General features: G+C 39.8%; 1 protein-coding gene across 1 annotated transcript; it reads left to right on the top strand.

Annotated features, from left to right (window-relative positions):
- The first annotated feature begins 19,375 nt into the window (after nucleotides 1-19,375).
- Nucleotides 19,376-116,557, top strand: arid3c (AT rich interactive domain 3C (BRIGHT-like)). Its single transcript, XM_079686842.1, has 8 exons — nucleotides 19,376-19,584; nucleotides 19,856-20,497; nucleotides 90,030-90,102; nucleotides 100,613-100,796; nucleotides 102,743-102,987; nucleotides 106,662-106,940; nucleotides 108,814-108,903; nucleotides 112,245-116,557. The coding sequence occupies exons 1-8, from the start codon at nucleotides 19,552-19,554 to the stop codon at nucleotides 112,418-112,420; spliced, it is 1,722 nt and encodes a 573-aa protein (XP_079542968.1). The 5' UTR covers nucleotides 19,376-19,551; the 3' UTR covers nucleotides 112,421-116,557.
- The last annotated feature ends 8,484 nt before the right edge of the window (nucleotides 116,558-125,041 follow it).

Consider the following 125,041-nt stretch of genomic DNA (forward strand, 5'->3'; position numbering starts at 1 on the left):
TCCATCTTTGTTAACATATCACATTAAAGGAACATTATATAAAACACTTTGTGATCTCAGGCCTCAATGACATCCTGAAAACATCCTCTGAATGTTGCTTGGAGAATGTTCTTCATTTGTTATCATGTAACATTGAGGGAAAGTTTTATAAAGAACATCGTTAATGTGTTACCCAACAACGTCCAAAACACATCCTTAGAATGTTGGAGGCAAAACGTTCCACCTTTGTTAACATATCACATTAAAGGAACATTTTATAAAAAAACTTTCTGTCATTTCAGGCCTTAATAACATCCTCAAAACATCCTCTGAATGTTGCAGTTAAGTTTTTAAGTTATTACTGATTTTCTTTGAATATAAGAATGTAAATACTGAGTCTGAAATAGTATAGCAATATGCTGTAAAATTATGTGAAAACATGAATAAAACTACACATCTTCAGATGTTATACATAAATAAGTGTCCTACACTAATAATACAAAGTTATTATGGCTGTGTGTACCTTGTGGGCACCACCTAGTGGTTAAAGCACGTTATTGAATTATTGTTTTTATGTGTTATATTTGATTAAAAAAATATTAAGAGTACATGCTTTCATAGGGGGAACGTAGAAAGTCAATGATAGAAATATAGAATATAAAAAATCAAGAAGATACTATAAGTGATCTCTACAATAAAACAGTTTAGTGCAGGATGTACAAAGATATTAATAGGAGGAGGTGCAAAACAGAAAAACGAATTAACCTTTATTTAAACATTAAATAATACTTTAGATTAAAGTCTTCTTTTTAATAAGAAAAAAGCTTTGGGGGTATCTATCTACAGATAAATATTAAGCCTGACAAAGTACTTAATGTCTAATATATTGCTTTCCTGCAATGTTAACTATGTTGAAGCACTTATTTTAACTGACATTATACATATGAATTATACTCTTATGTATGTAGATAGTATAAGAAATGTGCAAAATATGACAGTTTAATGGTGGAGGTGTACACACATATTGATAGATGTCTTGTAATGCACTGTTGAGTAACCTCAGCTGCGACCCAAGTTTTTCATTCATTGTATAACTACAGTAGTAGTGTATATGATATGTCAATAAACCTTAGAAAATCTTGAAATCTTGAAAGGGATGTGCAAAATAGCCATTATATAGTCTTTAATTAACTATTAGTGGAGAATAACAAGTAATGAATATACTTTCATACTCGTTGCCATTCATGTCAATTGCAGATACATGTTTAGTCTTCTCAAGCACCAACTATCAAATATCTCTCCTGATTGTTGGCACTTGACAATCACCTTCCCTGAATTTTACTCAGGTGTAATTAAAGTCTGATTTAAGGGTTGTTTATATTTCACATCATTAATCAGAATCTGCAAAGTAACTCAAATAAGTGTAATGGAGTAAAAATAGCAGGTTAACCTCTGAATTGTAGTGGAGTAGAATTACAAAGTAACAATGAGCTGTCATGTGGGTATATATTAATGCTGCCCATTATGGATACAAGCGGTTTTCACCCATTAATAATTATATGTTTTACATTTGATAACACCAATGTGTTTAATACTGGCAACTTCTAATTGTGGGAAAAACGAAAACGTTCAGTAGAGACGTCCCATAGAACATTTTGCGAAACACAATAGCCAGCATGTGTAGTTCTGGGGGGGCGTTTGATTTCAGTTTTGGATAGTCTGGCATGGTTTCGTTCCATTTCACACAGCTGTTTGACACTCGGCGTAACCTTGGCGCACTGCCACTCCAACATCCAATCCCAGAGCTTAAAGATTAATCACGGGGACAGTAGTCCTAAATGATAGCATATAAAGTAACATATTTACCAACACATGGGCCGTTTCTCAATCGCGAGGAAACTGGTTTCCAAGTCAATATTTCAAGGATACTACGTCATCGAGTGCTGCCGAAGGACTGTTCCAATCTCCAGCATACTTGGAATTCCACCGAGGCCATGTCCTTGGTTTGGGGGTAATTTCGAGGCTGCACATGGGTAGACTTCGTGTCCTTCAAATCCCCACAATGCTTTGCGCCCGGACCAATTTAAAAAACCCTTGCGGAGAATGGCTGAACCGACGCAGTACAGCACAAATTTAAATGTAAGTATGTAGTGGCGTAGAACATGAGTTGGTAAATATGTTACTTTGTTGCATGTGTTATCACCAAAAATGTGTTCCGTGAAAGTAAAGCAAGTTCATAATTAGATAGACATCGTGAGGTATTTATTTTCTGTACAGTTTATGTTGGAACCGTTAGAGAGAGTGGCACACTTGTTAGCCTGTTCCATTCTTCTTTGTTTTCCGAAGCCGTGGCTTGGTGGCGGGTGGTGCATTTCACACCTAGGCCTTCAGTTATGTCCTACACAGTCCTACCTGAATTATTCCACCTCTTAATACCATCATTATTATGGCTCAACTATACATTTAGACAGAAACGCAGTATAACCGGGCGTTGCATCACTTTAACATAGTCAAGTACAACAGAGTTATATTAATATTTCCGAAGCATTTATAATCAATATATCCGCATTTACAATTAAGAGTGTTAAACTACCAGCTTTAAGATCGCTTGGATACTGTCAAAACTTAAAAATAAAAGGGGCTTTTAAGGCATTAGTCTACAAAGTTTTATTAAGTCCACCAAAAGTATGTGAGCTTTAACAAGTTTGTTCACTAAACAGCGCATTGTCGCACCCAAAGCAGTTTCATTTAAGAAACGTGACGATAAAGACACAAACTATTCAGTGAAAATAAAAGAAAACAAACATTGCATTTGTTCATGAGGATATATTTGCGACAGTGGTGAAAGTGTATTCCTAGCCCTGAATGTCCACTTTGATAAAGGTTAAACCAAAACAATTCAACAAGTCTCCTTGAGTATTTCTACTGCACAACTGAGCCAGTGCGCCACACACATCTCTATATCTCTTGCAGAAGCATCAAACATTTATTTTTTATATATTTGTCATTTTAAATTACATATATATTAATTTGTTAATATTGATTTAATATTAACGACATAAAAGGACAAAAATATATAAAAAAAAAAAAATGATTAAATGCTTTGTACTCACCAAAACAACTGATTATTTGAACACAAAATCCATCCTCCTTTCTTTCCTCAAGAAGACTTCAATGACTCTGTTGTACAGTTTATCTGTGCGTTTCAGTTCCACCAATAAGTAATTTTCTATAGACATGAAGGCTAATGATGAAAGCCGAGTCTGTCCACTAGAATTTCTGGCATAAGTTTTAATTCGCTTTAAGGCCAAGAATGACCGCTCGACAGAAGCAGTGGACACAGGGATAGTCACTGCCACACATGCCAATGTGTAAAGCTGCCCCATGCTCTAACTCAGATTTTTCTGCTTAAGGAAATCAAGGAGACCAGTGGGACTTTTCCCTTCAAAATCAGTCATGGCATACATTACAGTCAGTTCTGTTTTTAGCCGGGACAGATCGAACAGTGTTCAGTGACTCTGTGTTAATTTGGCTAAGGCTGTTTGCGGGAATTTTTTCCGGTAGGTCTGAAAGTGCTGGGGGTCCAGGAGGGAGAGAAACATACATTTTTCGTGGTCTTGAAACCTACTCCGTATCTGGCAAAGAATGTTGTCCAGAATATTGCTGTGGAGTTGTTGGTAGTATGCGCGAAGGTCTCGTTGTGCTGTACGTGGGCCTCTGCGTGCGCTCGGACCACTTGAGATGCGCGCTGTGTCCTCGTAGATCTGACGAAACTGGCACCTCTCTCGCTCAATTGTGTCACAAAACTCGTTCACCCTTGTCAGACAGAATTGTACATCCAATGTTTGTTTCTGTAGTATTCCAAAGAGCACATCTGAATGCTTAAAAATCCCATTGAATGTTTCAAGCAAAAAACAAAACTCAAAATCATCCAGACGTGCATTAAATCCATCAGCGCAAAGCATAGTATCCCCATCATACTCCTCATGATGTTCCAGTATGTGGTCAAACACCTCCTTTAGGGAAACTCTCTTCTCAAAGACTGCATTGACCAATCTCAATGTATATTGCCACCGCGTTGGTGCAACATTAGGAAGACGACGCTTGCAAATGTCATCCAGCAGTTGCGTGCGCTTAGGGGATCTGGAGAAAAATGCTGCAAGGTCATTGAGGCTGGCAAAAAATACCTTGCATTCTTTAAGCTTTGAGGACCCTTGAGTCAGTACTAAATTTAGTCGATGTGCATAGCAGTGAATGAATAAGGCCATAGGTGCCCTCTCCTTAACTTTAGCCTGCACCCCATTTAGTCCAGATGCCATGACCGCTGCGCCATCATAACACTGTGCCACAACTTTATCCAGACTACATTCATATTCCTCCATGAAACGGAAAATAAGAGCGGCAATGTCATCAGCTCGCTTGCCGCTTGTAACATCTTCAAATCTGACAAACCGCTCCTTGACACCTGTGTCCGTCACATAACGCAGGACAAGTGCCAGCTGTGCTACATTACCCACGTCTGTCGTCTCGTCCACCATAACAGCGACAAAGGGTGCTTTTTTAATCTCCATTTTGATCTCCCATCACTTCAGCAATAGCATAAATCAGGTCGTTTTGTATTTTGCCTGACGTCCCAGTAAACACTTTGTTTGTGGACGGGTGGTAATGCAAGTCTGTGTTGTTCTCAGCAAGCAAAGAAAGAAGCTCCACGTAGTTTCCTCTGTTTCTGGACTCTGCGCTTTCATCGTGTCCCCTAAATGAAAGTTCCTGTTTCCCCAAAAACAGGACACAATCAATCAGTCTTTTCAATATTTCCCTATTTTTGTTCACCCTTTCGTTGTGGAGCTTCGTTTCCCGGCGCACTTGTTCGTTGAGATGTAGATCCACTCGGGTGTCCCCAAAGGTTTTCAAAATCACCATTGCTTGTAAGTGCCCAGCCGTGCTTTGGTGTCTCGTTGCTGCCTTGGTTAGACAACTCAAGTTTGCAAATCCAGTGTGGCTCCAAACACCAAATCGATCAGTTACAAATAGCAGGCATTCCCAGCAGTACAATTTGCAGGGCCTCTCGGAGGCTGTGAGCCAGGGGTACCGTTCGTAGTTAGTGATTTGAAAGTGGCGGACAAACCCTTTTCCCCGCTGTGATAGGCTCGCTAGCGTCGGGGTTGGCCGTTCTCTTCTCACGATGTCTAGCTTTTCTTGAAAAAAAGAAAAAAAAATGGCATTGTAATTATATCTACGACCAAATCGATCTCTTCTCCTCCTTCAGCCATTGTGGGTTGAAAAAAAACAGCTTGTAGAAATCTATACAAATTAGCTTGTTCAAATTCAAGTTCAGTTTGCTAGCTCTACATAGCTCTGCCTTTCAATAGTGCGTATCCAATCAAAAGACGTGCACGTGCTAACGTCATCGTACGCCTGCTAGCTGGCCCGTTGTCGCCAACTCAAAATCTGATTGGTTAACGCCACAGTTTTGTTTCCGTTCACTTTAAGCTACAGGCGACGGCACTGTTGATTCTGAAGGCCTAAGGGCAGATTTCTTGGACCCTGGCAACACATTATGGCTGAAATATGATTGGATAAAAGCTCCAACATAAAGGCCAGCCCTCCAAATCTCGTTCTGAGGCTGGAAGCAGCGCAACCAAGAGGAAAGCTATGAAATGAAGAGAATAGACTATGGGGAATCATTTAATACATATTTGTGGAAAAAATATATCAAAATTAAATTTATATTCTGATGATGTAAGGCCAGCAGAGAAGGCCTTGCTGGCCCTGACGGCCCACCACTGCTTGGAAGTATACTTGCTTCGTTTCTGAAGGAAGTGACTTGGAAGTATGCGACTACCAAGCCAGTATCCTTGCGATTGAGAAATGGGTACTCGATGACGTAGTATCCTTGAAATATTGGCTTGCAAACCAGTTTCCTCGCGATTGAGAAACGGCCCGTGAATCGCAATGATGCTCGAAATGTCCCTTATAGGCCTACGTCTGTTTCTGGTTATTTTTATTTTGAAATTCAGTTCCTGACAGACGCCAAAAAAGCCAGAGATTATGGACTTAAACAAATAAATAAAAACAAGGATAATTGTGTGTTATTGGTGAGTAAATAAAAGTGTTATTTAGAAAAGAATAATAAATTAGAAGGAAAAAAAGATTTTAAAAAATACAGATTTCAGTATTTTGATGCTCTGAGCCCCATTTATTTTCCTCACAGACGACAACAAAATTCCGACATTATACGATTTAAAATAAAAACAATAATCGTGGATTGATATTGAGTAAGAAGATGTTTTTATGAACCCCACAGCTTCTGGTCTTCCAAGACCCGAACGGACAAAAAGACGTGCTGCAGGCACGAAACATACTACCAATAGAAATACATTGCTTTTAAAATTGTTCTGTGTGACACGAAAAAAAGGGGAAAATCGTGTTGGTGAACACGAATCAATAGACCAAATGTCGTGACTATAACACGAAATGCCGTGAGACTGGGTTGGTTAATCGCAGGTTAAAATAATTAGTGGCATTAAAAACAAATTGCATTAACGCGTTGACTTGACAGCCCTAATAATAAATAATCAAATACTCTCTTTTTTATATAGCCTTTCAATTACACAGAGTAAAACACATGGAAATGAATTAAACAAAAATACATAGATTAAGAATAAATAAAAAATAAAATGATATTACAAATAAAATAACATAAAAGGAATTGATTTTATAAAATATATTAAGTCAGCACATTTCACATAACTGTAGGGGAGAGTGGGGTAAGTTGAGCAATTTTTTAGTTATGCTGTCCTCTAAGCAAGGAGAAATGACACATAGCAAAAATGAAAACACACACCTATAATTCAGGATGTCTCCTATCAATGGCAATGATAATAATTAATATTTGATCAAGGGCAGTGAAAATATTACTTCTTTAAAAGAAAAAGTATTGTGGCTCAACTTGCCCCAGTGTAGGGGTAAGGTGATCCAGGTCAGGGGGTACATTGAACCACGGTTCAAACCTGGTTTACCTACAACAAATCTTAAAGCTAACTATAAACAATAAATAACAAACCAAATACACGCTTAGTTTTTCAAATTTGTTTAATATAAATTTAGATTTAATTGATTGATTTTTTTTAAATGTGTTAAAAGGAAAAGTAATCACACAAATGGTGATACAATTTTATACATCTCACCAATCAAACACAGGGGAAATTCAACTGTAAATTTAGGCTACAATGAGCTCTTATCATCAACTTGGCCTACTTTAATTAATTTCTCCATTGAAAAACTGGCTCAACTTACCCCAACTCCCATGGTTCACTACCCCATAGCCACCATTTTAGAAAAAATAGCCTAGCATTACAATTCAGAGTCATCTTTAAATTAATTATTCACATGGTTTAATATGCTGCCAACACATCAACATATACAATATATGTGTTTAAACCTGGATACTTTTTTTTTGACATGACAGCCGATATAGCTGAAATCTAGAAAATGTACTTTGACAAGCAAAAAACGTTTTTTTGTAAAAATATTTACTTACCAGACCACAATGAGTATCTCTCTTTCACAGGCAATGAGAAATGGGTGGAGCTTGCATAATTTCTGGTCACTTGATTACAACTACATTATAAGGCGTTGCCTGGTTACAGGGGTGGCTCAACTTACCCCCTTCTCCCCTATTAGGTTAATTAAAAGCAATAATATTAAGTGAACCCAATATTTTGTATTTATACTTAATATTATTGCTTTCAACTAACGCAGGGGTCTGCAACCTTTTTGACCAAAAGAGCCAATTTGCTAATTTTTCACAAAAAGAAATGTGTCTGGAGCTGCAAAACATATTTCAGAGCTTGATAGCTTATAAAGTTGTATTTATTATATATTATTGTTATTTATTGTTTTTTCATTTATTAGGCTATTTATTACATTATATAAAACTGTTCTAAGAAGAAACAAATAACTCATATAAGGAGAATTAAAAATAATACACAGGCCTACTTTAAAATAAATTAAACACAGCACTTGGGGAGTCCTCTGCACATTTGAAGGAAAAAATATATAATTAAAATGGGCCCACTTTGAAATAAATAAAACATATAGCTGCACCCTAAAAAAAGTTAAAGGTAGGGTAGGTAAGAATGGAGGGAGAAACCAGCTCGAGTGCGCTAGAATTTGAAAATACACAACCGGAAAAAATCTGCCTCTTCCTTCAGACTTCCTTACAGAGCCCCTCCAACACGTGCACATGACCAATGAGGGTACGAGATAAGTTTGTGCACAGATGGAAGGCTGACAGGCAGGTAGGCCATCCAGTTATTTTAGCCGGGCCGGCTAAAATGATTGGTCGTGCTTTTTACAGCGCTACGGCTTCCAGAGATTAATTTGTTTATGTATTTATTGTCAAAGCATTTCATATATTCATTGCTATCGGGACGTTAAGAGCATTCCATGGAATATAACAAAAAGTGTTTTCTGAAATAAATGACATACCCCATTGAATTATGACTGAAGATCGTCAGCTGTCTTCCTTTTCCGTTTTTCTCCTCGATACGTAAAGGCTGCAGCACCTTTGACAACTTCTCTCCACATATCAAACATACCGGTAAACCAGCATCGTTTGCTGTGAAAACATATAACTCTGTCCACGCAGAATTAAATCCTCTCTGTTCCTCCGGTACTTTCCTTTTCTTTGATTTATCCATAGTTCGTTCATGGAGCCGGGGGTCAGGTTATTCGCCTCCAAGAAAAGGCGCTAGCACGGGACCGTAGCAGGCTGTGACGCATATTTTAGTTGACCTAATTAAAACCGTTTTGTTTTTTATTTATGTGTCACAGTATCACCTCAAAATACAAGATACGAAACATTTTCAACCGTGCAAGAAAATATAAATAGTACTACAAATAGTTTTATTTTATTTCCTTCTTATTTTTGTCTAAGCTCAAGGGAGCCAGAACAGAGGGCTTAAAGGGCCACATGCGGCTCGAGGGCCGCGGGTTGCCGACCCCTGAACTAACCCAATACAGTTATGTGAAATCTCCCTTCGGCTGTACAATAGCTGCCCACTGCTCCCAGTACTAGTATTGGTTAAAAGCAGAGAACACATGTCACTGTGTGTGCTGTGTGCATGTGGATGTGTGTGACCATTAAAGAGGGTTTCATCCTCCAATTCTATCTATCTGTTGAATTAATACAACTTAATCCGTTTTTTCAGTGTGACTTAAAGAGCCGACAGATTTTGCAGGTCGTTTATATGCATGTGAGTAGGAGAGGGGAGTCCTGGTTGGATCAGAGATCAGTTTGATATAAACAGGAGGGTGCTGCCTGCTGATCTGCAGCTGCAGGCCTCTGATCCTCCACTGGGCCACGCTGTTCTCCAGCGCACTGTCTCTGTACACCTGCTGACACACCACCACTCCTCATGGCCATTAAAACAATGAATGATCATTTATTTAGAGGTATGTATAATGTTTAAGAAAATAATTTTAGGACATTAAACTTTGGAATGTCTCAGCAGTTATTGGCCTTACCTGGAAATATGTAATATACAGATTTAGAAGAGTTACTTACAAATAATCTGTTACATTTACTAGTCACCTGTAAATACAAAGTGATCAGTGACATAATTGAGTATCAAAATGGATACAACTAAGAGTAATGTAACCTGATTACTTTTCATTTCTCTTGGAATACCTCAAAGAGACAATACATATAAATATGAAGTGTTACGAGGTGTTACTTAGTTGTATAATATGGAACAGGGCTTCTCAAACTCCGGACCAATGTCCGGATCCGGACCGAACTGCAAATCAATCCGGACCGAACCCTGTGTCCCATAATTAAAAAAAATAATAATAATTATAAAAATAAAATTAAAAAAAAAAAAAGAATTTCTGATTCTGATGTAAATTAAAGTGGACCTATGATGCTATATTGGAAACATATATTGTAGGGCCATACCTAAACAAAACATGTCTGTGAAGTTTTTTGCTTAAAATACCAAACAGATCACCCATTGTAGCCATGCCTCATACTGCTCAAACACCTCTTTTGCAGCCCTGTTAGAGAAACGCGAATTTTGGGTCCTTAGCTTTAAAAAAATAAAAAGAGGAGGCGGAGCTAATGCCTGATCAGAATTCTACCGGAGACAAAGTTAAATTATGCTGTGATAAAACGCCATCCTGTTCTAAACCACATCAAAGATTACATTTTCTCAAACAGTATGGAGCTCAAATGCTTTTTCTCTTGCGGGTTTATCACAAGGTGAGTTCTTTTTTTTATTTCCTGCTTTTTAAACACAAGTGCTCTCCAGTACAGGCTAGCTCTGGGTGTTAGCGTCACTTGCTAATGTAAACAAAGACGAGATTACGTCCAAAACATGTCAGGCATTGTTTCTGATAGCAACTTTGTGTGGGTCCGCTGCCGATTTGACGTCAGATCGGCAGCAAATCTGTACCCGCTCGTTGTACCCCTGTTTTTAAAAAGATTTGGGTACGGAGGAAAAGAGAGGGTTTTATTGTCTGACGCTGCGTGAGTTCAACATGAACATGAAACACCCTTTAATTTACTGCAACGACATGTTGGGAAACCCCCTCAAAGGGGCCCCATGCGAGCCGAAACTTCGTTGCTCCGCTCCGGGGGGGGACCTTTAACAAAAAAGTTTGAGTACCCCTGATATAGAACAATGAAACCTTAGAAAAGAAGAAACCAACAATTATTTAACTCATCGAAAAGCTGCCTGTAACTCATATTCAGGCAGCAGCCTATACACCAACACTGAAACACATGAGCACATACTACAGTTTAAAAAAGCAGAAATATAATCTGAGCTGACAGAAAATGCTCCGTTTTAGTTGAATACACACAGTTAAGCTCACACACACTATTCTATGAACATATAGGTTCACCTGCTGAATTAAAAACAGAACAAATGAAGCAAAGAAAGTGAAAACCATAAAGCAGATTCAGGCAGCAGGCGTATAGATTCACACTTAAAGTATTAGCCTACAAAACAGAACAGTTTATAGAGAACATCCGATCCTTTACAACAAACACTTAGGGTTGGGAGGGTTACTTTGTAAATGTAATCAGTTACTGATTACTGAATACATGGCTCTGAAAGTAATCCAAATACAGTTACAGTTACGCGTCTTAAAAAAGTAACGTAATCAGATTACTTTTAGATTACTTTTGGATTACTTTCTTTTTCCATCAGAGATGGGTATGTTTTGGTGTACAGGAGACACAAAAAGCAAAAGGAAACTGAACGTGTTTTTACTGTTTTAATGGCTTATCAAGAGCACAACTGAAACATAACATCGGAAACGATGTAACAACATAATAAACTTTTAGGGGATGTAGCTTGGGATGTGAGGAGTGAGGGACACGGCTTAGAACGGGCGTGTCTCCTTCTGTCCTGCCAGTGTTGGCAGGACATGAATTAAAATGTTGAACTCGGACTTCATTTTAAGGACATGTCGGCCACAGTAGCGTGGCGTGGGGAAAAAATTAGGGGTGGGGGGGGGGGGGGGGGTGTGGTGGTCAATGTAATAACGTAACCAGATGAGTGATTACAGCGCCCGGTATCATTTTACACACATTTGTATCATACAAATGCAGGACTTACACACGCCTGTTATCTGACCGACAGGTCCGCACGCACTCTCCAGCCGAAACTCTACTAAGCATTCATTCACAAACTAAATCAGGAGACCTTTAACGTTTTACGTCCGGTTCGCTCCTTTGTTCCTCGCTGTACACAGCTCCAGTTTGGGCATTGGCCTGTCATCAGATTTTATTTGTTGTTGCTGCTGCAGCGGAAGTTTAGCACAATTATTTTTGATTAAATACTCCAAATCTCCACCCTCCATAATTGCACTTGCTTCAGTTGCTTGCTACTTTCTAACGGCGGTGAGAGTGGTGCAGTGACGCTATCTATCTTCTATCGATTAGATTTATGATTTGAAAATTATAAAAGTAGGGTAGACATGTGGATATTATCCGACTGAACAAAACGTGCATTTATCTAACAGGTTCGTTTTCCACTGACCTTATTTTGAGCTATTTTCCAAAATCCTATGGAGAAATCCCATTGCTATTTTGTCGAGGGAAACCGGGGCAGCTTACTTCCGCTTTTTGGGACGCGTCACTGCACCACTAAGTTGATGCGATTTGATTGGATTGTGAGGCAAGGGAAGCCAGCCGCCTCTGGCTTCCCTTGGCATGGCCCTGACCAATCACAGGTTGGCAGGGGCATGACGTGAGCCTCATCTGATTGGTCAATCCCTCCATTTTTTTTCACCAAGGGAAGCAAATTTCGGCTGGCCTCCTCTCGCAACAGAGAGTGCAATATACTGTTTCACCATAACATCTAGAGGGGCGCTGTTTCAATCTTTGTAAAATACTCAATGAGAATGGGGGAGAGAAATTATAACTACAATCCGAAAAAACAAGGGAAGCCTGGCTTCCCTTGGCCTCCAGGAGAAAACGCCACTGGTCGGCCAGGGGTGTAGAGCTATATTTGTTTAAGCACCGGATCGGCAAAACAGGAGACTATGTGCACCAGTCTGCCTTGATCTATGAATTCATGTCCGTGACCCTCACAGTATCTGCTGCCCGCAGCTGTTTTATAGAAGGAAAACCTCCTTCACTTCATGAAATCTCTGCAGCACCAGGAGGCAGCGGGAAGGTTAACTCAGAAAACGAGCCGGCAGTGCCTTTCACGCACCGCCTTCGCTGTGTTTACCTTCAGAATCATAAGGCTAAAAGGCGACCGCAGGCTGATGTGTTTTACCCACACACACCTCTACACACACACGACTTAAACGCAGACTTTTGTTCCTCCATGTTTCGTTGTTATTGTTTCACTGAGTGGACCCACCCCTTTTTTTTCAAACGCTCCCTTTTTTGGTCCATCTGCGGCGGTAAAAGTTTTTGTGTGTGATGATTCCGCTGTACCTTTAATAATGAATATTAAATGTTGTGAGGAAATCTTTCCACCAATAATTCCAATAAGTAATCCAAAATGTATTCACTTCAGGTTTACGAAAGTAACTGTAATCAGATTACTCGTTTTTCAAATGTAACGCGAGCTGAATACAGTTACTTGATTTTTGTATTCTGATTACGTAACACCGTTACATGTATTCCGTTACAACCCAACTCACTATGCTCTTTTTTGGTTTCAGTAACATTGTAATCCTGATAGTAATCCCTATTTTTCTGATTATGTCTGTAAACTAACTGTAAGCGAATGCAGTCGCTTTTTATTGTATGTAATCCCGTTGCAGTTAATGCAGGAATCATTGCAGTACTTCACCCTCACTTAAAACAATCTAAAGAAAATCTTATGTACTAAATATCAGCACAAATGTGCACCACAAATAGATGAGATACAAATTGCTATCCTCACCTTAGACAACTGGCTAACCCCTAACTGAAGACATCTCCAATGTGTTTGTGTGTTTCATTGTGTTAAACCCCTCTTGAGTGAAAGGCATCGAGTTTAAGACGCTACGACCTGACCCTGTAAATAGCCCCTTCCTCAGGTTGGAATATGTTAATAGGTAAATCATTGTAGGCCTATATGAACAATTGTATGAAAAACGTATTATAATTATATGAATTTTATTAATTGCGGTATATTGGAAGGATGATCATTATTGCATCATTATTCTCATTGAAAAATATATTATGATGAAGCAAGCAAATTCGTTTTGTCTCCTCAGCACCATAATACTTCATATCAAATGGTATTTGAACACATATTTAGCCTTTAACAAATATTTTTCTTTCTCTAATTTGAAGTCCATATTGCCATGACGATGACATTTCGATTGATTGTGCAGCCCTAGTACATAAACGCTGAGTGTTAGAGTTTGGGTTGTACAACACTTTTCCTGACTGAGATCCCTCCCGGGGCATGTCAGCCTCTGAGCTGCAGGCCATGATCAAACCCTCTCTTCCAAATCCTCTTCGACAGAGAAAAAAACCGGTGTAAATGTTGCCAGCACGTTTCTCTTCAATATTTAGCAGGAGGTGTACACCGAAAACTGAAATGGACTTCTGGGAAATATGTAGGCCTATGTCTTTAGTGCAGTTGCTTTTTCTAAACAGTTACCCTACAAGACTACATTTTCAGATAAAAACATACATTTTAAGTGAACCAGAAGAAAATGAAGACCCTCTGCTTACAACTCAGGTTTTTACTGATATAAGATCAACATTACCTACAAACAGAGAGGAAATCATCACCTTTCATTTTGCATGAATAACAAAAAACTACCTGCTTCCTTCTGTATGGCACACTGTGTTATTCTTCTTAATACTATTAATCTTATACGAGACAATCCTTGGTTTTCTGCTGAACTGTCTAGTCTCCTTCATGAGAGAAACAAGGCCTGGGCAAAGGCTAGGAAATCAGGCTCAGAGGTAGAATGGCTGCGTTTTAGGCAGCTAAGGAATAGCTTCACTTCACATGTCAAAAGTGCTAAGTCGAAGTACTATTTGTCAGTTACCACAGAAAACTTAAATAATCCTAGGAAATTTTGGAAAGCCATAAAATCAATATCCACCGGTGAGATCCGAAATGAGCTACCTCCGTGCCTTATCACAGCATCTGGCACTATATCGGACAGGGCCACTATGCTAAATTGCTTTAATGAGCATTTTGTGTCCTGCGGTTCTCTGTTTGATTCTGTCACTAACTCTGCTTCTGTGAACACCCCAATCCGTGACTCTGAACAATGTGGTCTGGAAAACCCTTTCAGTTTTACTCCTTTTACTGTTAATGTTGTTCATGAAGCCTTAACCAAGCTAGATCCTAAGAAACCGGCTGGCCCGGACAACGTAGAACCTTTCTTTTTAAAGATAGCTGCAGATTTTATTGCTCCTCCTCTCAATACTCTTTTTAACCTCTCCCTCAACACAAATGCAATTCCAAAAGTATGGAAGTCAGCTTATGTCTTGCCTTTACTAAAAGGAGGGGAAGCAACTATTTTAAATAACTATAGGCCAATCTCTAAATGATCAGTTCTGGCGAAGGTGCTCGAACGCCTAGTGAGTGAACAAGTAAAGGTGTTTTTATGTACAAATGACATCCTGTCTAAACATCAGTCAGGCTTCAGAAAGAAACACAGCACCATCACTGCCACAATAAAAGTGGTGAATGACATTACGAGTATCTTAGACAATAAGCAGAGTTGTACAGCTCTATTTATTGACCTGTCCAAAGCGTTTGATATCGTTGATCATCGCATCTTAAAGCAGAGGCTACTCAGTATTGGCATATCCAGCCATGCAGTGGGGTGGTTTGTGAACTACCTCTCTGAAAGTTCCCAATGTGTTCACTTTGATGGGCTGTCTTCTGAGTGGTTGAACATTGCTAATGGTGTTCCTCAAGGTTCTGTCTTAGGTCCACTTTTATTCTCCATATATATCAACAGTTTAGGTGAAAATGTGGATGAAGCTACTTTACATTTTTATGCGGATGATACCGTGATGTACTGTGCAGGTACCTCCATTCAGGAGGCTGGTGTTAAATTACAGGCTGTTTTTAACATTATTCAGACTCGGCTCTCTGAACTAAAGCTTTAAATGTTGAAAAAACTAAGGTAATGCTCTTTTCAAAAGCTAAAAAGACACCAGAGCCTGTTTTGGATATTGTAACAGTGCAAGGAATAATACTTGAAGTGGTTGCCTGTTATAAATACCTATCATGCTTGATGATTGTCTCACTTTTAAACTTCAGGTCAATAACCTGCTTAAAAAGCTGAGGGTTAGACTAGGTTTCTTTTTCAGAAACAAGTCCTGTTTCTCTTTTGAAGCCAGGAAAAGGCTAGTCACTGTGACCTTTTTACTGAACTATGGTGATTTGTTGTATATGAATGCACCTGCCTATTGCCTGAACAAGTTAGATGCCGCCTATCACAGTGCTCTGAGATTTGTCACTAATTGTAAAGCACTTACACATCACTGTACACTGTATGCCAAGGCAGGTTTGCCATCACTTACTATAAAGAGGCTCAGTCATTTGTACACGTTTATTTATAAAGCTTTGTTGGGTAAAGTCCCGTATTACATCTGTTCACTGATAACACAGAGAGTTGCAAGCAGCTATTGTCTGAGATCGCATGATGTAGTATTGTTCAACACACTCTCACTCCATAAACGTCCAGGAGCGACGCTTGGTCAGGGTCCCGTGGCGTGCAGTTGTGACGCTCCTAGGCTCCTTTATGGGGGTTATTCCCTATCTTTATTCAAGAGCGTGATATTTAAATTTGAGAGCATACTTTATTGATTTCTTTCCCTCAAACCCTGACCTCGCACTCAAAACTCCCGCCCTCCACGGCTTTATAACATGAAAAGAAATGTAAGATGTTGTTTAATTGCTGATATATTTATGATCCACGTCACGTTTTCAGTGTTGGCGGCAGTTCCTCATGTTTGTCTAAGTCTTCTCATCAGGGCTCTATAAATAGAGAACTACGGCAGATATTTAATATTTAATGCAGCCGAACCGTGTATTACAATGCCGTTATGTGATGACTTTCAAAGAGAAAAGCTAGCACACTCGGAATAAAGTATTATTTTATTTTAAAAAAATGTTTTCGGTATGTTTCCGGTATTTGTTTATGACGATGTGATGTGAGATGTGAGACTGGAATTGCACAGGGGAAAATAACGTATCTATGCCACAATTTTAGATGCGGATTTTGTTAAACTAATACATTTGCGCTGTGGACCAACACTATACATTGACGGGGAAGGGGGTAGCAATAAAGATAACACCATTAAACAGTTACACAACATAATGCTATAATATCGATAGCAGCGTCCCGAGCAACCACCTTGGTAACAATGAAAACGTTCTATGGACGCAATTTCCTGAAATAATCTTAGTAATAACTAGCAAACTAAAGATCATGTACATCCACTGCACACATAATCTGAAATAACAACTCATATTTCTCGCATCAAATGACATCAAAACGCATTTTAATGGCCAAACTAACTTTAAAATAGGCATTTTCCACCGAAAATAAAACGAAGTTCGGCCATGTTTTTTTCTTCTGCAGGGAGACATTTGAAGTTCACGTGACATAGACGCCAGCCATTGGAATGAATGGTGAAAAAAACGGGGTTTGTCAAACAGAGCACATGGTGTAGTCCAGCGCCATATAGAGAGAATCTCTATATATCTATATGGCGCTGGTGTAGTCCTAAACGATAGCTGGGGATTCTGGTATAGTGTATTGTCTTCTGCCATCCTTTACTCCGAAAAAATATTTGTTTCTCCGAATCGAAGGTCGATGAGTAGTGCAGATATCACTGTAAAATCAATCGCCAGCAAGGGGAATACTTACTTCCAGGTGTACAATTCTCCGTTATCCAATGGGAATGGACGCTCACATTGCCTTTAAGGGCAGCCGACACAAACGAATGCCGTGCTTCCATGAGCGTCAAATCCCGCCGCGGGAATACAGTACATTGCAATCAGTTGGAAGTTATTGCGTCCCTTTATGAAGCTGAAGGAGCCTAGGAGCGTCACAACTGCACGCCACGGGACCCTGACCAAGCGTCGCTCCTGGACGTTTATGGAGTGAGAGTGTGTTGTATTGTTAGATGTGCCAAGAGCAAGGACTGTCTTAGGTAAGACAGCTTTTATGTGCGCAGCGCCACTTGCTTGGAACAGTCTACAGCTGAAATTGAAACTGAGCAATTTTATTCCTCTGAATGTTTTTAAAGCAAGTCTAAGTGAAATGCTCTTTGAAACTATGGGTATTTGCAAATGTTGATAACTATGTAAATGTAGCTTGTAAATATGTAGTATGATATCCTCTATTGTTTTATGTTGTTTCATGTGGAACCTAATTGCTGCAGGTCTCCCTTGAAAAATAGATCTATAATCTCAATGGGACCAATCTGGATAAATAAAGGTTACAAACAAACAATATAAGAGGAAATCGCTTACAAAGTGGCAGAAATTGGTCTTGTCATGACTCCATGAAAACATGCACTGAAAAAACTAAAACATTGACTTTAATTAAATGTATTATGTCAGCAGATTTCAACTAACCTAATACATGCAAGTTATGTGAAATGTGTTGACATAATATATTTAATTCAAGTTAACGTTTCAGCTTTTTCAGTGTATACAGTGTTGACATTTAACTCAGAAAGTAGTAGATAAACTGATAAAACCTGTTTTATAGCTCAGGTAGATGTTGGGAAAACCTTTTTTAAATGAGGCTCAAAGTGCAGAGAAGCAGCTCTTCTCTGAGAGAACAGATGAGCGGCCGGTGCTGACCCTGCTGATGATAATTGATTTGCTTCAGCTAAATGATATATCCTACCTTACACTAAGCCTTAATTGTAGGGTCACTGTGGTAAATGGTGGCAAATTGAAGGGTTCTCAGAAATGATATTTTGACTACAGTGCAGACATGGACATGTATAATTCACTTTAAACAACATTTTTTAAAGTAAATATTAGAGTTAAAGTGACGTGATTTTGGATGTGATCATAAAACACTGGAAATGCAGGACTTTCTAAAATGTTATTTGGAGTGGGCTCTCATCTGAAGAAGCAGAATTGTATTATGTCAGAGTTAAATATGCAGACAGGTGTACTTTTACTCTCCATGTGTAAGCAGCCGCAGGAGGGGTGTGTCCCGTCCCAGGTAAGATAGTTCTGATTGTAGTGATAATGAAAGGTACACACTGATTGATACAGGGGTGTGGAAGCCGGACGTTAAGGTCAGTGCAGCAAATCAAAGAACTGGATTTTGCATCAATATGATGAGAAAGGCTGGCTCGATTTGTCGGAAACAGAATTAGACAGTCGACTCTTAACTTTATCTTTAATTAACATGTGATTTAATGCGCAACACGCATAACACAATATAATAACACACCAAAGAGTCAAATACAAAAAATATATAATATAAAAATGACAGAAATAAATTAAATGCATTTGAATAATTATTAATATTATTTTGATTATTATTTATGAATTCAATGTAACAATTATCAAAACAGTAATTGTATTATTATTTATTATTATTATACATATTTTATTTCATTTTTCAATGAAGAACTTTTTTCAATGAAGAACCAGCATTACCAGCGTATTCAAATGTTTAGACAGTCAGTCCGTTTTAAACATATATATTTTTAAATGTGTTCCCGTGGTTTATGACAACTGAAATCAAACAAAACATGAATAAATGATCATTTAATCATTTTATGTCATATTTATTCTAAGTGTCCCCAGGTCGCAGCGGTCCGCCTCAGCCTGTAGTATAGGCCTACTGTCATACTGTCAGTATATTGACGTGTAGTTAGCAGATGGAGCAGGGGGCTGATCCCCACCTCCAGAGGTCATCCTCTCTACAGTCACCACTTGTTGCCAGAGCAGCTCGGGGCTCCAGCATTCAGCAGCAAACACATTTCAAGTATTTATTCCGCCTATCGAGACCTACATGTCTGGATGTTGAATGCGGAACGTTACGCGGACTGAAGCAAGACTCCTGTGATCCGGTTCCTAATATCTGGCGCATCTGACGGACAGAAGCATGGTTGATAATATAGCTACTAAATCTGCTTTGGTAAGGGTCCAGGCTTCTATTGGATTATTACACCTAACTACTTTACATAGTTTTCTATTCCAAATGCATTCATAACTAATAATGTAACTCCATTAGGAACTTTGTTTGTCGACAGTTTATCGGCTCATTTAGTGAAGTTTGTCACGTTCGCTTGTATGAGTAAAAAAAGCAGCGGTGAGCCAAACTGTGTAATGAGGCTAATTGGTGGAGCATGTGTTTTAATCGTATAAAGTGCTGCTGATAATAATTTCCCACCGCCCTCTCCCCGCAGCAAGGCTCTTTCTCGTCCGCCAGCAGCCTACCCCTGCCCGCTCCCTCCGCGTCTTCTCACAGCCTCTTCCCCGGCGCACAGTCCCAGCAGCCCGCCAGCGGAGGCATGAAGCTCGAAGCCGTCATGGAGAACCTGCAGCGGCAACAGGCGGCGCGGCTGGCCCTGGAAGAGAAGCTCCGGCAGGCGGAGACAGAGAAAGACCTCCGCTCCATGGTGGAGTCCCAGATCCACCAACAAGCTCTGGCTTTCCGACATTACCAGGCGGCGATGCGCGGCGCCCTGGCCGCCGGAGTTGCCAACTCGTCCCCCGGGGTGACGCTCCCACACATGGGGGTCCGAAGAGCCGACGAGGACAGCTCCAGACCGGGCAGCGACGACAGGGAGCGGGACGATGAGGGAGAGGACATGGATGAGCAGGACCTGATGGATGAAGACGAGGAGGGCGAAGAAGATATCGGTTTGAACCACTTCCAGCACCGGCAGTCCTCGCTCCTCCAGGGAGCCTGCCTGCCTCCGAAGAGCACCCCGATGCATCTCATGGCCAGAGTCCCGGCGGCCTTCGCCTCGGGCCGGCACGCAGAGTCTCCATCGGCGCCCCCGCCCCAGCACCACGACTGGACCTACGAGGAGCAGTTCAAACAGGTAGGACAGCCCGAGCTGCTCACACTGAAAGTAGCCGAAGTTACTCCACTGTTTGACCTTCTCCAGTCATGTATGTGCGCTCTGAATAACCATGCGGGTTCTTCATTAGATTTGTCATCTATTTAAAATACAAGCTTGTGCCATGTTAGCCTTCCTTTACGCATTTGGATACATTGTTTTGGAGTGTCACTTCATGTTGCTGTATTTTGCATTCTGAAGAGAAACATGGTGATGAAGAGTCTGTTATCCAAAGGCTCTGTGTCGAATGTATTTGCAGATAATAATGAAAATGTTAAATGTTAAAATCAGTTTCTGTTAGAATGAGGCTTTCTAACAAACTGCGAAATTATTGCATAATAATCAAAGTGTAGATCAGATATAAAAAGAACAACTCACAAGTTGACAAGTTGTGAAGATTCACAACAGCTCCAGATTCCTTTATTTACATCAAAACAAGCAATAGTTGATAGGACACAAACTAATATAACTGTATTAAAATGACAGACTATAAAGTACTCAGCTATTTACAATGAACAAGAACACGTTTCTGGTTGCCGGTTTTTTAAAAAGGCTTTCCCTTCTGTCTATTATTTATATGGCAATAAAGCAGTTAAAAATGTTGATGGTACATTAAAAAAATAAATAAAAAGGATATTCAAACATTTCCATTCGACAAGTTGCCATATTTGATCGCTCAAATTGACTTTTTACAAACTATTGCCCAAAAGTTTTTCCTGTTAATGTCGTATATCTAGAAAACGTAATTTGTAATGAATTTGAATAATTATAAAGAAGAATTCATGATTTGCTCTTTTATTTTGTTAGCAGCTGGTTAATGACACTGAGGTATTTGATTGATATACGGCTGTGTGTATGTTTCCAGCCGGCAGCAGCAGATCTATACTCTGTGAGCGACTGTGGATGCTCCATGTCATCCTTTATTTATGATGGATCATTTACAGACTTCCCTAAATGTGATGTGTACATTAGTGACTGCATTAGCACTGCACATTAAAGAAGCCCAATGCATGGAAATGCAATTTAAATAGGGGCTGAAACCAATAGCCTCAATATAGAGACAATTATGTGTGGAGGATGGTGAGATGATTGTATGCAGAGAACGCTCAATCGTTGTTTTCTCTTCACATCTATGCGTCATTAATGCTGTATTTTATAATTAATCTTCAGCTCTATAGTCATGTTAGTGGATAGCTTGCTTGACATTTGCCATCAATGAGATCTGATGGTAAGTAAGCGTTCATTTCTTAAGTTACTACATCTTATAAACAACAGAAAAGCTTCAGCGAATAGATTTAAAATCTACCAGTTATTATTTTTATACTTTCCTGTATCCGTACATGCGTGCTCCATGTACCATCAGGCAGCACGCTTGAAGGATTCCTCATGATGTGCAGTTATTGCGGGGTCATTTGTATGTAGTCATTCAATGTAATGGTCATGGGACAATAAAAGGATGCTTATGGCTGCTAGGCAGACAGAGTGGAGCCAGCATAGTAAGCATGCTCAAAGCTGCAAAACAAAACCACATTTGAAGGCAATAAATGCATCTTTGGAAATAGGAACAAGATGTGGGTTAAATATAAAAAGGCCTCAGTGAGGCGGAGAACTTTTAATCTGATCTGAACCAAATGGGAGCAGCCGGTGTTTACAGTAGCTGCTAAATCACATGTGTTCACCTCAGGCACAACAGGAAGGCGTGTCAGGCAAGAAAACATTACATTAATAAACATAAATATAAAAAAAAACACATATTTTTTGACATAACATTACATTTTCCATTCCTAAATAGAAACAAAAGGTAACCACAACCTACATTTTTATTGTACAGAATGATGACAGGCAGCTGGTGAAACTTATTTTGGTTTTAATGACCCAGCAGGAGACGACACAAAGAGATGAGAGTGTAAAACATAAAATAAATTCCTGGTGACAGAAAAAGATGCTGACGACAAAAAAGATGCAAGGCAATGAGAGCTTTGGCAGAGGCTCAGGAAATGCAGGAAACTGGATCTGGTGGTATTCCAGCCTGGCTCACACCCAAAAAATGCTGGGATCTCCCTGTCTGGGAGTGTGTGTGTGTGTGTGTGTGTGTGTGTGTGTGTGTGTGTGTGTGTGTGTGTGTGTGTGTGTGTGCGTGTGTGTGTGTCTCTGTGTGTGTCTGGGAGTCGGCTCTGTGCCAAACTATTACGAAACAGAAACAAAAAACGCGTGCTGCTACACACTCGGCCATGCTTTCTCTCTTCAACACACACTTACAATCGTGCAGATGTGTTAGCATGCAAATTACAGTTCTCAGTATCCTCTTAAAAATTACAGAAAGAAAATGTAATAGTGCACACTGAATAAACTAAAACGTTGACTTAATTAAATGTGTTATATCAACAGATTTCATGTAACTGTATAAGGTTAGTTGAAAGCCATAGTATTAGGTTTAAATATAGATGGACTTTTATTAATCCCTCGTGGGGAAATTGTTTCTCTGCATTTGACCCATCCTAGTGTTAGGAGCAGTGTGCTGCCATTTTGAACAGCGCCCAGGGAGCAGTGCCTTGCTCAGGGACACCTCAGTGGCACTTGGTCTTGCCGGGACATGAACTGGTGACCTTCCAGTTGCCAAGCCAACTCCCTATCGACTTCGCCACCACCACCCATTATTATTAGGTTCAACTTAATATTATCCCTTTTAACTATCCTAATACCGTTATGTGACATTTGTGACACTATACATTTAATTAAAGTCAACATTGCAGCTTTTTCAGTGCATTATCTTTGGCATGTACAGCCTTGTGTTTAATGGTCACTATAGACTAAACTTTGAACTTGCTTTTAGTGTTGTCAAACCTCTGCTGCTGAATGTGCTCATGGATCGTAATCTGCAGCGCTTTACCACACGGCAATAATGTGACCAAGAAGAATGAAAGCAGTTATAATGTTCATGTGGCGGGCTGTGGTCTCTGCAAGGTGATTTTCAGAGTGCACTGGAACAGTCTGGAATGAAGAGAAAGACAATGTCACCACTTTTTGGATTTGAAGAACATTCTTATAAAGTCTGATCCTGAAATATATGTGCATGATTTCTTCACTAAATTCACTGCATCACGAGAACATTTTCTGACTATACTTATATGGGAAATCTTTGTATTAGTGCTGCTCCTTTATCTGCAGAATATCATGCATCTTCAAAAGCGATAATGCAAGGCACGGCACGTGTATCAGCAAGTTGTTTTTCAGACATAAGAATTATTGTCCAATACTACCAGACTTCAATCATTTCCTCCAGTCAAATGTATTTCCCTAATTAGTATGCAGTGCTCCTACTCTGTGTTGTTTAAAGACAGTCATTTCTAGAGGCTTCACTGAAAAAAACTGAACCGTTGACTTTATTATTAAGTAAGTTGATATATATATATATATGTTTTTTTTAAACATAAAATGATTGCTTTCAACTAATCTAATACAGTTAGGTGAAATCTGTTGACATAATGCATTTAATCAAAGTCAGCATTTCAGTTTTTTCATTGTTAGTTGAGGGCTGAATTTCTGAATTTGAGATGAAAGGACTTGTTTGAACAGTTTCTCTTAAATCAGTCAAATTCAGAGCAGTTTCGTGTCCTGTGTCCTTCTTAAAAACGCCACAGACAGACAGTAAAACTGATTGTGAACCAGACGAGACATCTCCCTGTCACGATGTGTCAGTATACGGAGCCACTCCTTGTTGTGGATTGTACCTCTTCCAGCTTGCTTTTCCAACAACTATAGAAAAGTGGTGGAGTGGGAGCGTCAGCTGTACCGGTGTATGATTTCAATCCCCCCCCCCGGGCCACCCAAATGATCAACAATGCCAAAATGAGTCCTTTTAGGCAAATCAGGTGAATGTTTTCAGAACAGTCATCTTTATTCACCTGCAGCTACTGAATTTACTATAGCTTATTTAAAATACTGTCAGTGGTTTTTGAAGTGGATTCAAATTGAAAACAGATTTTAAATCTTACCAATATGGCAATGAATTCAGTTGTTTAGACTCAAGCATGCAATAACAGACAAGATGAATTCATAAGATATTTGTTAAATGGCTCTATTCCCCAATAAGTAGTGTAAAAACAGAGACTTTGTATCGTTGATTTATTATATAGAATATAGACTATATGGTAGCCTATAGCCAAATATTGACGAGTGTAAGGGAACTGTGCAGTGAGGCCACAAACGCATCACAGGATTGCTTTCATGAGGATTCTTTGAAGGACCAGATCTTAGATCAAAACATTAAACCTTTCTGCCAATTTCTCAATGCATTTTCTATTGATCTTTCATTCGGTTTCAATGAGGGCTTCATTTTGAAGGCAGATACTGGTATTGATATATAGATAATTTAAAATAACAATTTAAAGCCTTTTATTCATGTACACATCATATACGTTTAGTTTATTATTATCCCAAATTGGGATCCATAAAGTATATGTAATCTAATCTTATTACATTAGAAATACTCATTTCCATTGGTTGTTCCCAGGCAACAAACATTGTCAATGAGAATCCCGTAAATGTGGTATTTCAAGAATTGTGACCAGGTATGTGCTACATAGAGTGTTGGTGTAAGAATGAACATGTCAGTGCTCTCTGGAGGTGAAACTGTTTCTAAACCACCTCAAACGTAACTTTGCATTTCTGTATTGGCATATCAGTTAACATAGATACTAAATATCCATCATAAACTCAAATTGGCCGATTTATAAACCCAGACAATTTATTGGTTAAGCTTTTGTTTCAGAAAGCTGTTCCTTGCTGCAGGAATGCAAATGGAACTGTTTGGATACATTTTTGAGGTGAGGGATCTTTTTATTTTCGTGGTTCTGGTTAGCACTTGAGATGTCGAGCAGAAATATTCAATGTATTATACCTCTTCACAAAATAAAAATAAAGTACTGCTTTCAGCGTGTTGAGGAACGGTGTTTGTTTTATATGAAAGAAAATAAGCATATTTCCTGTTTCTGTCATTCTTCTTTATCTGACAGCTTCTGGGAGCATTAATCCAAGCTAACTCCATGTAGCTGTTCATTTCCATTCACTTGCTGTGTGCTTGAAAAATCAATTAACACACTCTGGAATGTGCGTAAATCAGCACAGTGAACATCCATTCTGGGGTTTACACAGAAATGAATGGAAGCAAATGTATGCCTGGAGAAGTTCACCACTCTACAACAAGTGTACAGTTCAGTGAGATGTATTCATGGTAAAGAATGGATTGTTTCTTTAGTATTTCTCAGCCATGTATCCAAGGGCTCATCTTGAAAAACAATCAGCCCTTCAATCTGACCCTTCCCCCCCACCCCTGCACCATCCACTTTAATGTGACCATAAAACCCAGCAGGGAGAGCCTCTTTGAAAGAGACACATGCTCCGCACCGTAACTCCCGCTTCAACATTCTATCAGGGATGTGGAAACCCAGTCTGATCTCAAGAAGCTACTGTAAAACTTGAATCATTCACATACTGTAGCAACGTTTCTTTTTACATCAGGCAAGACCGTCAATAGGTGAAGCACGTGGGGCCCCAGCGCCCCTCCAGGAACCTTTCTCCACATATTCATCTAACAGCTGTAGGCCACTTTAAAATGTGCTCCGTCACCGGCAATGCTTTAATGGCATTCCTGGATTCTTTCACTGTGCCATACTTATACACAGGGCTGCCACACGGACAGGTGGGGTAAAGGGGAACAGAAGTGAACGAGTGAAAGGAGGATCGGAAGTGTGTGTGTGTGTGTGTGTGTGTGTGTGTGTGTGTGTGTGTGTGTGTGTGTGTGTGTGTGTGTGTGTGTGTGTGTGTGTGTGTGTGTGTGTGTGTGTGTGTGTGTGTGTGTGTGTGTGTGTGTGTGTTTGTGTGTTACCCCTTTCGCACCAAACTAGCTCCCGTTCTAGCTCCGTGCTTGTACTTGAAAAAAAGATGCAAGGCAATGAGAGCTTTGGCAGAGGCTCAGGAAATGCAGGAAACTGGATCTGGTGGTATTCCAGCCTGGCTCACACCCAAAACATGCTGGGATCTGTGTGTGTGTGTGTGTGTGTGTGTGTGTGTGTGTGTGTGTGTGTGTGTGTGTGTGGGTGTGTGTGTGTGTGTGTGTGTGTGTGTGTGTGTGTGTGTGTGTGTGTGTGTGTGTGTGTGTGTGTGTGTGTGTGTGTGTGTGTGTGTGTGTGTGTGTGTGTGTGTGTGTGTGTGTTACCCCTTTCGCACCAAACTAGCTCCCGTTCTAGCTCCGTGCTTGTACTTTTCTGGTTCCGAACCGGTCCGGCCCCAGTTATGTTTCCACCGCTCAGAGCCCAACTGGTGCTGCGTCATGACATCACCGTTTACGTCGCGGATTTTCTCCCCAACGCCAGTCACAACAATAGGGGATTGCGACGAGTCGATGCTCATGTTGAATTGACCCTTTTTGGCATTACAACGCTGTTATTAAACTTCCTTAGACAGGTGATGTTAGCATAGCAACTGAAGCTCTGACTATCTTGACTGTTTGTTGTTATCATATCGTGGCATATTTTTTCGGCATTCTTTTCACTATGATTTTACTTGTGTAGCCCATGTACTGATTCCAACCGATAGCTGATATAATAAAAAACAACAGGAAATCGTATGAGGCAGTGTGCTGGTCTTCAAACAGGGAAATATCAGCGAACGGATGGTCATTAAAGTAAGGTTTAAACAAACAGCATGACAGTCTGCCTGGTTAGTGTTGCCTCACTTTATATAAGTGTTTGGTGCTGAAGCGCTATTGCTTGTTACAACTTTATTCTCTTCGCCGTACCCCCAAATAAACTGTTATTGCTGAGGTTAATCACGCCCCCCCCTCCGATGGTTCGTATTTGGAAATCTAAATTGAATTAAAATCAAAGTTTCAGTTTTTTGTATGTCATTGAGTTTTATTACTACCACATTGGTGCAGAAATTCGTCGTTTTTTTACCACTTCCTGTTCCCTCTTCTCAAAATCACCTTTTTGTTACAACTTGTTCTTGGTAATATGCCTGAAATAACAGATTAACATGTTTTTCTCTACAACATAAAATGTGTCAGCAAACAACCCACTTGTGAATGTCTAAAGCTTCTATGTTTCCTAAAAAAACGGCTGTAGTTAACGTGTCAGAATGAGACTAATAAACATCGTCACGCTGAACATTAGCCGCCTTTAGCTTAGCGCTGGTGATGTGCAGCCATGCGACAGTAATGTAGCTCGTTTATAGCCTTAGGTTAGCTTTTTACATCAGCAATTGCGACATAGAAGTGGTGTTAGTAGAGGTTATCCTCATGAACAAAACGTGTAAGTGTCATAAATCTGTGTTTGCCACAGATTTGTCTGCAATGATACGGAACCCAACGGAAAAATCCTGTCGAGGGAGCCCATGTGATAAATCACTGTACCACTCTATACGGTCAACTGGCTCGACTTTCACTCTGTTGTTTTTTGGTATTTGTCTTATAATGGCAAATTCATCAGTAATGTTACATTTGTAGGCTACTATAGGGTCAAATAAGGTCCTTTTCTTGTAGTCCTATTTTGTAGATGGTCCCTGTGTGCCAATCTATTGTAAGACTATCATTATCAGAATCAGTTTGCTGGACAAGTACTGTATGGGGTACTGTACACGTAAAAGGAATTGGATTTTCTTAATCTACTTACACACACAGACATTTTATAAAAAGGTATACATTAACACACATAAGCTTCCATATAAAATGCTAGTTTTTCTCATTTGACTGCATTTAAAATTTTATTTTGCGCAGAGGGCTAATTGTTGGCGTTGTATCCACTCAGCGACGGGACTGCCCCGCATTAAACAGTCCATTTTGATTTATTTTAAATGAGAAAATGAATCAAGCAATCGATGAAATGTATATGTTTTCCATTCACATAACAATTGAAAGGGTCCTGAAACATTGTAACACTGAATTGATGCAACTTGCAGGAACCCTGGTATCATTAGGACATTGATCTCCTCATTTCCCCTCCCTCACACACACACACGCACGCACGCACGCACGCACGCACCCACCCACCCACCCACACACACACACACACACACACACACACACACACACACACACACACACACACACACACACACACACACACACACACACACACACACACACACACACACACACACACACACACACACACACACACACACACACACACACACACACACACACACACACACACACACACACACACACTGGAGTGAGCTGTGGCTCCTCTACTCATTCTGTGTCTCAGTTAGCAGTGAAAGTTGGGCTGAGCTCCACTCAGTGCGCTGTGAGACGTACTTGTTTTCTCTGCAAATGGCTCTTCTCTTTTCATTAAAACAGAGGCAGGGTTAGCTTGTTCAAACATCCCCACCACCCCCCCCCCCCCAACCCTCGATGTGGGTGTTACTTTTTAATCGCAGCAGCCTGGAATTTCTGCAGCTGCTTGCAAAAGCCCCCCTCTCTGTTTACGAGACCTGACTGTTGGGCAAACATTGCCTCACCGCTGCGTCTCTGACTGGCTTTTTCCATCCTGCCATTGTTGGGGAGGCCCTCAGAATTACCATGACGACGTGTTAACATTTGATTAAATGCATGTGTATCAGTTTTTAGATCTTTGTGCTCCATATCGTTGCTGCTAACCTTGTTATAAGAGAAATGTGGTGTAGCACAATCAAATGGTGCAGTGCTTCATGTCGTTAGTTATGGGGCCCTGAGAGGCCCTTAAGGGTTGATTATTGGGTTTGGAGGCGGCCCTCTAAGAGGGGGCGATGTCACACAAACCAAAGGCTGAAAATAAATGTGATGAAGAGTTTGTGAAAAATGTGAAAAATCAACTATAGGTGTCTTCCCACTGAATATCAACCAGAACCAGTGAAGTATTCCAGCAATTTTCATTCATTTGATGTCGAGGCAATGATCCTTTCAGTCCAGTCATAGTTTGGCTCAGGTTAAACCATTTTGTATATGTATGGATGCTGCTAGACCTCAATTTGCTCCATCTAGAACTAATTCACAACTTTAGGCATCCATTCACATCTCTTTATTTGCTTTGCACGAGAGTATTGCAAGCATATTATCTGATTATTATATTATATTATTATATAATAAGGCATGCAATCAAGGTTAACATTTGTGAAGCCATCCATAATATTAGGAAAGTCAACTTGCTGAAACATTTTAAATACCTAGTTTCTGGTTATCCACAAAGGGAAACAACCATAAAGAGGAATCAGCACAGGGAGGGTCTTGGGCCCATCTAAATAAAGACCAAAAAGTGTCCCTGGGAAAGTTCTTATTCAACAAGTTCAATAATGTGCAATGTCAGCCAATTAATTAAATGTAGTTTTAATAAATAAACATTGAAATACCAAACAGTAAGAATTAGCTTATGCTCTCAGTTTTGACTCATTGAATGTCATGATGGTTGGACCAACAAACCAGTATTTGTGTTCTAATTCCCCAGAAAACCCACAAACAAAAACATCTGTTGTAAAACACTGCAGCAGTCGAATCAACTTGAAACGTTTCTTTAGTGAGAATGATTGAGACTAAATGACTTACTAAAATAAGATTGAGATGTTTTTAAGTGAGCAGGATGGTGATGCCGTGAATACATTATCATGAACCAAGAATGAATCCTACATGATGTTCTGAAGACTGTGTGTAAGAGCCAGTATGACGTGCACACAGATCGCTCCCTCCCTGCAGAGGCCACAGATAACAAAGACAGAAAATTCACTGATTCTTCAATATAGGCGACCTTCAGCCTCATTTTGCATTCACTGTAATGGCCAATCAGCATTTTTGTGACCCAATGTATGTAATCAAAAGCTGTACAGTCAATGGCTAGGGATGTGCATGTGCCACCTGGGTAGCTGCTTTGCACTAAGCAGATTGAGTAATCATTGATAGTCAAACGCCAGGCTAGCAGATTAGATTGCTGCCATAAAAGTGTGTTTGTGTGTCAAGGTCTCCGCGGTGCGCTGAGGAGGATCTGTCGCTGCTGCTCAATCGATCCTTGTATGATGAGCACTTTGAAGTGTTCTCTTTCCTGACAGAGTTTCCAAAATAAGCCTACAGTATGTGAGCATATAGGTTCAGAATAACACAGTATGGGGATTTCATGTATACCGTATAATAATGCTCCACTCAACTGACTTTCAGTAGAAGGTCCTTTACTTGATTTAGTTACGTTCTGTACTGCGGATAAGATGGCAATGGTGTAAAGTAACTAAGTACATTTACTCTACTTTGTACTTACAATTCAGAGGTAAACCGTGTACTTTTACTCCACAACATTTATTGAAATATTACTTACAGATTTGGATGAATGATGAGAAATATAATCAACTCGTAAATCAGACTTTAGTTACACCTGGAGTAAATTCACAAGCTACCCTGCAGTATACAAAGTCATTACAACTAACTGCACAGTTCGGGAACTTATGCACTTCTTTTTACTGACAGTGGAGTGTACGGCAAATGTTCAAATTCTGAGAATTATAAAAAATATGCATCGAGTGAATAAGAAAAAAAGGAGCGCGGCCTATTAAAGATGATATTAAGTGGTAACCGCAATTATCTCTGACCAATAAGAGGTCTGCTGTGTGGTAACTCCACCTTCTAGTAGCGGCTGAGATGTTCCTGTAGAACCTGGTACTGTAGACAACTTGTGCTCATTTGAACCTAGGGAAGGTTTGAAACATGAATCGATATACTGCATGTATTTTAAAGGTGGGGGTGGCCGTAAATGCAGAAATGGCAACAAGCTGACGGACACAGAAAGAGATACACACACCAGTTCCATCTGTTGTACCTCCTGTCATAGATTAATGTGTTTGTGCAGGTGTGTGTGTGCGCATAATGCATGCCATTACATTCCTATTGAAGCCTGAGGGGCCCCCGTGTATCAGTGCTCTCCAATATACTCTCATGTCAGATAGAGAAGCAGACGTGTGTGCAGCTTAGCGCCGTGGTCTCAGTTTCTCTGCTGCGGCTCCAGATTGAGGGTAATCTGGACATGTCCGCTCTGATCTGTCCGGGCCAATGGTTCACCAAGATCAGGTGCAACATAAATTAATTAACCTCTCTGTTAATCCCGATTACTGGGGAATTTTCATAATGCTTAGAGACACAGCTATACACCATCATCTGGCTACCAATGCCATGGGAGGTGGGTAAAAACATTAGTCAAATCTGAGATGAGTATTGAGGGGATGTGAGGAGACAGAAAGATACAGTCACTAAAATAAACCAGTAGGCGGAGTTTGGAGCTGCTTTGTTCATCATCTTCCTGACATCAATCAACACATGGCTTCTTTGCATGTGATTTGCATGGTGTACTCTATAGAGATTTTGCATGCATTTTTTATTTAAGCACCCTTCAATGTGCATGTTTGTCGTAAAGTATAGTTCGACTCCCTTTTTGTCAGCAAACCTTTAACCTACTGTCCAACCCTCATATAGCTGGAACAATGGAGAAACATGACCATATGTTTACTTTCTACTGGTATTACAAATCACTCATCTGTCAGGTCATAGAAAGAAAACCTCAGTGATTTTGTGAAGGACTGCTGACATGGGCCCAGTAGAAGCAAATAGTCATGAGGCACAGAAAGCACCAGGATCTGATATTAGCATGTTACGTAAAATATACTATACTTATACTATACTGAGGTCACATATAGTCACTTCTAAGCATCCCACCCTGTCCAAAAAGTCTGCTCAATCTGCAAAAGTACTAGTTGGGAAGTGGTGATTGTCACAATATAATGTATTAATACAAAGTAATTCTCACTAGAATCACCTAATTACAAACCCACCTTGGGCAACTTCTAATTATAGATTATAAACTCCCTGTAGCTGGCTGAAAATACCAAATGACCCAATACCAATCTTACAAGTAAGTGTGTCTAAACATTGTACAAGGGACATTTTACAAATTCAATTCAAGATGTGGCACTACTACTACCAATACAAGATTGTTCTGAAAATACACCCTATTCGTAATGGTATTTTAGTTTATTTTATCTTTTATATATCTGTCTAATCCTCTGCATTTATGATTTTCTTCCTGCATTTACCTGACACCCACCATTGTTGATCTTGCTGCTGACTCCACTATCAGGGAGATACAATCAAGTGTTTCCTCCAGCCGAGCAGAGCCAGAGGGCTGCCATTCAAGTGTTCATGGCAGTCACTAACTACCCCCCCCCCCCCCCATCACTAATGATTATCTCCCCCCCCCACACACACTGACCTGCTATCTCAGATGCCACCACAGCCCCCCTCCCCACACTCATTTGGCTGGGAGTGACAGGGCGACATCAGCCTAACTATAGCTGCTGCTCATGTTTCCTGCCCTGCTCTCGCACCACTGCAGCCCCATGGAAAGACAATACCCTTTCTGGCTGATAGAGAAGTGTGAGGTGACACTCTACTGAGATAGCCTCCGCAGTCACTAATCAACTGGAGCAATGTCAGATTACTCACACATGCAGGAGCTACGCCTACAGTACTGAATGACATTTGATGAAATAAATCAGCATTATACTCCGATCTACACTTATGTTGTGTCCCAAATCACATACTTCTGTATAGCCTACCTATATTTGCTGTTTTGAGGGCACAAGTGCATCCCAATGTGAGACACAGTGCCTTATGAATACTTGAATGGTGCACTCGTAGGCCCTCAACAATCGCAGTCTTAGCTATATAATGGAAGTGACACGATCAGCCGCGATTTTGGTTAATACAGCACTGACTTTACATATAAAAGTTAAACATTTGGGAGTCTTTTGACAATTTAATTAACGCATTTCCATACTGTTGACAAGAAGAAGCCACCGTGAATTTAATAGGGTTCATTGGGCAGTCTGTAATGATTTGCTAAAGTGATTGATCGTAGCAAGCTAGCTAGGTAACAGCGTCAATCGTTAAACAGCTTCATGTGATTCGAAACAACGCTGCCAAAATTCACATACTGCAAATGTTCAAAGTGAGTGACATGCAGTGTACTAAGGAGATTATCCAAACTGAAACACAGCATTACTAATACTTAAATATAATCAAGCGGGTACACACTGCTTTTACAGCTAGCATCAAGCTAACACAAGGCAAACAGAGGGTGTTTCTCAATGTCGAGGAGACTTCCTTGGTAGGACATGTCTTCCGAGTCAAGTCCTTCAGAAGCGAGGCAAGAATCCTTCCTAATCTCGGAAAACGAAGAATGGTGGAACAGGCTAACAGGTGTGCAGGTGTGCGTCATATGCGAGGCCCCGCCTTAGATGGAGCGCAATTTCCGCCAAAGATTTGTGAATTGGTCCGTGCGCAAAGCATTGTGGGGATTTCAAGACTGCGGAGGATACACATGTGCAGCCTTGAAATGTCCTGCAACGAAGGACGCCGGCCTCTGTAGAATTCCAAGGATCCTGGACATTGGAACAGTCCTTCGGCGGGACTCGATGACGATCCTTGAAATAGTGGCTCTGGAGGAGCCTTCCTCGACATTGAGAAACACCCAAAGACTCTTTGGAACAAAGTAGAGAATGTAGCAGCCAAATACAAACGTTTATTTTGCAAGTTTTAGCTTATATTTGTTCAAATGTTCAATACAAAAGCTTTGAAAAACAGTCACCCCCTATTTTACCGAAGGCCAAAGCTAAAAGCCTTAAAGCTAAATAAGCTCAATAGTAACATTTTGGATGTGATGAAAGCTAAAAGTATGTAATGATACCGATGTGTGATTATTGAAGTCATGTTGACTTTATTTTCCCAATGTAGTGCTTAATTCCACACCATTTGTTTTTGTGATAAAATGTTTTAATGCCAGGTTGATTTACTTTGCTTTGACGTATTTTCTTTCTGCTGATTATGCCATCTAGAAACAGCTAAGTTAGTAGCTGACTTAACTTGTAGTCAACATGCAAAAAAGGCTTTAGGATTATCCCTATGCTTTTACACAAAGCAATAATCAAATTCTGTAATCTTCCACTGTCATCAGTTAAGATGGAGGAAGGGTGGAACTCTCTTCTGGCCATTGTGTTACGTAAAGCAAATTTACAGGGAAATCAGTGAGGACGATTTGCATGATCCTTGAGATATTTATTCCGTCGTCAGGCAGCGTTAGGAGCATCCGATCATCTGGATAATATGAGATATGTGAAGGGATAACACAGTGGCTCCTGCTTGTTCTTTGTCTGCTCTCAGCTGATTGTGTTGTGCTTCTGCTTCTTTAATCCCAGTTGTTGACAAATGAAGCAGAACATCAGCACACATTAATGTAGAGGGGCTTCCCTCTCCATTAGGAGTTGCACACACACTTCTCCATGTCCATCTCCATATTGGTAATTCTTCTCTAACCATCAATCCATCCATCGTCTTAGTGAGAACTGTTGTGCTAATGTGGCAGCTTCATCTATCAACTGCACCAGCTAGTCATGACTACACATTAAGATGGGAACACTAATGCAGACAGATCTGCTGTCATGTGATGTGAATGGTGATTTCCCTCTTTAAAATGTATTGTCTTTCAACTTCGATAATGTATTATTTTTATACTATTTAATCAGAGATTACATTTTTGTTCAACTCTTTACAATATCTGCACCTTGTTATGCTGCATCACACTAAACAGTCTTGTTGAGTATTATTATATTTGAGACAGCAAGACATTTTTAGTAGTTGTTTTGTTATGCAACCCAATGTAACGAATGCTATTGCAGTGATGCCACTATTGCATTCTTGAAACATTGCATTCATGTAACAAAACTGAAAAGCCCCTGTAATAACAAACCTGACAGGACAGACGATTTTAAAATAAAAACAATCCAGGAAAGAGTTTGGACCCACTTAATAATAATGAATAAGCAGTCAAGTTAGGGCTGCTCAATTAATCGTATTTTAATCGCAATTACGATGTTGGCTTGCAACGATTACGAAAACAACGTAATCGAAATAAAACGATAATTATTTTATTATTATTTTTATTTATTTAATTCTTTTTTTTTTTAATTCTTTTTTCAGTTGAATTATAGTTAAAGTTCAGGGTAATCAACTGTTAAAAACATACTGTTCACAATTTTTTTTCAATAAATGGTTCTTTTCAAAGTAAATGGATAATCGTTTTTAATAATCGTGATATCAATTATTGACCCAAATAATCGAGATTAGGATTTTTGCCATAATCGAGCAGCCCTAAGTCAAGTGATCAAAATGACAAAATATCCAATATACTGAACTCCATGGCTCCTAATGCTGTAGTCAATGGTGTGCCACTATGTGACAAAATAACCGTGTGTGAGAGGGTAAATGTTATTTTCTCCTAAACAGGTGGCACCTTGTGTGTGTGAATGCTAACATGAGTTGTAAAAGCGCTTTGAGTGGTTGATTAATGCTGTCATTTATCATTAAAAATGCCATAACTTCATTTATGCAGTTTCTACATTGTGAGGATGTTTCTGCTTTTCATTATCTTATTTGTAAAATGTATATATTTTTGGCTTTGGGGTGTTGCTTTACAAAAACAAGCAATTTAATGGAGTCTTAGGCAAATAATTGAGGTGGAACATTTTTTATTTTCTGACAGTAAACACATTTGTCAATTTATCTAGCAGCAGATTGATCCACTATGAATTGATTTGGTATTTACAATCCAGGAAGGCTGGTTGCGGCAACAGATCCATGAATTTGAAGGCTTATGGATTTATGATAGTATGGATAGAAGTCAGGAAACGTAATAATAATGTAATGTTTGTCAAATGATGGTGAGGTGCACAGAAATAGTTCATTCACATGAGAAAGTCTTCTGTTTCAAATAATGATTTCATTTAGCTGCCACTCTATTTAAAGCTTCTTACAATAGAACTCCAAACCACAAGATCCTGCAGATACATTTACTTTCAATAAGCCACGTTTTTTATTGCTGCATTCTAGACGAGCTATAGAGGTGGGATGTCAATTGCAGGTGGTCCAGGAAAGAGATAATATGTGCTATTTATTAACTATAACAAAGAATGGAAAGCAACATTTAAGCTGCAATTGTAATATTTTAAAACAAAGCGAGTGTCTATAGGATTAAAACTTGTTGGTTGAGTTGGTCAACCAAAAGTCTTTGAGGAACAGCCAGGGTTTCTGGGTGTCTTAAATAAATAGTTTATGTTACAATAACTAATTACCTGAAAACAAATGTGCTCTTTTGTATTACAATATACTGTACTCTTTTCAGGTTTTTTGTAACATTCTAATCCTGCTAGTAATACCCATTTTATAGAAGTGTAACATAAATCTGATAGGGTGTCTTAAGTTTTTTAACTGTAAGAGAATACAGTTACTTTTTTTTGTATCCCAAATCCTGTTCCTTGTAATCCATTACTCACCAAGCCTGAAAATACAACAATAACTGATGTTAAAAATCTTTTAGTAGTGATTGAAATGTAATGATGATAAATGCAAGGCTCTTTATGGATCCCATGTACTGAAGATGATATTAAACATCAGCATGTCCTTTGTTTATAGAGAGGTCCCAGAGGAATTCCACAACTTATTGGCACATGGAAATTGCTTGCATGGTTCTTTGTCCAGGCTTGCTACAAGAATCGTAACACACACACGGGAAAAACAGGGATGAAAAGAGGACAGAGGCATGGAAGAACAATAAGTGACTGCATGGACACTGGGTGATAAATAGAGACATTTCCGTGTCATTTTAGTTGTGACAAAGAAATCCAGATAGAAGTGTGCTCTTTGTTCACAGGGTCAGAGAAGCAATCAGTAAATTCAAGCCGAAGTGTAGCTGAAATCAATACAAACTAGATATAGTTCCTAATGTGCTTATGGATTCCTCAGTGCGAAAAAAGGAAGCAGTTGTACTTCCTGTCTTTGTTTCCTTCTGGTGAGATTGCTTGAGAAAACACGTTGTACAAACAGAGGAAGGCTAGCAGTGCAGCAAGAGGAGCTTTAATTTATGGCCAGCTTGGTGGGGGGCCATGGGGAAATAAATGGGTCACTTTGATTCACCCACGACCAGGACACTAAGGAAAATGGCGATCCCATTAATAATGTGTAAATCCAGGTTTATTTGACACAAGCAGCTATTTTTCACAGCCAGCACAGATGACATTATCCTATTTTCTCCAGAATGAAACCTAATGATGTTAAAAAGGAGCCTCACCAATTTTATCTCCAGTCCTATCCAGACTGATGACAAATGTCTCAGCAAAGTAAGAAATAGACATGGAAAAGATTATTCAGTGCTGCTCACATGGGAATGAAAAATCAATATTGACCTTGTTGGAAAAAAGCCAGCGGAGACCTATATAATTTGTGAGGGAGTCAGCAGTAGGAAAAAGTGCCGTTGTTTTGTTGGAGTCGAGCCTCATATGATTGTGTGAGGAAGGATGTTGGTGGACAGGGGCCTTCTTCTTCATGTCAAACCAATACTCAGTATTAACATGAGAGGAATAAGGTGAGGCTGCATGCTTCACCGTTTAATACTAACTATATACTATAGGTGGCGCTTGGCTGAGATTATATCCATCACAAGCATCCTGTGTTTTTCCCCCTTTATTTTTAGAACTCAAATCCAATTTTCCTTAAAGCTCCCATGTCATGGCCATTTCTACTGATCATAATTCCATTGTTGAGGTCTACTAGAATAGATTTATACTGTGCAATTTTCCAAATTCACACACACACACACCCGCAGCCTAGCTGGGAGTTTGTGTGTGTGCTCACACACCGACTCACAGCCTCGCCGCGTCCCGCCGTCTCAGGGAGGAGATATCGGCGGAGCTGCAGCTGAGAAAAGATTGAGTGTGTGTGTGTGAGGAACCTAACGGCTCCGCGGACTTAACGTAACAGCTCCACGGATGTGTCCATTTGGGTATGGGCACGTCACTGTACCCAGGAAGAAAAGAGAAATCTCCAACGTGGTGTTCTGGGGCAGCATAGACAGGTCTTTTCTGTTAGAGTTTTACTCGCTACAAGGTGTACTTTGAGGGTTTGTGACTCTGCAGACCATGCATAAAAAGCTACATAACACACAAGGGGACGAGTAATAACCGGAAAAGCATGACATGGGACCTTAAAGCCAATATGCTGAAGCACTCAGTGAATTGATTGTTTTGAACCAAAAGAAAATCAATACATTTGAATGAAATGTGTTACTGGATATTTAGAAAGAAATAAACAGACATCCACAGTACGGATTTAAAGGGGCCCTATTATCCTTCTTTTCAGGTTTCATAACACCTCTACTGTGCTGCAGCACCTCTTTTCACCAGAGCCCAGTCTGCTCTGATTGGTTAGCTGGCCGGCTCTGTTCTGATTGGACAACCGCGTAGTGATGTCCCGCCCCTTTGCCTAACACATACTATGTGTTGGAGCGCTAGCCAATAGAAGTGTGAGTGTTACATAGTGATGTCATAATTTAACAGAAGTAAACAAAGGAGTCCAATGGAGTTGTTTCGTTGTTACATGCAGTAACACCTATAGAACACACTACAGTGAGGGAACACCCCAAAAGCATTTGGGAATTCTCCTGAAATGTGATTAAGAGACCATGGGACTCCACATCTTCTTTAGTGACAGCACAGGCTGAGGTTACCATAACAACAAAAGCTATCAGATGAAGCCGAATGACAGAAGTAGTTAGTATTTTTCACTCAAACACAACAAAGACCTGTAAATAAGTAATCACTTCATGATCCAAAAGGCAGTTTTTCTTTGCATAAGAGGGGACAGATGGAAATTTTACAGTTATCATTGTTCTGTCGTCTTGAAGTATGGAGAGTTGGTCTCGTGAAAACAGATGAATTGGTTGACGATCAAAATAATTGATACAACTGAATAATTAAAAAGAAAATTGAAAGTTTTTCCTTTTAATTTGATGGTTAGTTGATACTAAATTCTGATTGGTCCATTTGGAAGTTTCAAAAGTTTAAAGTTCTCGCTAAGAGGCTGCGGATCTATGGACCATTTTTCTAAGCCGAAAATATGATCATGTTTTATAAATTAAATAATTTTTAAATCAATATTGTGAATCAAGTCGCTGGTTAATTCAGTAGGTAGCCGTTGAGATCCTTGTCACCACCTGTGTCCTTTTTTACTATTGACCGCCTCGTTGCACATCCCTTACTTATTTATAAATTTGATTTAGGTATTGTGACACTGTGGGTTTGTTTGGTGGAAGAATAGGTGATGATGTGAAAGCAACAGAAGTCTTATCGTATGAACACAGTGGGTTTGTGCAGTAACTTGAAGAATGTGGCCCCGCCATGTAATGCGATCCTCTTTAATCGGCGTGTACTCCTGTGAAATCTAGCATGGGCTTGCTGACACTTTGTTTCTGTTTGGCATAAGCTCTGTTTGACGGCCTCTGACCGACTTGTGAGCCGCTGCCCATCAGAACGCTTCTTAGTGCTCCTACATACCTAAGTTGGTCAGAGATCACTGAGGGGATCAACATAAGATTAAAATAACAGATTAGTGTTTGAGCACATGAGGCTACAGCCTTTTATGTAAAGGGTGTGGTGGACATGGACCACTTACCTCTCAACATTATGAAATGAAATAAAAACCTCTTGCCCAAAGTGGCAGAAGTTAATTATCTCCAGTGTTAATTATACAAACGTTTTTAGTCGAAGTATTTCTTGGAGTTTATATGGTTATTATCACCTTATAGCGGCTTATCAGCTTACCAAAGCCCCACAGGCTGACCTTATAGTGACATATCGTCAGAGGAACTGTTTCATGTGGAGGCACCTATAGTTTGGTATCACAATGAACACATGCTATTCCAAGCGCTCCTGACAACGTGTCTTCACACGTCTTGTTTTGTACCACAAACTGAAAAAAGTAATTATATGTGATTAATTAAATGTCGGTTTAATGATTTTATATGTATTTTACAAATGACTCCAAAAAATTTTTTCCCTAGATTTGAATATTATTTTTATCGCAAAGCTTTATTTTGTTCTTACATTTTCTCAGGTCATTTCCTAGAGAGTTGTAACTTGGTTCTTAAATTTACTTTTAATCAATTAACCAATTATAATGAATTGCTTCACACAAATAGGTCAACATTTAATTTACAATAATAGATTAAACATTATAATTTATTTCCAAATGAAATATTCAAAATGGTTGAAATTGCATCTATAAAGAACGGCTAAAAGTAATTAATGTATAATTAAATAAAAGTAAACATATAAGAGTTTACAGTTAACGATAATGCATAATAATAAATAAATACTTGGCTTTTAATGAGAAAGGGAACGTTTCCCTCTTCAATCCACCCAAATCAATGAACATTCACTGTGCTGTGGGACGGTGCATTCACATGCTGGCATTAATGGACGTACTATATTTTATTGTTTTGAATGTAAAACATAAAAACATGGTTTGATAAATAGCTGGCACCTGTGAGATAAGATGCAACAATGTTTGATCCATGTTACAGCCTCTCATATGATGGCATGACGACTGGAATCAGAATCAAATTCAAATCTATTTGGCCATCCCGAGGTCGTATCATGCAGAACGGTGTGTCTTCATTTCCTTTGCAGCAGCTCTTCTGCTGGTGAGATTTAAATTGGATTACCATAACCTAATTCATCCAATAGATGGATACAAATCCGAACATATGTCAAGTGACACACAACAACAGCGACATGACAGGAAGTCGCCGGGTTGAGACTTTATTTTAAACAACTCGGCCTGCTTTACTAATAAATGAATAGTATTGATGAAAACATCCTTTATAGGAGACCTCAGTACAGAATTTAAGTAAGCTACGAGAAAAAAGGTAAGTGGATGTGAATAAGCAGGGTGGGGGATGGGGTGAGCTGACCAGGGGAGGAAGGGGGAGGGGGGGTGGGGAATGGTAAATTTATGGCTCAAAGTGCCACATCATCACACAGGGCTGGTATTTCCTGCCAGGACTCCAGGCAGCTCCGGCCGCCGTTGTGTAAGCAGATGTCCAAGATACTAGGAATTATATCACACACACACACACACACACACACACACACACACACACACACACACACACACACACACACACACACACACACACACACACACACACACACACACACACACACACACACACACACACACACACACACACACACACACACACACACACACACACACACACACGATTACTTTAAGCCTTTTCTACAACTGAAGCCAGACTGAACCTTGACAAAACATAAGTCATGTTTTTGCCTTCACCCCAACAAGCTGATAGAGTTTAGCTCCTGGTGCTGTCAGAGGTGCTAAAGGCTGTCCACGACATGAAGGATTCCTCTGCCCTTTCTGCTCCATTCTCACAGTGTGGTCTTTCCAAGGGACTTTTATTTTTACTCTTCATCGACTGCAACTTTTAATGCAGCAATGTGCAAAACTAGTAACAAGAAAAAAATACAAGTTAAAATACTCTAAAATATAGAGGTCTACAAAAATGTTACAGTAACTGGAGCTAATGTATTTTTTGAAAGACATTTAACATGTGAAACCTGCATTGCCCACTGAGCCTACTGAGCATGTGCTTCTCATCCACGTGAACAGTACAAACAAAAGGGACCTACTCGTAAAAAAATTATAGAAATAACTAACTAACACTTTTGTAACCACCTACACTTAATCAACATATTATGTAATACTTTGTCCCTTAGCAGAACTTTAAACTGTCACTTTGCCTTAAAATGTAATCGGAATAATCAGTTTAATTATTTATTTATTTTTACAAATGGCTATACATTTTGTTTTTCCTAAAGTTGAATATTCAATCAATTAAATAATTACAATGAATTGCTTCACACACAAAGGTCAACATTTAATTTACATGAAATGAATATATAATGAATAGGAAATATCCGCAATAGTTGAAATTGAAGGTATAAAATAAGGGCTAAAATAAATGTATGTATAATTAAAATAAGTAAACCATAAGAGTTTAGAGTTAACAATAATGCATACATAAACACATGTAGACGTGATCTGGTTACATTACTATCAGAGAGTAAGACCTTAGTATTTACCTACCAAAGATGTGCAGGAGCACACAGAAACAAAGTGCATGCGAAAAAGTTTGTTTTCTTGGAAAAAGGGAAACATTAATGGAGCATTGAAACCCTGAACGGGCTCCTCGTCAAGAGCAGGCCTCATGATGAGGTCACAGGGCGGGTTGATGCCTTTATCTTTTACCTTTATTATTCATATTTCCAAACATATGCTAATGAGCAGTAGGCCTACATCTTGATGTTTGTTTTGGTTCAATCTTTACATTTCCTGTATGTCTGACATGAAATAATTGAGTACATTAATTTCAATCAAATGGTGCCCTGTCAACATATTATGCCTATTTTATCAAATGAACATATAAAATACAAACTTAGTCACTATACTATGCACTTTCTATACTCAAGGCATATACACATTGTAAGTCCTAATGATGTTTGAATCCTGGGCCCCAGGAGCTACAGCTACCTGGAATTCTATTAAATGAAATTAAATATGGGAAGATTTGTTTTTATGTCCGAAAACGTAGTGTCATAAATGTTAAATAAAATGCTAGCCAGGCCTCATGGAGGCATGGGCTCAGCGAGGATGGGCTCCTGGGCTCAGGCGGTGCTGGGGCTCCTGTGTGCTCGGTCGGGGTGATGTTTGTTGACTGCCCTATAAAAACAAAGGTATCATGGGAATGGCAGTTGGCTTGTCAGGCCCTATAAAAGGCCAGCACACACAGGGAAGAGCTGTTGATTCGGCAAAGCTCCCCTTCTCTACTGCTGAGGTTAATGAGACACAAACACAAACACACACACACACACACACACACACACACACACACACACACACACACACACACACACACACACACACACACACACACACACACACACACACACACACACACACACACACACACACACACACACACACACACACACACACACACACACACACACACACACACACACACACACACAGCTACAGGAAGGAGGAGGGGGAGCTCTTTGCCGTTCTTTATCTGGACGAGGCTAAGGCTTTACTTTGCTCTCAGCTAGTTATATGTGTGTTTGCCTATATTGACTAGAGGCAGAGGTGTGTGCGTGTGTGTGTGTGTGTGTGTGTGTGTGTGTGTGCGCGCGTGTGTGCGTGTGTGTGTGTGTACTGCATTCATCTCCTGTAGTTTCAAATTACAGCAAACTAGTTGATTGCAGTATAACACTATGCCAAACCCCCATAGCAACTAGAGTCACATGCTGCTGTGTCTAGTCCAACATAATTATAGCAATAACATATTATAGTTACCACATGTTATCATTTCAATTGAGTAAGGGGTTATCTGAATTCAAGTTTTATAGGTAGCTGTCACTGAAGTCTGGCATGCAGGGAACGGATGTCATTTAAAGAGTGTTTTTTAAACTTGTATTACATAACTGTCAACCCTTTCCACACCTGATGGGCTGTCATCACTCTTTGCTTTTCCATATTTATCCTGGGTAAATATGATATTAGTGATTATTACTACAAAATATGTTTCGGAATTCCGACATGAGACATAAGAATCATGCCATGCAGCTGCAGAATAACACTTCACTTTATATCTTAGACAGAAGACGGATAACAAGAATAATGAGCCAGATAATAATAACAATAATAATAATAATGGAGGACCTGCTTTAAGTCCTTTATCGGTTTATTATCGTGCCGGTGAATATGGCATTGAAACCAATGTGTGGCGTGTTAATGCCTATCCTTTTAACATCATGGTAATAATAGATGAGCAACTATTCAGATTACAAACCACAAATAAATAATTATCTGGGTCCTTTGTTAGTTGAAAGATTCTTATAATAATATGTTTACAAGTTTAATAATATAATCTGCGTAAAGGCTGATTTTATGTTGTAAATTGGCACCCTACATTTATTTTATGTTATTGTTTTGCTGCCTTACTGCAGCGGCTACTTTGTAAAAGTGGCAGAGAGAGAGTAAAAGTTGGCGTCTGGTTATCCTGTGAAGGTTGACGCTCTGTGAGATCCTCTGAGGCTCACCTGAGGGTAAGCTTTGCTCATTGAACTTACCTGTCAGGCCACTCTCAAGTTCACTCCCACACTTCTATTTTGTTGTGTAATGTACGTTGTTTGTGTGGAAATGCTTCTTTGACAGTATGATTGACTTTTACACCAGCTGGTGTCTCCTCCTTCACTCACATGTTGAAGGTCTGTTGCTTGTTGCTGTGTTTTGCCTGTAGTCGGCCTCAGGTCCTCCTCTGTGTCCCTACTGTACAGCAGCTTTAGCTATTTGCAGTGGAATCTGTGTTGAGGTGATAAAGGGGCTCGCCGGTGCCTCGGGGGGGAAGCAGCGCGGCGGTCCCTGCGGTGTGCCTTCTCGTCCTCCGGCTCCTGTATGTCTGCCAGGGCCCACGTCACAGCGCACTTTGTCTGACCCTTCCCACAGCACTTACACTGCTCACTTCTCTGCCAGAGCTTGCGTTGGCACCCGTCCAGCTGGCTGAGTCCCACATGGATGCCTGAGAAGCATGGGAGAGTGAGATTTACACACTCCAGAGGAACGTGCTTCTGTTTGTGGTTCCAAGTGTACACGAGAGTGTGTGTATGGGTTCTTGTAACCATACTTGTGAGGACCAGTTCATATTTCAGTCTTTCTGAATGATGGCCACAATCAAATAATGAATAAGGTTAAAACCCTATTTGCACTTTTAATGTATTTATGTCTAAGAATGTAGTGATTGGTGGAGAAATGTGAAGGATCTTTACCAAATAATCAGACTAAAGTTCATTTTCAAAACATGTCAATTGGATTGTATACATGTAGCTAAGCGAATGCATTTTATTGGTAAATGCTTTTTTGTATTTGGTGAAGATTTGGTGAGTGCATTTCAGTGCTCTGTAGTTACTGCACCCTGCACAGTAACGATGCTCTAACCCTCCTTGAAATGACTTACCTTTTTAAGGCTAATATTGTAAAATTGAACATTTTCAAAAACATATTAAATACATGTTACCTTAAAACATTTACAGAGGGAGTTGCAGTTATTTGTAAGGTGGAGTCTTCAAATATTCCTCTTAGGTTGCATGCAAATAGCTCTACTAGCTCCACCAATGAGAGGCTTAGAACAGATGCAGCATTAGAGACAAAACCCAGGAAAAGAAAACCAAAGGTCATTAAGTTTGTTAGTGTGAATGAATGTAATAACTGAAGCCAGAGGAACATATCAACATCTTCATCATCTGCTTGTGTCTCATCTGAAGTCTGACAGATTGAGGACAACTGAGAGAGAGGTTTGTGACGTCAAACTGAAACCTGAAAGGCACGAAGGCAGGATTTTAATCAAGGCAGGACTATTGCTAATCCAGAATAAAGATGACTCTAAAGTTGGAGTGTCCTGTAAAGTGGGTTGAAGTGCTCCACCTCTCACTCCCATTCAGGCTGGGGTCATTATCTCCCCTCCATCTTATGAAGAGGAAGTGAGGGGTCTTTTCCCCCTATCTTCAATGGCTCCTTCTCGTTCAGTTGAAGTGCACTAATGTGCTTCAATGGCAGACAGTGGAAACATGCTGTGGCTTGTTACCGGGCAGAGAAAAGTTGTTGTTTGTAATCCCTAATTCTGCTTTGCTTTCACAATGTTGGAATATGTCAAAGTAAAACACAAAATGACAAATACATGAGACAACGAAAGCATAGCAGAATCTTTGTCATGTATGGATGCAGATTTAAATTGAGACTTTATTATGATTAACTCTGCAGTTCCTATAGATATTCATGGACTAGACACTATAAAAAAACTGAAACGCTGACATAATACATTTAATTGAAGTCAACGGTTCAGTTTTTTCATTGCGAATGGCACATTTAAAGGGACTGTTGGAGTAAATATAAAAGCCTTATCCGATGTGAGGACTAGACAGTTGGTTGTTATGATCCTGCGAGCACTGAGGCACGTCGCTGAATGGTAACCAGGCATGCAAGGCAAGTTTGTGCAACTGATACAAGCGGCGTGATTTAGGAGTTGGCCTTCCGTCTGGCTGTCTAGGTGTGGTTCTCAGGTTGAGGGTTGTAGACTCGTCCACATTAGTGGCAGACTCAAGATTAGCACCCACGTTTTATGGCCACACAATTACCCATCCTCTCATTCTGATGGCCTCTGTTTGAGGTGGCCATTTGGCGGATGAAGGCAATAATACTCTGAAAAACTCTGCCCATGAATCCCAGAGCCTTTCATTAGCTCTCCACTGAAATATTATTAGATGACAAAGGAGACCACTCTATAGGTGTTTGAAACTTGTTTGACACGACCTGAAGCCGACCGAAGCTGACTTTCTAGATTCTTGAGAGTAGAGTCATCGATAGCTAATTACCCCCTCACCACAGACAACATGCCTCTGCTTGTCACATGACCAGGAGGCTCAAATCTGAGTAGAAAGGCCCAACGTGATTGGAAACTGAACATGAGATGTTTCCTTGTTTATTACCTGGACACACATTCCAATGTTGAGTCATGAGAGTAAGCTATTGGTTTCCAACTCCAACACAACAACTGGCTGTTCTTAGCAGAATGAAACACTTCTGAAGAACAGTAGAATGAATGATAGCAGCATGTTTAATTTTCATTTGATCAGATGATATGGAGTCATGTCATAACATTTCTGGAAGCTAAGAAATATGCATCTTTTGTGAGTGTCACAATTAGTCATTATACAGTGAAAAACAGTTAGCTTGCATTGTAGAAGCAGACAGTACCCTTTGCATGTGGACATGACTTGGCCCAGATGAGATCATTAAGGCTTGCCAGATCTCTGACTACAACTGACGTTTTGACCATATGCATTATGTGATTTGGAGGTGTAAGACAACTTTAAATAATTCTGGTTTATACACAAGGGATTGCTATTTTTGCTGTTAAGGATTTAAAAAAAGGTTCACCATTATCTAAACACACACACAAACATTCACACACATGCACATACGCACACAGGCACAAAAAAAACCCACACACACACAGTGGACACCTGGTTGGTTTGCTTCAATCTGTCATTAGGCTGAAAGATGTCCAGTCAATTAGATTACAGGGCAGTGTGCAGAGGGCCTGTCTGAGGTCTTTCCTGGGAACAACAGCAGTATATCAGCAGTCAAAATATGCAGCATTTCTGAACCACTGTAATGGCTCATACTATTACTCACAATGTCCATGTTTGGTAATAACTTGAGCCACACTGTGGCACTGGTCACATGTTCCTTTATTACCATAGCACACACTTTAGTTTAACTAAATCCAACCAAGGTCATCACTAACCATGCAAAGACCCCATGTTTAATGGGTGGCAGTTGGATTGTAGTTATTTTATACACTGTATATATATTTTTGCTTCATTATTATTCATTTTAATTCGACTTTATTTTTCCCTGTAAATCTGATTGGGTTCAGCAGCTTGCTACAGATGACCAATACACACACAGCGGTTACAAATGGAGAGATTAACACAACTCACAACAAAAAAAGACAAATAATTAGCTTAAAAAACTAAAAGCAAAAATTGGTATACAATGAAAACATTGAAGTTACACGCTCATGTTTGCTCCACTAGAAGACAATATGAACAGACATGAAAGGTACATTAGGTGACTCATGCATTATTACCTGATTTGAGGCCCCTTACATAGAGGCCTCAGGCAGCTTTGGTCCCGGGGCCACATTGCAGGTTAATCTGTGTCTATGCCTAATCTATGGGTTTGGAGCTGGGAACAGAAAGGGGAGGGGGGAGACATAAATCAGGCCTTCTAACTGTTTACCACAGAATGTTATTTCCACCATCTACAACACATTTCTAGTCGTGCCAAATAGATTTTCATATGAGGCTAATGGTGTCGTAGAATTCCAACTGAGAACATATGGTATACTTTGAGACATGCCTAAAGCACAGTGAGTTAACACAATGTTAGCTGGTAAGATCTAACCAGCACAAATCAGAGCCCGAGTGTTTCCTTTGCAACCGTTTCAACAAACCTTGAGGTTCATTTGCTCCTCTAAGGCAGCAAGTGATTTCATTCTGCCTCCACTTATTGTGAGCTCCAGATGGCTTCCCTGGTGACCGGACCCCGAGGCCTGCTGCAGCTCCACTACACCACCCCAAAGCCCTGGACCTCGGGGCCTTTAATCGCACATGCGTCTGTGTCATTAAAGTGGCGTTAATGTTTGAATGGATGTACGATTTGACAGAGTTAATCACAGAGGTCAGCGTTGCCTCAGTTAGGCAGGAGAGTGATTCCAGAGTGTGAACACAGGATGCTGTTAATTAAAGGTAGAGGAGGTAATGTTTTATCACTGTACATTAAACCAAGCCTTTCACAACAGTTAAACATTACACAATTAATGGCTCCATGAAGGGACACAAACATGTTCCCTTCCTTCACTGATTTCTAATTAAGACACACACACACACACACACACACACACACACACACACACACACACACACACACACACACACACACACACACACACACACACACACACACACACACACACACACACACACACACACACACACACACACACACACAGTGAAAATTGTAAGACGTGTCAATCACAAGGTAGCCTATCCTAAATCATACCCTGATTTATCATCTAATTTACGAAATCACAATTTACTAAATGATCATCATGCATGTTTTAAAGAAAACTACAGTTTGATGCTTTAAACTCTGTAAGAACAAATTTACTGAGGTTATAAAAAACAACAATTGGATAGAAGGGCCATTTTCTCATAGACTTCTATAAAATCTGACTTCTTTTTGCTATCAGTAGAGTCGCCCCCTGTTGGATCTTAGAAATAATGCAGGTTTAGGGCACATTGGCGTCTCTTTTTCAGAGACAGAGGTTTACACTTGCTTTTTATATTAGCAAATGGACATTGTTAATATAAAGGATAATAGTTTCTTTATCAAATGTTCAACTACGTAAAATGGCTTGTGTCCATACATTGTTTGGGTGTCCACAAACCTTTGGCCGTGTTGAATACAGACCTGCTTTGTTTTGTACTCTGTACTTTGTAAGCAATGAAATGTTCTTTTCACAGTCAACGTGACATATTTTGCATTGATGGCACAACAGAGTTTGATGTTCTCGAACTGTGTTACCACTGTTACAGGAACATTTTCATCTGATCCAGTTCCAGAAAGTCTTGCAATCATTGTGGAATTCATTTAAAGGTTAAGCCTGGGTTTATGAAAGATGTGGTTAAAGGTGACTCAGGATGATGGATGTGACTCTGTGTCCGCAAGCTATCGAGCAGATAGCAGACGCCTTAGGTAGACTTTTGTGACCCATTACAAAACGATTCCGTTAAGCAACATTTCTGGGACGCTTAGTGAGTTCCGGGTGGTGCAACAGCAATGATAGTGACTCATTATCAAAATATAAGAGGACAAATGGTAAAGATTAGCTCAATCATGAGTGTGCTGGTTCTCCAGGTCACATATTAATATGTATGTCTTTCGAGTGTGATTAAAGGTCAACATGTCTGTGTGATTGGAACAGGTTAAGTTGACATTCGAATTGCAGCTTTGTGCAGCTTCATCTTGTCAGCAGTGGTTCGTTGTGTTTCCAACTTATCACTTCTGTATTAGTGAGTGATTATTGCACGACTTCTTCAAATGGTCTTACATTTAAAAAGGGAACAGTAATACAATGTCAAAGTACAATTGTCAAGTAATGCAGAAACTCTGAATAGAACGCTTATGTGTGCTAGTATGTCTTCTTTCAATGCCATTAACCTGCCTTGGACTGCAGAACAATATATAGCCTTTATGAGTTAATCTGCCATATGTACATGATGGACCTAAATGTCAATTCACATGCATAGTCCCTTCTTAAATAAATAAATACAAATCATATGCTTGTTCATAGGCAGTAAAGTCAGAGTGATCTGTTTTGGCTGTGCACGACTAAACTCTCCATTATACTTATATCAAAATGACCTTAATATTTCATTCATTCTAACTCTGTTCTGTTCCTCTCTTTTCCATGCTGCATGGTGTGCTGGCCTTTCTTCATCCTGTCAGGTAAGCAAATCATGAATCTTCATGTTTTTGCTTTGTGTGATGACTCAAACTGAAATCATCTGTGTCTTCAGTAGACTGTCATTGAAACGTATCCGTTCATTATACATCCTTCAATTCAAACATTCAGAGCTCTGTTTTTCTGAATGATTAGTGCATGCTGCTGTGAACGGTTAAATACTGTGAGCGGTATTTTTGTGGCAGAAATCCTTTATGCGACCCACAGCGAGGAAACCGGTTTAAGTTGTGTTTTGAGCGTCTTGCAGTATTTTTTTATTTGCAGCTTTTTGTTTAAACACATTTTGTTTTCATTTCTAAAGCTAACGTGTGTTTCTCCTAATGGAAATGTGTTGGGCCGTTATGACGCGTTGGCATCTGTCGGCCTCCGTAACTGATTCATTCAACACAAATGGAGATAATATCTGCAGATGGACCGAGATTATTCAGTAATGTTCACACAGTTACCTGGGCAGTCTGTAGATAACATGTTCAGAGGAGAATTAGTTGCACAACAGTCATTTCACTTCACACAGGTCACCTAAATATGACTGATTGTGTTTGATTTGGTTATTTTAGCTTATAAAAAGGCTTTATATGACAGTTGAGATATATGTTGGAGCAGATATCATCTCGGGAGTGTTCTCAGCTGGACTTTGGGACTGCTGCTGCTCTTTGAATCCCAATAAATTAGAATTAACATCAGCCAAGGTTTTAAGGACCTACACTATCACATGCTTCCTGTTTAGCTTGATCTCTTTTAAGAGCCCTAACCTCTGGTGAAGAATAAATTAATGGATCCCAAAACAGAATAGCAGGTCTATAAAGAGAACATTAAGCAGCCTCCCGACATGGAGCAGCATTTTAATATCACATGTCTAACAGCTGCCTGTCTGACATTGATTAACACCTCTGCTCCCGGTAGCATTCCAACTTCCTCAACAGGTCTATTTGGAGCGCTGGGAGGCTGTTGTACCTCTGGGAATAGTTTAAAACATGAGAGCAGTTCCTGCGTGTCGACAGTGCCAGCAGTAACCTGAGATATTGCGCACATGACAGAAGGTGTTCTAGGAGGCATGAAGGAGTAAATGATTTATTCCAAATGTTGTAACCTTAGGAATGTCATGTCATCCACAGTGCACAACAATGCACTCCAGGTTGGAGAATGAGCCTGTTTGTCAGCAAACACAGACGATGTGGACAATATGTGATATCAAGTTATCTCATCCAGATTAGAGAGGCCTGAGAAGAAGCCAATGTAATGCAACAGGGTTTGCTGTTGATTATATGAAAGTTGCAAAAGACATCACAAAGAATGTGTATTTAATGTGGATCAGTTACATCTGGCCAACAATTTGCTTTATGAAGTTAGTGCTAATAGAGTGGTGCAGTGAGTGTAGGCCGACCCTAAAGTTAACATCGCAAGGGCTCAACCTCGACCAAAAGCAATGGGATTTTTGGGAATATTGTAGAAATAAGACCTGTGGCTAAGTAATGATACTTACACATTTTGTTCAGCAGACTAATCTCCATTTTTTTTCCAAAGAAGTTGAAAAGATTACATAATCCTATAAAGGAAATACATCCCAGCAACATGGCTTCACATCATCGCTGCTAAGCTAACGGCGGCTAATGTGCAGCGTGATGAAGTTTAGTAGTGTCCTTTAGCCAGATGTTAGCAACCCAGTGGGGTATTTACTTACGTATTTGATGCCGTAGGACAAAGTCTCTTCAGCTTGTGTTAACAACAGACCTTAAACACGATCAGAAACATTTGAGGGAATCAGACGTGGTAAAATGCTAACTCATTTCTGGGTTTAAGGCCTAATTCCTGTACCACTCTATAGAGCATGTTACAGGGCCAGACTGGGACAATAAGTCAGGCCGGGAATTATACACCCAGCCCGGCCACTGTATACCAGTTTTGTTTTGTGCCATTTTTCTGGATTTATTTGTCAATATTTACAGCGTTGCTGCCCATAGTGATAGCCCTAAACCAGGGGTGGGGAACCTCCGGCCCCCGGGCCGTATACGGCCCGCGAGACCATTTGCTACGGCCCTCGAGGTAATTTATAAACACACGCAAAAAAGAAAAACATTTAAGAAATCTAGACTGCAAAAAAATTAAACAAGCGAGTGCCTGTTTTTCCTGGCCAAGGTCAGGGTCCTTGAACACAACACGAGCCTAACGTGTCATCACATGGTATATGTCTCGTCTGACAGGGGTGCAGTTCTTCTGACGGAGAGCACCAGAGCGTCGTGCCCATAAGGAGCCGGACACATGCCGCAGTATTTTTGTGGCTGTGTCTTTAGTTGTAATCCCAGTGGCGATCTGTTCATCTGTCATACTGATCATACAGTCAATAACTTTATTGTTATTAGCATCTGGTTAGCTAGCTATGCTAACGAATATAAGAAGCTTTTTCTTCAACCAGTGGGGTAAAGGCACATCTTTATATGATCATTATAGTTATAAAAAAACAAGATAATAAAGTAAATAGGTATAAAATACTATATGACAGTAAATATTATTTTTTTATTAATAAACAAGAATACAGTTTGAAAGGGGACTGATTTGTAAAATATCCATAAAGAAAAATAAATCTGCTTACAGTTCTGTTTCATATTGATGTTGAGAGATCTATCCATAGATCTCCTAATGTTGCTCTCAAAGTGCACCAGATTGATGCTTTTAACTTCAACATTTAAAAAAAAAAAAAATCTCGGGGGAGCATGCCCCCCGGACCCCACTGGAGGAGGTGAGGACCCCCCTAGAGGAGGTTAGGTCCCCCCCACTTAAATCAGTCCACATGGATAGGAAACTAAATACTTTTGCACACATCTTGTGTCCAATATGCTTTCTGTTTTGGTGGTCATGCCACAACCGTGCACGTGAATGCATGCACGAGTCATGGTAAAATATCTGGATTAAGAGGTTGTTTTTTCTTTGCACGGCATGAAAGAAAGGCGAAGTGAATGGGCTGTGATTTAATTATTTTTAAGCAGAGTTCAATCATTTGTACGGCCCTCGGAGGATGTTGAAAAAATTGAAATGGCCCTTGAGAGGAAAAAGGTTCCCCACCCCTGCCCTAAACTTTAAATCTATTACCCCAGGGTAAACATATGGACGTGGGTTACTATTTAAAAAAAATGTGCAAATCTATTTTGGAACCTATCCATGTGAACATATTTTAAGTGGAGGTGGACCTCAAATCCTCTAGGGGGGTCCGGCGGCATGCTCCCCCGGTAAGAGTTTTTTTTAAAAATGTTGGACTTAAATGCATCAGTCTGGTGCACTTTGAGGGGGAAGTAAAGAGACTACACCCATATGAAACAGAACTGCACGGCCGTTTCTTCCTATAGGCGGACTATGCGGGGGCATAGGGCCACTAGGGGGTCCACTAGGGGGCCCCCAAGCTGAACGTTTTTTTTTTTTTTTTTTTAATTCATCCGAAAAACAAAAAAAGTTTAATTCATACACACAAAGATGAACAAAATTAGTAGAAGCGGGAGGGGTGAAGCATAGCTTGTGGAAAGTAGCCCTCCCGTGCATAATCCTAATACAGCGGCATTATTGCGTCAACAATGTATAGAAAAGAAGGAGTACAAAGAAATAAAGAAAACAGGAGAAAAAATTAAATAAAAGTTAGGGCAGGAAAACAATAAATGCATATATATATATATATATATATATATATATATATATATATATATATATATGTATATATATATATATACGAAAACTAGATATAGGGTATACTATATATAAATATATACATGTACTTGGCAAATGAATAATAATAATAATATATGCATAATTGCATATAAACATTGTGAACACTTATTTTATAAGTGACTTTTTTACATTCATATGTTCACGCTGTGGTTTGGAACTGCTTTTGAATGTTATGAGGCATTTTGTTATGGAAAATGTTGTGCATAATCAGTACTGTTTTAAGCTGAACTATCTCAACACATTTTAATAGATTGAGTTTTTTTAAATATGGGAGTTGTGTGTTTATATTTACCAACACCACAGACTATTCGTAATAGTCTTGATTTGTTGAGTACGTGTTTCCCCATATTTCGGAGCAGTAGTAAAGGTAAGGGAGAAATAGACTGTTATAAAGAGTATCTTTTCTTCAAGAATGTTCTTAGTATGATACAAAATACCTATTGTTTTTGACAGTTTAGTCTGTACATAATTTATATGGTGCTTCCAATTGAGTTTTTCGTCAACAAGCAGTCCTAAAAATGTACATGTACCAACTTTTTCTATCTCTGTATTGCAAATCCGTATAATGCAGTCATTTCTACTCTCAGACTTTGTATTGAATAACATGTCATTTGTTTTGGCCACATTAAGGGATAATTTATTAACTGCAAACCAGTTACATAGTATTTTTTAGGGGTGCACCGAATGGGAAATTCTTGGCCGAAACCGATACCGAAAATAGGAAACAGTTGGCCGAAAACCGAATGCCGAAAGGCCGAAAATGATTAATAGAAATATATATAATGTATACATTTTTTACCAATGTTGTTCAGCTGCCTGATTATGGAAAAAGACATGATTATGGCAAAACTTAACTTAAATAATAATCACTAGTATGGGTCCATAAAACATTTATTCAGCACTTTTGAATGCATACAGTACATTAATTCCAAGTCAAGTCCATTTTATTTTCTCTGTAGGATAACTACAACAAAGTGCATTCAGAGCAAAGCCAAGGTGCTTTAAAACTGCAAACATCTAGGCCAGTAGGCCTACAACAAAATAGTGTAAATAAAGACTGTAACAGCCAGGCCTTCAACAACAACAAATGCAACTATAAGTGCATGCATACAAATGTGCAAACTGGATAAATCCACATGAATGTAACTATTTACAAAATAAATTACAATTGAATTTCAAGAATCTGTAAATAAGGCTGTCTGTCCTCATAAGCAAAGTAGTACACATTGTATAAAGATACATAAAGTGAAAACTGGATACAAAATCCACAATCAATTACAAATTAAATTACCATTTCAAGAATCTGCAAATAAGGTGGTCTGTCCTCATGAGCAATGTAAACAACATTGTATCATTTAGATACCGAAAGTACAATATATTGAACACTGTGCTGCTGTCATTTCCCCCTAATGATAACCTGAGATGGTGAATTATAACTCAAAATGAAAATTGTTCAGGAAAGTGGGTATAGAGTAGACATGTAGAACTAGATAAGCTTATGATAAGCCAGCCTTGTCTACTTATTAAGGAAAAGTGGGAGGTTATTTTTAATGAACAGTAGCTTCTCTGCTTTATCATCCATAAGTCTGTTCCTCTTCTCATCAAGCTCATGAGAGGCAGCGCTGAACAGTCTCTCGCTGTCAGTGCTTGTGATTTGATCTTACTCCGCATATTTGTCCGGGTGTTTTGATTTCAAGTGGTGGAGTAATCCCGAAGTGGTGAAAGTCTTTGCAGTTACACCCCCTCGAGAAATGTCAGCTGAACACGTTTTACAAATCGCAATCCGCGCCTCTTTCTCTGATATTTTTAAATATCTCCAAGCGGCAGACATGTTGGCTGTGAGCCAGCCGCGAGCATGGTCGCGCGCCGTTTTTGTCGCCGCGTTTTGATTACGTCATCACAACAACACGTTAGCTTACCAACGTAACCCTGTTCTCTGACATTCGGTGATATTTTTTCGGTGCTAAAATCCTTTCGGCTGAAAGCCGAAAGAGCCTTTTTAACCATTTTCGCCCGATAATTTTCGGCGGCCGAATATTCGGTGCATCCCTAGTATTTTTAACTATGCATTCACAATTTTAACAAGATCGCCAAGATTATGATGGGAGCAGAGAATTCAAAGTTCAGGTTCAGCCTCAATATATTTGGAGAGAATTAAAATGAGCCATCTTTATTTGTAGACAGCCAAGCCCCCTCCTGTGTTCGCAGTGGCGTTTTTATATGTACAAAAGTGGTGGGGCACAGAAAACTTAGATGTCTATATATAAGCTTCTGCAGTGAGGTTCATGGCTGGTGAGGCACTGGCACTGACTCTTCAGGTTTACAAATATTATATTTTGACCTAAATCAAAATATAATATTATTTTCAAAAGCTTTTTTTGTCTGATGCTTCGATCAATTTTAAACAGACAGTTCAACAAAAGGATACCCAAACATTTTAATTTTATCATTTAAATATTGAATTGTTGTCTCTTAGTAAGATCCCATTTTCAATAAAATTGCGGTCTTACCTTGACTTGAAGATGAAGTCCATTTGCCTATCCTTCTGGACAAAAATCTCTTACTTTTTTTTAAAAGTCTTCCTTATCTTCTTGTAGTTTCAAAAGTCTATCATAAATCTAATCGATAGATTTATGATTAGAAAATTATAAAAGTAGGGTAGACATGTGGATATTATCCGGCTGAACAAAACGTGCATTTATCTAACAGGTACGTTTCCCACAGATCTTATTTTTAGCTATTTTCTAAAATCCCATGGAGAAATATCATTGCTTTTTTGTGGAGGGAACCCATGCGCAGCTTACTTCCTGGTTTTAGGACTCGTCTCTCGTCTCCTCTTCACACACCGCACTTTTTGCGGCACACGTACTTACAGCCAATCAGCTCTGAATTATGTGAGATGATGTATGGTGGGGATGGCCGCTCTATGCCCCAATGGTCATTATTTTTTTGCCACACACATTAAATAGGACAATACTCTGAGCATGCGCAGTGTAGTTTTTATATTCACCGTTCACTTAGACAGTGAGAGGGAGGGGCATGATCGGGTTTTGTCCCACATGGCTCAAAACGTCTCAATAGGCACACACTGTAGACACTAATTACAAGAACACAGACTAAAACAGCAATGTACAGACGAATCAGATGATTAAACATGATCTTAAAATATATTTGATATATTTTGTTATTTATTTTTTGCCTTTTTTTGTGATCATTATTTGTAATACTTTCTGCTGACACTAGGTGGGGCTGTGCACCTGCCCCTAATGACCAGTCGCCACTGTGTGTTCGTTGAAGCATTATATGCTTACAAATCTAATGTAGGATATAAACACGACTAAACTGCAATGATAGCAAAGCTGTGGCTTGGGTTTTTGGGGTAATAAAGTCCAACGATCACTCATTGGCTGACAGCCAATGAGTGACTTCTGAGGAAGATGAAAAATGTAAATTAAACATTCTTGAGAAAATGCTGCATCTCTTGCATTTATTGACATAGAGGAGCCTTATTGTTTACCTTTTTAATACCATTTTTTGTAATTTTCAATTGCTTGGTTTTCGTGAAATTAGCCTGTTTTCCTATTAAAGTGTAACAGATTGATGCATCTCCACAGATCATCTTAAAGGCTTCGGAATCCACCCCATTGTAGTTAAAAAACTGTCAAAACTAGGGCCCCCAAACAGCATCTTGCATAGGGCCCCCAAAAAGCTAGAAACGGCCCTCCAGAACTGTATACATTTAAATAATCATAACATCATAAGAACATGGCCATAACCAATAACATACCATATCCAATATGAAAAAACATTGAAACTTGTTTATTTATTTGTTTTTGGTTCACATAAATACAGTAGTTGTGAGTGTGTCTGTGCTCCTGAACCAGCCTCACCCGTCTCCCTCCTCTCCTCCCTGCTCCTCTTTGAGGCAGCAGCAAAGACTAGTTTTAGCTCTCAGCAAGTTTTTAAAGTTTATCTTTCCTTTTTTCACCTAGTTAACATTTTTTTTTTATTATTCATCCATATTTTACAAATCACTCCCCCTTCAAATGGAAATATGTGTTTACATAAATGGTGACCAAACCATTTGAGACCCACAGAGAACTTAACTAAACACTCAGAGAGTAATTTACCTCACCTGAGCTGTAGTTATCAGTCTCTCAGTCTGACAGGAGAGGACTCTCCTCCACCTTGTTGACAGCTCATTATATCCGTTAGCGCAGCTAGCTAGCACCAGATGCTAACAACAACAATACACGTAACCGGTGCGCGCGCTTTCTCTCTCGCTCGCTCACTCGCGCCACACATACACACACTCCCGAGCTTGAATGACACACAGAGACCAATCGAGGGCATTAGTGTATGATCTGTATGAAAGTGGCCATGTCAGCAGGCCAGATCATGTAGACACAACCCAGTTTCACGGCATTTCGTGTTATAGTCACGAAATGTAATCTATTGATTCGTGTTCACCAACACCATTATCCCCTTTTTTACGTGTCACACAGAACGATTTTAAAAGCAATGTATTTCTATTGGTAATGTGTTTCGTGCCTGCAGCATGTCTTTTTCTCCGGTCGGGTCGTGGAAGACCGGAAGCTGTGTGGTTCATAAAAACATGTTCTTACTCAATATCAAGCCACAATTATTGCTTTTATTTTAAATCCTATAATTTCTGACTTTTATTGCCATCTGTGAGGAAAATAAATGGGGCTCAGAGCCTCAGAACACTGAAATCTGTATTTTTTTCCTTCTAATTTGTTATTCTTTTCAAAATAACGCACTGTTATTTACTCACCAATAACACACAATTATCCTTGTTTTTATTTATTGGTTTATTTCCATAATCTCTGGCTTTTTTGGCGTCTGTCAGGAACTGAATTTCAAAATAAAAATAACCAGAAACAGACGTAGGCCTCTAGGAGTTTAGGATGGTCGAAGACACTACACTACCCATAATCCCCAGATATCGTTTGGGACTACAGTCCCGTGATTAATCTTCAAGCTCCTGGATTGGATGTTGGAGTGGCAGTGCGCCAAGGTTACGCCGAGCGTCAAACAGCTGTTTGAAATGGAAAGAAACCATGGCAGACTATCCAAAACTGAAATCGAACTACACATGCTGGCTATTGTGTTTCGCAAAATGTTCTATGGGACGTCTCTACTGAACGTTTTCGTTTTTCCCACAATTAGAAGTTGCCAGTATTAAACACATTGGTGTTATCAAATGTAAAACATATAATTACTAAATGGGTGAAAACCGCTTGTATCCATAATGCGTAGCATTAATATATACCCACATGACAGCTCATTGTTACTTTGTAATTCTACTCCACTACAATACAGAGGTTAACATGGTATTTTTACTCCACTACACTTATTTGAGTTACTTTGCAGATTCTGATTAATGATGTGAAATATAAACAACCTTTAAAGCAGACTTTAGTTACATCTGAGTAAAATTCAGGGAAGGTGATTGTCAAGTGCCAACAATCAGGAGAGATATTTGATAGTTGGTGCTTGAGAAGACTAAACATTTATCTGCAATTGACATGAATGGAAACGAGTAATAAAGTATATTCATTACTCGTTATTCTCTACTAATAGTTAATTAAAGACTGTATAATGGCTATTTTGCACATCCCTTTCAAGATTTCAAGATTTTCAAAGGTTTATTGACATATCATATACACAACTACGGTGTAGTTATACAATGAATGAAAAACTTGGGTCACAGGTCCCTCAACAGTGCATTACAAGACTGTCATGGCCTGGCTCTTGGCCATAACAAAAAGCGTGGGAAGGACAAGAATATGTATATAAAAAGGTATTTATTTGGCAAAACGTAATGTGGCCAAAAAACAAACATAAGGCAAGGCAAAATAAGAATAAGCGCCGCTGCTCTCCGAGGTCCAGTCCTCTGGCGGGGAGAGACCTCGAGGCTCTGGCTCAGGCCTTTTAATCCTCCGGTGCGAGCTGTCAGGTGTCCTCAATCAGTGCGTCAGGTGTGCTCAATCAGTGTGGGCACAAGCAGAGGAGGATCATTAAAGGGCCCTACGCACCACAGGAGACCTCCAAGCAGGGGTCGTCACAAGACATCTATCAATATGTGTGTATACCTCCACCATTAAACTGTCATATTCTGCACATTTATTATACTATCTACATACATAAGAGTATAATTCATATGTATAATATCAGTTAAAATAAGTGCTTCAACATAGTTAAAATTGCAGGAAAGCAATATATTAGATGTTAAGTACTTTGTCAGGCTTAATATTTATCTGAAGATACCCCCGAAGTTTTTTTCTTATTTAAAAGAAGACCTTAATCTAAAGTATTATTTAATGTTTAAATAAAGGTTAATTCATTTTTCTGTTTTGCATTTCCTCCTATTAATATATTTGTACATCCTGCACTACACTGTTTTATTGTAGAGATCACTTATAGTATCTTCTTGATTTTTCATAGTCTATATTTCTATCACAGACCTTCTACTTTCCCTCTATGAAAGTATGTACTCTTAATATTTTTTTAATCAAATATAACACATAAAAACAATAATTCAATAACGTGCTTTAACCACTAGGCGGTGCACACAAGGTACACACAGCCATAATAACTTTGTATTATTAGTGTAGGACACTTGTACAACATCTGAAGATGTGTAGTTTTATTCATGCTTTCACGTCATTTTACAGCATATTGCTGTGACAGTCGCAGTTTGATATCAGTGCTTCTTATAAACTGTAGGGGCTGGGGAAAAGGTTAAGGCAGGTACTTTAGCTTAAAACGAAAATATATGATACATCCTCGCAACTACAGTCAGTAAATGTCCACTTTTGTGTAAGGTTTGGGGGTGTGGTTTTGCAAGCCTCATTTGCAGATTCACCTGTCACGGCGCGCCCAGAGGCTTTTTAGTGGGCGCATCACCGGGATGCCGGGGGTGGTTCTCAAGGGAGGAGAAGCATGAGTGCGGGTATTCAGCGAGATGTTTCACAGCGATCCACAAAGTTCAAAACCTCTCCAACCTCCTTGGAACCACCAAAAGAGGGGAAACCCAATCACACCTGTAGGAGCGGTATGCCTCCATACAACCAGTACGCCGGTGGTGTATTCAAAGCCTGTCATTCATATGAAGTTCCCCTCTCATTCTTTGAAGTTAGGCCATTAACAGATGCAGAGCTAATAGGGGCTTTATCTGGGGTTCTTAAGGGGCCAGCGCATAGTTGGTGGTGTGTAGCAAAAAGCACACAACTGGCCAGAATTCAAAGAAGCTTTTCATGCAGCTTTCCTACCTCCTGATTACCTCATGGAAGTGGAGGAGAAGTTGAGGGATATGGTGCAGTTACCCGAACAGTGTTTGAGGGATTTTGCCTATGATTACAGAGCCCTTTGTCTACGATGGAAACCCGATATCACTGAGGCGGAGTTGGTTAGGAAAATACTCAACAACTGTAATCCCAGAATAGCTGGTTGCCTTCGGGGCACTGTCAGAACCGTTGACCAACTGGTGTCAATAGGCACATTAGTGGAAAAAGATTGCACAGCTGCAAAAGAATATTGGGGAAAAGTGGATCAACAAAAAGCAAAAGAGAAATTGAACAAAAGGCCCCAGGAAAAGTGGAGCGCTAAGAAACCTGCTGATGTAGTGACCATAGTGCAGAGAGGGAAGATAAATCCAGTAAGTCTCCTACATTTCCCCGTAGAGGTGAGAGGAATGCAGTGTAAAGCTGTTTTTGACACTGCATGTACATATTCCCTCATGCGGCACAGCCAATGGCTGGATGTAGTCCAGAAAGGGGAGCAACTAAAGCCCAGTGAGAACCAAAGCTTTGCTCTGGGAAGACATGCCATGGAGCCTTAGGAAAGGTACAGCTACTCTACGGCTGGCATGACATGATGTGGTCGCTAGAAACATACATCATCGATGACAACAACCTGGCATTCCCCATCATTCTAGGCTTGGATTTCCTAACCAAGACCTCAACCATTATCAACCTGGGAGACCGAACATATGGAGTAAAGGGGCCAAGGGATTACGTGTTCCATTCATTCCTTTCTCAACCTGCTGAGATCCCGGCAGCTCACCCCAGTGTTAGTCTCATAATAGCACTTCCGCTATCCAAGTCATTTCCTATTCAAGAAGAGACTGCCCCAGATTTTTCAGCTCATCCACCAGAGGTTAGAGAAATCTTGAAGGTGTGTTCAGGCAGTTTAGGAAAAACTAAGGTAGAAGAGCACAAGATATTTACTACAGACGAGGTTCCAGTGCGCTGAAAAGCATACAGGGTATCACCCCACAAGCGCCAGATCATAATAGACCAGGTAGAGCAGATGCTTAGGGATGGCATTATTGAACCATCACAGTCAGCCTGGGCGTCCCCAGTGGTCTTGGTGCCAAAACCTGACATGTCCGCAAGATTTTGTGTTGACTTTCGACCTCTAAATGCTAAGACTCTGCAAGATGCCTATCTTATGCCACTTATTCATGAATTGTTGGAGTCATTGCATGGAGCCTCATTCTTCAGTACCCTTGACCTAAAATCAGGCTACTGGCAAGTGGCAATGTCAGAGGAAAGCAAGGCCAAGACAGCAGTAATCACACAGATAGGCCTCTACCAGTTCAAGTGCATGCCATTTGGGCTGAAGAACGCCGGAGCATCTTTCCAGTGATTGATGGAAAAGGTCCTGGGAGAGCTGAGTGGAAAAATCTGCTTTGTGTATATTGATGATGTCATCATCTTTTCACCCTCACAAGAACAGCACCTCAAAGAATTAAACGCTGTGATGAAGAGACTTCATGAGGCCAATTTAACACTCAATCTGAAGAAATGCCATTTCTTCCAGCAAGAGTTAAAGTTCCTTGGCCATATAGTGTCTGAGAAAGGGGTTCACGTGGATCCAGAGAAAACACTGGCAGTGAAAGAATATCCTACTCCTACAAATATCAAGTCACTGCAACGATTTCTGGGACTTGTGGGATGGTACCACAAATTAATTTCCCACTTTGCAGATATGGCAGCTTCCTTGCATCGCCTGACAAGGAAAGCGGTGGAGTGGATATGGAGCGAAGAATGCCAGCAAAGCTTTGAACACTTAAAACAGGCTATGGTCAGTGCTCCCATCCTAACACAACCTAACCACTCAATTCCTTTTGAGGTGCACACAGACGCTAGTGACGCCGGTTTGGGTGCAGTCTTAGTCCAAGCTACTGAGGAAGGGGAGCAGGTGATAGCTTATGCTTCACGGGGATTGAGAGGAGCTGAGTGTAACTACTCCACATCAGAAAAGGAATGTCTAGCTGTTGTATGGGCTGTTGAAAAGTGGCAACATTTTCTTGAGGGAAAATAATTCACTGTATGCACAGACCATGCTGCTCTGACTTGGGCCTTCAACTGTCCGAAGACCTCTTCCCGGCTGACTAGGTGGATCTTACAACTCCAGCAATTTCAATTTAGGGTCCAATACAGAAAAGGCCTGCACAACATAGTGCCTGATGCTCTGTCCAGAGCGGTTGCACATCCATCCGCAACTGCGTATGTTGCCTCAAACACCTCTCACTGTACTTCTGACTTACCAAACACCCTATCAGACATACGAGAGGCCCAGGAAAGGGACCCTGAAATCAGTGACATGGCAAAACAGTCTGCTGCCATTTGTAAGCCAGATAGGATAGGGTACACTGTGTTACAGGGTATTCTGTATCGGCGGTCGCCTGTGAGAGTAGGGGGAGACAAATATCAGCTAGTGGTTCCCAAGAGTCTAGTCTTTTCTGGAGTACTTCCACAACCATCCCTTGAGTGGACATCTGGGCAGGCTTAAGACTCTTCTTAAGATCCTTGAGGTGGCCTGGTGGCAGTCTGTTAGGAAGGATGTGTGGGCCCATGTAAAGTGTCGCAACACCTGCCAGGCCTACAAGGCCAATAATCAGAAACCAGCGGGGTTCATGCAGCCTACTCCTGTGGAGGAGCCCTGGGAAAAGCTGGGGATTGATCTTATGGGACCTTTTCCCCGCAGTAAAAAGGCAATTGCTTTCTCCTCGTGGTTGTGGATTATTTCATAAAGTGGGTTGAGATGTTTCCCCTAAAAGACAGCAAAACTTACAAGATTGTCACCGTCTTGAAAGATGAGATCTTCACCCGTTTCGGTGTCCCACGTGAGTTGGTTTCTGATCGGGGAGCGCAGTTCACTGGCCATGAAATGGCCAACCTATGCAAATCCTGGGGAGTCACACAAAAGTTCACCACCAGCTATCATCCTCAAGCCAATCTCACAGAACGGTCCAACCGGACCATCAAAACAATGATTGCTTCTTATGTGGGGACACAACATAAGAACTGGGATCAGTGGATCAGAGAATTTCGTTTTGCCGTCAATGCTGCCTATCATGAGACAACGGGGCAAACACCTGCAGTCCTGGCACTCGGAAGATCCCTGAAAGGCCCATTGGAGAGGTTGATCAGCCCGTCCACCTCCACCTCATCAACCTACATATACGCTACTGGAAAGACAACAAAAAATGGTGGAACAAGTAAAAAAGAGAGTTGGAGTATGCCAAGCCAGACAAGCCAAGTATTATAATACCCACAGGAGAGGTGCACAACTCCTGCTGGGAGACCTGGTCTGCGTCCGCACTCACCCATTCTCTAAGGCATCAGAGAACTTCTCAGCAAAGCTTGCGCCTAAATGGTCGGGTCCAGCTACAGTGGTGAGAAAATTAGGCCCTATCAATTACCAAATAAAGTGGAACGGCCAAAACAAGAAAATGGACACTATCAATGTGGTCAGCCTAAAGCCCTACTTCGGGGTGCAGCCCCTCATACCTCCGGTGGGGGGGGGGGGGGGGGGTTGTGTCAGTCGCAGTTTGATATCAGTGTTTCTTATAAACTGTAGGGGCAGGGGAAAAGGTTAAGGCAGGTACTTTAGCTTCAAATAAAAATCTATGATGCATCCTCGCAACTACAGTCAGTAAATGTCCACTTTTGTGTAAGGTTTGGGGGTGTGGTTTTGCAAGCCTCATTTGCAGATTCACCTGTCACGGCGCGCCCAGAGGCTTTTTAGTGGGCGCGTCACCGGGATGCCGGGCGTGGTTCTCACGGGAGGAGGAAGCATGAGTGCGGGTATTCAGCGAGATATTCAAGTTTTCCTCAGCATGTATATGTTAAATGCAACGGGGGAAATAACTGAAAATAACCATATGGGAATATTGCATCGACTGACCTGGAAGCACGTCTCCTTGGAGAGGACGCGCACAGAGACAAAGAGAGATTCTCTCCAACGCATTGTGAGATCGCTCCTTTGTGCCATGCGGATCATCCTGTTTCCTTTTTGTGGATTATAGCCTACAGATGTAGCACTTCATTTCAGACTCCAGTTTACAGCTTCCTGCCTACGACCTGTCTAAGACCAGTATAGAGGATTGTAAGCCCTCCCACTATTTTCCAAGAGGGCGTTGCCAGATTTTCAATTTCAGGTTTTAACCAGGAGATGGCGCTTCATTCACAAATACAGAAAGACAAGTTTCATGGACTTTCAGTTGTGTTTCGAAGAGCATTTGAACACATCAATATTCTAGATACTATACTAAAGTATATCTAATCTTGTAATTCAATAATATATAGTCTTTATATATTAAATAATCATAATAATAATGTAAATGTTTACATTACACTTCTTTATTTGTTATGCTCATACTTTTACCCTTACAATCGTTTGCTTTAATATGCAGTATATTTTTTGTATATTTTTGTGTTTGCTTCCTCCTGCTCCCTTTCGGAGAAATATGAAGATATTATTAAGATAAGATAAGATGTTACTTTATTGATTGAACATTTTAGTTTAGAATGTGCTGTCCCACGGTAATTCAGAAGGCTCACAGGTCACATTCCGACCATTATTTAAAACGGTGCTTTCACACCGTCTACAGTTTGATTTGTATAGAGGGAGCTCTGTGGCTGAATGGCCAGCGATTAGGTGTGGCGCATTTATCATAGGTGATCAGAGCTAACTGCCTGCCGTCAGATTTCATTTAAAAAACAGATCTGATTTTAAGACCATTTCTGCACTCATAAAGAATGATAAGAATAAGAATAATGCGTATTGAACTGGCTTCATTAATTAGTGAGTTTATTTAACACTAGAACCACCAATCGGGTCAATTTGTGTGATGTGTGTTGTGTGTGTACAATGTAACTTTTTTTCAATAAAATATTAAAGTCTACCAGTCCGTGACTTTTCCTGAAAGTGTGTTATGTAGCACCCTATGTTGTTAAAAATTGCATTCTAATAGCGGGATTTGACGGTTTTAGGTAGGCCTATACAAAACCTCTGGCGGTTCTAGTGTTAAGGTAATTAGGTACAGTAGAAGCCCTTTTTTTATCAGTAACGAATTTAGCAGTTGAACATAAAAGTCAACTAACTGAGGGTCACTTGCAATGACAGTGTTGTGTCTACTGTAAGCTTGTCACTCAGAGTAACCTACAGTTAATTTAGCTGCTGGAGAAGAAAGATCAGGAGGGAGGGGGGGAGAGAGCTGTGGTTGATGGGCCATTAGTTGTGTAAATACACAGCTGAGAGCTGCTGTTTCATTCAGACTGTTTAAAAAACGGAAACAACGAACTATCTTTCGGCTACGCTTTGGGATCCTGATCTGCAGACGAGGCTCCATTAAAATATAAATATTTTTAGTGAATTACTGAGTTTAGGCACGTTAATAAAGTTGTAATGAAGTTGAATACAGTATATTCATATTTGTCAGTGATTTCATGTCATTTCATGTAGATCTGCAATAAAAATATTTTTGGGGTATGGGGGGGTCTGGGACCCGGAGTAATCTGCGGCCCTGAGCTGTTATGTGCCATCATGACACGCATGGTGTTCTTTTTTTTTTATATATTATAATGAAGTGCGAGCTGTGTGCTCGAGTCTTCTTGCCTGTCGGCTCTGCTCATGGATGTATAATAAGGCTCTGCTGCTCCGAGATGATGGTCTAGCTTCAGCAGCTACATTACCTACGGGTGCGTTCGTTAATATTAATTGCGCGTCCGGAGTCACTGTGGCACAGACTGGACCGCTGGTGAACAGCTGTTGGAACGGGCCGTTCAGGTGTTCAGAGCAGAGCTCCCTGTCGGAGCGGCAGAGCGTGATGTGAACTGAAAAGTTTTTCTGTGGCAATATTATTTAAGGAATCGTTGAGCTAGCTAGCTAGCATATATTGTCACTATCTGCTAACGTTAGCTTTAGCCTTTTATTTCTAATAGTTTTTTTCACAGGCTGTAAACAGAGGTGGTATAAGTATATATATATATATATATATATATATATATATATATATATATATATATCGTACTTGAGTAAAAGTAGAAGCACTCAGATCTTGTACTAGAATAAAAGTAGAAGTACTCAGATCTTGTAGAGTAAAAGTAGAAGCACTCAGGTCTTGTAGAGTAAAAGTAGAAGTACTCAGATCTTGTACTTGAGTAAAAATAGAAGTACCAGAGTGTAGGAATACTCTGTTACAGTAAAAGTCCTGCATTCAAAATGTTCCTCAAGTGAAAGTAAAAAAGTATATAAATATAGTGAAAGTCGCGACAGTAAAAGTAGTCATTGTGCAGATTGGTCCATTTCAGAATAATATACAGTATATGATATGTTTTATAATGATTGATCATGAAAGTGTTCTCAAAGCTGGTAAAGGTGCAGCTAGTTTGAATGACTTTGTATACTGCAGGGTAGCTTGTGGATTTACTCCAGGTGGAACTAAAGTCTGATTTAACACCTGATTATATTTCACATCATTTATCCAGATCTGTGAAGTAACTAAAGATATTAAATACATGTAGGGGAGTAGAAGTACACCATGTACCTCTGAACTGTAGTCGAGTAGAAGAACAAAGTAGCAAAACATTGAAATACTTAAATAAAGTACAAGTATCTCAAAATTGTGCCCAAGTATAGTACTTGTTGAGTTTATTAACTTAGTTACTTTACACCATGTGGCTATAAAGATAGACTTAAGCCTTGCACAGAGGCATGAAAATACATTTACATACATACATCAAAATGCTCAACAGTGCTGCCAAAATTATAAACTGACTGCTCCACAATTTAAAATAAATGCTTTTATATATTTCTATTAGATGTGACTCTTTGGCGTTTCTGTTATTATTAACACTGTTGCTTTAGTTGTTCTGACTGCTAAAATCCTCTGTCATTCCGTGGGGTGGGGGAGCCGGGGGCTCGGATCCTTGTCACCTTTTCCATACAGATGAGTTTGCATCCCAAAGCCTCAGTCACCTTAATTCATGTAATACCATGTTAAGCTATGTTACTATTTATAATGTTATTGTTGTTACATCCGAAGATGTACATATTGGAATGATTTCTTAACTTACAGTAGGCTATTTTTTACAATGTGTGTTGGAAGGATTTATTAAATTACTATGAATATTGTCATGTTGAAGGCTTTTAGAGAAGGATGAACTATAAGCCTGAATTACATAACATTTTATACCTAAAAACATAAAAGCCACAATAAATAAATCACAATTATTGTAGTTATTTTTACCTCCCGTATTGCTTTCAACCCACCAGCTTTTATGGTGTTGTTACGTCACTAACTGTAAGCTTGTCACATACAGTCTATGGTCACTCAGAGTAACCTACAGTTAATTTAGCTGCTGGAGAAGAAAGATCAGGGGGGGAGGGGGGAGAGAGCTGCCGTTTAACTCACACTGTTTAAAAAACGGTAACAACGGACTATTTTTCTTAGCGGATGCATGTCAATTTAAATCAATACATACAACTATTTTCTAAATCAATAAAAACATTTTCTAAATCCATAAAAGCATTTAAATTAATATTGGGAGTCATGTCGTTACTTTGTTGAGAATGTGGCCATGTAATAAGCGGGATAATTTGCAGCGACTTGTTCCTTATGGGGAAAATAACACCCGTCATGCAGACCAAGATCCCTCCGCTGCGCATTTGGATCCTGATCTGCCGACGAGGCTCCATTAAAATATAAATATTTTTAGTGAATTACTGAGTTTAGGCACGTTAATAACGTTTTAAAGAAGTTGAATACAGTATATTCATATGTGTCAGTGATTTCATGTCAATTCGGCGAACATAAACATAAATGATCGTGGTGAAGATGATGATTAAATTAGGATTAAAAATCGAGAGCCGGGCTGCATTTCCTCCCGTTCGTTTTTTTCGACTAAACAACATTATTTTGTTAAATAACAACATGGTGATGTTTTGTAAATGATTACATGTCTCTTATTTAGCACAGAGTATGATATCCGTGACATATGGATCTTAACAAAGTTCCGCTGTACATCCAGCGTACTGTATCTGACTTTATTTCACATGAGCTCCAGTGTGGAACCCCACTGCACCCCCTGGTGGATCAATGATCCATTGCAGCTGTCTTCATTATAATTACATTTATCTATCACGGGGGCGGTCTCAAGTCAAGCTGGAGGTTTTCCCTTGAGCGAGGGCAGATCACGTACCAATCACGGCCCTCGCGTTTCAAACTTTCTGAAATGAATCGCTACATCTTTAAATAGGCACTACAAACATTTCTGTTGTTGACGCCGACGGGCGCAGGAGCAACAGTTTTTTTTTGTGTTTCAATGAACTATGGCCTAGATTAGACCAAGAGACAATTTCAGTGTATCGTGAGTGGACTTTTTGTTAGGTTTTGTTTGTTTTGTTTGGCTCAAACTGTGAATACAGTACACTTGAATAACGCAGAAAACCTGTCTTTGTTTATTTTTTTGAATGTATGCATATAGCCTGTAGTTAATACATTTCAGTGGGGACTATTTTGGGGAAAAAGCAGATTATCCGTTTATTATTTCTGTTTACCTTTTTATAATATTATTTCATTCAAGAACCCCTTGTGCGTTTAATTAACACAACTATTTTAGATAGTTGATCGTTACATTGCTATACTATTTCAGACTCAGTATTTACATTCTTATAATCAAAGAAAATCTGTAATATCTTTAAAAACTACAAGTCCTTTTCTATCAGCTATGCACTGTTATGGTGTAAATATAACCTATCTACGAATTAGATCAAATGTAAAAGTCAGCCGAATTAGTGTTGATACTGCGAGGAGACATATTATGTGAAGAGAAATTGAAGATGTTGTTTAATTGTTGATATATTTATGATCCACGTCAAGTATTCAGTTTCTGCGGCATTTCTTCCAGTTTTTCCAAAGGTCTTCTCATCAGGGCTCTATAAATAGAGAGCTACGGCAGATCTGTAATATGTAATGCAGCCGAACCGTGTATTACAATGCCGTTATGTGATGACTTTCAAAGAGAAAAGCAAGCACACTCGGAATTAAGTATTATTTTATTCTTTTAAAAATGTTTTTCCGATTTCATATCATATAAACATCAAATCCCATCATGCAATGCGGCTAAAACATCCAATCAGCGAGCTTAAACCATAGCTGAGTATCTTGGGCAATCGCTCGAAATGCCTACGTCTGTTTCCGGTTGTTTTCATTTTTAAATTCAGTTCCTGACGGACGCCAAAAAAGCCAGAGATTATGGAATTAAACCAATAAATAAAAGCAAGGATAATTGTGTGTTATTGGTGAGTAAATAACAGTGTGTTATTTTGAAAAGAATAACAAATTAGAAGGAAAAAAGATTTGAAAAAATACAGATTTCAGTGTTCTGAGGCTCTGAGCCCCATTTATTTTCCTCACAGACGGCAACAAAAGTCCGAAATTATACGATTTAAAATAAAAGCAATAATTGTGGCTTGATATTGAGTAAGAACATGCTTTTATGAACCACACAGCTTCCGGTCTTCCACGACCCGACCGGAGAAAAAGACGGGCTGCAGGCACAAAACACATTACCAGTAGAAATACATTGCTTTTAAAATCGTTCTGTGTGACACGAAAAAAAGGGGATAATCGTGTTGGTGAACACGAATCAATAGATTACATTTCGTGACTATAACACGAAATGCCATTAGACTGGATTGGTAGACAGCCAGTCACCCTCTGTGAGGCAGAGTCAGACCCACATTTGCGCAGCGTTGCGTTCACAATGCATACATAAAAAAAAAAAAAATCCTCAGGCCAGCAGGCCACTTAACAGGCCAGGCCATCGGGAAACCTCCCGGTCCTCCCGATGGCCAGTCCGGGCCTGGCATGTTAGCATGCTGACAACAGCATTGAGCTCAAAGTCTAGTTGATTGTTGTATCTCTATTTTTCATAATGACTTGGTCACTTATCATAAACCATGTACATACTTTCTGCTCTTAACATCCACAGTCAGTTACAGAAATAGCAAAAGCGATGCCTTTCTAATTAGTCTGTTCTTCTTATGGCCTGTTTGGTTTAAAAGAACCATCTAAATTCTCTGCTAATAATTTATTTTTCAAAAATATTAAATATGTTAAATTATGTGACAGTGCCCAGACAACAGGATATAAAAAAAACGAACCTGTGTAATATTTGCAATTTTAAATTGGTGCGGCCAGAGTGGACTTCTGAGCAGATCGGAGATGTAAAAAGTAAATACTGGGGCTGTGCATTAGATAAATAAGACATCATTGAGAGGAAATCTTTAGGAAGAAATGACATTGTTATCTTTGTTAAACTCCCCGTCAAATGGTCCAAGATTTTAATAATCTGAGGTCAAACCTTTTATGCAAAACAATAATTACTGTATACACTGAAAAAAAGCTGAACCGTTGGTTTTAATTAAACGTATTATGTCAACAAATTTCACACTACTTAGGTTAGTTTAAAGCAATAACATTAAGTTGTACCTAACATATATATTTCAACTTAATATTATTTCCATTATTGACATAATTTATTTAAAGTTAAGGTTTTAGTTTATTTTGTAGTAAGTGCTTTACATTAAGGTACCCAAAACCTTAACTGTTGAATCAAATTGGCCAAGACTTAATATAATATAAATGAATTAGGGTCCTGTAGTGGGCAGTTTGCAGCAGAGGCCTGGGGGGTGCAGTGATGGAGGGGGTCTGCCTGATTAGCGGTGGGAGATTCAGTGAATTGAGCGTGACCTCCGTGTGTCAGCAGATCGTGTAACACGGAGCAGCTTCCAGCCTGTTGCATTGTGTTGGACACACTGCCTGCTGCTCATTGACTGTTCATGCTGAGGCTGCAGTTACACTCTGTGTGTTTGTGGAGAGGGGGGGGGGGACGTTTCTTTGACATTTCTGGCATTCATTGTGATCTTCTTTATCCCCACCACCTAAATCATTGCACTTTGTGGTTGGCAGTGTTTGTTTCTATCTAAATCATGTGCACATTTAAAGCACATTTCAAAAATAATTAGCAAGAGACAATGTGAAAAGAGTGTGACAGTTCTCCAACTGCTCTACAGTTGGGGGTGCAGGGACTTTCCTCACCTCCACCTCCATGTATCACCTCTAATGACATCAGTATAACACTACAGAGTCATGTCACTCTTCCATAATTTCCCAAATATTTTTGCTTTTCTGTCTCCATGAACAGTTTGATATAGCATGAATGTAACACTTCCTTTGGGGATGTTTCACAATAAAAGCCTCTAGAATATACTCCTGCTAGGCTTTAAACCTAACAGTGGCTGAACACTCATCCACAAAGTGCAAATTAAAGGTTATTAGTAGAAATGAAATCAATAAATGGTTATTTGAGTAAAACATTTCAAATTGAGGGCAGCAGAGTGTGAGTATGACAAGACTGCATTATTCCTCTGTTGATGCTTTTGATGTTTTCGAGTCCCAGGTGTTATTTTAAGATTGACAGTGTGGTACAAACTTATTTTACATTTGGAGGTTCTCATTTTCGTTCAAATTCTATTCCTGTTCCCCCCCTTACTTCGGTGTTCGGTCCTGTTTTAACTGCTATTACATTAACACAAAACACATTCATCATTGCCACATTTTTATTTAACACCCTTTCAAACTGTAAATATTGTATCAGACTACTGGTATACATGAACAACTGCAGTAAATACACAAATAATAGACACTGAACATGTACTGCGTGTGCCAGGTGTGATCCATGTGGGGGGATGGGCACATAAGGGGGCGGGGACACATCTAGAGTATCTGTGTGTGTGTGTGTGTGTGTGTGTGTGTGTGTGTGTGTGTGTGTGTGTGTGTGTGTGTGTGTGTGTGTGTGTGTGTGTGTGTGTGTGTGTGTGTGTGTGTGTGTGTGTGTGTGTGTGTGTGTGTGTGTGTGTGTGTGTGTGTGTGTGTGTGTGTGTGTGTGTGTGTGTGTGTGTGTGTGTGTGTGTGTGTGTGTGTGTGTGTGTGCGCGTGCGTGCGTGCGGTTTAGCTGATCTGGATGGTTACTAATTCCTTTTCTTTATGGAGGTCATTTTTGACCGGGAACACCATGGGTGTTACAAAGTTGACTAAATCATCCAAAATTCAATGAAAGTGGTGATCAGCAATTGTATATGTTCAAATGTCTACTGTGAAGGATATCATAAAGCCTTAATCCAATCGAATGTAAAACAAAAAAGTTATGATTGATGAAAGTAGTAAATCGGTCAGATTTGACCTGAAGTCAGTCTGATAAGGACTGACAATTGAGTGAGAAACATGTATTATTTCTTTCTCTTCAGCTGTATTCTTGTGTCATTCAACATGAAACATCATTGTGAAAGGGATTGGGTTTGTTGCAGAAGTTTCGTCAATTAACGATTGGATTGAAAATAGGATTTTTTTAGAATCAAATGTAGTTTATTGATGTACATTATTTACCTAACTTATTTAGAGTAGTCATTTTAGGCACTTCTGGATTTTACCCCTGCAGTACTCCAAAGTATATATGCACTGAAATGCTGACTTTATTTAAATGTCAACAAATTGCACATATCTGTAGTATGTTAAATGAAAGCAATAATAATAAGTTGAACCTAATATTTATTATTTAAACGTAATAGTATTGCTTTCAGCAGTTATGTGAAATCTGTTGACATAATACATTTAATTAGAGTCAATGTTGTTTTCATTGTGGGAAACGCTTCATTAAACTGTGCTAAAACTCCTCAGCAGTGGGACTTCATTGTAAAGTCACAGTTAGTGTTTTACTCGAGGAATGTGTGCTGGTGGAGGTTTGAGTGGGGCAGGCCAGTAATGGGACACTGAGCTGTGAAGTGCAACAGGAAGAGGGCGAGGTGGTGCTGAGGGATTTGTTAACCAATGTTGCACACCTGCTTTGGGTCACTGGCTTTTAAATCTATTTTTGATAAGAATGCAGGACATGGTGGTTTTCATGTGGGGATAATTAGAACAGTAGCCTTGAGAGCTCCAGGACAAACACAATACGTGCGGGACAATCCCGGCTGACACACACGAGAGGAAAATAACTTAGGAACTGGACTGGAAGTGGCCTGAAAAATCTGAAACGTTGAGGCATTAGGAAAATGTATAAAACTGTTTGGACATGGTTACACAAAACTAGTAATTATTGCACAATACAATTCCACAAAAGTCTCACTTCTACTTCTACTGCTGTGTTCCCTCCCTTGTTAATCATGAGTAATGACAAGCTGTTGTTAGTGCCACACTGTCTGTTTATTGGTTAATGGATGATCGTTGTGTTGAGTGACTTAACTACTATTGCACATCATGTTGATTATTCCATCCACAAAACCACTCATGTTAATCATTCAGCGATGCAGGATCCCACGATAAAAATTGCTTACCATTGCAAAAATAAATAAAACATGGTTGACTCACAACTGACAAGCAGTAGTTTTACATTAACTTGAATTGAAGAGAACATTTATTTTAGCTTCAACATGAATGCCGAGATGTTTCCCATCCGTCTGCGTCCATTCAGGAAGTCATTTGCATGGGTGATGTATTCCGTTACAATGACTGGTAACCTGTTGAATTATGTAATAAACATAATCTGAGTATCACAATATAAATTGAATGTAACCTGATTACTTTCTATTACTTTTGAATAACTTCTATCGAATCCAATCAAATAATATCAATAAATGAGAAAAAAAATATCAATAAGATGTGTATTATGTTAGACAACAGAACAATTTAACCTTAGAAAAGAAGATACCAAGATATTTAGTATCAATAATGATTTAATTAATATGAAAACCTGCCTTCCATAAAGCAGATTCAGGCAGTAGGCGTATCGATTCACACTTCAAGTATTAGCCTACAGAACAGAACAGCTGATCCTTTACAACAAACACTATGATCTTTTTAGGTTTTTAGTAACATTGGGATCCTGATAGTATTTCAAAATGTTTTGAAATGTTACAGTAATCTTATTATAGAAAGGGAATACAGGTCCCTTTTTTGTATCCTGATTATGTATTCCATTGCTCTCCAAGCCTGGCAATTAGATAGTCCTTTGTAAAACAATGATACATTTATTAAAGACTATTAAGGACGATCGGAGGAATGAAGTAGTTTAACTACATTTAAAATCAGGGGCCTCTGCAACAAGGGGCCTCAATATAATAAAATACAAAACCCTAAGAATGCAAGTGTCACTAAAGTGCTCCTTTTCTATCGGTTCACATTGTTGTGCCTTCTGTACTGTTGACACACTTATTGTGCCAGTATTGTTGTGGTTACATCTAAAGAATGTGTCTTTCCACAAAGCACAATCACTGTTGCTTGTGAGGGGAGGCTGTGGTTCCGTGGGACAGTGCGCTGAACTTAGTGCGCTGAACCTTGAATCAGGGGGTAGCAAGTTCGAGTCCCACTGCAGTCAGCATGTCGCTGTGTCCCTGGGCAAGACACTTCACCCAAAATTGCTCCTGTGGGGATTGTCCGCAGTACTGAGTATGTAAGTCGCTTTGGATAAAAGCGTCTAACAAGTGACATGTAATGTAATGTAATGTTGCATATTACTAGTGCAGTCGCAGAGTAGATCAGATGGAGGAGGTTCTGAGGATAAAAGGGTGGGAGGGGCTGCCTTCTGAGGTGGTGTCTGCACTGATTTACTGGGCCTTGTATCTGTCTGTTTGGCTGGAGGCCATGTTGGCCTTTGAAGTGGCCCAGATGACATGTGAAAGCTGCCTTTAATGGTGTGGTCATTGTGTTACAGCACAGAAGCAGAAGCAGACATGTTGATCATCTGCACAGACATACAATTAATGTGTGGACTTTTAAATAATGGGGCATAGTAATCAGCAGCGAACCGCTTCAACACGTGTATTTTGGTTTATTCACGGCATTCATTTTGTTATTCTACAGTATTGTTGTTTTATAGTTATTTGTTAATGTATACAACCCAATTTGTGTTCTTTGAAATTGAAAAGGATTTTGCATTGTGTTTGTTACTTTCGTTGCAGTTGTATATGTCCTAAAGTGGACCTATCATGCTATATTTGAAAAATATATTGTAGGGCCATACATGTGTAAGTGACCACCTAGAGTGTCTGTGTGTGTGTGTGTGTGTGTGTGCGTGTGTGTGTGTGTGTGTGTGTGTGTGTGTGTGTGTGTGTGTGTGTGTGTTCACCAGCGGAGAGCTGTTACTGGTGGCACCAAGCCAACTGGAAGGTGGCCAGCATGACCGCAGCAGCATTGTTCTCTGATTAACATTATACACACACACACACACACACACACACACGCACACGCACACGCACACGCACACGCACACACACAGAAGCAGAAGATGTGGAAGCTAATATGAAGAGGCAGGATTAAGTGGCAGCAGCCTGACCGGATATTGGCAGCTCTAAGTGTTATTTTACCATGGACCACTGCAGGACACACACATTCGGGAAAAGCCTTGCTAAAAGTCCCAAGAATGTAAGGCAAGACCATTTATTAACGAAAAACTGAAAGAGAAAAGCTAAATTGGTCAACAATTCAAGAAGTGAGCGTTGTCAGTACTCCAATATCAATGTGCTTCCAGGCCACATGGGCTTTACCATACAACATGTTTTGAATCGTATTACAAGATATATTTAAATTATAAGGACTTAATTAGAACAGCGAAGAATCCCAGTTACAAAGTGACGTAATTGATGTTTAAGGTTTAAATGATCAAATGCAGCACGCGTAATTATTGCGAAAGGAAACCTGGCGAGGGTGAGCAAGACCCGAAAAAAACAACACTCTAGACAAATAGTGAAATACTGCAGCGAAGCAATGTTACTTAAAATGACAGCAGCACTTATTAGGGTTTCTGTTTCAGTCTTTAAACACTGACAGAGCCCACATAGTAGAGAAGACTTCCTGTCTGTCTTCTTCAGCTGTTCCTCTTATTGTTGACTTCCTGTCTGTCTTCTCCTCTTATATCTCTGTAATTCAGCTCTCTGTGACTTTAACCCCTTTCCTTCTCCTGTGCTGTTTTCTTGTTCTTGTTCTATTCTCTTTTCTTAATTAGGGACAGTTTAAACATTAGGAATCCTAAGTGCTCTCTACTAGGGCTGTACCCGAATATCCGAATATTCGTTCGTTGGAGTACTATTCGGGTTTCAATTTCGTTATTTGTTTTTTTTTGTTTTCAGTTTTTTTTGTTGAATTTATTGAAATCTCCAATATCAACGTAAGAGCATGTGCCTCTTCGGGGGGTGCTAACACTTAACTATAAACTTTATCGTTTACTTTCTCCGTCTTTATATGTAGATATGACTTTTCTTTGTTAATCTCCGTCACCTTGTTTCCGTAGCAACAACAACTTCCTGTCAGCGCTAACTCTCTTTCAAAATAAAAGCATGTACGTAAAAATAGCAAGCCAAGCCAAATTACACTTAAAGGGGACCTATCATGCAAAAATGCACTTTGTGATGTCTTTTATACATTAATATGTACATTAATATGTGTCCCCGCTAACACTCAGAGCTAACCTGTACTGTAGAGCACATGTGTTTAAAAAGCAGGAAATAAAAAAGAACTCACCATGTCATAAACCTGCAAGAGAAAAAGCATTTGAGCTCCATATTGTTTCAGAAATAATCCTTGACATGTTTTAAACAGGATGGAGTTTTATCACAACCGAATTTAACTTTATCTCCGGTAGAATTCTGATCAGGCATTAGCTCCGCCTCCTCTTTTCTTTTTTTCAAGCTAAGGACACAAGATCCGCATTTCTCTAAGAGGGCTACAAAAGAGGGGTATGAGCAGTATGAGGCATGGCTACAATGGGTAAACTGTTTGGTATTTTGAAAAAAAAACTTCACAGACATGTTTTGTCACACACACACACACACACACACACACACACACACACACACACACACACACACACACACACACACACACACACACACACACACACACACACACACACACACACTCTAGGTGGTCACTTACACATGCACACTTTCACACTTCTCACGAGTAAGTATTTTTGTTTACGTTTCTCAGCAGCTTTTCATTGTACACAATGATGTTATATTTTTTGTTTTATATTATATTTCTTGTTTTATATTTGATGTATGCACCATGACATCAAGTCAAATTCCTCATATGTGTGAACCTACCTGGCAATAAACCCGACTCTGATTCTGATTTCACCTCTTGTCATTTTAACATGGCTACTCCAAATTGAGATATGTCATATATTCGGAACTCAATAGTGATGGATAATAAGTTGCACTTGGTGCTATATTTTGCTGCAATTTTCACTACTTTATATTAAATGTGTTTTCGTTCTGTAAGTACCTTACTTTAGTAGTTACATTAGTTCCATAAGAAATGCACACAGGATTCACACACTGAAAAAAACAAGCGTTGACTTAAATTCAATGTATTATGTCAATAGGTTCTGCATTAGGTTAGTTCAGGGGTCTGCAACCTTTTTGACCAAAAGAGCCATTTTGCTAATTTTTCCCAAAAAGAAATGTGTCTGGAGCTGCAAAACATATTTCATAGCTTGATAGCTTATAAAGTTGTATTTATTGTTATATCAGACAAAAACTACAGTTTTTTTTCATTTATTAGGCTATTTATTACATTATATAAAACTGTTCTAATAAGAAACAAATAACTCATATAAGGAGAATTAAAAATAATACACAGGCCTACTTTAAAATAAATTAAACACAGCACTTGGGGAGTCCTCTGCACATTTGAAGGAAAAAATATATAATTAAAATGGGCCCACTTTGAAATAAATAAAACATATAGCTGCACCCTAAAAAGAGTTAAAGGTAGGGTAGGTAAGAATGGAGGGAGAAACCAGCTTGAGTGCGCTAGAATTTGAAAATACACAACCGGAAAAAATCTGCCTCTTCCTTCAGACTTCCTTACAGAGCCCCTCCGACACACACGAACGTGCACATGACCAATGATGGCACGAGATAAGTTTGTGCACAGATGGAAGGCTGACAGGCAGGTAGGCCATCCAGTTATTTTAGCCGGGCCGGCTAAAATGATTGGTCGTGCTTTTTACAGCGCTACGGCTTCCAGAGATTAATTTGTTTATGTATTTATTGTCAAAGCATTTCATATATTCATTGCTATCGGGACGTTAAGAGCATTCCATGGAATATAACAAAAAGTTTTTTCTGAAATAAATGACATACCCCATTGAATTATGACTGAAGATCGTCAGCTGTCTTCCTCTTCCGTTTTTCTCCTCGATACGTAAAGGCTGCAGCACCTTTTGCAACTTCTCTCCACATATCAAACATACCGGTAAACCAGCATCGTTTGCTGTGAAAAAATATAACTCTGTCCACGCAGAATTAAATCCTCTGTACTTTCCTTTTCTTTGATTTATCCATAGTTCGTTCATGGAGCCGGGGGTCAGGTTATTCGCCTCCAAGAAAAGGCGCTAGCACGGGACCGTAGCAGGATGTGACGCATATTTTAGTTGACCTAATTAAAACCGTTTTGTTTTTTATTTATGTGTCACAGTATCGCCTCAAAATACAAGATACGAAACATTTTCAACCGTGCAAGAAAATATAAATAGTACTACAAATACTTTTATTTTATTTCCTTCTTATTTTTGTCTAAGCTCAAGGGAGCCAGAGGGTTAGTTGAAAGCAGTAGTATTAAGTTGAACCCAATTTTCTTTTATTTAAACTTAATATATTTGCTTTCAATTAACCTAATGCAATTATGTTTAATTTGTTAACATAATACATTTATTTAGTTCAACGTTTGAACAAGATTTCTTACCCTTTTCCTCACTGAATCTTATATCTTATATCTATCTTAGAAGTCTGACTATCCATGAGGCACTGTTCCGATTCAATTGCTACTTCGAGTTCTGCTTTCTTGAACTGAAAAAAGTGAAAGATGATTTTAATTAAATGTATTATGTCCACAGAGTATTAGGTTAGTTTGAAGCAACAATATTAAGTCTAAATAAAAAAAACATGAGGTTCAACTTAATATTATTGCTTTCAACTAACCTAACATGTGAAATGATACATCTTTTTCAGTGTGGTCTTTTCTAAATGACTCTTTTATTTATTCTGCGTGTTCTCAAAGGTTAGGTCACCAGTGTTAGCAAAACAAATGATAAATGTTTAGTTACATGTATAGTTTCTGAGAGAGGAAAAGTCCATGCAGGAGAGATTTCCAAGTTCAACGTCGGCAGGCTTCCCCCACTGACCTGCTGACTGACAGAGAGCCTCCAGGTTCAGCTGAACCCAGTGTCCTTCAGCCTTCTCTCCAGTCACACACACACACACACACACACACACACACACACACACACACACACACACACACACACACACACACACACACACACACACACACACACACACACACACACACACACACACACACACACACACACACACACACACACACACACACACACACACAGAAGGGAAACAGTAAACAAAGTTCAGACAGGAATGCTGCCCGCCCGGTCACTTTTCCCTTTCGCTCTCAACCCTTTGCTGGAGAACCTGACCAATAGAGTGTAGAACTGTGTATGCATGACTTCAGCTAAGGTCTCTTATTATTGGACAGGTTCCCTACTAATGTCATAGACTGCATGTATTCAATTAGGTTGAACAATGTGTTTTCCATTCAACTCTCAATCCTGTCAATGCTTTACTGCAGTCATATTACATCGACCTGAAATTAATAAATAAAATACATTATAAAACATAAGAAGTAAGAATGTACAATGGACGATAAAATAAGTTAAATAAATGAAATAACAATCATATATATATGTATATATATTAATGTCAAATGTTGTAGTGACAGGGACAATGGTGGGTGTAATAGGTTTGAAAAACACACTTATAAGTTCTTCCTGCAATCGTGAGCACCTGTTCACATCAGATGAATTGCATATGGGGTTCTCATTGCAGAATGATCATTTGGAGCTACAGCAGCTGTTATTTTACATTTTTAATTGTAGGTGTAAAGTCCTCTGCCAACGTACACCTCCGTGCTGCATTCACAACCCTTGATGAATACTTAAAGAGCATTTTAAGAACAGCTCTATGCAGGTACTTATGAAACAAATAAATGAAAGCCTTTCAAAACGACAAATATGAAACTTAGTAAGTGAACGGCTTTAGCTGAACAGTCAGTAAAGATGGATTTATTTCACTTAAAGATCCAAATCACATTCTCACATTACACCATTAATCACAAGTCAAAGTTCCAAAGTGAAAATGATTCTTTGCCATTTTTTCTGAAGCATCTCGACATCTTTGAAAAATGTACGGTTTTAAATATAAACATGTATATTTGAGTTTTACTGGGTTTACCGGCTGTGGTGTGTTTGTGTGCATGTTGACACATGTGTCATTGCCCCTATGCTCATCATTGTCTCTGCATATATGCCGTTTGCGCTCCATGGGCGTCACAATTGATCCTGCTGCATTGTCATCCGCTCTGTATTTGTGCACTTAACATTTTTGCAATGGCTTGCTGTTCCTTTACCTTTCGATATTGCCTGCACCATGGACTGCCTGCAGAGCAGCACTCACAATGCTCTCACAAACACACACACACAAACACACACACACACACACACACACACACACACACACACACACACACACACACACACACACACACACACACACACACACACACACACACACACACACACACACACACACATACACACTCACACACCACCTCCGGAACCCTCCCCTCAACACCCCACCCCCCACCCCCCCACGGTTTCCTCCTGAGTGCTGACCTGCTCTGGTCCTTTAATATTGGTGACAGCTAATACACTTCTAAATGATCAGTTATTATCTCTGGGGCCTCGTCCATAGGGCCCCACTGATTCCAAAGGTCATCCCTCTGTCTTCCAGTATTGATTAAGTGGGCCTGTTAACGTGGCTCTGGGCCTTGCTGAAAGTGAACATAGCCACTAACATATTTCCATCAGCTGTATCTGGCTGGAGAGGCCCATTTAAAAGCCTCTTTGACACTGCTGTCCCCGTGAATAGGGCACGATGAGGAGCATAATGGGTATGCCAATAAGGGAAGAAGTGCTACTGAAATATACGGAGGGCCAGACACACGGAGATATCCTGCTGAGATATTATAGGTTTTTATTCTGAGTCTTTACATTTACCTTTTTCTTTTCAAATGAAGATATGCGTCTCAGTGGCCATAAGAGTTCAGCCTAAGATAGAAAATGAAGATCGTGTTTGACTGCCGGTGAAATGCTGTTATCCCACACTCTTATGTGGCTTTTAGGCTGACACAAACAATTATTATTACACTAATTCCAGAAATTACTTGCTCAGATTCATTAGACTTTTTTTGTTTCCCTCGAACATCAGAATCAGAAATCCTTTATACGTTGACCAGCGGGGAAATTGACATTACATTAAGGGGACATTGCCGATAAAGACAAAATAAAAGAGTAGACTTACATATTAAATAACAAGGAAAGTACATTAGATAAGTACATATCCAAGGTATTAAAGATACAGTAGGTAGCAGCATTATTAAGTGAATGAACGTATACAAGTAATGAAGAAGCATCCAGTAATAACAGCAGTAACTAGTAAAACTATATATTGCACTGTTATTTTACAACCGTGTTATTACAGTATTAGCAGCCAATTGTAACAGCTGTAAAATAAGATATATTGCTCTACTGGCCTAAAATGTGTTATTTGATAACCTTTTCTACGTGAAATCAGATAACACTTTCAACATTAAGATGGGCTCATTATAACAGTCTTTGCAATACTGTGATCACGGAAAATGAAATATTCCTGCTGGATGTATTTTCTTGGACTTTAATAAATGATGAGAGATCGCACCACCTGACAAACACGTGATATTCTCAAAACTAACCAGCTATTTAAAAATGAGTCAGGTACATTGTTTAACTATGTAAATAGTTAAACACTATTCCCTTACAGTTACATCCAAAAAATGTAATAAAATGACTGGTATATTTAGAAACTAGTGGATCTCTATAGTGTTTGTTGTAAAGGATCAGATGTTCTCTCCTCTCTGTAAGCTCTACTGTTCTGTAGGCTAATACTTTAAGTGTGAATCTATACGCCTACTGCCTGAATCTGTTTTATGGTTTTCACTTTCTTTGGTTCATTTGTTCTGTTTTTAATTCAGAAGGTGAACCTATATGTTCATAGAATAGTGTGTGTGAGATTAACTATGTGTATAAAGGCCCGGACACACCAAGCCGATTTTGGCCGTCGATGGGCGTCAGGCCGACGATGAGCGTTGACACGCCCTACTCAGATTGGTGTTTCCCGCACCGTTGTGTCTTTTCAGCCGTCCCGACACCTTTTCGGCCAAAAACCCACCCATTCAACATGTCGAATCGGTGGGCAGTCGGCCAAAGGCTGTCAGCAAAAGAAATCACTCTGATTGGCTGTTCAGCTAGCGAATCAGTGCATGAGAAGCGAAACCGAAGTGAGGGACCCAAACAAACCATTAAGAAGTCAAATCTGAGATTTCATTTAACTCCAGCTCTCGACACAGGTTCGGGAAAGTCCCATGAGCTCTTCGTTGTAGAGTGAAAATGGAACGCACACTAGGGTGACCAGACGTCCTCGTTTTCCGGGGACAGTCCCCGTTTGTATTGGCCTGTCCCCGGTTGAAACTGTCCCCGTTTTTTTAATATACGTTAAAAACACATAGCAAGGTGAAATAAAACGTTTCATGTCAGGAAACACTGGGTAAACAGACTGTGGTCAAGCCAGCCCCCACTTCGGAAAACACAGTCAAGCCAGCCCGCACATTGTACAGGGTTCCCGCTGGGTCTTAAAAAGTCTTAAAAAGTCTTACATTTGATAATCTGAATTTAAGGCCTTAAAAAGGTCTTAAATATGACCAAAAAAATAAGAAAGGTCTTAAATATGATTTAGAAGGTCTTAAAAATGATGGGATTTGAAAGGTACTTCTGTGTAGCGATCGCGTCTAAATGTGTTTTAGGGGAAATGTCCGGGCTGCAAAGTAACCAGTACGGTAATAGCCTTTCAGTTCCCCCCAACAATTTGTAATGAAATAAATCAACATGGAACCAGTAATCACTAACTTTGTTTCCTTCCGGCCCCTTCTCGGAGAACACCCAGCTACTAACCTAGCAACCAAGCTTCAGCTAGCGGCAGTCAGAAACCCATGTATCTTCGAATCTACTTACAAATTAATATGGGGAAGTGTCAGTTCAACCGTATTTGGTTGGAAAACATCTAATTTAGTGCTTGGTTGAAACCAGTGGAGGGGAACGAGTTTGAGAAATAAGCATTTTTGCTAATGTAGCGTTAGCTAGTGCGGCGTTAGCTAGTGCTAACAACAACACCGGGGGACCTCCGGGCGACGTTTGGGTCTACGTCAACCCTAAAAGTGGAGGTGCTGTACACGCTAAATACCGTAGCTAAACACCAATCATACAACAGCAACGGTGAAAGATTGTAGCCAAGGCAGCAGAGCTCTGAGTATAGCTCATGTCACTCTCTCTCTCACACACACACACACACACACACACACACACACACACACACACACACACACACACACACACACACACACACACACACACACACACACACACACACACACGCTGCTCGATTGTGGCAAAAATCATAATCATGATTATTTTGGTCAATAATTCATATCACGATTATTAAATACGATTATTCATTGACCTTGAAAACATCAATTTATTGAACTTTAAAACAAATAATAATTTGAACAGTATCTTTTTAACTGTTGATTACCCTACGTATAATTCAACTGAAAAACCAATACAAAAATAGATTAAATAAATGATACATTTAAATAAATAATATCAAAATAATAAATACCAATAAATAAGATCAACAAATATTTTGGAGCGCAATTCCACAAGCTACTAAACATATATAAATATGATAAATAAATTAGACTAAAATTAATTAGATCAAATATGTTGTAGTGCACTGTCACAACCTAGCAAAGCTAAATAATCGTTTTTTTCGATTATGTTGTTTTCGTAATTGTGGCAGGCCAAAATCGTAATTCCGATTAAAATACGATTAATTGTACAGCCCTAACACACACACACACACACACACACACACACACACACACACACACACACACACACACACACACACACACACACACACACACACACACACACACACACACACACACAGACACACACAAACACACACACACACACACACACACACACACACACTCAAGCACACACAGACACACACACATACATACACACGTTTTGTCTAACACGCTAACACAGTTCTGTACTGTTATGTTATGTTCAGTCATTGTTCTTATGTTGAACATGAATACATTTACTTATGTAAAGTAATTATGGGACGTATTTCTTCTTTCATAGCAATTTTCCTTCATACTTTATTGCCGTGAAATAGGTCTTAAATTCTATTGAAATTGGTCTTAAAAAGGTCTTAAAAAGTCTTAAATTTGAGTTGGCCTAACCTGCATGAACCCTGTTGTATTGCGATTCGCGAATATCCTATGCATTACGGAGCCTACACACGGCGGCGTGCGTTGCCGCTTCAACGCTTCTGCCCATTCACTTTGAATGGGGTGACGTCACGATTCGCCGAACTGCATTGTGGGAGCAAAGCGTAGCTTCTCTCTCAGTGCTCGCTGCAAAAGTAGAGCAATGTTCTACTTTTGCCGCCTCGACGGAGGCGTTAGCCAATCGAATCAACAGTACAAGCTCTAGCCAATCAAACCGCGTGCTTGTGTGTCTGGGGCGGGGGATTCATGTGATTGGTTGTTGGTCGAGTTTCAACCCCCCCCCCCGCACGCCGCCGTGTGTAGGAGCCGTTACGGTAGAGGCCTGTAAAAACTGCCTTCAAAATAAAAGCGTTTACTCGGTCAATAACAAATATACCTAAAAAAACACACCAGACATATTCATATATACTAGAGCTTAAATTAAGAAATATATGCTATATAATGTGATCAATAATAATTTAAAACAAACTACGTATAACTACCACATTATAACTGAGTGAATGTAAAATGTAAGTAGGCCTATACAGTTATGAAGACATATCTGACATTTCCACTGGGTGACTATTTAAAATGTATGCTGTTTAAAATCTCAAATTAGATCTATTGTCCATCTATATTTTGATTATTATTTAATGGAAACCGTCCATTATGATAGAGTCATTCGAAGTCAATCAAATACTTATTTCACTTCAGGGTGATAGCAGGAGACCCCATCTAGTCAATCAGAGAAAATCAGGACAATCTGATTTAGAATTTCAAAATAAAATACTTTTGAAATGTCATATATGGGCTATCGTCCTTCTGTTTTTATACAAGAATAAATAAAAAACTATCCAGTATCAAAGACTTATTTTACTTACTACAAATGTTCGAATTACATTGAACCAGAAAATCTGGTCACCTTAACGCACAAGCTATTTGTTGTTTGTTTATATCACGCAGTCTGTTCTTCTTCTCTCTGTGTATCACGCAGTCTGTCTTCCGGTTGTTGCCTCTTTTGAATGACGAATACACTCTACCGCCGCCTGCTGGTAAGGAGAGTTATTGCGACTCACGCATGCGCAGTTCGTACGTGCTTCTTGGCCATCGGCTGAAGTCTTTGCGGTGTGTTCCAGTGCGACTGTTGGCCAAGACACAGGAGACGTGAGGCGACATAACAGTCGGGGTCCGTCTGTGTCAGTTCTTTGGTGTCAGCTTGGTGTGTCCGGGTATTTAAACTAAATCGGAGCATTTTCTGTCAGCTCAGATTTTATTTCTGCTTTTTTAAACCGTAGTATGTGATCATGTTGGTGTATAGGCTGCCGCCGGAATGTGCTGAGTGAAAGGCAGCTTGATTTCATTGCATTTGGAATTATTTCTAATATTGTGTCCTCTATAGGCAAGGCAAGGCAGGGCAAGGCAAGTTTATTTATATAGCACCTTTCAACCATACTTGCGAACCTTGAGTCCTCAGAAATCGGGAGCATTTCCAAAACAACTGCGGGGGGGGGGGGGGGGGGAGGTGCTAGTGGATCGCCAGAGCTGTATTAGATTAACATTAACATGCTTATTGTAGTTGTATGTGCACTGCCTTGCGGCCTGTAGCACCATCCTTGATGGAGCATATGTGTGGGCTGGACCTGTATTTACGGAATATATATTACAGGAAAGGAATGAGCAGAGGGTCGAGTTGTCGATTCTTGTTCAGTTTTCTGTGACTATCTTCCTCACCCTCTCAGACTTTACCATGGAAACCAAACAATGGTGTAGCTGTATTAAAGTCTGAGTGGAAACAGTCCTGAGAGTAAATCTGATTTTGTCAGAAATCGGGAGAAATGCGAGAGAAATATGACCCGGGGGGGAAACCGGGAGAGGGCAATGAAATCGGGAGTCTCCCTCGAAAATCGGAGGGTTGGCAAGTATGCTTTCAACACAAGGCAATTCAAGGTGCTTTACAAAAATGAAAGACATTCAGACAAAGGCATATAAAAACAGTCATTAAAAAGAAAAGATAATTGGAGAAACATTATAAGAAAAAGTACATGAATAAAAAGTTACAGTGCAGTTTAAGATATGAATAGTTCTAGCAGAAGTTCCACTTTACTGATGAACACAACGGCTCAGTTTCAATTAAAAGCAGCGACAAAAAGATAAGTCTTCAGCCTGGATTTAAAAGTAGTCAGAGTTGCAGCTGACCTGCAGGTTTCTGGCAGTTTGTTCCAGATATTTGGAGCATAATAACTGAACGCTGCTTTACCATGTTTAGTTCTGACTCTGGGGACAGAAAGCTGACCAGTCCCTGAAGACCTGAGAGATCTGGATGGTTCATAATTTAGCAGGAGATCAGAAATGTATTTTGCGCCTAAACCATTCAATGCTTTATAAACCAGCAGCAGTATTTTGAAATCTATTCTTTGACACACAGGAAGCCAGTGTAAAGACTTCAGAACAGGAGTGATGTGATCCACTTTCTTAGTGTTAGTGAGGACTCGAGCAGCGGCGTTCTGAATCAGCTGAAGCTTTCTAATAGATGTTTTAGTGAGACCTGTGAAGACACCATTACAGTAGTCCAGTCTACTGAAGATAAAAGCATGGACAAGTTTTTCCAAATCCTGCAGTGACATTAGTCTTTTAATCTTAGATATGTTCTTTAGGTGATAGTAAGCTGATTTAGTAACTGTTTTAATGTGACTGTTGAAACTCAGGTCAGAGTCGATGACTACACCTAGATTTCTGGCTTTATCTGTTGTTTTGAACATTGCAGACTGAAGCTCAGCGCTAACTTTTATACGTTCTGCCTTGGCTCCAAAAACCATTACCTCAGTTTTATCTTTGTTTAATTGGAGAAAGTTCTGACACATCCAGTCATTTATTTGTTCAATGCACTTACTCAGTGTTTGAATTGGAGCATAGTCTCTTGGTGAAATGGTTATGTAAATGTGTGTGTCATCCGCATAGCTATGGTAACTTATTTTGTTGTTTTTCATTATCTGAGCCAGTGGTAGCATGTAGATGTAGTTAAAGAGAAGAGGCTCCAAGATGGAGCCTTGAGGAACCCCACATGTTATATTTGTCAACTCAGATGTGTATTTACCTATACAAACAAAGTTGTTTCTGTCCTTTAAGTAGGATTCAAACCAATTTAGACCTGTTGAGGAAAGTCCCGCCCGGTTTTCCAGTCGGTTTAGTAATATGTTGTGGTCAACAGTGTCAAACGCAGCACTGAGATCTAATAATACTAACACTGAAGTTCTGCTACTGTCTGTGTTTAAGTGGATGTCATTGAAGACCTTAACAAGAGCAGTCTCAGTGCTGTGGTTTGGACGAAATCCTGACTGGAACACATCCAAACTATAGAAGATATTTAAACACCACGCTCAGAGCTTTGTATGAATGAACAGCATGTTTGCGTTCACCTTTTTGAAGGGGTCAGATAAGAAACCCTGATGGTCATTTGGTTGGAGCTGACAAAGCCATACCTCTCTAAGGCGCACAGATGTGAGAAAGCTATTCATGGGCAGAAAGCCTCTTCCTGATATTGTTCCAGCAGCGGTTTGGCGCTGAGCCTTTGTGCTGGAGGTGTGAGCGGGCTGCTGGTCAGTCGCTGCTCCGGGCTCAAGGCCGTTCACAGACTGTCTTCAAGGAGCTTATTGTCCTCTCCTGATCGGCCATAATCCTCAGAGTTCACGAAAAACTCCACCAACCTCTCAATGATCAAACACGGCCTTGTTTTTCTTTCGTAAAAATGTCTAATTCATTCAATTTCTTTCCTTCTTTTTTTCAGTTGTATGAATTGGACGATGACGAAAAGCGCAAAGAGTTTCTCGATGATCTTTTCAGCTTCATGCAGAAACGGGGTGAGTGGTTTCCACAGCAATAAGCTTCTTCTTTCAAAAATAATGTTCAGATGTGTACCTTTGCACTCTTTTCCTTATTATTACAATTATTACTTTTCAGTTGTCAGTACCTATTAACAGATACCAAAGCTCCTGATGATTTTTGAAGTTTTTCCTTCTCAAGAAGTTGTTTGAGGGTCTATGAGATTGAGTTGAAAGCTGAATAAAAAGCAATGCACTGAAAAAATGCAAACATTGACTTTAATTAAAGGCATTATGGCCACAAATTTCACAAAACTGTATTTAGTTAGTGGAAAGCAATAATATTAAGTTGAACCTAATATTTGTATTCAAACTTAATATTATTGCTTTCAACTAACCTAATACAGTTACGGGAAATATATTGACGTAATACATTTGATAAAGTTAATCTTTCAATTTTTTCTGTGAAACTTTAATTTCATTTTTTTATCAAAACTCAATTCTGACAATTCCAGCTGATTATAGCAAGGTGACCTGGCATGATCAGCTTCTTCTTAGTGAAGGGCAACACCCTGTCTTCTTGTATTGGCCTCTTATGTGTGACGGTGTGTTTTCCCAAAGTGAGCATTCAGCTGGCAGCCGCTAGTTTTGTAGGGGGGAAATAGATGTGTGTTAGGACCCTTCCATAACATAAGGAAGTTAACCACCCAGCAGAGAATAAAAGGCCCTACCACTTACAATGAAAGTCTATTTTAGGAGCCCAAGGCTGCCATGTTTTTGTTACTTTGAATTCCTTGTTCGGTACACAATGTCTGCAGATACATAATGTCCTCACCTGTCTTGCCCTTACTCATAATGCACAATGGACATGGCATTAAAACGCGGGACTTTTATTGTGGTTTATTTTCAATAAACAATAATTGCTAACCCTAATCGAGTTCACAACAGAAAATGGATTTGAATCAAAATGCATAGGGTAAACGTTATGTATTTTTATTATAGAAAGTTTAATGTAGAATGAGAATGTAAAAGCTATAATTAAAATCTTTATCCTTTGTGTTTTGAAAAGTCACCTCATTTGCACAACATTAATATTAGCTGGAATGCATTAAAGTTTAAAGATGTCTTTTAATGAGTTGAAATGATTTGTGTTAGGTGATATCTACACATGGATGACATGTGATTTCGGAACAGTTGTAGCGAACAAACTTGTTGGTATGCAGGGATCACCAACTACATTTATCCAAGGGCCAACATTTATCCAATAGACACTTTCGCGGGCCAGAGATTTTTATATAGCCCAGATTTTTGAAGTTGTTGCAGACTCTTCACGCTAACGAAGGATCACTCTAGGCTACGGTCCCACAGCTCCTGCCTCTCTGTTGGACTCTGTCGCAGCGGGACTACTGCTGCGGAGCGCATGAAGCAGACTCTTCACAACGAAGGAACACTTCTTGTTCAAGGCGGCGGATTCCACATGTCGAATCGGTGGGAAGTCGGCCAAAGGCTGTCGGTCAAATAAATCACTCTGATTGGCTGTTCAGCGAATCAGTGCATGAGAAGCGAAACGGAAGTGAGGGACCCAAACAAACTATTAAGAAGGCAAATCTGAGATTTCATTTAACTTTTGAATGACGAATACACACTACCACCGCCTGCTGATAAGGAGAGTTATTGCCACTCACGCATGTGCGGTTCGTACGTGCTTCTTGGCCGTCGGCTGAAGTCTTTGCGGTGTGTTCCAGTGTGACACATGGCCAAGATGCAGAGATGCGAGGCGACACAACAGTCGGGGTCCGTCTGTATCAGGTTACATTACTTCTATATTGTGATACTAACAATTTCATTTAATGCGAATGTCAGAAGATTATATTCATTTTATATTTGTCTTTAAAACATCTGCTATATTGCCAGCAGCAGTTAACACGCTGGATGTTTGACACATTACTGTTTATGAAAATCCCAAAAAGCAAAGTCCGGTTTGAGTCCAGCTGTGCGGTGACAGCTGCATAAAGCACACGTTGATGAAGTAATGATGTAGTTGGGTGGTCACTTGGGTTTAGAGACGGTATGGATTGTTGTTGGAGCGTTCAATTAGAGATTGATTTTGGACTTAGTGTAAAGAGACATTGTCAGTGCAGAGCAGATCAGCAGCAGCCTATCTCCACCTCTCGCCTCTGACAACTTTGACTGCTCAAATATCCCAATCAATGTTTCTTGAACACATCACTGTCATTCAGCAGAGACAAAGAGATGTCAGCCAGGCTGGCTCTCTGCGCAGAGATCCAGTGAAAAGTGTCAAAAATACAGCGCTCCTCTCACCCTGTGGATTTATTGTCTGGATGAATCCGGACCACAGTCATACAGGAGGTTCGGGCTCTCATCTGAGCTGGACTGCATTGTATGGCTTGTCAGAATTGAGCTTAAGATGCAAATGTAGTTTTTATTATTTTTTGGACATAGATTGCTCACAGTGCAGGTACAGTAGCAGTCACAACTAAACTTCCAATAAAACAAAATGCTGTCAGAGGCTATACTAGTATCTCACTGTGATGCCTTTATAAAGAATTCTGGAATTGTGATTTCCCGATGTTTAAAGAAGAAAATGACACAAGCCATCACTAAAGTCACTGGGTAAAACATATCTAAGCAGGTGGACTAAGTACCATGAAACCACATTCAAGTGACAAGTGCCCAGAGATATTATAGCCAAATACAAATACGAACAATGATAGAAATACAAATAATGAAATGAATGAATAAATAACTGGCCTTTTGCTGTTTTGGATTGCAAGAAGTGACACTAGCAAGTCTTCAAACTTCCTCCAAAGAAAAAAAAAAATCATTTTTATAATGGCCTTCCAAAGTAACGCATTTGAGTGTTTTTTCATCTCACACTAGGTCAGCAGTGACATTATTTATTTATTTTTGTCAAAGGATCAATTAGTTGATCAACAGAAAACAACTCATCAACTTTTTTGATATTTGATTTATGTTTAATGGCAAAATGTGAGAAAATGCTGTTTACAGCCTCTGAAATATAGAGATTTCAGGTTACACTGGTGACATTTTCAGGTTACTCTCTCTTTGAAATCATAACAGAGTGAATATCCCTAACTCTCTTTACTGAATGACACACATCTTCACCACTAGGAAGCAGGCAGCCCAGTTCATCAGCTGTAGGGCTTTGGAGCTCAGGCTCTTTATTCCTCCATGCATACTGTTCACACCTGGTGTAAGCAGAGCCCGCTCAAACAGACATTGCTAAGAACTGCTCCGACTGCAAGCAGAGCACTTCTGACCAAAATCATTTAATCATAGTTGCAAAAATTCAAACATCAGCATTATCCAGTGTGAGGACCTGCTGAGATTCAGTATTAGGACAACTAAATTCATCATAATTGCCATACTGTATACCTTTTGATAGATTTTTGAGAACACCCCCTGTCCACCAGATAATCCACACGAACACTAATTAGAAGTATTAGTATGAAAATATTTGGAATAAATTCAATTGTATGCAATGAATGTACTTCACATCTACCGTGCATATCGCCATTGTTGAAAAAAGTTTAAAGAGCCTGTGACAGCATCCCAACAACTGTTTTGCAATGAAATATTGGGCTACTAGTAATCTCGAACCGTCAGTTTAAAAAAGAAGGTGCGATACCGTTCCGATAAATATCAATAATTTCGAGCATCGCGGGGAAATTCCATCAACTCATTTTGAAGTTTTGGGGGAAGCCGGAAGTGACGTCAATGCGGGAATGCTTCACTGTGCGGCGAGAGAGCCAAACACGGAACAAGTGTGTTGTCATGCGTAGAAATGGTGAATTACTGAGTTTAGGCACGTTAATAACGTTTTAATGAAGTTGACTACAGTATATTCATATTTGTCAGTGCTTTCATGTCAATTTGGTGAACATAAACATAAATGATCGTGGTGAAGATGATGATTAAATTAGGATTAAAAATCGGTAGTGAGAGCTGCTGAATTTCCTCCCGTAGGATGTGATATAAAAACAAATCGATTATTTTTGTAGTTCTAAACTCAAGTGGATGAAACTACATTTATTTATGCTTTCTTGTCAATTCGGCGAACATATGATACATTAAATGATCGTGAGGAGGATGATTTAAAAATCGTTTGTTTGAGCCGGTCTGCATTTCCTGATGAGAAAACAAACCGATGCTTTTTGTAGTTGTAGTACACCAACATGGATTATATATGGGGTTTTTTCCACAATGTTGGGGAAATTAATGGATAAAATGCATGGATTATTATTATTATTATTATTCCGACTCCGATCGGTACACTAGGTCCACCGTTTCCCCGCAGCGAGGCTCCCCCCGTTGACAGTTTACGTGGGCTGGGCTGGGTGCAGTGGCGGACTGGCCATCGGGACGAATCCCGATGGGCCGGTACCGAAGTGGGCCGGTCGGATAAGTCACTAGCACATCCCCCACTCCCCCCGTTGACAATTTACTTGCGGTACCGAAGTGGGCCGGTTGAGAGTCCCGGGCTGATTTTTAGTCCCAGTCCACCACTGGCTACATGACCGTATTATCGCCCATATTGACGCACCTAATTCCTAAACTTCTAATAGATACAACATAAACCGATCCTTCAGCCTCATATGAGCTCTCAGACACGTTCAAAATTAAACTGTCATCGCTGTCTGAGCTTGCTGCTGTGTGCCCCATCGTGCGTTTACATGCAGATGCTGGGATCCTGAACGGTGCAGCTGGAGCGCTTGGCCCGCAATGACGTCACACATCATTTGGCGGGATTTGAAGAATCCCCGAGAAAATCCAGAATATGGTCAACATCGAAAGGCAGATTAATGGTTATCAAAGTACAAATATCCAAAATCAGTTCAGTAACAGTTTTCAAGGGGACAATATTTACTCAAATTTATCGGTTTGGATGATGGGGGACACTCGTGTCACAGGCTCTTTAAGAAACGCCACATTACTCAACACTGTGAAACTTAATTTGATCATTTGGATAGTTATAAGCATAACGTTAAAAGTATATAAGCACTTGGGCAAGTTATTGCATACGTTTTATAATGTTTAATAATGCAGTGTGTCGGTCAGGATCGGTTGTTTCCGCGACAACACATTGTGTCACGTTAAGTGTGTCCATTCCAGGGTTCAGGTGATTACACCCTATAAAGCATCATTATGTATATGATATTTAATGTCTGCTGTTAAATGGACGTACCACCACACACTGGCACTTTATAAACTCTCTGAAGTCCTGACTCAGGAGAGCACCCCTTCAGTTTGACTATAGAGAGGCTGAAGATGCTGGTGCACATCTATTACACCTTAAAAGAAAACATGGCCGACTGCTCTTCATTGATTTATTTCCTGTCTTTAATTATATTCAGCCATTAAGTCCTCGCACATAGGCTGCAGTCAAATGTTCACATGGATTTTAATATTGTTTGTTTGTTAATTGATTTTACAAACCGAAACAGAGTCAATGGTGAGTAAATGATTGTCTGTCTAGCACACGCCGGTCCTCCTAATGTTCTCGTCATCTTGTCACCACTATTTCTCTTGTATACCAACGATGGTCAGACTTATTATAAAGACAGTAACGTTTTCAGACTAATGCGTGCAGTGTTCTCTAACCCACCGGGACGGACGGAGTCTGCTGACAGGCTGTGTCCAGTATCCAGTTACTGAAGGAGCTGTTTGTGCTGCTAATATTTGAACTATGAAGGGATTAAGTAATGAACGATATACATATCCAGTTTAGCACTTGTTTTTTACTGTACACTGAAAAACTGAAACGTTGACTTTAATGAAATGTCTGATGTCAACAGATTTCACATAACTTTTGAAATCAATAATATTAAGTTGAACCTAATATTTAGTATTTAAACTTCACATTGTTGCTTTCAACTAACCTAATACAGTTATGTGAAATGGAGACATAATACATTTAATTAAAGTCAATGTTTCAGTTTTTTCAGTGTAGTTGCGTTCACATAGTTTGCCCTTCAGCCAGAGATACATCATCACTGCACTAGACCTGATATGAGGTCTGACTTTCTACATCAATTGAGTTTCTCTATCAAAGTCATTATTTAAATGCAGTGTTATCACTATCAGTTACATGTACTGTATTCAGTCATGTATGGATGCTTGATCTTGACTCCTGTTGCCTTGTATGACAAGAAAGCCAATGAGTTTCCTGGTATAAAAATTAAAGTTTGGGATAAAGATGAAGTGGTATCATATCTAAGAAAATAAAGCTGCCAGAGGAGTGTCTAACTTTCTGTTTCATTCCCTCTGTGATAGCGCAGTATTTCACTTATATCTTGTCGGAGGGACCTTTATCGCTTGAATCATGCAGCAGATGTTCAGAACACATTTGTGGTGGTGGTGGTTCAGTGTGAAGCAGAGACATGGGATCCTCACGGAGAGATTCCATCAAAAGAGGAGCAGACAATGGCTGTGAGGGCCTCCTTTGTGTGTTGATAAATACCCACGGTGATTTACTGTTGCCCTGGGCTGTGGGTATTAATTGATTATTATCTCTGAAGACTACCATCAGCACTTTTCTCAAATAAGTCAACTTTTGTCCCCCACCTAATTGCTTAAGAATACTATGTGGAAAAGAAAAGGCTACTTGAGAGTTACTGTAAAAAATGGCTAAGTGTTCGATCGCTGTGACACTAAATATTCCTCCTTACTTTGCCTCACCTTTGAGTCGCCTTTCTTTATTTGATGTTTTTCTCTGTTTAGTGCAGTCTTCTCAGAGTGGGCACACTGAAAAAACTGAACCGTTGACTTTAATTGAATGTATTATGTCAATAGATTTCACATATCTGTATTAGGTTAGTTGAAAGCAATAATATCAAGTTTAAATCAAATATTAGGTTCAACTTAATATCATTGCTTTCAACTAACCTAATACAGTTATGTGGGAATTTGCTGACATGATACCTTTAATTAAAGTCAACGTTTCAGTTTTTCAGTGCAGGGGAAACTAAGCTAAGGCCTGTGCTCATGTTCTGTCATAATAAGTGTTTATTTAAGTAAATTATTGACAAAATATGCTATTTCCCACACAGTTTGACACCGGCGATAATACTCTGAGTTACGCTGCTTAATTCCTTGTTTTTGTTGGCCGTGTGATTTAACGAGCCATACCAAGTTGTTGTTTTGCTTTCATATTGGTAATCCTCTTAAACAGATACGTAAGATCCTGAAAGCAATTGACTCTGAACACACAAACAGAAGGCTAAAGAAGCATCTTTTCTGACAAGCTAGCAGTTAGCTCTTTTGTCTTGAAGGACTCGAGGTTGAATCCATTAGAATGAAGGGAGGTAATAATGAAATACCCAGCCTGTACAAGCTGTTCTATTATTGGCCACACTGAAAAAAGTGAAACGTTGATTTTAATTAAATGTATTATTTCAACACATTTCACGTGACTGTATTTATGGTAGCTTTACTCTTTATAGTCAACTACAGTTCAACATTATATTATACTAATTACAATCTTATCATTGTTCTGCTCAGTTTAACCTTAAAGCAAATAGTTGTATTGGACAAAACGGCTTACAAGCATTACAGTCACTATTGTCCTTCAGTTCATCTCAATATGTATGAGCACTATAAGAACAATTGTGTTAAATATCCTTAATGTGCTTTATTCAAGTGGAACATTGAATTAGCTTTATTGCCATTTAGCTGCAAACATCAGTCTCAGCTTTACCTTGTTAGTGTTTATGCTAATTGCCAAAGTTTAGCATGGTGGGTAATATGGTAAATCCTATCTGCTTTACCACAATCTGTTTGACTTCATACGAGGTACCTCTGACACACAGACAATACTCAAGTATATTATTGCTTGGATTTTTGTATGAATTGTGTTGAAAAATGGTGATGTGTGACAGGTTGTGTGCTCCCCCTCCTCCTCGTCTTCATTTCGGCGCTTGAGCAGAGCTAGATAAACAGTTGGTTTCCCCTGTGACGCTGCATTAATCGTTCATTTCATGGGTTAAAAGAGCAAAGTCAATGAGGAGGAGAAATTCTCATCCCATTATCGGCTTGGGGTGCAAAGTGAGCGCATCAGCGATGAAGCCAAGCATAAAGATGATTACTGCACTACTAGAGCCCTGATGCTCCACATTGTTCCAATTACAAACTCCTCTGTCTCTGCAGCTGAGGGATTAAGTGAAGACCACTGTTAGACTCTGAAAGTGGATTTCTCCCACCTTGTCCACCATTGCTCATTGTAATAATGATACATGACCTGATGAGATAGTTTGTGCTGACAAAAGGCCTCCATCCTCACTCTTTTATTCCTGATATCTCTTTCAGCGAATCAGAGAGACAAATACATCACCCTGGGTATTGAAAGCACATAACTCTTGTTTTAAGAGGCTTGTCTCTCCTCACATTCTGTCAGACAAAGGCTGAGCTTTTATTTATTACCTCAATCCTTGTTTGGTTGGCTATTGTGTCTTCAACAAAATAATAGTTTTATAGATAAGCATGGATGCACATTATAATCAGCGGTAATAAAGATCAAGAGGGCGGTGGACCGGACGATATACTGCTGCTTTGGTTTTGTATTGTGTCATTTTACTGTCAATTCTCCCTGACAATTATCACACTTCATACAGACCCTATGAAAACTACAATTGTGTTTTCATACCACATTAGCAACCACCCATTTGACACACAAACACGACAAATATATTTGTTATTCACAATTCATGCATTCATGAAGTTAACCTTTGGTTTTAACGACTTCCTTTATTGTCAAAATATAATTTACTGTTGTGATACAAAGACTGCAATCATTTCCATAACGTAAGTAGTCTCATGAGTGCAAACGTGTTACTGTCACTGTCACTTGAAACTAACCTAAAATGTATGTTTTATTGTCTTACTTTAACAATGTGATCACATGATTCCTTCCGATATTATTGCAGATCTGCTTTAACCCTTAGATGCATAAGTGGGTCTTTTTGGACCCGGTGAGGTGGTTTTCTTGGAGTATCTTTGTAATTACATTTTTTTTATCATTTCATATTCCTCAAAAAACATGTTTTGGATATCATGCCATTCAAATATTAAAAATCTACATTTTAAGAAATTGTAGTTTTTGTATTACTACCCCAAGCTTCCATAAGTGGGTCAAAAATGACCCGCATGCATTTTCTATGGAATTTCGTTTTTTTTTCAAAATGTAAAAAAAATGTCTAAAATTATAAATAGTGAAAAATTAAATATAAAATATTTCCAGTGTGAACCAAAATATAATGGTGATATATATAGTGATTTTTCTTAACCAAAATGACAAAAATGGCGTTTCTGGTAAAGGAAACACATTATTGTATGTTAACTAGCTGCTGCCTCAATTACTTTTATAATGCTGCTACATATTTGTATATATTTTAGCCTTGGATGTACATTTATTTGCTATTTTATCAACATGTGCCTTCCTTTTTTTGATCATGAAGATTGGATTTGTCCGTTCTTTTTTCCAGACAAACTCATACGCCTCATGTTATGAAGGATCATCCATACTGTAACCTGCTGAAGTCCTTTTTTGTCTCAATCAAGCCTCTCCGGCACTTTCCTCTCCAAAGAGCGATGTGGAGGCAGTGCAGCTTCAGATTTACTGCCGGTATTGTCTCGTGAGAGAAGAGGAACATCAATCTTTTGTTTTAATAGTGTCTCATTCGTTCAAATGCCAGCACCGCGAAACGAAGCCGTAATTACTGGCCTTAATTGATGTGGTTTTACCACCTTAGACGATACTTCAGAGCTCTCCTCCCCCCTCACTGTAAAGGCCCCACTGCTGTTGTTTGCACTATATTTCTGCCGCTATTGATTGCTATTATGGTAAATCCGATGGGCACAATGGAACTCTATCAGCAAAATGCAGGTTAATTATCTCAGGGTCAACCACTTTGGAATGTTCACAAAGAGCCGGCCGTTTGCTCTTTATTGCCTCACATTAAATTGCAAATACTAATTATTGTCTGCGCCTCTTTTTTCTGCTAATAAGGGGACAGGTTGGCCGTCATTAATAGAAGATTACCTTCCGTTTTCTACAGATTGTTTTTGTGAGTTTTAAACAGGCTTTAACAGACTCATTCATCTGTGGTGCTGTTGTTATTCCTTTAACCTTTTGCCCTTTATTTAATGTTTGATATGTAGTTTGTTATATATAAATACAGTATATTTACTGTGAGCATTGGGAGCTTGTGTCCCTTTTAAGATTGTTGCTCTGCATCATTAAGTGAGGTTATAGCTGCACATGTTCAATGTTTCCTCAAGAGATCATTCCTGTTGAAATGAAGCATGCATAATCAATAAAGGATTTCCAGTGGATGCGTATATAAGATATTAGAAACTTTTTGTGAAAGTTATATTTCTTGGTGTTAACAGAGCTGCCAGAAATGTGACTGGCTCCAGATCAATTGGCCTTATAAGAAGGTGCATAAGCCCATTGATCGGAGGAACCGAAGTGAATGGAATTGATTGTGGATATTGTGTTTGCTTTCTGCAGGGACTCCAGTGAATCGCATTCCTATCATGGCCAAGCAGGTGTTGGATCTCTACATGCTCTACAAGCTCGTCACAGAAAAAGGCGGCTTAGTGGAAGTCATCAATAAGAAAATATGGCGTGAGATCACCAAAGGCCTTAACCTCCCTACCTCCATCACCAGTGCAGCTTTCACTCTGAGAACACAGTGAGTATGAGCTCCTGCACTGACACTGTGTGTGTCCAACATGACTCACATTATCTGCTTTGATATTGTTTAAAGAGCCCTATTTTGCTTGTTGGTGTGTTCTCTTCCCTGTAGTGTGTTATAAAGGTTTTGGTGCATGTAAATGCTCTGCAGAGGCTCAAGTCCCTGAGTTTCTCTTACACACTCAACTCCTTTCTTTCTTTCCTGAATATAATGACATCACTATGTAACACTCGTGCTTGTATTGCCATCACATTGTTCGTGATAGGCTAAGGGGTGGGAAATCTCTAAGTTGTTGACCAATCACATGGCTAGCTAACAAGCAGTATGAGAGAGATAAAGAGCTGTTTGAACATGCAGCATGGAGACACAGCACACTGATATGAAGCTGAACATGAGCAGGATGGCCCCTTTAATGATGATTTTCGGGTCAGTACTATTTATTTGTTCTTGAAATGCCTCGCAAAGGCTTATTTGATTCTACGTGCCCAGACAGGTGAAAGGCACAGTCATGTTCACTTCCTGCAGCAGAGTGCATGTGTGGTCTCGACCTCGCTGTGATTCATGCTAATTATAGTCTTTAGAGGGCTCGGCCTTTAATCTGGAGCCTCCGTGTTCTTAGATTACACTGCGTTTGCACTTTATTCCTCACCACACAATCATCAAAGGAAAGTGTTATTTAAAAAAAAAAAAAAGTATTTAATGAAATATTTGATACCTTTCTAGTACAAAAGAAATAACCCTGAATTGTATTGCATTGATTGCCCTCAGGAGGTTTTTGGTATGTATGCCTTCAGGGCAGAATCAACTCTGTAGACCCTGTGAGGAGTTGTCACTTACAATGATTTAAACACTAGATAATTGCTATAATTACATAAGGTAAAGATGTAGGGGTTTTGCCTGAGCATGCATCGTCCTTGGTGCAGGATGCTTTTATGAATCTGGTCTCTGTGTTGGTTTTAGGAGGCATAGTTACACACAGTGAGCTGAGAGATATATAAGGTGGAAAGAGCAACAATTTAGTAAACATATTATATCAAATTATTATTTAAGGTATTATTGTTAAAATGTATATTATTGCTTCCAACTAACTAATACAGTAATAGGACATTTGTTGATATGATACATTTAATTGAGGTCAATGTTTCAGTTGTTTGGGTGCTGCTTACTTAAGATGAAGAATACATGATGCAGCACTAATCACACTTCATTTGGCATGATGGGTAACTAACTGATTTAAACTGTTGGTGATAGAGGACGTTGTGTCTTTCCGCGCGCGTGCGCGTGCGTGCGTGTGTGTGTGTGTGTGTGTGTTGCAGCGCAAACTGACAGGAGGTCAAACACACAAAGCTTTTCCTCCCAGCACAAATGTTTCTGAAGTCAACAGATATTCAGTCGTCCAGCTGTGGAACTGAACTAACTCTACAGGTTCTCGTTTGAGTCATATTTGAGATCATTTTAAATTGGAGGACAGATTTCTCTGTAAAGTGCTTCCTTCTTTCATCCTCCCTCTCTTCTCCTGTCTGCAGTCTTTAGTCGTAAGAAGCTGATGATCAACCCAGTTAGGTGTGAACATGTTGGGTGGAAACTCGCTGGGATTAGGAAGGAAAACATTTTCAAATTGACATTGACACGTTTTAAGTAATCTGATAAATGGAGAAAGCAGGCTGTTACTAACATACATGTTAACCCCTCTGTGATTAAAGGGTGATGGCATTGGGTGATTTGTTTATTATGTTTTATTTGTAAAAAAAAAATGGAAATGAAAGCATTTTCAGGTAAACCCTGCAAACGATTCAACAGTTACAATGTGTACTTTGAAGTGTCATGGTTTCATTGTGGGACGGTTTTTTCAATGTCTCTCCAACCCTGCACGTATGGATTGATGAAAGAGTGATTGACAACATGTGACAGAGTAAATGATTGCCCTTTCTCCTTCCCTGCAGGTATATGAAGTACCTCTACCCGTATGAATGCGAGAAGCGGGGGCTCAGCTCCCCCGGTGAGCTCCAGGCAGCCATCGACAGCAACCGGAGGGAGGGCCGGCGGCAGAGCTACGGCTCGGCCCTCTTCAACTACTCTCCTGTGGGCACCCCCACCCTCCTGTCCTCACCAAAGATGCACATGTCCCACCTCTCCATGCCCATGCACAACTCTGGCCATATCTCCCAGGTGCCTGTGATAAAGAAAGGTACCACACAAGGTTTAAATTCATGAAACAATCAAATATTGAACGTTTAAAAAAAAAGACGCAAACTCAACACTTCCTCCATGTTGACTGGTTGTTTACAGTATACTGTTTCCACACTCATTCTTTAAAGAGGTCCGATTAAGCCCTTTCCTGTAGTGTGTCATATAGGTTTTAGTGCATGTAAATGGTCCTCAAAGGCCTGTGTTTCCTCCAGAAGGAGTATCTCTCCCACCACGTCTTTCTTTCATGTACTGCAGCTGGTTCTACCTTAGGAGAGTTCATCACTAACTACCAAACCAAACTTCCTGTGCAAGTATTTTTCCATGTATGGTCATATTGCTAAGGGGGCTTATTGTCCTGGTGGGCTTTTCCTTTGAATAATTTGTTTAGGATTCAATAAGTGGATGCAAGAAGTTTTACATTTAATTGAAAGTATCTTAACCATAAAAAAGACAGGTCTATTAAAAATAAATATTGTAACGCAGAGTTATACCGAGTAAGGGGATAATAATGTGTAAATATGCATTAAACTGAATGTACCATGGCATTGTTAGATAACTAATAGCTGGATACTTAAAGCATTATGTGCAAACCAACCCTTCAGCAGGCATTGTGCAGTGTACTTTTTACAAAGAGAAATATGGCACAAAAGCATGAAGTTGGTGTGATGAAATAATAATGATAAAAATAATATAGGCATGATGCAGGACACCCAAATAAATATTTATTTCTGTCACCCCGAAGGATGATTCATTTCCTCCGTATGAACACTTTGTCAAACAAAAGCTTTCACGTGATGTGTTTTAGGGATCACAACATCTATTTGAGAAAGAGTCGCATGATTCCCCGGCTACATAAGAAGAATTCAGTGTGTTCACATGTCAGGAATATGTGTCACAATTCCCCCCAAAGAGGAAACATCTTGCAGGACTTCCTCATATCAGCGTTTTCCGAGACACACTAATGCCCCACGAAGAGCACAGGAGCGCTTTGATTACAGCTCCGCGAGGAAAACAGCCTCTGAGTAATTAGCGTAGCGTGCCATGGAGACATCAGACAGCTCTTTTAGTGATATCAGTGTAGTTACGCTGGGGTTCACATATTACATAGGATGCATTGTTTCAATCAACAAACTGAAAAATGTGCAAGCATCATGTGTTCCTGATGGGTTGTTCTTCTTCTCACCTTCTGCAGCATGTGAGCCTTTGTTGGTTGCTTTATGTTCCCCAGCCAGCATTAACAACACAAAGCACTCAAGCTTAAACAGAAAGCCTGCAGGGGCGTCTACAATCTGGCTAAATGTTAAATCACCAAGAACAATTTAATCGTAAAGTTTAAAATGATTTTTTTAACATCATAAGATGGAAATATATACAGTGCTAATCAGGGCAGGAATTTCACGAGGGCCACGAGGGCCATGGCCTCCCACTTTGGCCTTGTGCCCTTAAAAATGATATCTGCCATAAGGCCACAGTGGCCTTGATGCCCTCTCTGATCAAGTTTTGTGGTTTAGCAGTCTGCCTCTTTTCTGACACGGCTTCAACACCAGCATATTTTGAAGGAGGAAAAAAAAATCAGCGGTGCGCTTGATTTGAGCCTGGAATGCACCGCTCGGACGGTCTATGATGACAGTTGACATCAGTCTAGGACAGGGGTCGGCAACCCCTGGCACGCGTGCCAGCACTCTCTCTCTCTCTCTCTTAAAGGGACAGCGATCTCATCTCACTCTGCATGAACCTAATATCATAACATGTGTGCTGTGGAAAATCACAGAACGGAAGATCGCCCTTATTATTATTATGCCGTTTAAACCAATTGTTTAAATGTGTTTGTTAAATTCGGCATCATGTAAGTTGCGCGCTGACATGTCCACAAACTGCTTCCCCGCAGCGAGGCTGATAGTTGACGAGCGTCAAGCTCCTCAACCCCCCCCCCCCGTTGATAATTCTCGATCGTTGGCACGCTGATAAACCTTTTTTTTTTAAATGGCACCTCATATGAAAAAGGTTGCCGACCCCTGGTCTAGGACCTATCTCCGCCCACCCCCTCACGCGTCCGTGTGCGTAGGACGGTCTAGGACCTAGCTAGCTGATTTTCCGCTCAAGAAAAGGCTGAGGTGAGGTAAGGTTTTGTGATGATCCTGTTTGCCGTTAAGTTTTTCATTTGTCCAGCTTTAAGTGTAATTTTATGGATAACATTACTATTTCTTGCTCGTATGGTAATGCATAATTATAATATTTTGAAGTGTTTTTGTTACTACTTGGATAAGTTATGTTGCAGTTGTGTTCTTTTTTTATTATTATCTAGTGCTAGGCAGTTAGCGCTGTGTTGTTAGCTGTCAAAGACCTCTGTGCAGACTTATTTGACCACCGGCGATCACAGACGGAAGTTCAAAGTTTGCTGCTCGTTTATATCGCCCAATTTTCAAAACGCGATCAAAATACCCATTCACATGTCTTGTGGCATGCCTGAACTGTCTACATACGACATTGTGCGTCACCATAGTAGGGAAACTTTCCTCCCATTATGGTCCAGATTCTTGTTGGAGAAGGGAAGAATGTACCCCAATCTGCTGCACCTAATACAAATAGTCCTAGTTTTTCCTGTCTCTACCTCTCAAGTTGAACGGCAGTTCTCAGTAATGAAGAGAATGCAGGGCGATTGGCGTTTAAGCCTGCACACTTCAACAATTGAAGATCTACTCCTCATCAAATCCCAGGGTTGTGCTCCTGCTGAATATCAAAGTGATGAAGCTGTGGCAAGATGGTGGGCAGCTGGCATCAACAAAAGGAGACCCAATATTTATCCCTATGGTCAAAGGAACCCCAAAAGTCCAAATCTCCCTGACTCGTCATCATCTCCTTCTTCAAGTGACTCAGAATAAGGAAGCACCTTGACGTAGGCCCACTACCACAGTCTCACAGTGAGCCAAACATGTCTGTGCTATAAGAATCCTTTGTAGTTTTAATAAAGAATTTGTTTAATTGCAATTTGGTGTCCATTGAATGCTTAATAAATATATATAAAAGTATTGTAAATGCATATACAATCGTAGTCACTTCATATCGTATGTTAAATCATTGTTTTAATTTATGGCCTTGGTGCCCTGGCTTTTGGCCTTTGTGCCCTTAAAAAATTGACAACTCAAAAGGCCAAGTGGCCTTGCCCCTAAAATGACGAAATTCCAGGCCTGGTGCTAATAGAAGCCAAAGACAGATTACGGCCCAAATACACATTATGCAGCATTTGCATGGAGAGGTGTCAAAGCAAAAGGGCTGCCATGTGTCAGAGCCTGGGAGCAGTTTTCTGTCACCATAGGGAACAAAACATATATATACAAAAACATTGGCATGTTGTTAAAAATCTGCAAGAATTCTGGGCATCAAATGATAAATAATTCAAAGTTGATTTGAATACTAATGGAATAGAACGCCCAGCAATATCAGTTTTAAAGTAAATTAACCTTTACAAGAATCTTACCAGAAATCTGAAACCTAGGAAATGGTTGTGCCACAGATTACGAGGTTAATTAATTATAAAATAAAAACACAATTACATACTCCCAGGTGCATTATAATGGTGCATTTCTAGATCTTAAATATCACGACGGTACTTGTGACATGCACAGGCCTGCAGACTATAAGATATAACCTTCTTGTTCTTCTTCTCTCCAGAGGAGCCCATGATGGCCGGCTACCTGCCCGGCCGGGGGGGTCTCCCCATGTCTCACAGCAGCCACCACGCAGCAGTCATGGCGGCCCAGGCCCAGGCAGCCGCGGCCGTCCAGGCGGCGGCTCTGGAGCAGCTCCGAGAGAAGCTGGAGGGGGGGGAGCCGCCGGAGAAGAAGATGATGATTATGGAGGAGCAGCAGAGGATTGTGCAGCACGCTCTGCAGCAGAACCTGCTGGCCATGGCCTCCCAGCTGCCCCTCAACATCAAACTCAACAACAGAGGTGCGTGTGATCATCCTTTGCAATTATTCATTGTTTATTATTGATGTAGATAAAGAGGCCAATTCCTGCTTTTTGGGGTTTTCCCTTTCCTGCAGCACAGGCAGTATGAGACAAATACAGAGCTTTTTGAACATTTAAGTATGGACACATATCCCAGTGAATGAAGTCGGCACGGCGGCCCACATTGAAAATGACTTAGGCCTACCTTTGATGATAAATCACTGAAACACAAAGTCCATCCTCCATTCCTTTTGGATGAAGCACTTGATGGCGGGTCATGCAGCTGATCCTTTGCCACTCCAGTTTATCATTGTAACTCAATCCTGAAAATGACTCAGTTAATAATTTCGCAACGAAGTCATCACTATCACTGAATTGAACAAACTTATGCTAATCATAAATCTATCGATCATATAACTAAAGAAATATTGGAAAAACAAATATTTTAAAGAAAAACATTTTTTATGTTTTCAAATATATATTTTTACAATATCTTAGGCCCTCAGAGAGGGCCTAGAGGGCCCTGACGGCTCGCCACTGCAGTAGAGACACAAAATACAAATATGAAACTGAAAATGAGCTGAATATGTCCTCTTGAAATTACAATTGCAGTTATTTTTACATTTAATTTTGAAGTGAAAATTTTTGGTATAAAACAAATTCACATGAAATATTACAGGGCCATGACCTCTGCACCTTATCATTATTAGTAATTATAGTGAAATTGTCTGCATGGCTTCCGCAATGAAGTGTAAAATGGCTGGCAGGCATTATATCGGAGGCTTAAGAAATGTTCAGGTTACAACTCAGTAGACTACTGTTGCCCTTTGGAGGGAACAAAGGGATTTTAGCCTTAGCCGACCATTTACATATACAAAACCCCAAAAAGCAGAATAAGGCCCCTTTAAAGTTGTCTTTTTACTATTAATTGTTACATGTTTATGATATACCCATTTTGTATTTTCTGAACCATTCAACATGTGTAATCCTAATTTGAATGCATCATTTAGCATCAGGTGTTTTAATGCTGAGGTGGTGAGCTGCCTCTTATCAGACCTAAATGACAGTCTGCCCCTGTGGGCGGTTTCCAAAACAGCTAATGGCGTGCCAGAGGGATCCAGCTGTGGACCACTAATGTGCACATAGTTCATCATATAACATGTGTAATTTAATGCTCAGCCCCATAGATGTGATGAAGAAATAGTTCTTGTTGACCACAGGGAGAAGACAGCGTGTCATGAGTAAAAATGCTGCAGCCAGCGCGGCTCCTGACAAGCTATAAGTCACATATGACTTAATGATAGAGGCTAAAGGAAGAATAAGCGGCCTATCTGCTCAAGTGTGATATCATTTCTGTCTGCATCACTGCCTCTCTCGTATTAGTCATAATAGCGGGCTTTGCACTTGATACGTGATGGAAAAATGAGTGAGAATCTTTCCCAGGTTAATTCCCACGCTGGTCGTCTGGCTCTGGCCCTCACATATAAACACTGTCATTTAAAGATTACATCCAAACACTATTATTTGTCTCCACCCAGTTGCACTTAGACAGATAAATGTGTGTTTACAGATGGTTTGATATCACAGCAGCCTTGCTTAAGACCTTTGTTATTTCAGAAACAGTCACATTAATTCAGAAGTTTTCACACTTTGTGCTGCAATAGGACTCATCTATAAGTGACATGTACAAATGGCTGTAACATCTTTTGACAGGTCTTTCTCCCAAGAACTCTTTAATAAAGCTCTCCTTATCCTGTCACTCTCTGAGTTATCACCAATACTCCAGCGAGCGCTCCTCTTGCTTCTTCTGTTCCTTTTCTAAATGCTCATATTGAGTTTTTCTCTCTCTCGTTCTCTGCTCCTCTCTTGACAGATGATAGACAAGAGACCGCATTGAACCTGTCTACCAACGGCATTAGCAGCATCAACATGTCAATAGAAATAAATGGAGTTGTCTACACAGGTAAATAGAGGGGCCGTTTGCTGATGTAATTGCAGGCAGGAAATCCAATAAGTTATAGCAGCACCCTGGTGCTTAGTCCTCTACGCAATTTGATGTCTTTGCTATAAAATCCATCGTAATGAAGTGGCAGTCCAATAGAGTTAAAAAAGTTAAATATCTCAAAATTGGGCCTGTGGAGTTCAGGTCGATGGGGCTTATTGTCTTATGTTCCTACCTGTGTGTGTGTGTGTGTGTGTGTGTGTGTGTGTGTGTGTGTGTGTGTGTGTGTGTGTGTGTGTGTGTGTGTGTGTGTGTGTGTGTGTGTGTGTGTGTGTGTGTGTGTGTGTGTGCGTGTGTGCGCACATGTTTCAGCTAATCATTGATTTTGTGTATTTTATTATTATTACTATTATTATTATGTATGTATATATATATATATATATATATATATATATATATATATATATATATATAAAAACTGTAGCCTGAGACAAGTAGTTTTCATTTTAACATTTAACCAAATTAGTTTATAGTTGTGTTTTTTTTAATTATTATTCGGTTTCCCTAATTTCGAACAACTTCACCTACTTAGTCATGTTAGGTAAAGCTAATTTTATGTAATGTGAATGTTGTCTATGCACAGCATACAACAATAAGTATTGTACTTTAATTACTATTTAGCAGAGGTGGGGACTCGAATCACATGACTTGACTCGAGTCAGACTCAAGTCGCATATGTTTGGACTCGAGACTTGCTTGACTTGGTATTCATGACTTGAGAGTTAACTTAAAGTGGACCTATCATGCTATATTTGAATAATATAGTGTAGGACCATACCTATATAAGGCATATTCATACTTTTTATTTTTCAAAATACCAAACAGATCATGCATTTTAGCCATTCCTCATTTTGCTCAATTTAACACTGTCTTTTCATGGGCTGATTCTGTGAGAACAGCACCATCTACAGGCCTGGCATATGTACTACAGCGTCTCCAGCGCTTTCGAACGGCAATGTCCGTGGCTGTCTCCTCCTGATTGGTGGAGTTGGCCCAATAGCCGTAGCGCCACTTCTGTGACGTCATAGAAGTGTTCAAATCTGGATCAGTTCTTTATCAGATCCGTTGCAGCCCTTTTTAAGAGATTTGGGTATGAAGGAAAATAGAGAGGGTTGTGTTTTCTGACACTTGGTGAGGTCCCTGGAACACCGGGTACATATATTCATGTATAAAAAACGTACAAAAGTGCATTTTACATGATAGGTCACCTTTAAGCTAGAGACAGATGACTTGAAAGGACTTGACTTTTTAAAATTAAATATTTGCGTTTGTTTTTGTATTGAGATATTACGTTTAGTTTTTTCTAAATGTGATTGGGTGATTGTAGCGCCATGCGCGCAAACCTGGCAACCCACTAGAAGGCAGGAGTCTCAGTTAACATGGCAGCGGCTAGCGTTACTCCAAAAATACTGAAGTTTGGATTCAAGGATTATGTTGTCGATGACGGTAATAAGAAGAGAACAGCGGCATGCAGGGTCTACAGCATAAAGATCAGCGACACGACCACCACAACATCCAACTTCATTCGTCACTACAGTACAAAAAAACCCACAGAGAAAGGTGCGTGAATGTGTTGTGTTAGCTACAAAGCTAACGTTAAGTTTAAGCTACGTTAGACTTGGTTTCAAATCGATTAAGCATTGCAAAGAGAAGAAAAAACGGTAAATGAACACTAGAACCGCCAAGGGATTAATTTCTACTAACGGCCCGTCCACACAGCGGCGTGCATTGAAAGCTTCACCATTCACTTTGAATGGGATGACTGGCAGCGTGGCTCGCTGCAAAAGTTGAGCAATGTTCAACTTTTGAAGCCTCGGCAGAAGCGTCAGCCAATCTAATCAAATGCCAGTACAAGCTCTAGCCAATCAAACCGCTGCTTGTGTGTCAGGGGCGGGAGATTCATGTGATTGGTTGTTGGTCGAGCCGGCAAGCTTCAACGCACGCCGCTGTGTGGACGGGACGTAACCCTGATACTGACGGGCTGTCAGGAGAGAGAGAGAGAGAGAGAGAGGAAAAGAGATGCCTCGTTTATTTCCCCTGTGTTATTATCAGAAGTTACTGGAAACTTTTGAGTAATGTAGTTCATCTACTTTTAGTAGTTTGTTTAAATGTTTTAATGATGTTGTTTTTGTTTGTAGAAGTGCATCATTTCTTGATTTATTGTAAAATGAATCTGAACTTTTTGATCTGTTATGATGATAAACTGAAGCAATTTCTAAATTAACCCAATTAAGTGAGTTTTAAATCGTCCTACTTAGTTTATAAGGAAATTATGAAGAGGAACAAATGAAATGATTTGAAAATGACATCTATGTAGGTGCTGACGCTGTTGGCGGTTCTAGTGTTAACAGAAATTTAAATTAAATATGTGTAATGGCAAATGCCATATATGATTTTCTTACCTGGAATTCTGCCTTTTTGAACAGACTTTTTGATTGAGTCCTAGCTATATTGTCTGCAGTTCTAGGGTTAATATTAATCTAATATGATTGTCATCGGTCTAAATGAGATTTCAAATGATTAACTGTGTATGTAATGAAGATCATAGTGTGGGTTGAATCCATTTTCATAACCACTGTCTTTTAACTGATTTAAATGCGGAAACTGGGCTTATTCATCAGAATTTTGTATGACGACTTGACTTGATTGACCTGAGCAATGACTTGACTTGACTTGCTTGACTCTCACCACAGTGACTTGGGACTTGCTTGATACTTGTAGGTCAAGACTTGAGACTTGCTCATGACTTGCACATGTAGGACTTACTCCCACCTCTGCTATTTTGACATACTTGTACTTAATTTAGTATTTCAATCTGATGCTAAATATTCTTCTACCTTACTGCATTTTGGAGGCAAATATTGTACTTGTCCCTCTTTTACAGTTATTTAACCCTCATAGTAACTAGCTACAGTAGATAGAGTAAGTAGTATTGCATCATATGATGCAATACTACTTACTCTATCTACACAGTATTTTCCATAAGTTAACATCATTGTCTCATCATTGACAAATTATAACAATAAAACAATATAAAATGTATTGGTGTATAAACAGATTAATAATATTCTATAATACAATAACACTGTGAACAAAGTACCAAACTGAGCACTGCTATTCAATTAACATTTACAATCAGGAATTTTACCGGAGTATTGAAAGTAAAGAAGCAATACTTCCTCCACAACTGACCATTCACACAAAAGTCAATCAGGGTTGAATAAAGTTAAACAGAGTTGAATAAAGCTACCTGCACCCTGGCAGGTCTGGTGTCAGTTGTTGACGTGCTCTCTGCTCCTCAGGCGTTCTGTTTGCCCGGCAGTCGGCCATCGCAGCGATGACGGGACAGCGTGGGAGACACAGCAGCTGTCACACTCAGGGAAAGAGCAGTCCCTCTCAGTTCCAGCCCTCCCGCTCCTCCTCCTCCTCATCCTCATCCTCTTCCTCGCTCCACGGACACAGAAACTCCTCCCCCTGAGTTTCCTGTCCCTCTTCACCTCCTATCCAGACTTACCAGGGAGGAAATCTTCTGAAAGACACCAAGCAGTCAGAGACACATCAGAGAAAGCCACCTTCACTCAGTTTGAGGGAGGCTTTCTCTTCATCACAATCCTTCTAGGTCAGATTGAAGAGTAGTCAACATTTTTACATGCAAGAAATCTTCCAGCCCCCCGTTTCCCCCTCTTCCTGCTCTGAATTAGCGGTGTGTTTGAGGACCTTTGTGTGTAACCATTGTCTTGAACACTTCAAAAGCATGGTCGCCTTTCATCTTCAGGTGAAACCTGGGTGAAGCCAAACGAAGAGTCCCTATTGTGCAACATTTCAATCATAACATGAACAGCTGACCTTCAGCAGGAAATGATGTTCACTTTATGAAGCTCACTACTAACAGCTGATACCAAAGAAGAAAAACAAATTCATATTGGTAAGCACGTCCAGCATTTTCAGTGAGCATAAGCTCCAGTTATCAAAGATTATAGCGAGAACACAAGCACGTCCACAGAGGACATCTTCATGTAATGGGTGGAAAGGCTGTCTACAATAATTCATATGGTCTAACTTTGGTTAAAGATGTCTCCACCAACAAAAAGGTTACACAGAGTTATGTATGTGTGCATCCAGCATCTTCTCCTAAACAGTCAGCAGGCAATCAGAAACACGTTAGCTACTTTGTTAGCCAGAAGGCTAATGGGAACATAAGGTCACGGTTAACACATAGCTCCTCCAACAGTATCAAACAGTATCAAATATTAACATGTAATCGTAATATATCCCCATAGGATTACAACTACATTTACAACAGGGTCCCTCTACAAAATAGGTTTTTTATTGGGTTTTTGTTGTGCACAGCAAGTACATTAATATTAAAGTGACTAGAGCAGTTGTTTGTTACCCTGAAAAAACTGTGTAAACAATCACTTTATTTAAATGTTTTATGCCAAAATATTTCACATAACTGTATTAGGTTAGTTGAAAGCAATAATATTGCAAATCGGAAATATTAGGTTCAACGCAATATTATTGCTTTCAACGGTTAGGGTTAGGGTTAGGGTTAACTGATACAGTTATGTGAAACTTGTTGACATTAAGTTTTTTGTATCAGCTCAAAACAACATTGGACAATATAATTGGACAATTTCACCAAAGATTTCACCAAAGATGTAATACTTGCACCACCGACCGTTAGTTTTCCAGACCAGGATGTACACAATATAAGAACCTACCAATTGGGATAGCCAGCATTCAAAAATGTAACATTTATATGAGCTCACAAACACATATTTTGTAGACTCTGCGAAGGCTTTATAAATATGAACTTCTTATTTGTGATTACTTTAATATAATGTTACAATGGACCCTCATCAGTTTTCAATGCATCTCTTTTTTAACGGTGCTCTTGTCCCTACATATTGTATTGTAGATTGCATTCTGGGACATCAACCACATGAAGGAAGAGTTTATTATGCATTTGGCTCACAGTTATTAGCCTTTAGTATGTTAGCTGTTGTCAGAATTGATGACAGCTAGCTGAGATAAAGAGAGAATCCTTCCCATGAAATAGTCTGCTCCCAGCAACACACTTTTTCATCTGCTGCACTTCAAAAACTGAAACGTTGACTTTCAGACTTTCAATTAAATGTATTTTGTGAACAAATGTCACATTATTTCATTAGGTTATTTGAAACCAATAATAATAAGTTGAACCTAATATTTTTTATTTTTAACTTCATATTATACAGTTATGTGAAATCTGTTGTCATAGTACATTTAGATAAAGTCAACATTTCAGTTTCTTGAGTGTTGTGACAGACATGGTGAACTTTTAACAAACAGCTGCATTCTGTAGAAGGACCTCAGCAGGAGTCTTCTTCATTTAGGAGGCTGCTGACAACACTAGTTTATTCTTTATCCCCCTAGGTTTGTTTTTGCTCTGATCACAAACTTGATTTTTGACACAAGAAATGCCTGATCACAAAACTTGTGGAATGCATTCTTTGCTTGTAAAGATCGCACAATATTAAATTAGTATTAAAACAAGATAGTTAGTCAAGATCACAGAGAATCTTTCCTTCGCTTGATGACAAGAGAAGTACTTCTTTAAAAACTGTCCTCTCACTTGCAGAGTGGACAGAGACAGATTGAATTGATGTGATGGCAGACATTGTTCCGGTACAATGGTTTCCTCATTCATTAGAGCAAATGTTGCGATCGACATCATTGGCCGACTGTTATGGTTGTGGTCAGAAATACTTACAGAAATCAGCTGAGGCTGAGTCGGTAGAGCTGCGGCACATGAGACTACATTTGTTCTTTGAAGAAATCTTCTGCAGCGCACAATGAGGAGAGCCAGGACCACTAGCATGTAGAATATATCAGTGGTGTTTGTTAACATATAAGATGCATAATAAGCACAAAGCTGGCATAGCCTTGGGAAGAGATGAATCAAGAGAGTGCTTGTATGGCATTGAATTCCTTTGAGAAAAGGAGCAGAGCGCTTCAGCCCGAGGCAGCAAGCGATCGGAAATAAAGGAGGCGCACAAAGACGTGTCGTCTGCAGGAAACTGTTATCACTCACACGTTTTATATTGTGAACAGAACCTAGGTTTCGTTTTTTAGCAATGCACTTGTTTAACATCAGAAAGCTCTTCCCTCTTTAAGTTCTCTCTTTCTTTCTCAGCTTTCAATAAGATATGAAATATTTTCTTTATTATGAAGGGAAATGGGAACTAGTTTGAACATATGGGTTTTTATTAAGGCTGTTAAAGCATTTCATTGCAGATTTTATTTATTATGTTTTATATTCAATGCTGCAAACGTTGCATTCAGCTCCACCACTTTGTTGCAAACCCTTTTGAAGAGTTTTTTGGAATGCAGATACCTCACCAATCTCCCTGTACATAGTCATAGTAAAGTATGAATACAAGATATACCTCATAAATTTCATTTATTTTTTATTGTACAGCCACCTGAAAACCAATGTTTTACTTCAACAGATCACTGGATTTTTCTTTTTTTTCATATTTTGTATGATTATACCAAAGAAGGGAATATTTTATTGACACACATCTACCTCATTTGTTATAGACTGTGCCAACAAGCATGTCCACACTCTTTATTGCCGGTGTATTCATGGTGTTTCATATCCATGTATTTGTGTGAACACAAAATGCTTTTCAGTCAAAGACAAATCAATAGATTAGTTAAGCAACATGTTCTAAGTGCTTTTTACGTTGGGTGTTGTGCCGGCGCAACAAAACAGCCTTTTGTGGAACACAGTAGGGACGCTTTTCAAATGAATCCCATCTGCATGAGAACATGACCATACAGCGGGAGGAGGACAGCAGCTTGAACAATGAATGGCTCAGATTGGTGTCAGACGCTCTGATTTCCAGAAAGACTGTAAGGTGCAGTTGAAAAGCAAGTAAAGGACTCTGAGAGTGTACCATTACACTGAAGTCAGACAATGATAGGAAATATGTATCAGCTGATATAAGTTCATAGCCCAATATATCATATTGGCTGAAAAGTAACAAGAAATATCAAAAATATGTTTGAGGGCATTTGAAAATGAAGCTTGTCCAGCAGAAAGCATTGACAATGTTTTAATGCCCAGTTCACTTCATGTGTGGCTTACTATTCTTTGAAGCAAATGTAAGGATCCTTATCAAATGTTTATTTAAAAAAACAAAAACAAAGGTGGGCCAATACATTCAATCGTATACATTTAGACGACTTGAATTACGTTTCGATTACATTCGCTTTGAATTTCCTCTCGACCAAACCCCCACCTTTACTCTAGCAACACCACCAGCCAACATTTTGAACTTCACAAAACGTATCAACAGGCAGGTTCACAATATCGCACTAAGCAGATTCATGTTCCCCAGAGGTTGATCCCTTTTGAGTCGCTGTCTTCCTCACCTGATCTCGATGGGCTCAGAACAGTCTCATAATACACACATGCACACAGAAGGATTCACACTTGTATGTCATGATCCGCAAAAGGATTCACACTTGTATTTCCGGATCCACACTTGTGTTTTTTCAATGCACACACAAATGTGTTCCCTTTCATATACATGTAAATAAAATCCAAACACAGAAAAAAGTTTTACATATGTATTTTTGATCCACACATATTTGTTTTCCGTTTAAATCCCCTGAACCTACAAACACAAACCGCTTTCTGTGCACGGATCGCTGTGCATTCGTGTGTGGGTTTTTTGAGACTCCCCTGACGGTCACCCGATTCGTACTTGTAATTTCTCTCATCAATAGCCAATCAGATGTCTCCTCCAGTCTAAGCCAATCACATGAGCGCGCCCCCACGAGGGTATGATTTATTGCGTTCATGACACTTCATATACGCATTTTGCGCTGTCCGGTCAGCTCGCTAAACAGAGGGCGGAGCTTCAGGTGATCATGCAGAGCTGCATGTCTCCGTCAGACTCAGCAGCTGACCTGATCTCTCTCTCGCGTCCGGTTACACTTCACTCGCGTTTATGTCCATATCGATCAGATCCAGCTCTCCTGATCGGCCTTTATAGAGAACACCGATCAAACTATTTAGAGTGAATATCGGCCGATAATGACCGGCGGGGCTCCCCCCATTGACAGTTCACTGTCTAGCACTGGCTTCGTAGTGCACTGATCGATTAGGCTCAAAAGACCCACACACGAATGCACAGCGATCCGTTCACAGAAAGCGGTTTGTGTATGCAGGTTCAGAGGTTTTAAACGGAAAACAAATATGTGTGGATCAAAAATACACATCTAAAACTGTTTTCTGTATTTGGATTTTATTTACATGTATATGAAACGGAACACATTTGTGTGTGCATTGAAAAACACAAATGTGAATCCTTCTGTGTGCATGTGTGTATTATGAGACTGTTCTGAGCCCATAGATCTCCTGGTCTGACTTCATGCAGATTGTTCACAGTTCCTGCTTTAAAATGCTTTGACTAGCTTATGATGACAGTGTAACACTCTAGGCTGAGTACTGGTGATAAAGCTAATAATATATTATGTGACTGTATGTATAGATGGTGATGTTGAATTTTTACAAACACAATCGTGCAGCAGAGGACAATCCTCAGCCAATAAGATGGTGGTTGTGCTTTATAATTCTCATGTTTACTTGAAATGTGTTCTCTAGCAATCAGACAAATGTGCAGGTAGACAAAGGTCAGAGGAAAGAATCCCTTCCTTACACACTTTGTGTTGCATCCCTGAACACTGAAACACTGATAGCAGATCAGTATTAATGGACCTCAGTACTGCAGTAGAGTGGTGCATTGATGATGTGTTTGTGTTGGCCAATCCGGGAGTTAGCATCGCAAAGGTTCGCTCGACAAAAAAGCAATGGGATATTTCTATTGGATTTGGTTCCAGGAAATAAGATGTGTGGCAAACACACCTTTACAAATTTTGTTCAGCAGGATAAACTCCACATATTAAAACGCCTTTTTTGTTTTTTGAAGCGTAAATGTGATAGCAAGACATCACAATTGCAGGACTTTTCGTCACCACCGCTAAGCTAAAGGCGGCTAATGTTAAGATTGATGACTTTTAGTATTCTCAGTTAAAAAAACTTCAGAGAATTGGAATTGGAAAAATGCTAACTAATTTCCCGGTTATAGGACTCATCCTGCACCACTCTATAGAGTCGCAAAGTGGGAGAAGTTCTTTTTATTTGCAGGTATGCAGGGTTCTGGAGGTCGATGGTTCCATCTGCTGCACTATGAACTCTGACTCTTCTTTACCTGTGATACACCCAACCACTGCACAGACACCAAGAATTTGAGCCGATGACAGCATTTTAGTAGAAAGATAAAATAGTAGCTGCTTCTCCCTCTGTCAAGATTAGGGAGAATAGTCTTAGGTCCATTCACCTTATTACCATTTGTGATTATGAATTGCATACGTATACCACGTTCCTGGATCAGTCAGTCAGAGGTTCTGTAAATTGGAAGTACATTGGGTGGTGTTCTTCTTGGAGACTTTTAAGGTGAAGTAACAAAAAAAAAAAAAATTTCAACATGGAGAATCTTCCATTTAAGTCAATACATACATGTAACCTTAAAGGTAACTAAGTGCCACGCCTTTGTCTCCATTCCCTCAAAACAAAGAACGAACTTAATTGTCCGGGAGATGGCTGTCCAAGATGGTGGTGCACATGTTGCCTCTGGATCGGGGCTCACAGTGTACATTTTCTACTTCCATGATCCAGGTGCTCCTCATAGGTCAGCCCTGTCTCCCGCACATACTGTACATACTGCTGAACGATGCCACTGAACACATCAGATACTGCATTCTTCTCACCAAAGAGTTTTTCAAATTGTGACTACGTTAACATGATTTTTAGGTCATAACCAAAGGCAGAGCAGACAAGCAAAGACAAAGTGACAGCTCTGCATGCAGAAAAAAAAATTTTACTTATGTAATCAAATAACATGTTGTTTACTTTGTATTATGCTATGCTGGTAGTTTGTAGACACTAATCGCTTTATTAGCTGTGTATGAAGCTTTAAATGTTTCTTTTATTTCCCTTTAGTTCATCTTGGATAAATCCAGTGCATTATGGGAATGCTGGATTGTGGTGCTCAGGGGTTAAAAATGTATAAAAAAGAAGTGAAAGAGATTTTCCTGTTTTGCCATTTGACTTGTAGCGTATTTAGAAATAAAATGATGCTTTTAACTTCAGTGAAACAAGTTGTGTGTCGTTCTTGTTCTTGTCGTGAATCCTAAAGTACAGTTCTACAATCTTTCCCTCTTATTCAGAGCGGATCGAGCCGGGTTTATAATGGACAGGCATTCGTTTTACAAAATCCGGATACTTCTGATGATTATTTACTGACATACCAGAGGTTTTAATGTTCTACAGAAGTTTGGTTTTAGCTTAGTTTTTACAAAATATTCTGCATACTGGGCCGATGACCTTGACGATTGGGCTTCATTCACCTGCATTTAAACTGCTATTATTCAGGGGTGCCCTGAGTCACGTGGCCTCAAGAGAAATGGCATCTGGGTCATTCTTAGCATTCGGGGGCATTTAAGCCTCCATGACATTATATGATATCTTTTGCATTTTAAAGGGCTAATGATTATATCTAATAGCTTGCTTTACATGTTTAATCCCCCTCTACTATAAAAAAAACAATGTTAAATACCATCGATAATCAAAATTCTAAATAACTACTTTGATTTTGGCACCGGTAGGCCACACTGCCATGTCCCCATTCATGCTTGATCCAATTCAGTGACAGATATAAAAACAAAAATCAAACAAATTGTGTCTGTCACTGTATCACAGCCGCATTCCTAATATTCCTCACCAAATTATATTTTTTGTTATTAATATGTTTTTAATTGCTTTAAGTTTTTTAAGTATGTTCTGTCCCACGATTGAACTTGTCCCCTATTTCTCTGATCGAAATCCCCCTGAACACGCCCCCTGACTATCTCATGATTACACAAATGTACAAATTATAGTTTTAAATCTGTAAATCTACACATTTGTGATTTGGTTCAAATGTGACATCCAAAAGAATACCTTTTCATCAAAAGAGCACCTTCGAAATCCTTTCTTTTCCAATAAGTGTCCTGGGGAGATTTATCATTAATAATGCCGCAAACGTTTTTTCTTAAAAAAAAAAAAAGGGAGACAGACTTAAAATAAGACCCAGGTGGGCTGTGTGTCTGGTCAGAAAGGTGTTTTCACGCAAATATATTTTGTATTATATTTCCATTCTTGGCAACCTTGTTTTCTCTTCTTAGGCAGCTATCTGCACTGATCAGAAAATATGTTTTACATTTCCCTAGGAATATGAAAGTTCCGTTTGCTTTTTGTTCCTTGTGTGATCCGACCTCTTAAAGATGGAATGGGCTAGCTTCCTTTAACCGGGTCTGTCAATATACTTTAACCATAATTACTTTATTCTAAAGGTTATTGGTGACCTGTCATGTCAGGCCTCATTTGAAAGAAATGAACATTAAAAACAATTGTCGACAAGTTTGCTGTTAATATCAGATAGCTCCAATGTACGGTGGCCGACAGGTGCCAACGCGCTACAACAGACCAGCACACTTCCATGAGGAGAAACACGGTGCAGCAAAAAAAACGATGCAAAAAAAACCACATTCAACTTGACAAGACATGCGCAGCATTTGGGAAACATTCACCAACTTTCGAAACATGCGCAGCATTAACCAGAAGCGTAAGTGTATTTATATTAGTTTCTGAAGCTGCAGTGCGTTTCTCCTAATGGAAGTGTTTTGGGCCGCTGAAGCGCATTTGCACCAATGAGTACTGAAACATGCATATGCAAACAATATATTTAAGCATGTAATTAATATTAGTAATTATTCCTTAGAAAGTGTGGGTAACCCTGACATTTGATTGCCAGCTGGAAAGACAGAACCCCAAGTACAACAAACAAATATAATAAAATAAAGCACAACTTATAAGATTTAAGGACATTTGCTTTCTGCAGAGGACAGGAAAGTCCTGTTCAGCAAGTGCAGGCAGTTTGGTTGAGTGCAGCATTAAGCAGGTAAAATGGCCTAAAGATTGGTTAATTAAGGTTGAGAATCCTGATGTAATTAGGAGCAGCAAAGATTAGTGGCTGTCGATGGCGCAACGAGGATTTGCAGGTAATAGACTTATTATTGGGGCTGGCTGAATGTTACTTTATACTTCTGAATAAACAAAAACAAATTAGGAGCGGTCGTCCAATAATGGGTTATCTTGTCAAGCGCTGACAGAAATCCATGCCCCATAACACAGTGTTAATTTTATGCACCACTGACAAGCACAGTGCTAATCAATAACACTACTATAAAATGAGGTGAAGCATCAATCTGCAGTGAAGGTGTTGGATGGAGCTGTGAGCAGACGGAGAGAGAAATGTCAGCAGTGTTTTGGGAGAAATGTTCTCGTTGCTCGTGGATAATGGAGCCTGTGCACGGTGTGTTACATCCAGAAAGACTGACACAGCAGAGAGAGAGCCCGCTCAGTACTAAATCTGTCAGAAAGTAATCACATTACATTTCCAAGCAGTCAGAATACATACACTGTTTGGCGTGTACAAACTACGACCTGACGACCTGATTGCCGGTAAATAAAAAAAAGGGATTGTTGCAGGATTCAAATGCTTTAATACATTTTTAAATAAAGATACATTTATAATAACAACACTTCATGTGAGTCCCATATCACCAAATGAAACAAGTCTCAATGCTACCTTCACATACTGTATACTGTATATATATATATGTTGCCGTAGGTAGACATCTGATTTGTTAAAGGTCCCATTTCATGGCCATTTCCACTGATCATAATTCCATTGTTGAGGTCTACTAGAATAGATTTATATTGTGCAATTTTCCAAACTCACTTTGGTTTCTCATACAGCATCTCTGTAAACTACGTGTATTCACTGAATTTCACTCTCTGCCTTTAACGGCTCGTTGTAGCTCCAATAGCTCCAGCCCCCACCCTCCCTGTGACGTTGTGAATCGCGCTGAGCTCCGTGGAGGTGTGGTTTCCTTGTTTACCGATACACAGCGAAACACAGCCAAACTCACCCTGAGCACACACAAAGTCACAGCCGTAGTAAAAACAATAAGTGTGGCTTGATATTGAGTAACAAAAAGGTTCATAAACGCTGTGAGAATGGGTCTGCAGAGAGAATTTTGCCACGAACCCAACTGTCTGTTATCAGCCTGCAGCCAGGGAGGAGAGAGTAGGCTTGTTTGAGACAAGCGAGACCTGCGCGGACCTGCGCGGACCTGCGCAATTTCGATCAACGTCTTGCTAGTGCGTTGCATGATCGTTAGTCATTTTGTCCGACTTGCTCTGGAGGCTCGCCTACATGCCTACGCCTACGCCCGCAGCCTTGAGAGCGAGGCGCGGCGAGGCGGCGCAGTTCCTCTCCACGGAGAAGGGTCTAGCTGCGGCCGCGGACATTACAGTACACTACACGATACGACACGCCCACCTGACACGACACTACGGTGGCTGAGAAGGGTCTAGCTAGCTCATGGTTGCGAACGCGGACGAGAAGCCCCTCACTGCAGTGCGCAGTGCCTCAATGAGCTCAACGTAGGCGGAGCTTCACAGATGACGCGTTGCATCCTGTTTCCCGGATAGCAGTTCTCTTCCCTCCCTTCAATCTAACCCTTCCCTTCCCCCCATCCTAACCCTAACCACTCCCTACCTTTTTACCTAATCCTAATCTTCCTTCCTCCCTCCCAAACCTAAACCCCAAAACCTCTCCTCCTGTCGTGTAGTGTCGTCAATTCGCTTTTAACGGTAGTGCCTCTCAGCCACCGTAGTGTCGTGTGAGGTTGGCGTGTCGTGTAGTGTCCGCGGCCGCAGCTAGACCATATTGACGGGCTGCGGAAGCGAAATGCTTGATGGGAAACGACTCGCTGGTATCTCGAGCTGAGCGCTCATTGGTGGTTTTTACCACGTGCTGCTGATGAAACTCTCCAATTGGCTCGGCAAAAGTGTGTTGTTGTTTTGTGTCAGTTTTACGTCGCTCCCTCCGTTAACATTTTTCATAATTGTTCAACAATGTTTATCATCATGAAATTAATATCTATATATGTTATACTATACTTGCCCTGCTTACCGTTTTCCTACTTTATATATCTTAGCATATTCATACACACACATACTGCTCACAGGCTGCTGTGTATATCTAGTGTATTCATACCCCTCCTCACTGTTTATTCATCATTCAATTCATTCTATATTTAATTCTGTAGATTGTGTACATTACTTTTCACTTTACTGCTTGTTGCACTCCTGGTTGGAAACTGCATTTCTTTGTCTCAGTACCTGTAATATGTGCAATAACAATAATGTTGAATCAAATCTTGAGCAGGAACAAATGTATTTACATTACATATCTTACATTAACGATTAAACACGTGTGCATTCTTTATAAATGCAAACCAAGTCAAGCCGACTCCGGAGGTGGCGGTATGCACCTTAAAGTTGTTTGCAATCCGCCAAAAAACCGAGAGAAGAAGAAGAAGAAGAAGAAGAAGAAGAAGAAGAAGAAGAAGAAGAAGCCGACTCGGAGCTGTCCGACTTCAGGCGAGCTTTTTGAGACCTCCCCCGACTGCGATCGGCCATTCTCGTCTACTTTCGAGGCGAGCCGCAACGCGTCTCAAACAAGCCTATCAGCAGAGCTGCCTGGATGCACTGAGTGTGTGTGTGAGGAAGTCCGTGGATTGGTCAATTTGGACCAATCAGCGGGGGCTTAACGTAACGGCTCCATGGACGTGACGTAACGGCTCCACGGATTGGTCCATTTGGTTCCGGGAAACGCATGACATCATGAGTTACCCGGAAGAATCAATGGACAGTGACTTATCTCCAACGAGGCGTTTTGGGGAAGTATTTTCTGTGTTAGAGTTTTACTCGCTCCAGGGTGTACTTTGAGGGTTTTGACTCTGCAGACCGTTTACATACAGAAAAACCTTCATAACACAGAGGGGGACGGGTAATAACCGGAAAAGCATGACATGGGACCTTTTAAACAAAAATATTTGCTTTTATTTTGTGTTTTCAACTAGAGAGCATTTGTCAAATATACTATTTTGGAGGCCAAGAATTTATTTAATTCGAAATCTTCAGGCCTTTATATTGCCTATATTTGTCTGTGGTTTTCCTTCCTTTTGTTCGGCAGTTTGAAACCTGATTCGAGGTGCTCTTATTCCATACTGTAGTTAGAGCATATAGTGTTAGTTTGTAAAAGTTGTACAAATAATATTCACTTTCTTTGGTTCATTAGTTAAGTTTTTAGTTCAGCAGGTGAACCTATATGTTCATAAAATAGTGTGTGTGAGCTTAACTGTGTGTATTAAACTATAACGGAGCATTTTCTGTCAGCTCAGATTTTATTTCTGCTTTTTTAAACCGTAGTATGTGCTCATGTGTTTCAGTGTTGGTGTATAGGCTGCTGTCTGAATATGCTGAGTGACAGGCAGCTTTTCATATCAATAAAATCATTTTTACTCACAACAGAGCAGACTGGGCTCTGGTTTCAGACAGAGGGTGAAAAGAGGAGCTGCAGCACAGGCAGTATTAGAAAATAAAGATCTTTTTGAACATTAAAGCACGGAGACATGTCCCAGTAGAGACACTACGTACTGATATACACCTGAACATCAGCAGGAGAGGACTCTTTAAAGTAGAGACACTACGTACTGATATACACCTGAACATCAGCAGGAGAGGACTCTTTAAAGTAGAGACACTACATACTGAGATGAAGCTGAACATGAGCAGAACAGGGCTCTTTCAGAGTAACTCTCCCGACCCTGTGCAGCCCATGAGTTATTTCCATACAATTTAATTTGTCCTGCTGACTATATTAACATACAGTTCCTGTTGCAAAGGCCTGGTGTCACATATGAGAATATCAGGCGCAGGAAAAATGTGTCTCATTCAATTAGGAGAGCTGAATCTGTCTGTCTTGTGAGAAATGGTTGCAAAATACAGCGATGTAAGCTAGATGTGTGCGGGTAGGTCGGGGGATAGTTGATGAGATCTGAAACTGCATTTCTGTCACAGCCTTTTTAA

Source organism: Notothenia rossii, assembly GCF_949606895.1.
Source record: "Notothenia rossii genome assembly, chromosome: 6".
NCBI lineage: Eukaryota > Metazoa > Chordata > Actinopteri > Perciformes > Nototheniidae > Notothenia > Notothenia rossii.

Excerpts from the sequence above, each read along its gene's own strand:
- arid3c (XM_079686842.1), top strand. The coding sequence starts at position 19,552 with ATGGTTGATAATATAGCTACTAAATCTGCTTTG. Across the intron at positions 20,498-90,029 it reads ACGAGGAGCAGTTCAAACAG|TTGTATGAATTGGACGATGA; the intron begins GTAGGACAGCCC and ends TCTTTTTTTCAG. Across the intron at positions 102,988-106,661 it reads GGTGCCTGTGATAAAGAAAG|AGGAGCCCATGATGGCCGGC; the intron begins GTACCACACAAG and ends TCTTCTCTCCAG.